General features: G+C 36.6%; 3 protein-coding genes across 4 annotated transcripts; 1 reads left to right on the plus strand and 2 right to left on the minus strand.

Moving 5' to 3' along the window:
- Positions 1-20,235: 20,235 nt before the first annotated feature.
- On the plus strand, positions 20,236-22,449 carry il17a/f3 (interleukin 17a/f3). Its single transcript, XM_088908789.1, has 3 exons — positions 20,236-20,268; positions 21,185-21,381; positions 22,064-22,449. Exons 1-3 carry the CDS (start codon positions 20,236-20,238, stop codon positions 22,293-22,295), a joined length of 462 nt encoding a protein of 153 aa, XP_088764915.1. The 3' UTR covers positions 22,296-22,449.
- A 14,933-nt stretch (positions 22,450-37,382) lies between these two features.
- LOC148839399 (stathmin-4) lies at positions 37,383-50,157 on the minus strand. 2 transcript variants are annotated; one of them, XM_088932735.1, is made up of 7 exons: positions 50,081-50,157; positions 46,510-46,584; positions 45,137-45,232; positions 44,630-44,835; positions 40,699-40,890; positions 40,475-40,492; positions 37,383-37,904 (listed from the first exon to the last, which is right to left on the minus strand). In XM_088932735.1, the coding sequence occupies exons 2-7, from the start codon at positions 46,541-46,543 to the stop codon at positions 37,896-37,898; spliced, it is 555 nt and encodes a 184-aa protein (XP_088788861.1). In that variant the 5' UTR covers positions 46,544-46,584; positions 50,081-50,157; the 3' UTR covers positions 37,383-37,895. The 2 variants fall into 2 exon arrangements, with proteins under 2 accessions (XP_088788861.1, XP_088788853.1); XM_088932727.1 differs by lacking the exon at positions 37,383-37,904 and having other exon boundaries at positions 39,081-40,492.
- A 13,070-nt stretch (positions 50,158-63,227) lies between these two features.
- Positions 63,228-80,579, minus strand: gpn1 (GPN-loop GTPase 1). Its single transcript, XM_088905923.1, has 14 exons — positions 80,351-80,579; positions 79,743-79,836; positions 78,980-79,019; positions 77,779-77,845; positions 76,964-77,001; positions 75,251-75,329; positions 74,510-74,604; positions 72,908-72,953; positions 72,213-72,359; positions 70,105-70,187; positions 69,655-69,694; positions 69,286-69,376; positions 68,353-68,457; positions 63,228-63,860 (listed from the first exon to the last, which is right to left on the minus strand). The coding sequence occupies exons 1-14, from the start codon at positions 80,558-80,560 to the stop codon at positions 63,769-63,771; spliced, it is 1,227 nt and encodes a 408-aa protein (XP_088762049.1). The 5' UTR covers positions 80,561-80,579; the 3' UTR covers positions 63,228-63,768.
- Positions 80,580-144,179: the final 63,600 nt, after the last annotated feature.

Below are 144,179 nucleotides of genomic sequence, written 5' to 3' on the forward strand. Positions count from 1 at the left end.
ATACAATTTCCTGCCTAAAACAAATATATGATTAGTAATACTAGCCAGTCAATTATGGCCTATTTAGGTAATTCCTACATCTACCATTTGTCACAAAGCAAGCACTAAAACCTTATTATTTTTAAAATGGTCAACAACACAGCTGTTGGCTTTATGTAGTACATTAATTGCATTTGACTGGGAACTAGTTCACTTTTTTCTACCAGTAATAGTTATTACTTTAATTTTGTCACCCTCAAGGTGGATGACATGGATTACTCAAGACTGAGTATACCAATATATGTAATATTATAAGGGGGGAAACCCTGAGACAGTTGTGTTTATTTGGTTTATATTATTATTATTACATTTAATTTGCATGGCCACCTTCAAGTAATAATGTTATAGCTTAGGTTCATTTTTGTAAGGTATTGTATTTATATAATGCATAATGTATTGTACCTGTGTTGATTCCAATATCAAAAACATTTAAAGTGTTTTCTTAAATATAGAGATTGAACCAACATCTTGGTTTCTTTCAGGAAACAGATCTGGCTGAATAAGATTCTTCGATCAATTAGCTACTAACTACCGAACAGGCCAGATGTATACAGTAGAATGACCTCCTCTCATTTGTAAGCTTTCTTGTGTTCCTAGATAAACCAGGATTGCCACCAAGTCTATGCTTTCTTCTTAAATTGATTTTTTAACTTATATTTTGCTGTATAATTCAAAATGGACAAATCATTGAAAAATGTGGATTCTTTCCAACCTGCCTGGAACATTACTTTGACAAAATATTTTATGCCAGTGTTACCTGTCATTAAGTTCTCGTTTACGGTTGGCAGCTTGGGTTCTAATTTCAATATAGCCCATAAGCCAACCACCTAGCCTTCAAAAATGTACTGTATATGTTCCATTTGAAAAAATGTAGTGAATGTAGGACAGCTAGCAAAGATGTTAATGTGACAAGTCGGAATGCAGACACAATTCCCATCCTTAATTAACAAAACCACACGGCAAAAACAACATAGGGCATTGGCAAGACATGGCAGCTTGATTAAATCAAGCATACTTAATATGGTACTGTTACTCTTGCTACCATACTTGCAAGAGTGAACTAATTAATAAGGATTGTGCACATATAACTAGGTTAAAAACCACCTTGCAGCAAAAGTATGGTTTTAAAATAACAAAAGTGCTGAAAAGGGGACACATGATATTAGCACTACAATCTCACTAATCAAGAAAAAAAAAGCGCAAATGAGGTTTCTCACGGGACAGATAGGGAAGAGATATAAATCAAATGGCACACATTCAGATCAAGAAGTTAATCCTTTCAGCAATTCAGTTATGTAGAATGTACGTGAGCTAATCAGTGCATAAGGCCCTTATCTTTCCATCACTTATAAGTCACACTGTTAGAAACATGAATTCATACAATCCCCTCAAATTAGCATAGAAAGCAAGATGAAGCAAACTTAGTTGTTTGCTACAACATCCTTAAATTGTTTTATGAAGATTTAACTAGCTGGAAGATTTTTTTTATTTAAAAAAATGAAATGTATGTACTGTATTTGAAATAACTTGTTATTTTTTTAAACTCTTATTAACTTTTTCCATGGATAGAAATATTGAGATCGTTAAGCGAATAGTATCTGGCTACCAACATGGTGTGTCTCTGAAAAAAATACTTTGTTAAGAATTGGGTTTGTTTCTGGGAAAGGCCCAGGTTGTCTAAGATCTGCACCCTATCTTGGGGGTACGTTTGCAATATCTCTTGTACACTATAGTCTGCCAATCTTCCACGTTGTGCCTATTCTTCCTTGACTCAGAAATTACTGCTTTGAGACATCTAACAAAACATTAATGTAATAGTTATAAATTCCAGCCCAGGCCAAGAGACATTAGAGAGTTAACATGCAGGACCTAATTAAAACATCCCACTGTTCCAGTTGTCATTAAATATAATAATATTATATGAAGAAAGATGTTAATGGTATTCAAGAAATAAATTGTTCATTCACACCATGCTATCTAGCAGATACAAAAACTCATATATGCTTAATTACACATACTACAGGTAATACAGGTAATAAAAATGTGAACAATTAATTTATGAGAATAAACATAACCGAAGGATACAACATAAGATATGAGAGATTAAAACTGAAGCAGTATTTCTGTTTTTTTGGTGAAGAACAGTAATACATTTGGTTATAAAATTATTTAATAGCATTATTTTACATTCCATATGCTTTCTTTACGTATATCTGGTCAAAAGTCTTCACCCAGAAGATACTGTAGTAATTATATGGTTAAGAGTGCATTGAGAGATGAATTCACAACAGCTTTTTAGTAAGGCAGCAACTCAAAAACAGGTAATGCTCTCATGTTAATATACATGAAAAGACTACTGGAGTCAGAGCCAGCAGCCATATCACCCTGCAGTTCACTACTGGCAACCCAGGAGTGAGGCTGGTCAGTACCTGGATGGGAGAATTACTGGGAAAAACTAAGGTTGCTGCTGGAGGAGGTGTTAGTGGGGCCATCAGGGGGTGCTTAACCTGTGGCCTATGTTGGTCCTAATGCCCCAGTATAGTGACGGGGATACTATACTGTAAAAAGGTGCCAATTTTCTTATGAGATCTAAAACTGAGGTCCTGACACTCTGTGGTTATTAAAAATTCCAAGGTGTTTCTTGAAAAGAGTAGGGGTGTTACCCTGGCTTCCTGGCCAAATTTCCCATGGGCCTTTACCAGTCATGGCCTCCTTATAATCCCCATCTATGAATTGACTTCATCACTCTGTTCTGCTCCTCACTGATTGCTGATGTGTGGTGAGCGTTCACTATGGCTGCTATCACATCATCCAGGTGGATGCCACACATAGTTGGCAGTGGAGGGTAGTGGAGTCCCCATGACCTGTGAAGTGATTTGAGTAGTGTCCAAAAAAGTGCTACAGTATATAAGTGTAACGAATTATTATTATTACAGGAATACAAGCTCATCAAAAACTGTATAATGTAAGCACGAACCCTTTGTGGCAACATCCAAGTGAATTATTAGATGTGTAGTGTAGTCACTTTTTCGTCATTTCATGGCATGGTTTTCCCTGGAACACGTGTACATATTGTGCTATTTTGGAAAACAATTTTATGGAGAAGGCCTGTAGACCTGTTAACAACAGTCTTTTAATAATCTTCTCTCCCAATATTTTTTGTAATACTGTGCATTTTAGAATAGTATAATTTTACATAATAAATCTAAAAATATTTAACATTTTATTATTTTTTAAGCCTTGAAACCTGACAGAATAAAATAAATACTTGTGATTAAGCACATTTTATTACATTATTTAGCTCTATAGCCATGTGCATTCAATGTGCTTGGCTATGATTTGTGAGCCAGGATCTGATATGTATCAAGGAGTGTGTTTTTCTACTGCTTTGAAAAGCTTATATTTACTCCTTCTAAAAAAATATGCAGTTTAAGCAGTGCTTAAACATTATTGAATACAGTACTGACCAAAATGGTGTTGAAAAAGTATCTTATGTAGCTCCCTTTATATTCTAAATGGTTAGGTAAGTTATTTGATGATGCAGTACCTTTTTAGTAGTTTAGCTGGTATGCAAATATAGCAGGAATTATCGAATCTTAAGCAGAATATAATGTGAATCTAAGAAAATTTTCCTATATTGGTAGTTTCCAAATATGGCCTAAATTTAGACTATCAAACACTCATGGACTGGCTATGACTCAGTGTTCGTACGTGATGTCACAGCATTCTTTGTTTCTCTCTTTCATAGCTCTCATTTAGGAGATTGTTTAATGTGGTTTCCTGAGAGACTCTCTTAGTTTAAAACTATTACAGTACACAAGTGTCTGTTACGGAAACCAATCAGCATTTTTTTGACCTAGTTTGTGTATGGTTCAAAAACATATCAGTTTAGCCCTGCTCCATCCAGCCTTTCTCTTCAACATCTTTGATTTGATCTGTGTAGTAATGTTTTGTCTGCTCAATTCATTATTTTTCTTTCACACCATGTAGGTGTGATAGCTGAAAATTATAATGCTGGTACTGACCTAGTATTTGGATTACAAATATGTCAAGCTGCAAAAAAGTTTTATTTGCTTTCTGAGATGTGAGTGTAAAGATTATAATGCATTGTGGTATTTGTTTGCTACTACTAGCACAATATTTTTTCAAGTTTATTTTCAGAAACAATGCCAAATTTGGATTCGTGATGTGCAGTGCTGGACTTTACTGTCATGTAGTTGAACTCATTTTCACACGTATACTATATACAGTACTTGCATTGTTTTTTCACCTTTTGCATTGGAATATTTTCCAAAGCAATAATACTGTATTCATCTATACAATATTTTCATCTCATATGTTTGTGCTCTGAATAGAGGTATCATTGTGCTTACAGTATAGCTAACAAAAACTGTGCATTGACAGAGGCGCAAACAGGAAATACATTTATAAACTTTAATACCAGTTATACTTTCTATTCCCAGGAATTCATCCATCCATTTTCTAAACCTTTTTCTCCAGTACAGGGTCATATGGGAAGCCAGAGCCTAACCCGGCAAGCAGTGGGTGCAAAGTAGGATATACAGTACAGTACCCGGGACAAGATGCCTGTCCATCACAAGGCACACAAACACACCCATACTGACACCAGGACCAATTTTCCCAGATATCAATTAACCTACTGTACCAATATGTCTTTGCACTGTGGGAGGAAACACACACAAACATAGGAAGAACATACAAACTTCATGTAGATAGCACCCCAGGAGTTGAACCAGGGCCAAAGAGCTGCAAGGAAAAAATGTACCACTCTTCTAACCCCTGTACCACTCTTCTGCCCCATTTTCAGTAATTTGGGAGTGTTTTAGTAGGTAACAAGTTCAAGTAACTGTATCTTTCCATACAACTCCAATACCATACCTCTTCTATTTAACTATGGAAAGCAAGCAGTAGTCAGAAAAGGCTTCAATTTCAAGCAAGAAAATATAACATCTTGTAAAAGTTTGTCTTTCATGAAACAAATTGTGAACTTGAACAAAAAGTCCAGAGCAGTACAGTATATTGAGGACACAGGTAAAATCTTTACTCGTTGAAAACTTAATTATGAAGTGATATCCTGTGCAGTAGATCTTCATTCAGCCCATGAGAAACATATAATACAAATATTTTTTCTTAGATTTCTAATCTGGTCTTCCTAGTAAATTTATTTAGTAAATTTGAAGTGTTCTCCTGGTAAATTTCCTTACTTTCAGGGCACTTTTCACTTCTTCAGCACTGCAGGTTAGGAATAGAAATACAAGAGTTCTTCATAAAACTAGGAAAATAAAAAAAACAGAATGTTTTTTTTTTACTGTATTTTCTTTGCCCACTTTAAATGGACTTTATCTTACTTATTATTAATACTTGGCTTGATCTGAATGCAAATTACTACTCCCATCATTTCTACAGAGACAGTGCATAGTAATAAATTATTACTTTAATTTTTAAAAATATTAAAAACAACTAACAGCAGAATTAATATGTGCATGACAGAAAAAAAGAAATTGCAAAAATAATGAATGAGCATATCTAAATAAGCGTCAACACAGTAGAGCAATGGTTAACCCTGGGTTCAATTCCAGACGTGGAGTGTTATCTGTGTGGAGTTTGTATGTTCTCCCTGTGTTCACATGGGTTTCATCCAGGTGCTCCGGTTTCTTCCTACAGTTCAGAGACATACTGGTAGGTTAATTGGTTTCTGGGAAAATTGGCTCTGGTATGAGTGTGTGCGTGTTGTGTTTGTGTCTGTCTGCCCTGTGATGCACAGAGTGGATCCTGCCTTCTTCCCCTTGCTTTCCAGGATTAGCATGGGTTCCTCCATCAGAAAATGGATTGATGGTATAAATTAGTGTAACAAAATGCATACTTATAAAATGCCATATTAAACTATTTTTAAGATGGATTTTGTTAATATATCTGTAATATTGATTTCAATGTATTCAGGCTTGAGACTAATGATTGATTTCGTTCTACATGAAGGTCGCTGGAGAAACACCTGGTTCCTGTTCTCGTCAAATAATTGGCCTTTATTTGCAAACAACCAGTCTAAGATTTGGTATATTTCTTGCTGTACATTTAAATCTGTTGGTACTAATTATGTATGCTATTGACAATATGTCATGTCTGTTAATTAATTTTAAAAGGCAATTTTATTATGAATGAACCCTTCTTTCTGACGGCCAGACTATGCAAGTCAGTGACTTTGCATGTTGTGTTCCAACCTACAGAGGGTGTAGCTGTAGTGTACCTTTCTCCCATCATGAGAGATTAAACAAAGCTTGAGCTTTTTCTAATTTATTCCTGGGCTTGCTCTTGAAAACAGAGCCATTCCTTAGACTGTTGGTAATTATTACAAAGTGAAGTGATCTATGTGGAAGAGTGGCCTTCAATTTATATGTTATGTTTTATATCACAAATAAGAAAGACAGAAGCTGCTTATCTATCTCCAATTCCTTTTACAGAAAATAATTTTATTTTCCATAATAAAATAGAACAGAATAGAAGGTGATAATAGTTCCAACACCAGGTCTCAATATTCAAGGTGTTAAGATAACATCATCACAAGAATAATCATATTGTAGCCAAGGGGTTTGAGTTTTATCAAGCAGCCATTGACTGCCTTTATATTATAAGTTATCTTGTCAAGAGACATACAGGCATATCCATCAAGATACAGTAGATGGATTTTCTTAATTCCAATTAAATATTTACACTTCCTGATTTCATTTTAATATAATATATTTTATTAAGTCAATAAATAAATAATCAAATCCAGAAGTAAGGATAATTATATTCTGTTGTATATCCTAGAAAAGCAGATAATGTAATTAAATATAAGTTAATGTACCACCTCCTCAAGAATTCTTCATGTCGTGATTCATATTAGTAAAACTAGGGGATAGCTAGTTTAGCTAAATGTTTGAGTTTCCCAAGGTAATCGGAGTAAAGGTGATTATCTTATTCTGAAGTTTCAAGACAAGGCAAGTAAACATGACACAATATACAGATGATCAAACAGGGGTATAAATAGTAAGAATAAACTGTTTCAGATTCCACTGTTCATTATTCAACAGTTACAGAACTGTTCTTAGTGAGGTCTTAGGATGAAACACAGACAAACATATAAACATATGTATGTAGTCTTTTTCATTTCAGAAATTCTAACTTCTGGCTATTGTACAATTATTGGACTAAAATAATACTATATACAAAAATGAACACTGAGAGTGCGAAAAATGCCAAACAAATGTGTCTTCTGCATAACACTAAATGACAATTTAATGCTATCTTAGTTTTTTTACTATAACCACATGTAGACAGTACCAGTCAAAAGTTTGAGTACACCTCCTTAAAATCACGTTTTTCATGATTATTGTCACGATCGCTACTAGACGCAGACGTCACCCGAGGTTCCTCATTGAATCCCGTTTCGTGAGAACCCGGGGTCCTGCTGCATCTGGCTCCATTATGGTTTTAACCCTTCATTCCTGATTCCCCCGCCGGTCCCGACCCGGCTCCTGGTTTTTAATTCCTTTGGGTGGATCGTCTGGCATTGGACTACTCTTCTGTTTTGGATTCCCCATTTTGGATTTCGTCTTTGATTGTTCGCCCCAGACTCACTTCCCCCGGACACCTGCTCACCTTAGACACGCCCCCCCATCTCCATACTCTTCTGCTGCGTGATTTTCTCCCTACTGTGTCCTCACCAACAGGATTGTGTCGTCTGCATAGGGCCCGGAAAGAACTGTTTGTGACAATTATCTGTGCTTTAAACTCTATAAATGTGTGTATATAAACACTTGATATCCTTATAATCTTAAGTGAACTGCATTAAAAATGTTAATTTTTCATTATCAATAAAATGAAAACCCAAAGCAAGCAGATTTCAGTCTGAAGCCCAGGTTAGTTAAAAGTCAGAAAGGTGTATAACATGGTGTTAGAACACTTAAAGAAGTTTAAAATGGTCTTTGTTAGATGTCCTCACAGGTTAACTACAGTAGCATGTAACCTCATTTACAGTACCTTTTGTCATCAATTATTGTAAACAGGTGAGGGTCCACGATTACTATAAATATAGGGAGCGTGGGCAAAAGTTTGTAATTCCTGATTGAACATTGCAAAATTTGCTTAGCAAGCAAAGAAAAAAGATTACTTTAAGAAATTAAGGTCAATGTTTAATGTAACTGCTGTGGCCAAGACTATCAAACGATATGAAGAAACTGGCACTCATGAGGACCAAAAAGGGTCAGGCAGGGCAAAGGTGACCTCAGAATCAGAGAATACATTCATTAGAGTCAAAAGTCTGTGAAACCGGAGACTAACTGCCCCTGAATTACAAGCTGAGCTCAATGCAACGAGAAGTACAGATGTTTCAACATCAACTGTTCAGAGGGGGTTGCGTGAAGCTGGCCTCAAAGGTTCAGTTTCTGTGTTTTTTGGCCCAGGCCTCTTATTCTGCACTCTTAACAATGGTTTCTTTGCAGCAATTCTTTGCAAGCTGGTAGGCCAGCTTCACGGAATGCCTTTAGGAATGCACTGTACTAACCGAGCACGGTCTATCTACTGTTTTAGCATAAATAATTTTTATCATTTTTTTAAACATTGTAACAAACCAGGCAGTAAAATTAAAATGGAAACTTTATCCATCAAATGAATTTTGTATAAATCTGAATGCTCAAACTGAATCCTTCTAAGGATAAGATAAGTTACAGTAAATGTCAGCAAACCCTAAAGAGAAAATACTGAAATACGTTGAATGCATAAGTATTCAGGCCCATTCGTCTTGGCCAATTTTTCTCAAGCCCTTTCAAGTTGCTTGCAGATTGCAAATGGACGGCAATTTTCAAGTCTTTCCACAGATTCTCAATACAATTCAAGTAAGGATTTTGAAAGGGCCACTCAAGGATATTCACTTTCTATTATTTTTCTATTTCTATTTCTATTGATTTTTCATCCTAGCTTTTAGACTTTATCAGACAAAAGCAGGTTTCCTATAAAATTTGTCAATGCTTTTGATTATCCATTTTACCCTCAGCTTTAATAAGTTTCCCAGTTAATAAGAAGCAATTCCATATAACATAAAGCTGCTACTGCCATGGTTGACATTCAGGATGGTGTCAAATGGGTGATTTGCTGTGCTGGATTTGAGACATAAGACTTTGGATTTACACCAAAACTTCCAATTTTTCACAAAGGTTTTTGCCACATGTTTGCAGTTTTCATGGATGTCGGAAGGGACGAACCGTGGAATGGCAGGAGAGCGAAAAGACCCTATGCGTAGCGGCGAGACGGGGGTTAGCCCAGGCTCAGCTGTTCAAGAGATGCCGTATAGAAACCTATGCCCTCAGGTAGAGGACGTGGGGCGACCTGGTGCTAGGCGGGTTTCAGGACATCCGAACGTCAATGTTGAGCGCCAGCAGAATGAAAGACCCGGAAATATATAGCCCCAGAGAGAGAGAAACACTGGAAGGACAGCAAAGAACTGGAAATGAGAGACAGGACAGAGAAGGAGCGCTCTCTGGCTACAGAGGGCGTGACAGCAGTACCACTTAAATGCTTTGTTGCTTTTTTCATGGATGGCTTCCTCTTTTGTCATCCTGCCATACTGGCTCATTTTTTTATATTGTTGCACATTTTTTCCCATCTCAGCCACTGAACTCTGTAGCTCTTCTAAAACTTTCATTATTCTCACAGTGGCATACCTCAAAAATTTTCTCCTTGCTTCTCCGGCTGCTTAGTTTGGAGGGATGGCCTAATCTAGGCAGTGTCTGTCAGGTACGATGCCATTTCAATTTTTGATGATTGAGTAGCTGTCACGCCCAGTACACCTAGAGGGTGCTCTACTTCTCTCCTGTTCCTAGTTCCCTGTGATTATTCATGTCTTTCTGGTGTGTCTTGTTGTGTAGCCTATTTACTTCCTGCTTTTGCTCTGCTCCTCGCTCAGCATTGAGGTTCGGATGTCCTGAGACCCACCTAGCACCAAGTCACTCCTGTCCATGGCCTGAGGGCATAGGTTTCTATACGGCATTTCCTGAACAGCTGAGCCCGGGCTAACCCCCATCTCGCCGCTATGCATAGGGTCTATTTTCGCTCTCCTGCCATTTCACGGTTCGTCCTTTCCAACATCCGTGACAGTAGCCTGTTCTCACAAAATGTGAAAATTGTTCAAAAGTTGATTTATTAATCCTTTTTAAGCAGGCCTGTCACATACACAATCAAAAAGCAATTTCAATTAATTCCATATTTGTAATGTTTCCAGGCCAAAGACCTCAAGGTAAAATTTTTTAGTTAGGTAATTCAAATATGAGTGGCATTGTGGACAAGCTTTGCAAACTCCAGGATCTATTTAGGTCAGCAAAGAGGAAATGTATTGTTGTTAACAAAGGTAACACTTTAGTCAAGTTACGTGGGTTTTGAAGTCCTGCAAGCTGTCAAGTTTATCAGACAAATATTTTGTCCTACATTAAAAATAATAGTACTAGAAAGTGTTAGCCACATTAAAGAAATCCTGTTTTAAGACAGCAAACCTAAAACCCCCTTTTGGTTAATTAAACCTAGAAAAACTGAGTAAGAGCTATTCACCACAACTAATGACAACACAGGGCTTTTCATCTTCTGAAACCAACTCAATTCCCTTTGATGTATACAGTTCTGACTGAACAAAATCTGACTCAGTTATTTTCTTCAGAAGAGATGTGAATGTGCTTACAACCCAGAACGTAACATTAGTAGGAATGAAATGAAGTAATGGCTGAGGCTCGGAATGTTCCAACCTTCGACATGTTCATACAATCACAGATTTAGTGTTACACCCAAGAGAGCCAGAGTTTGCATCCCCCTCGGTCTACATGGTTATCGGCCACATTTTCACAAAGAGTCGAACACCTGTGCTGTGGCCCAGGGAAGTGCTTTCTGCACATCCAGCCTATCTAGAGAAGGTTAATCTTCCAGATACACCCCATCTTCTGATCCTGATCAGAACCACATTGCCAGGTATCTCTGTGTCTCTTTTCAAAGTTCTAAATCAGCTTTGTACAAGACCAGTGGATTAATGTCAAATCCCAGTCTTACTTCCCTGTCCTGCTCTGCCTTGTTAGGCTGCGCTGAGCCTTCACTGTCTGATCACCCTGGCTGCCCGGCTCATAACCTGCTCGGAAATCTCTGTCAGCCTACGCAACACATCCCCTGTTCATTTATCTCTGTCAGCCCACACACTGGTAAAAAAAATGCAAAGAAAAGAATGAAGACTAAAACATAGAATCAAATATATAAATACAAAGTCTTCTGAAGTACTGTATTTACCTTCTACCAATTATGTCACATTTCAATGAAATACAAATAGTGTACATTTTTATTGTTGTATAAGTTGTATTCAAAATTTGAAAGATCAAGTCACTGTTATATTTAGGAAGGATAAGAGTCAGTAAAACCTGTTAAGATGATAAAAGTTGTTGAATTAACCGACTGCATAAGTATTCCACCTCCTAAGTCAGTACTTGGAGGAAACATCTGTAACAGTGGTTACCTGTGGTTGCATGTTGTTACTTCCTCTGGTCTTTTGAATACATCTCTACCAGCTTTGCACAGTAGAATAATGTAATGTATGCCTAATCTTCTTGGCATGTTTTCTTCATTTGTAGAGGATAGTTGATGGACTGCAATCTTCAAGCATTATGGTAAGTCAGGATGCTGAAATACCATATGAGGATATTTATTATATTAATAGCTGCTTACACTTATGTATCATCATCATCATCCTTACACTTACACTCCACTCAAAGTGCTTTACAGGTAATGGGGACTCCCCTCCACCACCACCAATGTGCAGCATCCACCTGGATAATGTGACAGCTGCCATAGTGCGCCAGAACGCTCACCACACATCAGCTATTAGTGGGGAGGAGAACAGAGAATGAAGCCAATTCACAGATGTGGATTATTAGGAGACCATGATTGGTAATGGCCAATAGAAAATTTGGCCAGGACTCCAGGATTACAATCTTTTCAAGAAACGCCCTGGGATTTTTAATGACCACAGAGAGTCAGAACCTACTAACACCTCTTCCAGCAGCAACCTTAGTTTTTCCCAGGAGGTCTTCCATCCAGGTACTGACTAGGCTCACACCTGCTTAGCTTCTGTGGGGTGCCAGCTAGAGTTGCACGGTGATATGGGTGCTAGCCATTTGTGTAGCTCCTGTGTAGCTCTGTTCTTGTGCTTTCAATCATAATCTGTTGTGGAAATGCAATGTTTTCATCCAATTTTAAATTCCTGGATTACTCAGGCATGTTCTTTTCTCTGAGATGTGCCTCTGTTTTGTTCAATCATAACTTAGTTCTGGATGTTTCTTATTTATCGGTCCCTGTAGATCTATATAAAATGGTGCTACTATCACCATACCTAATGGTTAAGAAGATGTAGAGTGGGTGATAGACTTGTCCATCTATTTTCTATTTCTTCCAATTCAGGGTCATTGGCCGGCAACAGATGCAAGACTGGATGGATCGCAGGTCAGATTCAGAAAAACAAAGACAGTGATGCACACACTCACACCTACAGGTAGGTCCAGTTTTCCCTGAATCCAACTGATACGTCCCAGTGTGTGTTCTGTGTGTGTTCTTTCTGTTATGTCCACACTGCTGACCCTTGATTGTTCTCCCTTCCCCATTGGCCCACCATTACACCACACTTTCAGTTGATGTCATCATCAGTTAGCTATCAGCCAATAAGAACACATCTTATTCGGCATATAACATGGAGGTTTTCAGCAAGAAGAGGCCTTTCGTTTGACTTCGGTCCCGTTTGGTTATCGTTTCGCTTCTGGTTATTGCTTCGGCTTCGTTTGTTGGTTTGTTTTGCTTTGTGTGTGTGTATTTTCGTATAGCTTCGGCTTTGTTGTTTTGTTGGTTTTTTGTTAGTTTCTTTGTACTTTCGTTTGTTTATGTGTTCATCCTTGTTTTGTCATTACCTTGCCCCAGTGTTACATGTTCAACTTTTGTGTTCTTTTGTACCCTGCTCCTGTTTATTACTCTTGTTTTCCCTTATTTGTCTTCCTGGTTCACTTGTGTTTTTGTGTGAACTTTTGTATATAAGGTTAGTTTAGGTTGTTAGGTACACTTACACACTTAGTTGATTTTGTATTAGTACACTAGTTTAGTACGGGTGAGTGCCATTTGTCTTGTATGGTTTTGGGTAGTCAGTGCAGGTTAGCTAGGGTGTTGAAGACGCCGAAGACCGTGTGTTTCGGGTTTTCTTTTGTAGTCAGATTAGCTTTCCCTCACTGTCCTAGCCAGCTCCATTTTGTTTGTTATTTTCTTTCCTTTGGCACCACTCTAGTTCCTTACCCTTCTTATCACGCTTCCTAGTCCCTCACCAAAACCCCCCCTGCTTCCAAAAGAATTATCCTAAATGTTACACCCCTTTACCCCTAGACACTTGGGGTCGTAACATTATTGGGGGCTCGTCCGGGATATCAAATTCCCATCCTAAAGGATTTTTTTTTGTGTTGCAGAATTTTGGTGTTGGTACAGGATTTTGATTTGTGGATTGTGTTTTGGCAAGGTACTGTAGTTATGGCTACTTTTGATTTGCGAAAGTTTGTGGAGGAACCTTCCTTTGAGCAGCTGGATAAGTGTAGGAAGGATGAATTGCGCCAAATTGCTGATCACTTCCAGATTCAGGTTTCGACGCAAGCTCTTAAAAGGGACATCAAGAGAGCTGTGATGGATAGGTTGGTGGAGTTAGAGGTCATTGCATTAGCGAGCAAGGACGCCGGTTCTCCTGGGGCTGGTGCTAAACCTGCTATGGTGGTGCAAGAACAGGACGAGGTGCAGGGGGTGGCTGAAGACTTAGCGGAAGCTGAGGTCAAGGCCACCTTGCCTCCCTTTGAACCGTTCTCTCCGGTCTCCACCGGGTCTAAAAGCGATACTCGTCTGAAAGTTCGTTTGACCCGCTTGCACATGGAGGCGCAGGAAAAAGCCCAAGTACGCCAGGCAGAATTTGACTTGCGCCTTGCAATTCGTAAGATGGAGATCGAGGCGGAGAAAGAGGTTAAGCTCCGACAGCTTGAGCTAGAAGCACGAAAGAATGCTCCTGCTGTGCAGCCGACCCACTCCTAGGCCTCTAGCATGTCTCCTTTGCAAGATCCACTCTCTACCACCTTTGATGTAAGTAAGCACATTGCTTTAGTTCCTCTGTTTAGGGAGACGGAAGTTGATTCGTACTTTGGTGCATTCGAGCGAATTGCCACATCCCTTCATTGGCCTAAGGAGGTTTGGTCACTGCTTTTGCAGTGTAGATTAGTGGGCAAAGCTCAGGAAGTTTGTTCTACACTTTCTTTAGAAGAAAGTTTGAATTACAATACTGTGAAAGCTGCAATCTTACGGGCTTACGAATTAGTTCCTGAGGCTTATAGACAACGCTTCCGAAATAATCGTAAAGTGTCAGACCAGACATTTGTTGAATTTGCGAGAGAGAAGGGCACTCTCTTTGATAAATGGGTTGTAGCAAGTAAAGTGAGTGACTTTAACTCATTGCGCGAGTTAATGCTCTTAGAGGAATTTAAAAACTGTCTGCCTGAACGTGTTGTTGTCTATCTAAATGAGCAAAAAGTAACTAATTTATCGCAAGCTGCTGTTTTGGCAGATGAGTTCGTGCTCACTCATAAGAACGTTTTCACATCTGCGTGTGTGGAGAAGACTTTGTCTACTCCAAGTTCCCAGTCTCAGTCTCTCCAAGTAAAAACTAGTTCCTCACGTCCTAAAGAGGAGCGTGAATGTTTTTATTGTCACAAGAGAGGTCATATAATTGCAGACTGTTTGGCCCTAAAACGTAAGCAGCAGCAGCAGCAGCAGCAGCAGCAGGAAACTAAGAGTGTAGGGTTTAGCAATGCTGTTTCCCATGTTCCTGTTCCTTTGACTATTGAAAATACTTCTGACCCTTGTTATGAACCATTCATTATGGAAGGATTGGTTTCGCTAACAGGTAAACCAGAAGACCAGAAAACAATTCAAATATTAAGAGATACTGGAGCAGCCCAGTCATTTATTGTTGTGGATGCACTGCCCTTGTCTGATAAGTCTTTTTGTGGTTTGAATGTTTTAGTTCAAGGCATCGAAATGGGTTGTATGAAAGTGCCTATACACCATGTCCATCTACAATGCGGTTTAGTTACTGGATTTGTTAGAGTTGGGGTACGTCCTTCGCTACCCGTTAAAGGGGTAACTCTTATTCTAGGAAATGACCTGGCTGGGGGTAGAGTATAGCCTATTGTTTGATTGGTTTTGATTCTTCATTGTCCAAACATTAGATGTTTGTTTTTATGGGTGGGGGTGTTACGTCCCAGTGTGTGTTCTGTGTGTGTTCTTTCTGTTATGTCCACACTGCTGACCCTTGATTGTTCTCCCTTCCCCATTGGCCCACCATTACACCACACTTTCAGTTGATGTCATCATCAGTTAGCTCTCAGCCAATCAGAACACATCTTATTCGGCATATAACATGGAGGTTTTCAGCAAGAAGAGGCCTTTCGTTTGACTTCAGTCCCGTTTGGTTATCGCTTCGCTTCTGGTTATTGCTTCGGCTTCGTTTGTTGGTTTGTTTTGCTTTGTGTGTGTGTATTTTCGTATAGCTTCGGCTTTGTTGTTTTGTTGGTTTTTTGTTAGTTTCTTTGTACTTTCGTTTGTTTATGTGTTCATCCTTGTTTTGTCATTACCTTGCCCCAGTGTTACATGTTCAACTTTTGTGTTCTTTTGTACCCTGCTCCTGTTGATTACTCTTGTTTTCCCTTATTTGTCTTCCTGGTTCACTTGTGTTTTTGTGTGAACTTTTGTATATAAGGTTAGTTTAGGTTGTTGGGTACACTTACACACTTAGTTGATTTTGTATTAGTACACTAGTTTAGTATGGGTGAGTGCCATTTGTCTTGTATGGTTTTGGGTAGTCAGTGCAGGTTAGCTAGGGTGTTGAAGACGCCGAAGACCGTGTGTTTCGGGTTTTCTTTTGTAGTCAGATTAGCTTTCCCTCACTGTCCTAGCCAGCTCCATTTTGTTTGTTATTTTCTTTCCTTTGGCACCACTCTAGTTCCTTACTCTTCTTATCACGCTTCCTAGTCCCTCACCAAAACCCCCCTGCTTCCAAAAGAATTATCCTAAATGTTACACCCCTTTACCCCTAGACACTTGGGGTCGTAACACCAACTATCCTAACTGTATGTTTTTGGGCTGTGGGAAGAAACCAGAGCAAACCCACATGAACACGGGGAGAACATACAAACTCCACACATATAGCACCCCAGGTCCAGAACTAAACCATCTTTAAGCCAGCTTTGTGTAGGATGCTGTCAAGGTATGAAAAGTGACTGGCATCTCAAACATAGAACTTTGCAAAAGACACTATTGGCTTCACTGTGACAATTTCCTCTTGCTCCCCTGCTCAGTTTGGAAGAGTGATGATCTGGGTAGTATCACAGTGGTATGATGTACATTTCACTTCTAAATGAGGGACTTTACTGTATTAAAAAAGAATAAGTAACCCTCTCCTGATTTGTCTCTCCATCATTTTATCCCTGGTGAGTTTTGAAAGGTTGTGGTCTTCGTGATTTTTGGCTTTAAGTTCAATATCTATATGAGTGAACTTAAATATATAAAAGTATTTTCTCTGAATTTAAGTTAAGCCACTTTCATTACATAGGGACAGAGAGCATTACACTTCTTTCGTGACCTTTCAGACTGTTCATTGGAACCTCAAATGATTTTAAGGTTGCCTGAAGAAATTTGTTCAATACATTTGCAGTTGAGAATCTTCTTTAAGAATCTAATATATTTACATGCTTTCAGTATCAGCAGTTTAAAGTAGATGACTAATTTTGTAAATATGAAATCCTATTTTAAAATGTAATGATTGAAAGCTGTGATGGCAACAAAACTAAAAACTTTGCAAGGGTAGGTTCATTTTACATGGCACATCTTCCATACATTGTTTGTTCCAGCTCCAAAATTCTCAGGAATTTCAAGTATAGCATTTACTAGATTGTTTTCAAATGCTAATAGTTCATCAATACATACTAAGATTGAAAATACATTAAAAAAGATCTATCATACTTCTTCATAGTATCAGTTGTAACAAGTAATTCTAAACAGTAGCAGGTGTAACCCCATTTTGTGTTCTGTGATGTGAACTTCAAGTCCAAAAAAAACACTGACTCAATGGAGAAAATAGTAATTTACTTTATCATTCTTTACCTAAGAAATTCCCATTCTCTTAGAGATGAGTCATACCATCTGAGCTCTTTGAGGAAGGTGACAGTCAGAAAACAGACATTTTCAAAAATGTATGGAATTTTCTTTAAAAATAAATATACAATATTTCATACACTATTTGTGTTTAGATTTTAGAAATATATTCATAAGACACATTATGTCCAAGGTAGTGGTAATGTTCCAGCATATAGTAAAGTTCTTGATTCCTGAGAACTGCAAAGAAGTTTAAAGTCATTGTCCTTTGTATGCTGTGGTATGAGCACAGCATGGTGTTGCAGAGGTGAGCATTGCTGCCTTGCAGCACTGGGGTCCTGGGTTCATCTCTGGGGTGCTATCTGCACGGAGTTTGTCTGTTCTTGCGTTTTCATGTAGGGTTCTCTTGCTGCTCCAGTTTCCTCCTACATTTCAAGACATACTTGTAGGTTAATTGGCTTCTGGGAAAACTGGTCCTGGTGTGAGTTTGTGTCATCAAGGCAGGGGAAAGCACAGCCTCCGCCAACGCAGGAAGAGTATTGTATATAAACCTTGTCAGTCAACATCACCAATGTAGATATACAGGCAATAGAAAATTAGAATAGTAGGGAAACGGGATAGTGCAGAAAATTGCACATTGCATATTGACTAAGGGAGACGAAAGATATATAAAATAAAATCCAGAATCTTGAAGTCTGAATTAATAGTCTACCCGATCCTGCGGATGCTTTTAAGATTACTGACGCTATTACTTGTTACAATATGATTGAACAATTTCCATGATTTCAGGGCGGCATGCTGAATGTTTGAGCATATGGAAAAAAGCTTAGTAAAACCCCCCCTCACACCATGAACATGGAAATATCAAGAGTAGCGTCAATGCGGAAGTCCTTGAGTTCAGATTGTGGTGCCTTTTTTTCATTAAAATTAGGTCAGAGAATGAATCATAAGGATCCATTAAAAAGTAGCTATAGAACCAAGGAGGATGGAGGTATGTTCTGTCAATCACAATCTCAGCTTCTTTACTGCAGTGCCAACCTTTACCAACCATTCACACTTGTGTTTTAACAATACAGTACATCTACCATAAACTCTGAGTAATCTAATAATGTTGTGTTTTAGTGTAGCTGGGGGTGTGCAGGCACAACAATAAAGGCAGTGCGGCTTTAACTCAGAAAAACAATTGTGCGATACATACGGCTGATAACAGAGGTCCCCAGCTGAGACATTTGCTTTATAATGGATGTAAATCTAAGGCTTTGATCATGAATGACTACATCCATCCCTCAAATACTTTTATTTGTGTTTGTGAGGAAACCTCAGGCATCAGCTCTTCTGCTTGTTAAAATTAAATTTATCATCATACTGCGATAACAGGCTTCCCCATCATGAATTAGTAGAAATATTGATGTCCATTTTGATGAATGGAAATTGGCTAAACAGCAGGATTATAGTTCTGGCTTGGCAGTGCCCAGAGTAAAAAAGTAAACAGACTTTAATAGAGCTTATTCCAGAAAGTCAATTTCACACAATGAACTTTTTTGATTTGGGTTGTGACAGTTTAATAAGTAGCAAATTATATTATATAATTCATATAAACATGCTTTGAATGCACAGACACCACATATATGTTGACTTTTGTTTTTTCTGCATTTTTATAAAATTAGTGTTTTGATGAACTAATCTAAAAAATGGTGAACACTTTTTAGCCTTTGTCCAGAGTGTCTTAAGCTACTGCCATTCCAATCCATTACAGTGCAGTACTTTAGTGCAACCAATTCTTTAATTGAGAATTAGTAGGAAAAATCAACAACTGATCTGCTGGTTGATTCCACAAAAGTATTGCACTGGAGTATAATGTTTTTAGTATTGAAATGATGTGAGCTGCACATACTGAAATCATTTGAAGTTTTTGGGAAGTTAAAATAAGTGGGTCTCTAACTTCATTATATACTTTAAATTAACAGAACTATAGTGTTGTCTTGCCAGTGTAAATGAAAGAGACAACACACCATTCCAGGAGCCAAAGTATTTACATTATTTTTTTAAGTTCCCCTTAGACCCCAATAATTCTAACATATCTGTCTTTATTCACCATCTATAGGAAGCCCTGATCCCTTTTAAGGATTTGATATATTTTTTGTTCATAGAACATTATTTGTATATGGCTTGGTTGGATAAAATGTATCTAAATAGTTTTTGCAGTATAAAAAACTGGAGTGGAATGGAAGATTTTAAGCTATGGTTAAGTAGGTAGTTTAAGAAATCCTAGATCGCAATGTATGAGTGTATTCATATACAATCATTCAGTGCAAAAACTGAACAACTACATAATTAAAACTACATATAACGATTGCAAACCTGTCAATTATGGCATGAACACCTAAGTACATCAAAATTATAGCAAACTGTGTATTAAATAAGAAATACTGACCTGAAAGATTTTCTTAAAAATCTTTTTCAACACCTTTGTCCTGATTGGTAATGAATATGAAGATGCCTCAATCAAGCCATAGTGTCAATGCATTTTTAGACATAAAGGGAGAATTGCACCAATTAAAGAACTCCATAAGTACTAAAGCCTTTCATGAATTAAGTCTGACACAACTGAGACAAGCATAGAAAAGAACTACTCATGATGCAGTAGTGAGTAGTGGTGGTAATAAAATACTAAGACACAGAATTGCAATTATTGTAGCATGGAAAATAAAGTGATTTATCAGGAACATTTTGGGGATATATAGAGGAAAAAACATGGTGGTCTATATTTGTTTTCCTCTTCCTAATCTAAATAATATTCTTCTCTCATTGATTATTACATCATCAAGGCAGGGGAAAGCACAGCCTCCGCCAACGCAGGAAGAGTATTGTATATAAACCTTGTAAAGATGAACGCACCATACGAGAAATTTGGAATCCTTGCACCTTGCAGAGAATCAATCTTAAAAGATGTCTTCAGCACTGAAAAATCAAACCATAATGGTAAGTTGAGTTACAGCTACTTTACCTGTTTTCAAAAATGACAGTGTGTTGTCTTTCAATGGTGAGCTACTTCATGTTAAACTAGGTCAAGTCAAGCACAGGATGGACGTAAGACAACTGAGAAAACCATCTGCAGGGTCTGTTTTACATGCTCAATGCTTATGTTACAGGAATGATTGTTTTAAGTAGTAATGCAAAGGCTTTTACCTACACAATGTGTAGGTTTTCTGATGTAAGCATTCTGTGAAGAAAGGCTAGTGCTAGGTTTCTCTATGAGTGTAGATTAAAAGTGTATGGCCTGGATTTCCACATCAAAGACAGTTTTATTTTACTCACATTAGGACTTATGGAGGTACATTAAAAAAAACAACTTGAAAGTTGATTTGCCTCTGAGGTAAAACTGCTTTTAGAGTTCTGCTATTTATTTTTCTAGCAGTGATATTGTAGCTGACTTGAAAATTAGGTTTATGCATATTACCTGTACATTTAATGAAAAACAAAACATCTTTGGTTTCCTCAATAATGCATAACTATGTGAAATGAAATTGTCAGATGGAGTAATTGTATATTGAAAGGTAGAAGTAAAAAGAAAAAAGGCTTGGCCTAACATCTTCTTATTTTTTTACAACTTGCACATTGACACAGTTCCTCATTATGGATGCTGTTACTCTTACTATGCTCTTACTATGAATGCTGAACCTTGAGGAGTTTAATAAATAAATAATAATTTATTATATTATTATTGTTATAATAGCTTTCATCCAATATACTTTTTTATATAAAAAGCAGTTCAAATAATTAAAAGGCATTTATATCAATTTCCCAAGAAAGCCGCCTTTCATCACTACACAACAATTATAAGTCATTTTGTGCTTATCTTATCATCTTTCATGTTTTGGGCTTTTTCTATTTTCAGCCTGTGCTGTCTGTATTGAGCATAGCGCTTCTGATAATGGGAGTCAATGGGGCGCCTAGGGTGAAAGAAAGTAGAGCAGGCTGCGAGTCTAGAGATGCTCGAAAATTCACTCAAGTATACATGGACTTAACCCACCACTCCAGCAGAAATACCTTCCATGATGTGGCTCAGCGTTCTCTTTCTCCATGGAAATACACGTAAGTCACTTAAAAGAAAATGGGGACATACAGTACTGTATAGCAAACTTTTAAAAATTGCTTTACAATATCTTTCCATAGTAATTTGTATATAAACCTTAACATTTTTGACAATTTATTTTAGTTTGAAAATATTCTATTACCTTACGCACATTCACATTTTTAATTCACATATAACAATAGATTTAAAAAAGAAACCTATATAATCACATGCATACTTACCAGTGTATGACTAACATTCTTCAGAAAGTATTAATGTCTCAATGCTATATGAACATCTGAATATTTTTTTCAGCTTTTTATTTTGTGTTTTCTTAACAACTGGTCATTCTTTGAGAAAAATGGCAAATAAGAGAATTAACATGGATTAATTTTAATGTGTAGAAATACCCATAGAACAAGACAAGCTGGCAACACTTTTAATAAACAGTTGTACAATCAAAGTCTAAACAGTCTTTTAAAGCCCTTTTGAAGACAACATGAATTATAAAATGCCAAGGGAAGTCTGTATATAAGATGTTTATACAGATTCAATAATTAAATATCTCTAGCCATCTATTATAAATACACCATTGCTATGATAGTCTTATGATTTTGAATCTGAAGTTTTCAAGTTTCACCAGAGTTTATATTGAATAAACACCTATAGGACACATTCTTAAGTGATCTTTGTTTGTGACAGTCAGAAACCTGCTGACCCAGACCAATACCCTGAGACAATCCCGGAGGCTGTGTGTCTGCACCAGGGCTGTGTAGATGAAGATGGGCAGGTGGATATGGGGCTCAACTCTGTTCCCATCCTCCATGACACCTTTGTCCTGAAGAAAGTGAAGGATAAGTGTGGTATCTTCTTCCGACTTGAAAAAAAGACCATCACTGTTGGCTGTACCTGTGTCAGGCCCATGATTGTGTAGTAGCAGGTGCTGATTCTTTACAAGTGTTCTGATACGATTTCAGCGATATGTGCAACTTAACTTAATTAAGGTGGGTTTGGTGGGAAGACTTTAAGAATAGCAGTAGCAGTCGTTGAACTAACAGGGACAATGTGAAAGATTAATAGTAAAGTGAAGAGGCTAGATAAGGACCAATGAGGTTGAAAGGACCAAAGTGAGAGTTGTAATTAATACACCAAACTGTAGCAATAATTCTCTTGCATTATTCAACCAGGCATAAACATTTCCATACATTAACTACAAATAAATTCAACATACAGTAAAAGCAGTTTTACAATACAAAGCTAAGTTTGTTTCCAGTAACTAACGTATATCAATATGTTGAAATGTGTTAAATGTAGGTGTGTGCATAAATGATTTGGGTCTGGATATTATTAAAATCTAGGATTTTAAATGTACCCCCATACCTTATGTTAAATGAAAGACAAATCAAAATTCTAATGAGTGAAAAAAACCAGACAAGTATTTTGTTTAAATCTATATTGATTTTATAACAATTATTTTTAATTCATCTAGTCATTTAATTAGTTATCTTAAACACATTAATGCTATGTAAGAAAGCATTTTTTTAAATGGGTCCTCACTATTTCCAGTGGACATTGATGGCTATTCATCCTGTAAACTCATAAATCAATGCCTGCTCAACATTGCAACTACTGTTTCATTTCATTTTAAGCCTACCTACAGTATACTTGTGTTTGCAGGAATCCAGATTAAGTATGTTAGTCGGAGTGATAATTTTCAGATTGAAAGCTCTCTTCACTGAGTTCTGTGACTCACTGTCTCGATGCCCTATTTAATTGCCTGCTGTTGCCTATGTCTTATTTTTGTGTGTTCCACAGTTATATATTTATTTATGTATTTATTAACCTTTGAAAATCTCTTATATATGAAATTGCTATTAAGTTATATAAGTTATGGAACAGTTTGTGTATTTATTTCAATAAAGATGAATGGATTTTATTTAATACAATACACTGGGTGAACTCTTTCTCTGTGCATTTCAAACACTAGTCAGTAACAGTTATCTGTTGTGCTGATTTAAAAAATACAAAGCTGAACATAGCTAATAAACCATGTTACAAACCTTATTCAAAGATGATTTCTGTGGAGTTTCTAAACCTTAGTGTTACTTATTTCATCACAAAAATCTTAAAATATTCTTTAATTGCTTTCAGCAGGAGTGATACATTTTGAGCAAACTTGAGTCTTAGAATAACAGAAACGATTCAGCTTTAATGTAGGAAAAATAACATCATAACAATAGTTTTTTGCATATAAAGAGTATCATTTTAAAATATTTTTTTAATTGCAGGATAGAACTGCACGTCTGTGTGTCTATTCATGCCCTTATACTGCCATACTAATTTGTTGAAAACAAATGAAAGAAATAAAATGTCAACAAAACAAAATCAAAACATATTGATTGCATACTGTAAGTATTCATCCTCTGAATCAAAATTTTGATGGAAGTACCTTAGTGTCTACCAACTTTGCACACCTGAATGGAACAAGTTTTACCCAATCTTCTTTTGTCTTTAGCTGACTGAGAGATTTTTCTCTAACATTAGTCAGCTCCATACATTTTCCCATCAATCTATTGATCTAATTCATCAGTGTAACTAAAATTGTATTTTAGTTTGCTGACGCAGCTACCAAGAAGCCAATTCAAAGGTGAGAATAATTCTTCACACTGAAGAAGACTCCACAGCCGAAATGTTGTGTTTCTTTTCTTCTTTTTTTAGCATGGAATAAACCTTAACCTGTTCCTGGTTGGTGTTGCAGGTGCTGTGCAGATGGGCTGCATAGCAGTTTGTTTGTCAGGTCCAATGGGAATGAATTGCACTGCTGAGTAAGAGGGTTGGCCAGCTGAACTATGGCTGACTGAATGTGTGTCTTCTCTCTACAGCTGAGAGTGAGAGGAGTCTAGATGGCAAGGTCTGACTGGGCACTCCCTGGGCCTTACCATGCAATGGGTCACCTCTGAAAAAAACTGGCAAATGCTGATTACAAAGAAGTTTCTCTGACTAAACAAGATTGGTCATGATACAGTAGCTAGAGATGAGAAGTGGGGTGTTGCAGAGCAAATATGAATGTTCTAGTGCCTGTTGATTAAAGTGAAGACAAAAAGATCTTTTGAGTGTAAAGAGTCATGAGCAGTGTATAAAAGAGATACGCAAACCCAGGAAAGGGAAGACTATGCAGTGTTCTCCAAGAAAAAAATGGTGAGAATGACCTAGAATCCCTGAAGAGGTCCAAACGATAAGATAAACCACTTAACGTACAAATAAAAATGAATGTAGTACATGGCAGTGTTGGTCTTTGGGTGCTTAGTGTGCTTTTGTTGTCCCAAACTGACAATTCCAAATGATAGTAGTGTTCTCTCTTCCAGAACCTTCTTGAGTAGGCTCATGGAAGCAAACCAATAAGGATTGGGTTTGAAACTAGTAATTGGTAGTTAGGTATAACTTTATGGCATAATACATAATCCTCACAGGTGTATTTAATGATTCCATCATACTGGACTAACAGCATGGCCATATTAAAGTTAATATTGAATGAGGTTCTGAAATATTTGTCACACAATCACATCCTTAAGTAAACCATGCTTTTTCTGTCAAAGTGCTTTACAGGTAATGGGTACTCCCCTCCACCACCACCAATGTGCAGCACCCACCTGGATAATTTGACGGCAACCATAATTCTGTATCAGTAGTTTTCATCAGTAGGGAGGAGAACAGAGTGGTGAAGCTTCTGTTCAATTCAAAGATGAGGATAATTAGGAGGCCATGATTGGTAAAGTTCAGTGGGAAATTTGGCCAGGATGCCAGGGTAACACTCCTACTCTTTTCGAGAAACACTCTGGGATTTTTAATAACCATGGAGAGTCAGGACCTCGGTTTTACATCTCATCTGAAGGATGGCGCCTTTTTACAGTATAGTGTCCCCATCACTATACTGGGGCATTCGGACCCACGTAGGGTGAGCACTCCCTACTGGTCCCACTGACACCTCTTCCAGCACCAACCTTAGCTTTCCCAGGAGGTTTCTCATCCAGGTACTAACCAGGTTCAAACCTGCTTAGCTTCAGTGGGTTGCTATTTGTACATTACAGGATAATATAGCTGGCAAGTAGTTAACGTTTATGCAATTGCTACATGCTGAATAGCGGAATAATTAAAAAAGCACTTCTTCATTTTAAAGTAGGAAAGTTTGAAGTGAGACCATATTTGGCTTCTTTCTCTGCAACATAAATGAGACCTCATCTGCACTTTCTGAGAATAGCTTATGCAAATATATACAAAACTGCAATCTACAGATGCAATCAATGATAAATCAAAAATAATTATTGAGAATGTCATGACCACAAATAAGTTCAGTGCATTACAAATTTTGCAATGCAAAGAAAATAAAATGCTGAGCAATGAAAGACAAGAACTAAAACCAACGTACATGGTTCTAGATGGAAGACATTGTGGTGGAGAGGGGTTGCTTTAAGCCTACATTTCTCTCTTTCTCTTGAAATAAAACTACAGAAGGGATGCAGTTAGATGATGAGATGTTGTTCTGTGGATAGAAGTTCCCCCCTATACACACAAAGAGTCATGTTGTATTTGAAGCCAAAATACACATTTTCCACAAAATGCTAGAAATCTCTTTCAGCACTTTCACATAAAACAGGCTGTCTAGTTTTGCTCACAAAAAACCTACTTTACCATATCCTATCATGTTATCACCCATGGCACATATAGTCATCTTTTAGCCACAAGATGGGGGTGGATGTTGACTCACACAGTTAGATAAAAGATACTGTTACTATAATGTTGTTAACAGATAAGGTAAGATAGCCTAAGGTGCTAAAGAAAAAGGAAAAGAAAGGCTATCAGATAATTCCATTACTTTCCATTCCATTCCATTGTGATATATCTGCAGATTTTATTTGAGTAGAATATATAAATTTAGCAGAATCCAGTTCTGTGTTTATGTATACTGTATAGAAATGGTTTAACTACAGTTTTAAAGTAAAAAGCAAGTAGACAGGAAACTGCTTTTTCTCCATAAATAATAAAATGAAAAAGAAATGGGGTACAATGTGCATTCTAAACATTAATAGTTCAGTTTTATTACATTGTTTTCTTCCATATATTTACACTCATTATTATTTTTGCTTATTCTTTTGTGTGTATCATTGGAAACCAAAATAGATGTAATCAATGAATGACCTGTCTGTCAATAGCAGCTCAACAGTTTCCAGTTCCATCATTAAGACGTAAACAGCCTGTATTACAAAATTTAACAATTGTGCCAAAACTGTAAGGCATAGATTTGAATTATTGGTCCAGAACAAACAATGATACTCACCAATCACCTAACATCAAGTCATTCAATAAAAGACATAGCTTAGCACACTTTCACATATCTGGCAAGGATAGGACAGCACCTCTATGTGAAAGTCCAACAAATAAGGGTAAAGAAATAACTTAATAATTTAAAAAATTTCACATCAAGAAAACTTCATATCATAAAGCACTTCTGGGGTTCTGAGTGTCATATGCACAGAAATATACCAGTGTTTACCAGTGTATGATTTAAAAATCAAAATATACCCAATAAAAACAATGTGTGCGGGGCTGAATTAGGCTGATACTTCTAATCCATATACAAAAGAGAGCAATAAAATATTGGCTGCACCTAAAACATCATGACCAGAATTCCATATAACCCATCCCAGAAAAGAACCATCTTAGCCAGCTACCCTGAGCCACAATGACACCAGCTAGCTTCGTGATAGCATTGCTAAAAACACAAATCAAAGTCAACTATATCACTGCACAAGACAAACTACATTACACACACACAAACTGAAATGGTACTTGGGGTTAAAAAGGTGATACAAGTTGCCCTGGTATCTGACTAGGGTGAGAGACAGCAAGGAGAAAAAGACCTTGATGAAGTACAGGCTCAGTGAACACAGTCTGGCCATAGAAAAGGGTGGAGATCTAGGTATGAGGGCAGATCTAGCTACTTCTCCCACAGCCAGAGGGAAGAAACAGATACAACAGATATAAAAAGACTTTGTGCTGCAGTGATTATACAAGCAATCCTGAAAGCAACAAATCTTAATACCAGAATTCTCACACTCATACTCAGAATAGCCTCTAATCCTGTTACTAAATGTCTCCAATCCTAAATGACTGTAAATGTTGTTCTAAATGTTATTGCCTTGGCAACACGGTAGTTTATCGGTCAAGCTCACAGAAATTAGATTATATACTGTACTATAGTATTATATACTTGATTCTAAGCTATACTACAGTTTGCTTTCTAGTAAAATGTTCATCACGCCCTTTATTTTTTATACATTATGTGGCTAAGGCTAGTTCAGAAATTAGGTGTTATGAAAGAAATTAAATTAAATGGAAATAATAATTGAACTGTTTCAAAACATCAACTCATACACCCAGCTTGCTTTTACCTCTGAACTTGAAATTTGTTTCTGGCATACTGAAACGCTTAGAAGTGAATTATGCCATCCACTGAAGATAAGTTGTTTGTACCCTACACAGAATTTGGGTCATTTCCTGTGAAAGCATCGAGTGCTCGACATGAATAAAGAACAGTCTATAAACATATCTCAAAACAATTTTACAATGGAGATTATATATGAATGCATTTACTTCCATTCAAAACTAGCAGATAAATTCCTAAAACTGACCATTGATATTATGTGAAGGAACAATAGGTTTATTCCATGCTGAAAAGAGAAGAGAGAAGCCTTGTGAAGCCTTCTTCAGCTGTGTGGGTGTACACATAATTGTACACATTATACACATAATTCTTCAGGTGTACACATAATTGATATAAAAAAGACGCACAGATTGTTATATAATGCTAGTCTCTTATCTTTCTTTTCATAACAGATGGTGTCACATATTTTCTTGCTTTAGTTGCATTATCTCTACCTACAGCTTTCTAAATGAAACACAGGAAATCACACATAAATAGTGGCTTTATGTATCAAACACCATCATCTTTCTTATAAAGCATCAATATGCAATAAAAATGCAAACTTAACAGTAAAACAATAATTAAAGAAGCACCATATGAAATCTCAGTGAATGAAGTCTCAGTGAACTATTCTGATCTCTGCAGTCAGGGAATTTTTAAGCAAGCATAGTATTAAACCTAAAATGGTACATGTAAAATCTCTTTGACTTTACTTTGAAATAGTCTATTGAAAATTAAGATGTCAGATGTCATGGCTTTTGGCATTTTTTCTGAATTGAAGGCAATAAGATTCAAAAACTCAAAATGAAAACTTAAGGTTGAAATACCAATGGTTTCAGTGGTAAATACCATTTAATGCAGCTATGAAAATGCAAAAAAAAGGTCAAATTTTATTTTTGTTATATTTCTACCAAAATACACATTAATATAGTTTTTTTAACCCTGCTTCATCCATTTTTTTCTTATTCTGTCTGTGCTTGTTTCTTCCCATCTCTCAAAGACATGGTGACTAGGTTTGATTGGCTGTTCCAAATTTTTGCTTTCTCCATGGTCTTGCAATGGGCTAGCATCCTGTCCAGTGTGAAGACAGTCATATGTTCTCAGTATCATCTTATGAAATATGTTTCAGGGATAGGCTCGAAGATGCTGCCACTCTTTCCAGCACAAGTGGCTTTCTGATAACATTCTTTATGAGTACTTCCTACAAATCCAAGAAAACATTACCTATGTTGCTTTGGTACAAAGTTTGTAGGTGCAAATAGAGGGGCAAACCTGACAAGTATTATTGGTTATTTGCACCAGGACCTCAAGAAAAGAAGTAGAATGAGACATTGGCATTAATAGTAGATCATCAACAATTAACATAAACCCTCAACCCTTTAGTTAAATCAACTAATTTCAGATAAACCTTAAAGATATTGGAAAGACAAAACAACAAAGGATAATGAAGCACAAACATTATTAGATATACAGCCAGCCAAACAGTTAGTCCACATCATACATTGTACATGTTCCTTTAAAGTCTGGCTTGTTGAATTTCTATCCCTTTCATAGGAATATGGTATTCTACAAACAGTTCCATGATAGAAATGTAATCTGAATTGAGTCAAATTTGTTGCTCCTGCATTAACCAGCATTGTATGGGAGGCCTGCTTTACACATAGATAAAACAACTGGCCAACGAACTGGCAAAGAAACCACATTACCACTCAGCTCTTTCTGTGAATAAACAGTTCTGTTTACAATGTAAATGTTCTTCACAATCAGACATTCTCATTAATCTGTAAGATCAATCAGAGTCTGTCAGCTAGACACTGCTTTTAGTTAGAAACTGTTGACCTTATTCATCACGATTTACCAACCTGCACATTCTGCGGTAAAAGGTTTCCCACACACTGTACATTTTGATTCTCAGTCTTCTAGATGATAAAGGCTTACCTTTACTGTAATCAAATTTTGCTGTGATAATGCTTTATGTGGTCTATGCCTCTTTAGAAGCTCTACAGCTTTCAGAGTGATAAACATAAAGTGGCAGATTATAGCCCCTAAAAACAACATTCGGACCTGGATCTTTTAATTTTGTGTTGGTGTAGGGATGTAAGAGTTAAATTTACTGTAAAAATTAGAATTTGGAGCAGTAAATTGTGAGAGCACTTTGATGGCTGTTAGGATCAAGTCAAACCCAATAATTTATAGTCTCCCACACAGATTGTACTGTTTTTATATAATATATATAATTTATTGGTATTACACCAGAACATGCATAACAAAACAACATACTGTACATATTAGAATATAATGTATTTGTGAAACAATCTGAAATAATACAAAAAGCTGAATGTTCATTCAGGGATTACATAGATCAGATAACTTCAGAGTTAAAAAAATATTGACTGTAATGTGTGTTATGGTCTACCTTGTAGGTTCTACCAGTCTAGTATAGTTAAATCACATTCATATTATCAAATATAAGTCAATACAAGTATACATTTATTACCATGAACTAATTATCAAACATGTTTAGAGTAATAGTTCAACTCTTTATAATGTGAAAAAATAAGTTTTATACTCAAAGACCTGTTGGGAAACTGTCCTTGATGAGTTTTAACTTCCTGCTGGAAAGATGGAGCTGAGCTGGATTGGTCTATAGTACGACGATCTGTGCAGAGAGTTTCCTGCTGCAGAAAGAGGGAGGAAGAGAACTCAGCCTAGCATTGCTTAGGATAGCTCTGCCAGAAGTTAGCATCATTGAACTTCATCTTCAAAACAGTCTGTGCAACTTCTTGGATGTTGCTGCAGGTGAGATACAGTATGCAGGGGAACCTGGTTTGTCCTGGCTATAACTTTTTGCTGAATATGACATGAGTCCATCAGTCTTATTTAGTTGATCAGGTGAAAATATCAGTGGGTTCATGGAGATAAGAGCTTTTCTGTTGCAGAAAGAATATATTAGTCAGAATCCTACTTTTTACTGACTCAATGTCTTTGCCTGGCATTTTAGACAAAAGATTAGTCTTAACTTTGACTGTTTGCAGTCACGTGGTTGGTAAAGTCACATTGCCAGGTTAGTTGGATTGAGAAAATGAGCAGTGAGGTAACCAACAAAAATAAATTGGTGCTAGCTTTTGAGGTACGACATCTCAGTTGATGATTATCAGGTATAATCCTTGTACCCACCTTGCAGGTCCCTCATTGGTGGATTGTCCTTTGATTGATGGGCAGTAACCTTTGACCTGTGGTCTTAGGCAGAAGGAGATAGTAGACTGTTTGGAGCTGAACTGTGCTAAATCCTTAGGTTGTTTTTGAATTAAAACAGGTTTACGATGTCCTAGTCTGTGGACATGTTGGAAGCTCTTTATTATCAGATCTGAATGTAGCCTCATCCTTCTGATTTTACACAAAGACCCAAGCTGTTTCATCAAGACAACAGAAAGATAATTAGAAATCTTTAACAATTAATTCTAAGTGAAATAATATGCCTTGCTACTAAATTGGTTTTCTGAAGATGTTGTCTTGTGATTTTTTAAGATGGACGCCACTCATTTCTGAATATGTGCCTTGCATATATTGTGAAGGTACTTGATATTAGGTTTCTGTCACACAAAGATAATAACTAAAACAGCTCATTTGCATCGTATTATTGTTTCTGTGTGTATCACGTTTTTACATTAAAGTAATTCTATTGCTACAATAAGGCAGAACATACAGGTGGTGCACTGGAAACAGATGAAAACAGTCATACAGAATGGTCATGCTTCAGAAACATAATATTGTAATGCATACGGCCGACATTACAGGTTGTGCAAGCTGGCTTGCCAGTGCGGTGACGTCACCGCCCTTCCCTGTGAATAGCAGAGACCTCAGCTGCTCGGCTGAGGGGAGATCTCCCTTTAGCTCAGCTGGCTGGTTCCCTGTTGAGTGTCGTTGGAGGCCTGGGTTTGAATCCCCAGTGGTGGGGGGTCGACCTGAGGTGGCAGCGGCAAGGGGGCATACCCATGTGAAACTGAAAGCGCTACAATATTAAAGGTTTAAAATGGATCTATTCATTCTTAAAACAAAGAAGTTGAAGTCTAGGAAAAATGGCTTAATGTAGATATTTAAACAATCAGAAGCTTATAGAATGTATAAAAGAGCTCAAAATTCAAACACAGAAAAAAATATATACTGAGCTTTAGATGCAACTTATAATACACCTCTTACTCCTCATTTTCGGTATTAGCTATGTCAGGACGGGCTTGGAGTGAAAGGCATTTTTGAAGCTTGTAGAACATTCTCATAAGTCTGAAGTGTCTTAGTCTCCAAAGCTCAATTTGAAAATTAATTAAAAATTAGACATGTGTTGTACAACTCAGATACAGCCTATAACAGACTAAACCTCCAAACTGTGAAGCGAAGCAAACAAGAAACTGAATATGGATGCCACCATGAGGCCAACTTTGAAAGAACTACAGAGTTCAGTGGCTGAGATGGGAAAAAATGTCCACGAGTCAACAATATTACAAAATCTGCACAAAGCTGATTTGTATGGTTCAGTTACAATCCCAGCCCAAATCCTACATGGATTTTGCTACAAACCTTTTCAATTTTCACAAGTGATGTGTGTGAATGAAGTTGGAAATGGTGGAAAACATGTGGAAAAAAGGTTTTGTGGATAGATGGGATGAAATTTTAATTTTAGATTTAAATGCAAAGTGTTACATCTGGCACAAACTCAGTAAACCGCATCACCCAGTCAACACTATATCTTCTGCTTAGCATGGTTTGGGAAGCATTATGGTAATGAACTGCTTTTCATTACCTACAAGTTGCCAAGATTAAAAAGTAAATGGATGGAGATAAATGCAGACAGATGTAAGAAAACCTGCCTGACCTGAAACTGGAATAAAAGCTTACTTTTTGGCAGGACAATAACCAAAACATAAGGCCAAATCTACACTTAAAGATAGTATGAATGGGAAAGTAAATGTTCTTGAGTGACACAGTCAAGAAAAAAAAAGTCCAAAGTCTGTAATTCGATCCTATTGAGAACCTGTGCAAAGACTTGAAAAAAGCAGTCCATAAGCAATCCCCAAACAACTTGAGCCACCAAATCACTCCCAAATGGTTGTGGGAGTATGAAACAAACAAACCTGCTGTATTGTTGAAGCAAATCCCCTATTTTCTTTCTAGAAATGTCTGGTTGAGATACTTGGATCAATTAACTACAAACTACAGTGCCAAACAGGCTAAATGGGCCAAATGGCCTCCTTTTGTTTGTAACTGTTCTTATGTTCTTTAAAGAGACTGAGCAAATTTGCCAACGAGAATGGGCAACAATTACATCTATCCAGTGTGCAAAGTTGATACTTCTCCAAAAATTGTCCTTCCACCAAATTCTGAACCCACGCCTGAATACTTATGCCATCAATATGTCATTTTTGCTATTTTTGTTTTTTGCTAGCATTTACTATAACTTCTTATCTTTAGAAATATTCCATTTCAATCTTCAAATAATTCTGATTTTAAAGAAAATACAGATACCTGTACATCTTTTTGGAATTTCACAAAATGGAACATGAAGGATCTGAATTTATCTTGCATATGTTTATCCCTCAGACAAAAATATCAATTACAGCTAAACATTCTATTTTCCATTCATGTTTATTGTCATTTGTTATTGTGCTGTACTTACTAATTAATATCCAGAGTTGGAGACATTCATAAGGTATAAAATGTAGTTAAACATTTTTACTACACAGCAGAAGTTTGTGAAAAACTATTTTCTATTATTGTGCTAAGCACATCAAAAGTGAAAACTATAATAAATGCATCATAAATACAGTTGTATACTGATTAATATGAACCTGCCACGAAACTATGCATTAACTGTGTGGGTACTTCGTACAAAACCTTTCAGTGTTATAATTTGTATACTTTATGTCCTTGAATCCCAACACCAGAATGCAGTGTCACAGAGACATCTTGTGGGTGAGATTAGAAGATAACTGAGAATTCTAGTTCTACTACAATGACATGCAAAATACTCTATGTTCGTACATTCATAACATTAAGTGTTATAATGTCTTGTATTTCGAAATGAGATATTTACAAATATCCTATAGACGTTTAAAAATAAACAACACAGAACTAACTCAGAGCTAAAAGTCCTAATGAGAAAAAGTAATGACTAACAATCAAGAGGAGTTAACAGCACTCAGAATCCTTCTTTTTAAAATGTGTTGTGTGAAATGGATCACTTTTGATTTTGCAGATCTCTCAATTATTGCAATCTTGATACTTAACCTAAAAAGGGCGCTGTATCATTTGACCTCACAAAACAAGATCTGTCTTGCCTTGCCGCAACTTCACATCTTTCAGCCAGGAAGAACACCCAGCATTCTGTAGGAGCAGGCACATACCACAATTCTATACTTTAGAATCCAAAAACAAATAAGGTTCTGTTCCACCAGCCTGTCGGTACAGGAGGTTCCTTAAGTCCTTAAATGTATCTGGTCACTGTTCTCAGGACTGATTTCAGAACGGCAATATCTTTTTTTGTGGGTGATTATCACATTGTATGCAGTATTTTAAATGGGGTCAAAAGCATTGTTCACTATTAACATTCTTTACTTTTGTAGCAGAAAGGCTTATTAAAGTACAGGAATTAAGTTTTCTTCTCCCTTGCCAGTCCCTCTCTCCTTCTTCTCAGTGGTGCTTGATACAGATACCATTCCTTTTGGTTCACAATTAAGGTGTTTTTCTAGCTGATAGAGTGTCCTGATAAGGAACAACTCCCAAGGCTGAGACACATCAACCACCCTAACAAATGGTCATCTCTGGCGCCTCAAAGTCTTGGAGATTCTGGGAGAGTCTTATTCAAAGTTGTTTACAACTCTAAGGTCAGAGTGCATTGTTACTCATCATCAGCCAAGCAAGAACTGGTAGGGCAGGTTAACCCCACGTGGTTCTCTGATGCCCATGAAACTTTCAACCAATGAACGATTGTGGTTCCTCCAGGTAAAACAGGCAACACAGAGCCCCTCAGAGCGCCTCTGGGACATTCTCGGACTCAGGGCGCCTCCTGGACATTCTCAGACTCAGAGCTCCTCCTGAACATCCTCAGATTCAGCCCGGACCACCACATAACGGCCAGTGTGTCCGAGTGCCAGGACTTTCCTTTGTTCTCGAGAATCGAGAGTCAAGAATGGAGGTTGCCAGCGTGTAACCAAAGGATCCACCCGAGGTTAGCCCTCATGAACCCACAGCGAAAGCTCACCTGATCAACAATTGAACTACGGTCGGAACTGTGGACAACTGAATCCAAGTATTCAGAACTAGCGCTTCGTCAGGAACGAACCGGTCTTTTTCCTGACCTGCTGGGACCCTCAGACACTTTTCTCCTGTGCACAAACTCTGCTAGTAAGCCAGAACTACAGTAACTAGCCGGTCTTCAGAGAGCATCAGCAGCGCATCGCAGCAGAAATCTCTCCCACCACGTCGCAAGCCGCAACAGCACTGCCTGGCACAGAGCCAGAGAGCACCGATTGGACAGCAACAAGCCTGCCACTGCTTCTTTGTGCCTGCAGGAGATCTGAATCCCCACAGATTGGATGAGTATTCAACATTCTGCATTACAGCTCGAGAATTCAATTGTTACCTCAACCTGAGTTGATATCAATTTAATTCCTATGAGTGACGTACTTACTTTTGAGTATCTAGTGTAGAAGGTGTAACTAAGTTTATTTACGAAACGGTCTAAATGAATGATATACTGAACGTATGTCCCTCTGGTATTTGTAACTCTTCGTGATTGAGTATATACCTCTTGTACTATGCTAACCCTCACGATAAGATCTGTTATGTTTATATGCACATTTTATGTATTAATAAATGTATTCCCGTGTATTAGTACCTGTGTGTGTGCGTTGTTTGAGTTATCCCGCAAGGTTGATTCTAATACCATCAAAAGAATCATTTTGTGACTTACTGCTACAATTAATAATTGTCCCAGTAAATGCACAAACCCCTACATTTACTGGTGCCTCGTGAGAGGATGCCTACACTTTAAACCTTTATCCTAGCTTTATGGTTGCCTTTATATTTCTTACCCACAGTGTGTGGAAGATGAAAATGACTATAGATTTTTAAAAAATTCACTGTTTACCATTTTATAGTTATGCATACTGTATATAGTTATGTTTTTGCTACCTGCATGCAGCACTCTGTGTCCACAATAAAAGTCTTCTGCCAGCTATTCCCCCAGCTGTTTTCCGAATCCAGAAACTGGTCTCTTTGAATTTCTTGTTCAGCATCTACAGTGTGGTATAATAATCTGCAAACGTGACTTTTTGCTATCTATGCCAGAATCTTAACATACAGTAAATTAGTAGAATTTAGATCATTCATTATTATTAGGAAGAATTAGGAAGAATAGTGGTCCTAGCAGTGATTCCTGACATATTCCACTAATTACATTCTCCGCTTATCTCTACCCCTTGATTCCTATTCATTACCTTAAATGATTATTACCTGCAATGTGAGAATTAATCTTTTATAATGAATCTTATTTAGAAAAACAACTGAAAATTTAAAAATATGTTAACAAACTTTGTGATGTACTGATTTCATACATCACGCATTAATGTTTCATTATCTGAACATTTTCCATTTATTTATATTATTTATATCTCTGAATATACAGGAAGTGGAAACCTAAATGGATGAACTTGACTGTTGTTCTACTACTGAGGAAGTCTCTTATGTGTTAAGTATAGCTTACAAGGTTCTCAGGGCTATTTTTTAAAATTTGATTTAGGAATGTAAGAGGAAGTGACTAGAATTTCCATCCTGAAATTCAGGGAGAGAGAGAGACATACTGTATATAGGCCTAAACATTTTACTTTTTTACTTAAAGATCTTCCCTTTCTCTCAGCATTAGGTTACTATCCAGAATTTTCTGAACAAAGAGACCTGATATGCAAAAAACATGATACAATTTTTTAGACTTTTTGTGTCTCTTTTCAAAAAGTGCCTTTCTTTCTAGACTTTCTAGACTCCATCTAGCATCTACAGTGCTTTGAAGGGCTTGTGTACTGCATAAATCCCCTTGTTATGACATGAAATGATCAGTCAGGTCCCAACCACAAATTATCATATACATGATTCATGATCATTCATGATTCTTCTTAATTTTTGGAACAGTTTTTCTTGGTCATTCATGATCCTGGGTATGTTTAGCACACTTACATCCTGTCCATCACAGAATAACTCTTCTTCTCAAACACGGCATGTGTCTGTTCGTGGATCCCTCCTATTTTTTCCAGATGTTTCAGGAGGTAACAAAATATACTGAACATATTGAAGGTGTTCAGTTGAAAACACTTTGATGGCTTTCTGGCTCCTGGTTTGGGCTTACAGATTCATAATAACAAAAAAACCCATGCCATACCAATTCCTGAGGTGTGTGGGGTTTCCTCTGTTTTAACTACATAGAAGCTTTGGTACCCCTTGTACAATCCTCATCCAGACTTGGAATGTAAGCAATCACCATGAGGACCGTTGTTTGATCCAGCACTTTTAATTCTTTTGCATCTGAAATATATTACAATGTCTACACAGCATAACAGCCACATGAGATAGTTAAAATCGATTTTTAAACTTTCTACATAAAAAGGTTTTGTCTCATAAAAAAGACTGCATTTGGACCTTAATGCACATCTTAAGGATACGAAAATTTACAAATGGACCATATTGTTTTATCCTTTAAAACTCCATTAAGTTTCATCACAAAAGGCTATGTTGGCAGAGTTTGTGTAGGTCAGTGCAGTCTCACTCCAGTCAACACACACTATTGGCACTACTGGCACACAGATCGAAAGGCAGAGGTCTTGGCAGACCTCAGAGTCAAGTGTTCGGCCAGACCTTATAACAGGTCCCCCGGAGTTGGGTTGACAGTCACCACATTGTCTTCCCCCAACTCTCGGCTAATATATATATTTTTTTTACATCAAGCTGAACTAGTCAGTCCTTTGGTGAGTCGTCTCCAAATTTGCTGCCTTTTGTTGTGACCAGGCTTCATGGAACCTGGAACATAGATTTCAGAAACAGAGGAATTAGCAGAGAGAGCACATACACACATGCACACATTTCACAGAAAACCTCAGCCTTTTGGGGGGATTCAATCAAAAATGAAACCTGCTCTTTTCAGTTACCCTTTTTTGGTTTGTTGTTTAGTTGGTTTTACAGTATGTTAATTCCTGCTGATCGCTGGGACCTACAGTAAAAAAAAACAACTTAAGTGTAATAACTCATCATCATGTTATTCATCATAAAGCGCAATTAGCAGACTTCTAAAATATAGCTTTAACTTCTCAATATGTTACTACAACTTGTTTAACTAATATTGTTAAAATGCTTTAATAAAATTATTCACATCCTGACAAAGTTTTAAAATGACAAAATTGCACCACATTGCTGCCAAACTACTGCTCATTTAACATCCCATGCAGATTCCAGAGAAAGGCTCCTCCATATATATGCTCCTCCAGGAGCTACAACTAATTTCAGATAGACAACATGCCTCAAGAACTCTATAGAACCCCACCTCCATCTGTATTGTCATCTTGAGTCCTTGAACTTGAAGTCTACATTTAACAACCTGTCAGGGTGTGGGCAATAAACTTAACATTTCTAGTAATATTATTTAAATTGTTGCAGCTTCATAAAATAGTATATAGTGTTGTTTTGTGGAACCTACAATCTTATTGTTTAGTGCCCCAGTAGTCATGTTACTTGGAGACGTGGGGAGAGCCGAATCTTTGACATACAGTAAGATTATCATTTATATGTTACATAAAATTGGATATTAGATTAGTAAAGTTATTAAATTAGTCAATTAGTTAGTTGTTAAATACTGTAATAAAGATTAATTATGACACTCTACTCTGGGCTTCACTTATCTCAGATTCTGATTGAATACATCCCCCTTGAAAAAAGATAATGATAACAATATTTAAGATGGGGAGAGCATTTAAATACAAGTAAGTTCTGCGTAAATCGAAAAATTCATTGCAGAATGTTTTTTTCTTATAACTGTGTTTCCAGGCTCTCCACACACACATAAACCACAAATACAGTACACACAAAAGAAAAAAAAAATCATACAAGACACTAAAGCACACCAAGCTCTTTCACACATAACTTGCCACTAAAGAAAGAGAGAAGTAAGAAGACGGATTAATTTGAGGAACCAGGACATTAGTTCTGCCAAGGAAAGCTTTTACTGACCAAACAATTCAGGTTTAAAATTACAGGTTTAGCAAGTTCACATGTGACATTTTCCTTTTTTTGTAATTTACTGTTGTAATTTTGACAACAATTGATATTAACATGTAATGTAGGTAGTGCCCCAAGCCCCACACACACACACTTCCCTTCCTCACCCTCAACAGGGAAATTTTAACAATCACATATCACAAACAGAAATGACATTGACATGCCAAAACAAAGTGCACCTGGGGAATAGTGCAGCCTTCGCAGAAGTGTGCTGTTGTAAATTTACATGGTCATTTTACACTTAGAAGGGCTAAACTACTTCTTTTAACTCACACTTGTGTGTGGGCATTTTCCTACTTTCTGTACTGTATCAGTCTCTTTTTCCTTTCTTTTTATAGGTGTAATCTGTGTGATATATATGGGAAGAAATGACAGAATATCTACTGTGGGTGTATTTTTGTTTTACTTTAGGAATGAAGTTAGTGCTATTCAGGAAACAGTTTTCTTTTGTGCTACAAGTCACTGTAATTTAGTGAAGATTTAGTTTCTTCTAGGTTTTGCTTGTCGATTTCCCCCTTTGTTTCAATTAGCGCCTTGTAAGGGACTGTACATGTTTTAAATTGTTAAGGTAAAAAATAGCCTCCTGAAATACATGACTAAGACTATTTTCTCTTCTTTGTAGAAAATCTGAGCTTTGGAAGTTAGCGAGGCAAATGTTTCTTCCTGAGAAGCCATATCATCAAATAAATTTAGCTAGTTGATTTTTTTTTAAATTAGCGCCTAACTGGATTAACTGCATGAGCCAGAATATACTATGAGATTAATATAATTGACCAAATTTTAGCTTAAAATTTATTTGAGCATTTGATCATAGATACAAAGAGTAAACCAAAGAAATATGACAGCGGTCTAAATACATGCCTTGGGAAGCATGGTTTTGCTCTTAAATTGGTAGGTGCTCTTGACAGAGAGTAAGATAATTGCACACAAGTAAATGAGTCTTCCCACAGCTGTCAATTGTCCATCTGCAAATGGGATGGTTCAGCAATGCAAATTTTAATCAAGAACATCACTAGATGTAGTTGATCACCAAAGGAGCCCACTTTGCACACAAACTAGTCTTTTCTCTTTTCTGCGGTTGCGAAAGCCAACTTGAGCTGGTGCACCTTGCGTTGCTACACAGACAAAGACTGTTTTTTTTTCTTTCCCAACTATGGCAAGGCCTTGCTTTTATTGAATCTTCAGCATTTTTAAGAAAAGCCTTTCCTTTTACTCTTAGATTGTGTTTTGTTTCCCTTTCCTTAACTAACAGCAATAAGTCCCATGTTCTCCTCCTTCTACCGGGAAGCTTCCTCTTTCAGTTCCTTGTTTTTCCTCACCTCTTCCGCATGCTTGTCCTGAAAGAATGGAGAACAAAACCTTGTTTTCACAACTATTTTTTAGTATTAATGACGTTTGCAATACCAGATTGAAATTTGCAATACAATTTAACTTATTCTTATTCTTATTCTTATTGTATACCATAATTGTAAGAACATACTCTAAATCCTATTTAACCTTTACTGGGAGAAAGAGAAAGGCAAAAAAAATCATGATTTAGTACCTTTTCTTGCAAGCGCTCTAACATGGCTGCCAAAAGAGCTTCTCGATTCTCCTTGTTGGCTTCCATTTTTTGCTCCAGCTTCTCCTTGGCCATTTTGATGAAGTTGTTGTTCTCCTCAATGGCCTTCTGAATCACCTCTCTCTCATGTTCTCTTTTCTCCGCAAGGTGCTTCAGCAGCTCAGCTTCCTGGCACTAAGAGACAGAAAGGAACAGAAAAGGAAAAAAAAACATTGTGCTGTATGAGAGTTATCTTTATAGTTCATATTTATTCATTTATGCTGACTCTTTAAAGTTACTAAAACTCTTTTAATATTTGTTCTTTATAGGAAATGTTCTAGCGATGATGCCATTATCATGATGCCAATATTTCAAAATGCAACTGACAAGAAACTACTTTCTTCTCATGAAGATGATAAGTGGAACCCAACCTGAAGAAAAGAATGATACTATAAAGTCAAATCAATGATGAAATGGTATGGAAGATAAATGCCCTTCACCCAAGAACTGGAGGAGCCAATCTTTTTCACAGTTAAATTGAGAAAGGACACTTGCCTTTTCACCCATCTTAATTTCACACTAGATTTCCTTTGCACAGAATGCCCCAAGATGTCAAAAATGTCATTTTTTAAGGAAGACAGAGTTGGTAATTAATGTAAATATACTGTATAATAATAAAATGAATAATTTCAACAAATACTACTGTATTAACTACTCCCCCCATTACACCTTAGCTTTATCTGTATTCTTTAAACAATTCTGAAGGGATAGCCATAAAAAAGTTTAATCACTTCAAAGATTTAAAAGATAATAACTTTGAAGATGATGCTATAATACTTGCATATGGAATTACAAATGAGTAATCCCTGTCTACTACAAAAAACACTCTCTATTAAACTATCATTCTTATTACTATCTAATTTAAAATCTAACTTGTGTCTGCACTGTGTCACTTAGCTTTGCACTACGTGTGGAACTGGATATTGTCCAATTTGGCAACACTGCAATGACTCAGCTTTCCTGGCAGGTTCCTTGACTTGTTCTTGCATATGACAAAAATAATTTACAAAGAAAAACACCTGGTTCTTGATTGATTAATGTTAGATTTCATGGAAATATACTTCCCTAATGACTAGATTTATCCAATACTTCAGTGTTTATTTAATCAAAATCTACAGGTCTTGAAATGTCTTTCTTAATCTGTTACTTGTTTTTTCAAATGTATAGGCTTCTCATTGTTCATTAACTATGCTCCATTCAGATTAAATAAGTGAGAAGTATTCAAAAAGACTTGTATACATCCTAGTTTTTAAAATATTCTTTAAAAATGTATTTTTTCACTGACTTTACTTAAACTTCAATGAACCTAACCACAAGTGAGGTTCATTGGTGAGAAAAACTACACCAGTTGCACTTTTGTTTACGAAATACTTTCATCATATCTCACTACACCAGAGATGTTGCAAAAATAGGTCAGTGTGACTGTTTTTGTTTTTCTTTGACTAAGCATTTCAAGATGCCAGAGCAGAGGTTTGAAGATGGCATTTTTGGAAAAATGAAAGTTAACATAATGTCTTAAATGTTAAAATGTGCAATTGCAACATCTCTATCTCATTTTATGACTTAATTTTCTAGTCCTAACAATTAAACTCTACTAGATGATATTTAACTTGCCCTTCAGAAAGCAAGCAATGTAAAAGAACCCTTTTACCTCCTATTGACTACTAGACCATATTCTGTTGCTCCTTGTATATTCTGTAATACAATATGTGGGTCTTAATCTTCTCAGTTTAAGCAAGTTTAAAGTACAATGGAAGCCCTCAGTCCTCTAATAAAAGAAAATTACTTCACAAAGTGTTCTGCAGATTTGAGTTAGAATTTCCTAATCAACACAGAGGCTTATGATAGAAAAATGTATGGAATAGACAAAATTTGACATATTAATCACATTTATATCTAAAAATCTTAATCACATTGAATTACATTTGCTTCTACAGAGCAGCCTAATAGATCAACAGTAAGTGTAAGGTTAGCTTACTTAGTAGTTCTACAAAGTTGCCATCATCTCAAAACGTTTGATCTCATCCCATTTTGCACTGTATTAATTGAATAGAGAACACATACAGTAACTCCCTTTGGATAGAATACCTCCCCACTGCCATTTAAAAAAATATTGAGCACCATATCATCAAGTATTTAAAAATATATGGCAAAGTGCTCAATAGCTCTTTAAATAAAACAAATTAAGGGAATAATAAACAAGTGCAGAATGTTACATGCAGATGCAAAAAAAATACAGCATACAGTAAAATGGAAAACAGTATGTTTAAAAAGGGCTACCTACGTAAAAGGACTTAGATGATTATGTTATTGTTTTTTATCTAGACAAAACAGGGAGTCAATAAAAAGGATATGGATTTAAAAGCACAGTATTTAAATGAAATTAACAATGCTATACTACAATTGTTCATTGCGCTATGTTGTTCACGTTTGGTCTACATTAAACAAAAAAAAGTATTGCTAGTCTGGAATTAGTCCAGAGAAAAGTGGCTAGGTACATTTTTGATACACCATGCCAATATGGCAACACCTAGATTAAAGGAATGTCATACACTGAGGAGTTAAACAATGTGAATAATTTCATCTTGAACAGAGGCGACAACAAAGGAACCTGATTCAAGAATTCGAAGTCTTCAAAGGCATTGAGAAAGTTAATCCGATGGACTTCTTCAAACTCAATAGTGTAATGCAAATTTGAAGACACCATAGGAAAATAATGGAAATGGCATTAAGAACTTTACAAATGAAAAGAGGCCATTCAGCCCATTTAGTCCATTTGGCAGTTAGTAGCTAGTTGATCTCAGGATGTGATACAGCCATTTCTAGTAAAAAGCTTTATATACCCCTTTGTCACCCTTTACAGAGAATAGAAAAAATAGTTTGCCTGCAGGTTTTGGAGTCTACAAGTGCCAAATATGTGGGAGTTACTATTAAATTATATTATTCCTATAACCTTTTTTTTACATGTAAGTACATTCTGTATACTTACATATCCATAGGTCTACTGCATATTTTTAGATTAAAGTTACCTGTATTATTTAAAGATATTTAAGATTTATTTCAATGTGTATTTCAATATTTAATATTTTAAAAATATATTTATTATATACTGTACTGCATATTTCTCTTGCATGTAGGTTCTGTCTCATGTTGCTCCAACCATAAACTAAAGAAGGTCCATAACTAAAAGTAAAGGTAGTCATGAAATAGCGATATGTAGATTGTTTCAGACTAAATTAAAACAAAATACTTTCCATTTTTAAGGGAGGTCTCTCTAGAATATCTTTCAAGTGAAAGTTAAAGATGGTAGGATGATGAGGAGGAAAGGATTGGCACCTATTTATTGACAAAAGTCCTGCAACTGATTGAAGTCCAGTATATCTTGTGGACTTTATAAAAAAAGACCTTAATATTTTTCTAGGTATCAGTTGTTAATTGATTAAAACTGAACATTTTAACCTAAGTCAAAATTAAAATGATAGCTTTCTCCATAGACTCTGTAAAAATCAAGGACTTACTGTACTTCTCCTTAACTTCCCTAATCACAACTATCTGTTTTAATAAGACTCACCTGATTAACGTTGGGATGTCCAATGGTAAAATGGATTAGTTTTTTTGCATAGCCATTAGAAAGTTGTTTCTGAAATCTGAAATCACTTAAAAACTCTCAGAATTATCCTCATATCCACAACTCTCATAGCACATGTGCACCAGCTGTGTTGGTAAGGACTAGATCTGGGATTTAATATACAAAATAGTGGGTACTCCAGAAGCCGTAGATACTTCTGCAGAAGTTTCAAGAGCACAGATTGAGAAGATGTCATCCAGGAAGACCTGTGCTGTCAGTAGAACCTGAAGATTGATTGATCTTTACCTTTCTCCTCTCCTCTGCTGCCTCCAGCTTCTTCTGAATCTCCTCCAGGGAAGGGTCACGGCGGTGGGGCATGGAGGTGTTAAACTCCGGGATTCCATCGAAAGAGGGAGGCTTGAGAATGACCTCGAAGGCTTGGCCTGAGGCCCGTTTGTTCAGTTCGATCACCTCCACGTCTTTGATCACACACCAGTTGAGGTCCACGGCATCTTGGAGACAAATCATAAAGAATGTTTAAGTGAAATTGACGTATTTTTAAAAGGGAAAAAAGAACAAGCCCTCAGAGACACAAACCTATAAAGAATCATGTTGTTTAAAACACATTGTATTTAAGGCATTTTAGTATTGCTGTGTTTGGTAATGGCCAGATATTTGGAACTCTAATTAATATGTGTTAATTCAAAAATGTAAAAATGGAATGCAGTATGTCATAAGTTTGCAGTGGTCTCCAAGGACCAAGACATCTGTGCTGATGTTTTTTTAGACACAAGGAATAATGAAGTCTTTTACCTTCGGCTTTGTAGGTGGGTTTGTCACGAGGCTCTGACAGTAGGCAGGAGCAGAAGAGTGACACCAGGGGGAGCTCCTTCATCTTCTCTTTATAAGCTGGAGAAACAACACATCAGAAAACACAACATGTAATATGCCAGTCACTTCAACAATTGTCTGTCCAGAAGACAGAAATCTGAAGCACCTTTTTTAAAGATGGAAAATCATTTTTATTATTGAAGTAAATTTAAGACAAAAAGACGAGATATTGTAGGCTTTATATTTTACATAGAAAATGCTGCAGAAAATATGGTCCTTATGCGCTGCTGAGCACTGATTTTGTTATCCTTGTTCAAGTTTCTGCTCTACAAGGGGACATTAAAACTTGCTTCCTGAGGTTGATAGAAATGGAACAAAAAATAAGCCCATATATAAAAATATGGCCCATAATAAAAATAAAAGTACTTGACTTGACTTACTTCATCAGTAAAATATTAATTTTAATTTTTAAAAGAAAATAAGAACATAAGAATGCTGAAAGGTTGAAGAGATCTGTCCGAGCCTTTTGGTGTTTATTTTTTCAAAGAAGCTAGGACATTACTTCAGGGACATGGCCTGTTGGCTTGTTTTATACTCAAACAACTCTTTGTGAATTGAAAAGCCTTCTGTTCTCAGTTGCAAATGTACTTCCATATAGTTTCCATTTGTGTACATTTTGTGTTTCACTGCTGATTCTGAAGAGATCCATTGGGTTAACTTTTTCAATGCCTTTGAGGACTTTGAACATTTTAATCAGGTCTCTTCTTAGGTTTAATACAAAAACTTTCCATAAATTTAGCCTGTCAGTGTAACGCTTTCATTTAAGGCAAGGAATGTATATGGTTTGTCTTCTCTGAACGGATTTCAGAGCAACTGTCATTATTTAGAGTTTTTAGAATAAGCAAAATCATATACAATATTCTAAATAAGATTTCACAAGAGCATTGTACAATTTTAAAATGCCATCCCTAGATTTTAATTCTATAATTTTAACTACTTCTCTAAACAGTCTGTTTGCTCTCTTTATTGCTGCCTAACTTTGTTTGTAATACATTTTGTATTACAGTACGTAATGTAGCTTGGTCTTTTTTATGTAGCCTCTTCATTTTGTATGGGAAGTTTTTGTTTTACATTAATAATTCATACTTCTCTATATTAAATATCATCTGTTCACCTATTACTGAATTTTACCTAATTCCTCAGACTTTAGTTTCAAGAGTTGGTACCAGAGTCAAGGAGGATAAGATATCTGATGCCATGAGCACAGGCCCATGGTTGGCTTGTGGTTGGAGCCAATCACTTATACCTGCTATGTCAGAATAGGCTGTAAATTGAAAAAAAAGTTCTTAATGTACCTGCAAGAGTCATTGTATCAAATTGTTCCAGCATCCAATGTCAGCAACTTCAAAGCTTGAGGTATCTTGCTGAAGCTGGAAAGCAATAGAGGAACAAAGTAGGAATGTTTGTGAAGATAAGGTTCTAACTCAACAATCTACAGTATTCTATCTTACCAATGGAAAACACAATCAGAGGTTGCAGTGGTTATATCTAAGACTAAAGACATCAGACTTGAATGAGGAGTTTGTCACTCTAGATTGATTATAAACTTGTGTGGGATGCATTGGCTACCCCCATTGGTTCATTTCTTAACTCATAGTGTTTGTCTCTGTCTGATAAAGAACATTAAATAACACCTTTTTCTGAAGCTTTCCAAATAACGTCTTGACCATACATTCATTTTTGCCTTGGGACTGCCTATTCAGGTTTTTTTTTTACTGATGCCATCTGTTGCATTTCTGTAATTAAACATCATGAGTAAAAACCTCCAATAACATTTAAAATACTGCTGGTGCGCTGTGTCAGAATTTGATCTGGTTATTATTACTCATTTTTGTAGCCAACTCATTTTACATACACCAGGTCCTGTCAGTTTTTATTTTATCTTAGTGTATGAATTGTTTTAAATATCTGTTGATCACATTTTAGTCCAAGTTCTTTTCTTACTCCAAGATCATTGCTGATGCTTTGTGATACACAAGCTGCAGTTGCTCCCAAACCTTTGTCAAGCCTCATCTGCAGCAACATGAAACTTTTGGGTTTACCTCAATCCCTCATCTTGACCTCCTGTTGAGACCCCATAATGCTGAGTTAAAAATATGAATTACCTTGCTCAGCTTATATCAAGGGTATTAAGGAAAGTAGAGATAATTGCAGTTAATGATGATCAGGCCTCAAAGAGATATCTGTACAGTACAAATATTGTTCCACAACAAGACTATCTATACAGTACTTAACTTAGCTTCAGTTACTGGGATGTTTAGGGTCTATAACCCAAATCTCCACAGATCTCACTCTCAGCCCTGGTTTGGATACACTTCAAGATCAGATTGGCTTTATGTGGAAAAAAATATTGATTTCTGAAATGGCTTGCATTCTAATGGTTTAAGAAAATGGAAATCATTTTGTCTCACATTTCTGTAACAACTTGATTAATCACACTCCAGTACCCTTTATTTCTTATAGCAAGGCAGCCCAGGAAACATGATGTTTGGCAAGAATATTTTCACGCAGATCTCCACAACTCAAAGAAGAACATATTAGTCTTGTCTTTGTCATACTGTAGAATCCTTGCTACCTCATTAAATAATCAACTGCTGTCACAGAAAAAAAAGAAAATCACACCTTCTTTCTTTGGTATAACTTTCAGAACTTTATTATTCTGGCTTCAGTAATATAGCCTCTGCTTTTCTTTACAAAACAGAACCAGATCCTACAGATATTTTGACAAGGATATGATATATCAAAAACGAACACAACATCTACTGTACTTACAGTGTCTATACTTACAGTAACAGCATTGTATGCAGAATTACTGTTTGTGCAGTTTTTTTTTCTTGAGAAATAAAAACTTTGGATACATTGTTTTGCTTTTTAATTGCTTTTTAGTTATTTGTACATCTACACATGAATTATTAGAAGGATTTTAGAAGAAGATTTGTACTATGATAAATACAAGGTGTTGTGCAGCTCAGAAGACAGTGTAACTGAACAGAGGCCTTAGTAGCACTGTAAAAGAATGGTTTATACAATACTGCCTTGTGAAAACAGCTAAGATAAAATACAGGTACTGCTAAAAAATAATATACACAATCTCCAATGTATACCACTTGCTAATTGGCAAATATTGCAAAGAAGATGTATTGATACAAAAGGAATAATTAGGACTGATATTACAAAGGTTGTGTCACCTGACCAAGACTGCAGTGCTACAGTACTGTAGGAAAATGCTAGACAATACAGGAAAATCTCACATTATCTTTACAATGGACCATTCTTTTCTTGTAATTTTAATAACAATCAAACTTACATTCTTTTGTCCAAGTGAGAAACACATGCTTTTCATTGCACAAGAATAATGAACTCTCACATTCTCTTACCTTAGCTTATCTTGAAACACAAACAACCTTCAAACAATTGAAAGTGCTACAGCATCCACACTTCATTATTTAATCTGAGTGCAAGATAGTTCTTTCTGTTTTTTTATAAGAAATCATAGCTCTTCCTTGAAACATAGGTGACTTGAACCATACAACTAATTTCCTTGCTGAATGTTCTGTGATATGCATAATCATGCTCATTCTTAAAGAACTGAAGCAATGCACATGGAGCCATATGGAATTCTTTATGACAATAGCATGATTTTTTATAAAGATGCTGCAAAGCCTCATCTCTTAGAAAAAAAATAACTAATACATTCATACAAGATGCTATTGATACAAGCGGATGTAGCACTCAGGCTGGAGACAAAGAATGTTGCATTCGAAGCTTCTCGTACATTATGCAATAGTAAGGACTCCAAGACATCCAATCCATAGTACTGTTTCTTTCATAATGGGTAGGACCATCTGTGGCTATAGTTTTCTGTGAGAATCTGTACACATGGATAAACAATGCAGATCCTCCTTTGGAAAGCCCAGTTATGGATGAACTGGGCAGCTTCATTAAATAGTCAAGATTAGGATGTCTTGCAAGTTATGTGTAGATGTAGTTTATAGTCTGGAATCTCCCAGATGTCTTAGAGCTTTTAGATCACCGTTTGTCATTGCTGCAAGAGGAAATTGACCATTAATGTGGAGGATTTAATCATTTCACTGTTGCTACCACATTATCTACCTAGTAGCTAAATTCAGACAAAATGTGTTCATCGGTATAAAGTTCCTTATGATGTCCCTGTGAATTCCAAACTGCATCAAGGCATCTGCATGCCTTACTCTTGACCACACCTATGGCAATTGGTTTTGGAAATGTAATTAGCTTTTTTTGAGAGAAGGCATCTTCCAGGAATGTTACTGGTTACTATGTCTTTTGACTGCAATTTTTCATGACAAACCAATCACATACAGGTAAGTCCTTATAGTCTCTGGATTCTATCTACATAATCAGAAGGTTGGATTTTTTGTTGTTTAAGGAAACATTAGCTTTTCTAGCATTATATTGATAACAAATAGTAATTTCTACCATATCATATATTTGAGTATACACACTTTGCCTACATAATCCTATATAATCCTGTTACAGATTAAGGTAAAAATACAATACAAAATACAGCCATATACTAATGGTACAGTATGTAATCTATTGCAGACATACAGTGCTTGTTGGTTTTTCACTGAAATCATTTCTAAAAGTTGTCTTTAAATAAAGGATTATACTAGCATATTATTAGAAAATTTTTGCTTTGAAGATACCAGATGCACTGGATAAATTATTTATGCATTCAGCAAATTGCCTCCAGAATGCCTCATTTAAGACAATAAAATCAGTATTAAATAGAAAAAAAGACCCTTTTTATTCTCTTTCCTGAAGACAGGATAGTGAACAAAATAATATTTTTTTTAAATTTTGAAGTCTTTCACTTTGACTTACCCCTCCTGTGTGTCTTGGGTGATGCTCACAGTCCTTAGGCTCTGTCTCAATGCTCAAATACAGGGCTATCAACCTCAGCACCACCACCAGTCTTACAGCATGACATCACCTTCCAGCTCTCTCATTGGATGAAAGGATACTGTCTTACAATTGGCCAGCATCCTTTAGAACAGAGAAAATATAGGTTGTAATGTTAACTCATTGTCTGATAGAGCAAGCTGAAACTGAGCTATAGTATCAGATGTGTTAGGTAGTACAAAACAAGATAAACTGCTTTTTCATCATTTTTTTTTTCTAAAGAAAGAAATTTAACAAGTGTTCTTTTGCAAAGATTTGCAAACAGACAATTCCAGGTACAATATTTCTTTTGCTGGCTTAAGTTTTTCCCATCAGCATAATCAAGCATATAGAAAATCACAGTTAGCCCTCTATACCTATGTGGTATTTGTTTTTATTGTTTACTACTGTATTATTATGGTGGTATATGTATCTCTAAACATGTATATTGTTTAGTTCTTGTATTTGGGTTTTCTAATTTAAAGTTAACTGCCACCTGTGCCGAATTTCCTCTACGTTCTTGGTGGTGTTAAAACACCACAATAATTCATCTTAATGGTTTATAAATTATTAACTAAGTTTAATAATAAATATTAACTTAATAATTAATAATAAATTATTAACTTAGTTTATTAACTAAGCTGCATATATTTTGCTGTAAGATATGCTTTATCTATGCCTTTTATGTTTAAACATTGTATGGGTATCTGTACATTTATATGTAAGAGGTGTATGTGTTTTTGTACAATATTATATGTAAATAAATAATATGTATTACAAAATGTTCTACCTTCAGATAAGAAGTATAATCCTAATAAAGACAGAATTGCATTTTTATGCAATATATGAGAGCCTATAAGTGTACGTAAGCTTAGGATGTTATACTCTGGAATGGGTAAATTATTGACATATGAAGCACTATTTTATATTTTAGGGGTAAAGTGAACAAAACAGTAGCTGTCACAACTTAACTTCAGCATTTGGAGATGAGATCATAAAAATGTCCTTTGGGCCATGCAAGATATAAAATGAATAATTCTTTTTACTGGCACTAAGTAACGTTACAAATGAAGAACAGTTTCTTCACCCTGGAGAAAAACATCATAATCACTATGTGATTGATGCTAATGTTTTTACCTCATCAGCTGGTTCTTTTAGTCCTTCTGACCTCCTGCATTGTTCTTTTCTCAGGGGACATTCTTATAATGTACAAAAATTAGAAAATAAGTGGATTGAATACTTTTAAACCTTCTTGTATTCATTAAAATACCTACAACAGATGATCAGGATGTTATGCTACTATTTACTGTGTATTTATGAGCATTGTGTTTTAGACCTTATCACAAATTACAAATCATAAATTGCAGATTGCAATCATATATTTCATAAATAAATAAAATTAAAAATGAATAAACCTAGTTATCGATCCATCGATTTTATCACCGTTTTATCCAATACAGGGTTTGTGGGGTAGCCAGAGCCTAATCCAGCATGCAACGGCAACAAAGCAGCAGAAAATACCTATTTTTTTAAAGAAAACAAAATAAAATCTCATGGTCCCCTATATACTGTAGTTATTGTCTCACAAAGGAATGTTAGTTTGATACTGTATATAAAGCATGTGCTCATTAGCAGGGAAGCTTGGTTGAAGCTAGGCAGCACTCAGATCTCCCTGATTGCTATTCTGCTCACATAACAGAGATGATGTCATCCAGCTGTCTAGCTGCTGGCACAAGGCAGGAGAGTCGTGAGCTGAATAACTCCCACCCCTTAGCAGCAGTAGTACAGGGATAGTGAACTAGGGAGGTGGTCGTGTCAGCACAGCTAATGCAATGTTCGACTATTTACCCCCCTACTTGTGTCGTTCTCTAAAGCTGCACATACTGTAGCTCACAGGGACTAGAAAAAGATGATTCTGTAATTAAAATGGCCTGAGTAAAAAAAAAATGTTCCTGGAAGAGTTACTTCATCAGGAGCAATCCCCATTTGATCGTCTTGAACTATGATGTCATTTCTAGCCAACCAGAGAGCCCTCTTTAACATTGTGCCTCTGCTACTGATTATTAACACTTTCATGACCACTGCATCACTTCATGATGCTTGTGGCTTCCCTATTGTAAGAACCTTAAAAAGGTTATTCATGTATATACTGCAGCTTATTGAATCATTGAATATTCCTTCTCCATGAATGTGAGTGGATAAGAAACCAGTGTCTAACTGTTGCAAATTTGAGAGGCTAAGTGTAAATACTGTATCATACACATTTATCATACATTGACATGCAGAAGCCCAGTTTAACAATAGAGTTAGAAACAAATGAGGCTGGAATGGCAAAATCAAATTGAGATCAGCATGCAGCAGTCATTGCCCTCACTAACAGCTATTGATCATTCACCCAGATGGAACAGTATGTATCTGCTTGTATACATAATTCATCTTTTTGGTGCATGTGTTCTCTGTTTCAGGAGTCATTAAACTCATCTTGCTTTAACTAGAAGCCTCCACTTCAACTCATATTTTGAATCCCACAGGACTGCAGCTCAGTTGTATCAGGCCCGTTGCTGCATTGTAATTAACTGACAAATTTGCTCAGACAAAACTGCAAAATCGTGAAAGTACCATATAATTCAGTTATCCTAACAAATCCTAACTATTTAATCGACTCTTTCGTACATGAGTTAATTAAAACACATTTTGTAAATGCCCATTTTTAAAAAGGTGTTTACATCTGTAATCTTTTTGAAGGATAATGCATTATAATCTATGCAGTAAACAAAAGGCTCAATGTATTAATTCAATTTACTCTTCCAGATTCACCAATTTGGTTGTCATTCATGAGTTTTGCAGACATTTGAATGCAGATGTTGCAGATACAGTACATTATTGCATAATTCTTCAGATCTTGAGTCCTTAACACTTTCCATTAAGATCTGTCATACTGTAGTAGATATTTTTTACTTCCTCTATTTTCCATCACATTCAGATGTAACCCATCATAACCATACATAACCCATGTGTGACTGACCCCCACCTAACAACAGCTCCAGGAATCTTAATACATAAAAAACTCAAAACAATGACACTATATCATGGAGGAGCACATCATTTCAGAAGTGCTACATATCTCTCCATCAAGCAGACTCCAAAGCCACCTCCTCCAGGTTGCTATCTGACTCTCAAGCTCCACTAGTATGGTGGACCTTTATTTACCCAGACAGTCAACAAATTCACACCATGTTAATGTGTACTTTTGATTCAACAGCAATAATCTAATTAACCAACTTTGTACCACCAGTGTGTGTAATTACTACTACTAATACCTTTTATTTAAATGCATTTCCAAACCCAATGACACTGTAAGTAATAATAAAGAAGAAAATAATACAATAAAAAGTAAAAAAAAATGTAGAAGAGCAGGATAGAGGATGAACCGTAAGGCAACAAGACTGACTAAATTTTGATTTTAAAAAAATCAAAGAATGTGTCTCTTGAAGAGTCTGAAGATTGTCATTCTATCACAATGAAGCAACAAAAAATGGCAGAAAAGGCACAGTCACCAGAATTCTGTCATTTTAGACCCATGCCCTAATGTGGGCAATATTTCTAAGGTGAAAAAAGAGGTATTTTCATTTGGGGCTCAAAACACAGGAGAGGATCAAGTGTGACTTCCAGATTCCTGAATACAGCTGATGCCTGAATGGGGAAGCCATCTACCATCACTGTGGACCTCTCCAGTTTTTCTAGCTGACATTTGCTGCCCACCAGTAAAATTTCTGTTTTGTCACTATTTAGCTTCAAAGAGTTTGATGTCAACCAGAGCTTGATGTCACAGAGACAAGTGACGGAGGCAAAGAGATCAGAAGAGGAGTAAGTTTCGACATAAATCTAAATATCATCTGCATTACAGTGAAAGTGAAGACCATGTTTGTGTTAAATCTAACCAAGAGAAAGCATATAAATAATAAAAAACAAATGGCACAAAACTGAACCCCGAAGCACACCATTTGACTGGAGCCACACTATTGACTGGAGCCATGGGAGAATTATGAGGACCAAGGGAAACAAAATAGTGCCTGCCATTCTGATATGAGTGGAATAAGTTAAAAACAATACCATTGATAGGCAAGAATGTTTGCTTATGTTTGAGCAACATTGAATGTTTTATTGTATCAAAAGCCACACTAAGATCATAAGAATACTTAAAGTCCCTGAATTAAACAGAAAATTGCTTTATTTGTGATTTTTAATTTCTCTGCAGGCCACTTACCTTCTAAAACTTACTTTCTGTGTCCAAAGCCCAGCTACCGGATCAAACTAAAAGTAATCCTTTAATTAAGTAATCCTTCGATTAATATTATAAAATCACTTTAATAAGATGGATGTTATTTTCTACTAAGACAAGCATTCAGCTAAAGCATTTAACAATAAACAACAGCTTTGTCAGTAGTATCTCTTAAATAGAAAACAAGCATCTATGGAGAGCTTGCCTATTAGCACTTTGTTAGACACATGTGGAATAGTTTGATCCTACTTTTTGGCACTTATTTTCGTACTTATGCTGGTAATGTGGTACTAATTTATAGACTAACAGAGTAACAAGACTGATTAAACACTTGGAAAGGACACAACCTTACCAGTAGCAAAAAGTAACCTGAACAGTCTTATATTGTATTTATATATTATTCCTATGTATTGTTTAATTTATTTTCTATTTTCTTCTAACAGATTTCTTAAGGTAATTATCATGTCTTGGGTGTATACATTCTAATTAAGTGCACCTCCAAATTGCTTAAGAAAGAATAAAAAGGGAGGGAGACACTTTTGGGATTATACTATTAGTGTTACGCCACATCCCCGGAGGACTCGGCATTCCACCTCGCATTCCAGCACTGTTCCCAATTAGCCCATTTACCCCTGCCTATTTAATGCTGCTTCACACTCTCCACTGTGCTCAGTATTAAGCTTCTTCCTGGCTAGGGCTACTTCAATTCTTCCAATTATTTATTACATGGTTTTTGCCTTCCTGACCCTGGTTTGTTTTTCGACTATGTCTCCTGGTTTTTGGTTTTGGTACTTTGATTCTCGTTCTGGTTTAGACTCTTGGCTTCCTCACGGTTTACGGCTTCACTTCTGGTTTGTACTTTTCGGACCTCGGATTTTTCTGTCAACTACGCCTCTGGAGATTGCCCTGATTTTTTGCATAGGGTCCTCACTACTAATTCCTAACAATTAGTTACAGTATGTCAGTTGATGGTTATTCAAATAGTTCTTCTAATTCAAAAGTAATAATAGAAATAATTGTCAACTGATTATATTGTTATTCTTCTCCAGAGGTAGGAGAGATATGGCAATAAAGATAATTTACTGTAGTCAAGACTATGGCACTACATTTTGTGTATGCTAGAGAGAGGTTCATCAAAAAATATCACCAGGAATTAGGAAAGAATTGTTTGCCCAAAAGAATTAAATAAACAAAGAAAAAGAAAAAAAAATTAAAATGTATCAAAAGAAAATGTTACGGCCTCAAAAAGATGTCAGTCACTAGTGAGGGTAATTTTGGTGTTTGCTCTTTTCGTAAGCAAGTTGACTAATGTGAAACAATGAAATTATTTATTCAGCACATGTTAACACAAGATAAACTCCAAAGTGTAAAAAACATAATATCATTCCCATCTAAAAAAATGCTTCCAAATAAATGCCATTAAATAATTTGCATAACTTTGATCAGAGATGTCCATAAAAACATAAAACACATCAAATAGTATATAACAAAATTAATGCCATATGTCTTTTTCTGTGAAAACTTACTGAAGCTTACCCAATCATATAGGAAAGCAAGACAATCCAAGATTTTTAATTATTCTGCACAGTTTTAAATCTTGATGTTTATTAATACAGTACATCCAGTATCTTAAGTTGCATACTAAATTTACTAACATTAGTTACATGTAAATATGTTATTAGTTAACATATTACCTAAAATATTTGTCATCAACAGGCTTAATCATCAAGGTGTCACTGTGAAAGTTATAGGCTAGTAGCATGTGTGGCCATTACTGTAAAAAAATGTAAGCTATACATATTCTCGAGATCTTGTTAATGGACCAGAGGGTATAGATAAGGGAAGAATGCTAAAACTAGCAATGATCTAGGTTCTTTTATAGCTAGTAAAGACTATGAGAGGACTCATAGTACACAAAATTCTTAGAAGTAACTAACAAGTCAAGTTCAGAATCAACTGTAAAACACAAACCAGAGATCACAAATATTAAACAAAATAAAAGTTGACTTTGTCAGTGCCCAAAATCAAAACATAATAAGAGCAATGACAGGAGTTCACAATTGTTGAACAGATTTTTAGTCTACCAAACTAGCTCCCAAACACACCTGCAGTAGAATGAATATCCACAGAAAACCAAAGTTGAAGCACTATCAAAAAGAGTGCGTTTTCCAGAATACATTAGGCAAAAACTCTCAAGCTTCAACCAAGAATGGAAGAAAAGCATTTCTACCTCTTGGAAAGACCTCAAAACTAATCACGAATTAAGTTTGATATTAGCAATGAAATCCATCATTGTCATACAGTAAATCTGGAGGTGCAGTCTTTGGTAACTGGAGAAAGCAGATGTTTGAGGATCATGACATCAAAATACAAGCCAAAATGAGGATATCATGCAATTTTCATTCTTACTTTGGTGCATGTGGCTGAAACGTAGACAACACTTAAAAGGACTACAAACATATCAAGTGGGAGAACAGAAGCACAAGCTTTAGCATTCTCTCAAGCAGGCTCTACAATCATTAAAGATAAGACCATCTGCTATGTGCTCCATGGGGTTGTTTATTAAGGAGGTTCCCAAAGAAGGTTATCTTCTTCTATCTTAGTCAAAGCAATTGCACCAGAGAAAGCTAGAAAATGCATTTCAAACGTATGAAAATGCACCATGTATTTATGAAGAAATGCAACATTGATATAAACTCCTAGACGAACGTGAGCCCATCATCTGCAAGGAATCCCCAGCACTTTTAAAACTTTTAAAATATGTCAGAATGAAGCAGCATAGAGAGAGCATTGAGATATTCTGACCTTTGCGAAAATCTAAGGATTAAACATAATGACATCTACTAAACTCTCACTAAGGAGCACATTAACCAAATGAAAGCATTTCCAAAGGAGAGCATTAAATAAGGTTTAATAAAGGTTTTAAAATATTTTGTATTAAAAAAACTATATAAGAAATAGACAAATAGGTGAGGGTATTTTAAAAGCAATATGTTTTTATACAGTATGCAATGCATGTATTTACAGTATTCCTCATAAACCTTTTCTTAGAATTTAAGTCTTATGATAATCATATGAAAGACTCTGATGTTCAAATTACTTTGAATCTGTAACATTTTTGAACAGCACATCCCTGTCATTAAAATAATCCTGACTCTACTTTATCACGGACAAGACTTAAGGAGAACTCCTCCTACATTCATGGAGGTGGAGTGTGGATTTGCAAAATATGATCTTTGAGTGAGTCACGCAGATTATGGAAATAAGGCTTAAGAACAGTAGGCATCTGGCATTGTGTATTCTGTTATATTGGGTTTTTGATTGGCAGATAGTAGGCTGAGCGGGGACTTTTCTTTTGGCAAGCAGTGTTTGAAAAAATAAATGCTATATTTAACCGCCCCCAGCTCAAAATGTCACTAACACTGGCACATAGTATTGTCACATAAATTAATGTAGCATTAAATAAAATCATTTTAAAAAGTAAGGAAGTCGTTGTTTAATCCTGTAGGGCCATGACCTGCATTTCACTTCCTCAAAGTCTAAAGGCACAACATTGCTCACTCTGGATTAGGTACAATGTCTTCCTAACAACCCTCTTTGTTTTGAAAAGGTGAGAAAAAGGTCTCTTGCATGTCATTATCCAAGAGATGATTTGCATGCAGATCCAAAACATATTTGTAATACATCTTCTAAGTATATTTGATGTGTTTAGAAGCAGTGTGGCCCATTGAAAGAAAACTGCATGTTAATCTTGATTTCTGATTCAGTTCAATCCAGTTTTGGAAGGCACATCAAATTTAAAGATACCATGGTATTAATCGTGTCTCTGGGGGTGGAGGTTTCCCCACAAATGATCAGTAGCCACACCGTCTTGAAGTCTGAATTGTCACAGAAAAGAGGATCAAAAAGCTTGGCCTGCCCTGCACATCGATTAGAAAAGGAAAATGTGGTTGTGCTGGTGATGCTGGAGCCTCAACAACATTCAAACAATGCTCAAACCCCAGATATGACAAAATACCAGTAATTATACTTTTATCTGTAAGTATAAAAATTGCATGCCATTACCAAGAATGGTACAGATACCTAGTGCCATGGCTAAAATTCCCTCCACATGTTCTCAGTGTGGTCATCTTAGGTGATAGACAAAGCGAGTTGTCTTTTAATTGTAAAGTTCTTTTGTTTCATGACTGTCCTCATTCAGGTGTGTTGTTAGAAATGTAAGACATTTAATCACAGAATTTTATATTTAAAATGTAAAATGAACTAGGTGGACGTCATTTAGAATGTGCACAATTTAGATTGCTATGATGCACAAAATATGTTGCTGCTCTGGAATCATCCATACTCTAAGAGGTTAAAAGCACTACTTTTTTCCTCTTAACAGGAACTGAGAAGACAATAAGGGGACATGATTTGAGCACCCATCTCTTCAATTCACAGTAAATATATTAGGTTAGTATAACAATAATGACAATTTTTATTCATGCATAATTTGCATTTCAATTATGAATATCAGTGATTAAAAACATTTATTTTTTTGTGAAAACAGAGTCCAAATATTCATTAACTTTCCAAGTTTTGAAAACACGATTACAAAACAGGAAAGCCAATGTCTAAACAACAGCATAGTAAAGAGGTATCACACCATAGTCGACAGAACGACAAAAACATTGTTAGATCATTGCCTTCAAAACCCTTCAAATACCTGTCATCAGAGAAGTACGTTTATATGACACTTGAAATCTCAGACGTTCTTTCCAATACCACAGCGTGGGGCTCCTCAACTGCAAAGCCTTTCCTATAACCACACAACATTGACTTTGAAATCAATTTTGGTTTGTTGCTGTACGTCACTATGATGGCAGGATACAATTTTTAAAAATAATAAAGTAATTCCCCCACTGGTTATGTTCTGCGTTCTTAATACCAGTAAGCTATGTCTGTAAAGTCAAAATAACCTCTTGGGTCTGCTTCATATTTTCTGAAAGAAAATGTTCAGCAGCAACATGTGATTTTTAACATTTGTTCAGTCTGGTTCATTCTTCAAGCCACTATTAATAAGTAGTGTTTATACAGTGTAATTTTCTATACATCCGGTGGCGTCATAATATGTATTGGTGCAATTTTCTTTATTATAACAGTGTAAAAAAAACACCAATGTATCATTCTATAATTTTTAAATACCATACATTTAGTACTGTTTCCTGATAAACTAGAAAAGCATCCATCCATTTATTAACTGCATTATCCAATACAGGGTTGCCATTGAGCTGGAGACTATCCTGGCAAGCAAAAGATGCAAAGCAGAATACTTCCTGGATGGGACAACAGCCCATCACAGGGCACACACATACACTCGCACTTAAACCAATTTTTCCAAAGGCCAATTAACCTACAGTTCCAGTATATCTTTGGACTCCATGCATGTAGCTCCTAAGGAAATGAACTCAGAGCCCCAGTGCTGAGGGGCAGCAACGAGTGCCATTACGTCACTGTGTCACCTAATAAGAAAATAATCATGGTAAAGCAAAAAAATAAAATGGAAGAATGAGATAAACATGGCAGGTTTCCTTATACCACATGTAAAGAACATTTATCTTAAAATATCATGGTAAACCTGAACTTAGCTAAGTAATATAGCAAAATTGTATAACCATGAAACTCAAATTTTATCCTGTCAAAATATAGGTTCAATTGTATCCCTTTGTTCAATGCTGTGCATTTAGGGGAAATGGCATAAAACATTGACAGATAACAGGACAGATTAGAAAAAGACAAAAGTTATGGTCACTCAGGTAGTGTCTGAGACCAAGATTTGTCTATACCAAGAAATAACAGAACAAAGAGGAATTCACTTACCAGGGTGACAGCAGATAACACAAAGAAGGATAGCAAAGTAGGAATTGCAGCAGCAGAAAATATGAATAAGATGCAAAAAATCTGGGCAAACATGAATTATGAAGAGGCGATGTGACCTATGACAATGACCATGACCTAAAAATTGGATGGCCTTTTGACCTTAAGATAGGTCTACCTATCCACTAAATCAAATAGACACATAATATCACCACTGAGGAGATTCAAATGAGAGTTAGTCAGCCCTCAAGATATTGCAGAAAAAGAGACTATCAACAGTTTGGGCACGTGTCCAGAAGGCCAGATGATGGATCGATTAAGTAAAAAGCAAAATGCAAAGCAATTGGAAAGAGGAAGCAAGGGAGGCCAAAGAGAATGTCCATACAGCAAGATCTTACAGACTTTGGACAACATCAGCACAAGCAGAGATCATGGATCAGAATAGGTAATTGTGGAATAAGGCGCTGTCTGTCAATGCACTGAGAAGAAATAAGTACGGAGTAGTGCATGAGTGTAGTGGAATGTGTACTATAAATATCAAAAGGGTGGCAGTTTACTTTAACTTCCACTTTAATTTCCCATTCTCTGCATCTAGACAATTTGGGAATGGGATTTAAAAAAAAATAAATCACACAGAATGCTTGAATATAAAGTGAAGCCTAGAAATGAAGTTATTCTTAAAATTAAAATATGGGATGATAAAACCTGAGACAAGGCAAGGGAATGACGGCCGAGAAGTGCCTCCATTCACCTGAAGAGACACCAATTGTATCATGGGCACCAGTTATTTTGAGAATGGAAAATAATTAAAATATTACTTTTTGAATAAAATGAAATCCAAAACCTTAATAGAATACACATTAACAATGCAACTTGGTTTTACTACATTTTACAGTCTCTGAACTGCAGTTGTGTGGTAATTTTAAATTAAAGATCTTCAGTTCACTGCTGCATGAAGACATGATGCCGTTTTAAAAAATTAGATTGTTTCTTCCATGTTGCATTATAAATAACTATGACCCTATAAAATAAAACAAGTGGTTGTTCAATATGAACCGATGGGGATATTGTACTGAGCTCAGCTTTTAAGCTGCTTATATGGACTGAGGGAGAAATTGTTTTTTTGAGGTCATTCATGCACATGGCTACAGTATAAAATTAAATAATCAAATTGATTTTTCAATGACATAAGGCATCCACATGAATCCAGTAGAAGATATATTTAATGGGCAGGCAAGGGTCACCTCTCCATGAAAGTTTAGCAAAAGCCCAACCAATAATAGTCCAAACCCTGCTTTGCAACATTGCCCTTTAACACTATACTGTTATACATTTCAGCCTGGTGTACCAGCGTCTGTTCAAACCCTTTATAAAGCATAATATGGAGCAGATCTTTGCATATGTTTGCTGTAGGCTTGGTATAATGGACTGCATATACTTGTCTATACAGCATGCTGTACATCAGTACTTAACATACTGAAGAGATAGAACACCCTGGTAAAACTGAAACATTAAAAAAAAATCTGTGACAGACACACCAGATACTCAGAGCAGAAGAAAGCTAAATATACACAAGAGCAGAACTGCTCTCCCACACACCAAACTGCATTACTCATTAATGAATGAAGTCCAAAGAACTGCAAAGAACCTGACATATGCAGGGTGAAGATACTGTAGCTTTACTTCAAGCTAGACCCCCCCCCCCGCCGCCAAAGAAAAAACAACATGATAAGCTTGCCATTTTATCATTGAAGATTAAAGACACTACATTACTGCAGAATCAGTCTTTTCATCACAAATATAAAATTATTCTTTAGGTTAAGTGATATGTGAAAAGGATGTCCCAATAAAATGTTATATTTTATGGGTTTTCAATTTATTCTGCCACATATAGTAACTAAGGCATGATATCCATGGATAACAACAAGGTCCTAGGAATCATTGTGTCTGAACTGTAATTACTACTTTTTTAGCTATTGAACTTCAAAATATTGCATATTTCAATCAATGTATAAAATAAAATTTAAATCCCAAAACTTTAAAACCTATAAAAATTAGAACACAAGTAGTGTAAGAAAAGGTAGAACTGATACATTGCTAATGGAAACAATTTTACCAGTACTGAGAACTTCTACCTCAGAAACGCACTTGAAGATGCACAATAAATCAGTATAAAGTAGCTCCTGAATTGCAACATGTAAAAATGAAAACCAAAGGACTAGAGGAAAGCCAAGTGCCAGATTTTTACTGCTTCTCTTCTGCCTTTTTCTCAGGCTCCTCCTCTTTCTTCTTAGGCTGCTCTTCGTCGTTCTGGCCCGCCGAGTCCTTGGTCACCCCATCCTTCATGGACACTTTTTCAAGCAGAGATTGGGCCCTATAGTATGAAGACTGTTATGCATTTAGCTGATGGGGATATTGATACCCTAAAGGCAAAGCCTAACTAGTCCTATGGGATCAAGGTCAGCTATGATTGTTTCAGCTTGACATGCAACAGGGACACCCTGTGGCTGACATTCACGCTTGCAGGATACTGAAAGCAACAGCTGTGTCTGTCCACACACTGTCATGTGTTGTCGTGTCCACACCATCTGTCTATCTGAAAACTTCAGTTCAGCCTTCTGGCTGTGGACTTGCCATGTTTAAAAAACAGTTGTCAGGAAATACACCTTGCAATAGAACCGTGCCTAGTGTAATCATCTTTGTTTGGAATGGAGCACTAAATTAACAACAGGCATTTCAAATTTCAGGAGTTAGGGAAAAATGGTAATTCCAAAAACCCAAGCACAATATGAATAGAGCTTTTTAGCTTTTCAAACTGATTCATGCAACAGATGGATTTAGTACTTGTACTGTAGCTGAGATTTTCCTGTTTTTTCCACTAGGTTTTCATTCACTATGACTGCCAGCACAGCACATAACACACAGAGTACAGTAAACACCCACACAAGAATGCGTTTCACTCAAAAAATTTATTAAACAGGTTTTCATATTCCATTGCAGGCAATACTACAGTTTGCCACTCCTTGATATATCCTCACAAAAATATAAAACAAAATAAAAAATACCAGTATTCTGCATTTTCACCAGTGCCTGTATACTGATAGAATACCTCTTTAATAAGCTGTCTAAAAGGAGGACATTAAATGAAAGATACTAATAAATACCTTAAGCGTATCTGGGATTTCCAGATATCCTGTTTACTCAGTTACCATGTCTTCAAAACATAAATTGACCCTGCCTGATACACCATGCTGTTATGCTTTTCTCTCCAGATACTGTAAAATGTCTTATATTCCTTTTTTCCATTCTACATGTTGTTGACAACCTGATTACTAATCTTTGCAAAGAAGACTTCAAGGAACATCTCTGACTGCTGATGTACCTATTTAACAGGAAGCCATTACCCCTCTTTTAGTATGGATCCAGTGAAATACAAAAAGGGCACAGTTCATGGTGGACTTCAAAGCTTACTGGTGCAGACAAGCTTGGTCTCTCACAGGTGCTTCTTGTTTCGAACTTCTACCACCTTTTTTCTTTCTTTTAAAAAGTTCCCAAATGCCTCAGTTTCTTTACTCTCTTCAGTGCCTGTGAAAAGAAGAACAAAGAACAGTATAAGAGATGGGAAAAAGGTTGACATGAAAATCCCATAACACCTAAGCTGAATACAGCAGACCTATAAACAGAAAACATCCATACATTTTTTTTTAATCTCAGATTCTCAGTTTTTTTTCCACAAATGTAATGTCCCCTGTATGGGTGGTAAACAAATAATAAAATATCCCAGTGTCTCCAGTCTGTGCTACAAAATTTGACATAATAGTACTGAGTTGCTGGACTGAACATACACTAAAGAAAACTGAAATTCTGTGTTTGCACATAAGAAATGTAACACTCCTCACAGATGAGTCAGCCTATAAGTTATAGGAATAACTTATAGCCTGTTAAAATACCCATAGCAATGTGTTCCTCTGAAATGCATTCACAATAGCTGTGGCAACAATAACTGAAAAAAGATCACAATGACTGCTTCTACTGTAACAATTCATTTTGTTAAATTCTAAGTAGAATTTTTCAACAAATCATAGTAGTAATGCTTAAACATAATTACATTTATCTTAACACACATAGAGTTCATCTACCAGTTTCAGTATTAATGTTGTGTTGACATTTTAATGGTGCTAAAAAATATATATACAATTTTTCATGAAGAATACAGAAAAGAGCCACCATACACAAAAAATGGGGCTTATTATGGCCAGGGAGTAATAGAAAGTGAGGTACAAACATCATAACAGAAATCTAGAGTGTTAAAGAAAGCCGTGACTTTCTTTTTTACTTTTTTACAAATGTGTGTAGTGTTTCCCCCAGTTTCTGCAGTAAAAGCTCAAGCAAATTTGGGCAGAAACATTAGCATATACTGTACATATAGGTTATATACTGTATATGTGCAAGTTTATAGATGAAAAAGGCGCACTTGAGCTTTATGCTACTGTGACGGTGTCTTTCAAAAAGGAAGCAGGGTACAGAAAGTAGTGCACAGATCACATTTTGTATCTCAATTCACAATTCCCATCTGTGAGTAAGGCCTCTTAAAGATATGGGTACATTTATCTATCGGCAGATATTGTACCAAACTCATTTCAAGGACACAATGTTTTGAATTGTTCATTTTGATAAAACAAAATACAAATCCAAGGAGAAAAGTGGATTAATTGTACTCTGAAGATTAGAGGAAGCACTGGATGTTGACAATTTTGCACTAGCAAAATATGCCCTAGCTCTGTGTCTTTTCAAAAGTAGAACTTCTGCTAAAGAACACAACCATGAGCAATATAAGGATGGGCACTACTTTTGTTGAAAACCATTCTTGGTATGAGACACTCCCTTGCAGTGCTAGAGCAATAACTATGTTCTTGTCTATGCTGCCAGTCAGCAGATTCGGGCCAAAAGTCCTTTTTATCCACCACACCCTCGATCTTTAAAGCAGACAAAGTAGCTGTTATTATAGATTACTGATGATAAACAGAAGAGTTTTAAATGCAACATGAATCATGTTGTCAGCATCACAATTCTGCATTATGATCTCATGCTACCAACATTTCCAGTTCAACAGCAGTAAATCACTAGCATTTAAAATATTACTGTATTAACATTTTATGCTTGGACCTGCAGTGTAAGACTCAAGTACATCTGGTTACCATATAGGGAGAAATATAAGATTTCTTTGATTTGTTTCCTAAATTACATATATTTATTCTTATATTTGCTATATTTCTTTCTGAAAATGTTGCTAGACTCCGTATCCAGTGTCCAATAACATTTTAAACAAGCAATCTCCAAAGTAACAGCCTTCACAATTTCTATTTTTACACACTAAAGAACATGATTTGACCAAACCAGAGACATATTATACAAAGAATTTAGGAAGTATTTTAGAATTTGTCTATTCAGACAGGGCAGCTGCTAATTGTTGTAAGGAGAGATGGCTGGCCCCCCGGGACCTCCGAAATAAAAGTATCAGCTGTTCTTTGGGATAAGAGAAAATTTTGCCTAACAAAAGTTTCACTTTCTGCATTAACCCCAGTATTGATGGTAAATATTAAAATTAGTATATCCTACGAGAAATGCTACAGTTCCTGTGAAGAACTGGCACTCGTTCTCAATAATTCTCATAAAGTACATTAAAGAATTGTGTTTTTTATGTAAATGGTAAGGTCGGGCGTTCCCCCGTTTTAGTGAAGCTGGGGTGTTTTTTTTCATTCATGCGCACCATATTGAGGTTTCCTTTTAGGATTATGCCTGAGCCATATTACGTTGGATGGGGAAAGCACCCTAAAGCTACATATTTCTGCAATGTTTGACAGGTCGAGTGTCAAGTTTCCATGTTGAACGCTAAAAAAACCCTCTTCATACCATAGATTATAGGTGTTGCGGGATATCAACATAGCCATAAGGAGACGTAACTTCAGTCTCCAAAGGTTTTAATCCCCTTTTGTAAGAACACAGTAGAATCTGACACTCCATGGGAATGGTGGATTTAAACCCCTAATTGATAGTCAGGTGGGGAAAGGAGTAGAGAGGAGGTAAATACGTTTATAGTCACCGTTAGCCCCCCATAGACGGAGTGGAAATAACTTGGAAAAGAGAAGACTAAATTTCGTGAATGTGGACTGCCATTGAGGCAGGCTTTCTGCTAGAACTTTTTACCAATTTTGGGGGGAATTTTTTTACATAATAGGATATACCTAAAATCAGTTTTTCTTGCTTGTGGAAAATTATTTATTCCCCAAATTTACCACTTTTTTATTTCAAGTTCTCTACTCAATTTTTGATCAATCTAATTTTTGGGGTGTCCCACCTACAGAAGTACAATTATTTTTTTCTGTGGTTTGGTTACCTTTGGTTGGGGACAGCACCTTCACAGCTCCACACGGCATAAATGAAAGCCAACATTTTCAGTGCCTTTCATGTCTTCACCACCTTGAAAAGTTTCCAAGTATTGTTGAAATCTGAGTTTGTAATTGTGACCTTTTTAAACCGAACTTTTTAGATTTTATACAATTCGCTTCAAACCTATAAAGCTAATATGCTAGGTAAATAAATTAGATCGTTGAAGAAAAGTTTAAGATTGAAAATGCCTTCAACTGCAGAAGTTCAGGTACAAAGAATAGTTTAAAGGTTACAAAATCGGTGGAATGGTCTTTGTCTGTGTGAAAAGTCATTTAACTTGACTTCTGAGTAATTGCATGTGTCTCTAGAAGTTTCTTCAAAAAGATATTGAATTTCCAGATGCCACTCATACTGTCATATGACAAATCAACCATAAGGAGCATTTAAAACAAATAAGGAACAAATTGGCAGAAAGGCACAGAACAGGAGAAGGTTACTTATCCCCTTGTGTGCAGTCCATCAATTCAGAAGTAGAATATGCATCATATACCACCCAAACATGGCCTAAATCAGGCTGAAAACTGAACAGATGGGCAAACAGGAAAGGAAAAAAGACAACAGCGGCAGCGAACAACTTGCAAATTCTATTTTGAAATGGGGGTTCAGTGAAACAGGATCTTAATACATCGACAAAAACCATACACAATCTTGCTCTGGATGGACAAGTGGCAAGAAAGAAATATACTACAGACAGCACATTTTATTTTAACATGTTTTTTGCAGATTTTGCTGATATTTTGTATCCTTTAAATATAATCGTTCAGTCTGAGAACAGCAGTTTTGATTTTTATTTAAAAAATATATATACACCCATATATACTTATTTATATGTGCAATTCACCAAAATGTGATATTACTGTCAGGGTGTGAATACTTTTGAAAAGCACTGTATATGCTTCATTTCCCTATCAGCACCTGTGAGCCTTAAAAAGAAGTCTCACTGTGACTCCTCAATTTGGATTATTACAGAAGATTAGATAGCCCTTACATGTGTTAAACCTGTCTGATTAGAAATAGTCAGGCACTTCTGTATATCTCTATTCACAGCAACTACTCCAGAGCAGTTCCCCCATCTGCCACCCCCATAAAGCCATTCATCTTTTGACATGCTGCAAGCTCTACAGCACCTGACAACATTGATGACACTGCAAGCCTGTGTACAAGAAGGTGCAGAGGTTGCTGAGAGAACTCTTGGTGACTAATTCCATCCCTAACCTGGTGGCATTCTGCCAGTTGTGAAGCACAAGAAGGGTTAGAAGACACTTAAGATTTTTGTAGCTCCTTCTTATTGCAAAGGGAAAGAAAATCCTGTAACATGGCACATTTACAGTACAAGTTCAAGTAGGTGGCTGCGTCAGCATTCGTAGGCTGCAAAGGAACAAGTAAAGGTTTCGTCCATGGTGAAAAGAAAAGAGACAATGTTTCGGCTGTGGAGCCTTCTTCAGGTGTCACCTTTTCTTTTCAGCATGGATGAAACCTTTATATTTACTGTACTCCATTTGTCATCATATAAAATTCAACTGCAGATTAACTGTCCTTTCTTAACATCCATGCCTACATTTATAACCCATATGGTAGTGATATAGACATTTTAATGTGATATGACTAATATCCAAACAGTACTTACGAGTATGGTCGACGTCATCTGTGTCACTGTCTATTTCTTCATCGTCCTCGTCTGGATTTCCCCTTGTTAAGATGAGGTCACTTGGGCCTGCAAGCTCAGAGGGTTCTGTTAGAAACAATGCATCAGTGGACAAAAACGTCAGAACAGTGTTGACATGAACCCCTTATTTATCTTCAGTTATTCATTATTCCCACGTGATATGTTTGTAAATATTTATAGTTTAACTCTACTGTCTTGTCCATCGCTCCACTATCTCATTGTGCACAAAGAAAACAAGTGTTGCTGCTTGGTATTCCCTGACTATAGGGAGTGTGTTAGTAACTTTCAGAATTTGCTTGCAACGTAACCTGTTGACAGGATCTGATTTTCTATTTATTTATTCTATTTTATTTTTAATATGTTGAATATATTCAATAATGGAATATGTAGACATATTATTGAATATGTCTACATTCCCCACCTTGTAACAATATTTATTTATTTTTAAGAAACAAGAAAATATGTAATGTAGAAACACAATATTTAAATATTTTGATGATTGACCAAAATAATCAGATTTTGAACAGAATATTTCCCATGAAAGAAAAAAATAGATTACCAACACCCTTAAGTGTCCTAGTTTTCTTTCTCCTTGCAGAACGTACAGGTCTTGCTTTGGGCAATTACTGAGTTGCCACTATCCGTGCACACTGCATTTTCTAACCAAAATATATACATTTTTTAAAGAAAGCATTTTAATTTTTCTTTAGTTTAAATTCTTGATCAGCTTTGATTTCTCCACTTTTTACATGATTTTTTTTTCTTGTATCCTTAACAAGATCTACACTTCTTTCACAAGAAAATATCTGCAAGCATTTTTTTTATTAAACACTATTTATATAATTAATTTTCACAGCTTTCTCCCGAACAAGGAACACCCATTAATCCCTTTACCTGTGGGTACAGTGGTTTCCATGGAAACAGCTCCCATATCTTTATGGAGGAGTTCCAGCTGTTCCTTCTGTTTTTTACTCTGGGCCTCAGCCTAAGGGTATCAGACAGACAAAATTAGAAAACAGTTCTGTATTATTTCAACAGGTGGTGTATTGAAGCCCAAAATACAAAGCTACTCATAGAAGGTCCAGATTTCTGCACATTTATTATTGCACACTTTAGGTTGTTTTTTTACAAATACATTTTAAGTCTATGGTTTTTGACCAAGTCAAAGGACTAACTGCTGTTACTTTGTACACTAATTGCTAAATATTTACTGTTTATTATAATTAAAGAAAGAAAAAGAACAACCAAAGAATAAATGCTTACCAATTCTCTGTGAAGCCTTTCATATTCAGGGCGATACTCCCTAAGTAGAAAGAAACAATGCATAGTGAACCCATATGTACATTACAATTTCATTATATTACAATACACTGGGCCAAACACCATTAGACAAAATCCTGTAAATCATACAGCAGGGTTACCACTTTCTCACCTTTCTCATCTTTGTCCCTTTGAAGCTGAGAAATATCAATATGCTTTCAGCAACATGGCTTGACACCCTAGAAATGCTTATAAACAATCAAATCTACTCAAAAACCTAAAATAGTTTAATGTTTCAACACAGAAGTGTCTTCATCAGGGGTAAAAAATAGAATAAAAAGCTTGTGACTGCAAATGTACCGCACCATGCCTTTACTAGGAAGTGACAAAACCCATCTTTCAGTTAACTGCAATATGACATATTTTGCAAAATTAAAAGAAGTCTTTACTTACGTTTCATACTCCTTTGCAGCCTCTGAAACCTGCTGGAAAAGTTCATCCAGTCCACTGCCTGTGACTGCAGAAACACCAACAACCTGATATTGGTAGAAAAAGAAATAGGTAACAGCCATGAACTAACACTAGAAATGGTTCTAGTACCAATCCAGGCAAGAGACTCACAATGGGTTATGGTATTAAAAAGCTTACTGTAAAACAAACTTCCATATCCTGATTCCTAGCCTAATAAATTAATATCAGCCTGGATTTCACTTTGTGGGCTGAAAAATTAAAATCATGTAATGATGGGTCACTGTTACAAGGGGAGGATTCATTGAATACACAGCTAAATAAATAGTAGTTGCTATTAAATAATATTTTGCTTGGATATATAATTCATATAAAGTTTTTGTGTCATCAGCATTAGTGATGATAAAAGGAAACAAAAGAAAAGAAAAGAAAAAAGGAATTAACCATCCATTTTCTAATTGCTTCATTCAATTCAGGTCACCATGGAGCAGGGAGCATGCAATGGTCATAAGGCAGGATACACCATGGATGAGACACTAGTCCATCACAGAGCACACAGTCACAGACACACACTCACAGCAGGACCATTTTTCAAAAAGCCATACAGTAAATCCTAGATTTAATGGACCCCAATTTAACGGACAAAATTCTACTGTTCAATTTCAGTACTTCCCCGTTATTTTCCAGTTGATATGTCGGTATGTATGTACTTCGTCAGTCGTGCTCCGAATGTAACGCGTGTCTAGGACCTAGATTGTTCTATCACAAATTAAATTTGTGTTTGCTGTGTTACAAATATTTTTTTAATACACCATGGACAAAAAAAAAGAGAAAAAAGGACAAACTTGAGCGCAACACAAAAGTTAGAACTGATTGAAAAATTAGAATCTTCACAAAGCAAAAGAGAAGTTAAAAAATATATATTTATGTGTGATGCGGATGCTCCAAATAAGCCAAGAAAACAAATGAAAATGGCACAAGAATCTTCACTGGAAGATGATGTGTTGAAATGGTACTGTACAGTATGTGCAACAACATTCTTGCGGTGTTAATGTACGGGGGTAGAGATGAAATCTGCAGCAAACACACTAGCAAATCACATGAAAATCGATTTCAAAGCGAGTGATTTTATTTAGTATTATTTTCTAAAGCATGATATGTAATATATATAGCAGAATTTGTCATTATTCACATAAATACGGTCTGTGTTGTGCTTCAAAATATATCATTTGTTATTTAACAGGCTTTTGGTTTCATATACACACTATTTAACAGACATTTGGATTTAACAGACATTCAGTAATATCGGACATCCCCTCTCCCCAATTAGTCCTTTAAATGGAGGATATAATGTATTTTCCACATTGTTCTCCTAATGAATTCTTCAGTTTCACTGATCATATGTTTTGGGTCTCTGTCACACTGCATGGTGAAGCTCTCCTTTAATAAGTATCTATCTACGTAAGCGGGCAAAATGTTTTTGTAAACTTCACCATTCATTTTGCTCCTGTCATAGAGAGGTGGATGTGCATGCCAAATCCATAACATTAATTCTCCCATGCCTCACAGGTGGTATTCTTAAGAGCACATGTAGTTCTTTTTCATCTTCACACTGACTTTTCCATCACTGAAAGGTTTATCTTGGTCTCTTAAGTTCATAAAAATTAGTTCCTTAACTCTCCCGGATCATGTTGGCACTAAATTCTAATCTGCTTTTCTGGAGTTGTAGAGAGTTATGCATCTTGCCAGGTAACACTTTTAATTCTGCCATGTCAGTCTTCAGCAAACTATAGGCTGCTGGTGATTTCACTGACAGTCATTTTGTGGCGGTTTTCCTTGACAGCTCTTATATTTTTTATGTCATTAACTGCAGGCGCTTTTCTTGACTGACCTGATCTTGTCTGATTGGCAATTATACCTAGTCGTTTTTTCCTTTTCAGTACATTCTAAACTGTTGATTTTGGTAAGCCCGATCACCGTGCTATTTTTTTCAGTTTCTCTTTTGTTTCAGCATCAGGATTGCCTGCTTTTTCAACAGAATGCATGGCTGAGTTCCTAGACCCAGCACTTCCAGAAGATGGCAGTATACACACCCGGAGATTGTTGTAGAATTCATCCAGCACCAGGCTCATTGATCGTGTCAGGTTGCTCACATAAGAAGTCTCTTGGTTCAGAGCATCCTGGAAGACTTCAAAGTCCTGCATCCACTCCACCGCAAAGCTATGGTCAATTATGTCTGTCTGCAACAAAAAGATGCACAATACACCACCATTTAAGACATTTATTAGTTAAGGCAGAAACACTTGTTATTGATCCATTTTGAATTCCAGTCCACACAACCATAAAATATAGAATTCCATGTAGGAATTTATAATAGAGCCTTTTTTGCTTTAATTCAAGTATCTGTCTTTAAAAGAATGTTGGAGGAGTCCAATGTCTTAAGATACTTTTTCAGAAGTTCCTCCATGCTACGAAAACAATGGAGATGTATACACAGCTCCTTCTTGATATTGCTTTCATAGACAGACTAAGAGAATATTATTTATTACACATTTTCAATGGTTTCTCAATCAATTTCTGGAACATTATGGAAGCAGAAAATGTTTTTCAGCTCAGAGACAAGAAGGAAGGAGGAAGAGAAGCAAGCATTCAAACAGTATTTGAATCCACATACACAACACTTGGTAATGAGTATCAGTATACAGGTTGTAAAATTATATATAACCCCCATAACTATAATCCTTAAACACAGCCTGAACCCACTCCTCCTCAAGTGTTTCAGCATTACCTTATTCATGACCACAATAAAGGGAAGCTTTGTCTTGTACAGGATGCTGTAGAGAAGTACAAAAAAGGGAAAGTCAAAAGGCAGATCGGTGTGTATATAGCACATACTAAATCTAGGGTATATCTACAGTAGCTTTTGTCCTTATCATGTATGTTTCAATTACTGTAATTAGGAGGTATAGGCTTAAATAAAAGGTTAAAGTAAGAGATATGAAATTAAATGCATTTCCAAACTATGACAATAATCTGAAATGCTTACATGCATACACAGTTTAAACTTAGGTGATCTGTACATTAAAAAAAAACATGCTAACATGTACAAACAATACGGAAAGACAACATTACTAAGCAAACTAATATGCACATGGTGTTCACAAGCATTAAATGTAAAACTTGTGTCTAAGTTTGTGCCAATGAAAAACAAGTATAAGTAGCCAAGATCCTTTTGAAATAAAGGGTCATGCAACACGAAATCAGTTATATAAACGTAAATTAAAAGGGGGAGGAGACAGGAAGGTTTGTAACCCAAAACGTAAGAAATTTAGATTAAGATACTCCAAATATGTTTTAAACTATTTTAGAACAGTTTAAATTCTACAGAAAACAATAACTTCAACACACTGCACACACATTTTTGTATACATTCCCAGTCTCATAAATGGGGAATAAATAATAGGTCAAATAAAAAACAATTTGCCTCAGAATTGTTGCCAACAGTGGTAACAGTTTTAGAATACCAACCAATAAGGTGTTAAAAGAACTAGGTGAACTTCAAACAAACTGCCTAAAGCATACATTATTTACCTTCTAGTGTTGAAAGAAATGAGAAACTTTTTTCATAAACCACACAGAAATTATTACGATGTTTACGTGTCTCATTGTGCTGGGGACATGCCTACTATAATTCCACTGCTAGGGTGTTTTCCTGCTTTTCTTGTGATTTTCTAGTCAGGCTTTCCTCAGTTACATCTGCACTTACAGAAAAGAACGCAAGAAATGAATACAAGCTCTTAAATGAAAACTGCATCCTTGGCCAAACAAATGCAGATTCAAAATAGGTAGATTGTATAAATAGCAAGCAGAATGGGAATGAACTGGTGCAATGGATAACTTTGGTGCAAATGACATAGGGGATTGCAAAAAAAAATTGATAAAGTACTAGAAGAAAAACACTTTGGTTTAAAGCTGTAAGAATCCAAAGTAATATGTACTATGGATCAAGAACAAATCAAATTCCTGGTAACTCATTTAACCCTTGTTAAATCAAAACAACAAGTACTAGCAGTTAAGAGTCAGAACTGAGATCATTAACAGGGGGTACCACAAGAATCAGTATTACAACTGCCGTTTCTAACCTACATCAGTTGTATGACTCTCGTATGGTAAGTTTAAGACTGGGCAGACAACTGACAAATTAACTATTATGTGACTAAGTGCAATTTATAGATATTCAAAAGAAAAACAAGGACTTAAATACCAAATGGGTGGTACCAGAAAAAGAAACAAAAGAGGAAGATTGAGATATACTTTAAGACAGCCAACTGTCACAAAACTATAGAAGAATTAGACTGGTTTATTTAACAGAAATTTAATTCTTACGAACCTGCAGGCATACAGCATGTTTGACATAAAAGTGACAGGGTTGACACTGCGAGACGTATCCATCACATAGACCACCACACAGGGGAAAGAGGAGGCCTGCAGAGCAAGAACAGCTTCAGTTTTCACATTTTTACCACTTCAGAAGAGAAGCCTGTGAGCCCTTTGCTTCAAACAAAAATGTAATTAAATGTAATTAAAACTATCCCACAAATTCAGATCTGGAAAGCACTCCTGGTCAATCTTTTCCATAGCTGGCATAAAGTAAACCTGTAAAACCACCTTATAATATGAACAAGGGCCACGTGTGGGTAGGATCAATAAGGTTATAAAAGAAGGAAATAATTTATTATAGCACTCGCATTCTTTTTGTGTTGACTTGAAATTTAATTCCTTCACACCTTCTAATAGGGAAAAAAAAACTGTTCCCTTTTTTTCTAGCTGGAAAATAGAAAAATAACTTCCTAGTTATTTTCCTGAAGGCACAGACTATGCTAAAGCTAGACATACCCTTTAGCGCTGCCAATAATCTCCTGGTCAAAGGTAAAAAAATCTACAGAAATCTGTTAATGATATGATGATGTTAATGAAATCAGTTCAGATTTATCCAAGGGTATAAGCCCTGGCTACCTGAGAAATTTCACCAAAATCAAAGAGATAAAACTAAGAAGAATGTGCATCATATTAAAAAACAGTAGTACAGCATGAAAATGACTAATGGTTCTAATATATTTTCTTCACATACTAAAGCTTCTGTGATGATTGTCCCAGACGCTGACCAGGTGAACACTTCAATCTGTCCTGGGGTGTCAATTAATACATACCTGTGGGCAGAAAAAACATCACGGTTCAACAAGCACTAACAACCTGACATGGACTGAAATCTGCCAGACAGTTTGCAAACTCCACATAGCAAATGACTATGGATACAGGTGGGTGTGTTTGTTGAGGTAGGAAAGAGAGCTTAACTGAGATCAAGATTTTAGGACTTTAATAAATCTGGATACACTAAATTCTGTGTGATTGTGCCCTAAAAAATAATTTTGCATGTCCATTCTTCTGAGAGATTGATCATTGTATGCTGTTGGTATAAATGCTCCAAAAGTTTTCCATGTGCAAAAACATTTAGAAAATATTAAATGATCAAGCAAATGTGGTACCAGTTAAAAGGGGCAAGTACCAACAGTTATGAGATGGCTGCTTTGCTATCATTGGAAGTTGTGTACTTTATTGACAGTCCCATATCAACTACATTTTTTTTCTCAAAGCACAACAAACTGAAAAAAAAATATTCTGAATAATAAAGTTTAAGTGAATTTAAAGTTAGGAAGTTATGAAATTGTGTAACAAACACACAACAGCTAAAACAACCTTAAATGGTGGTCGGTGGGTGTCAAGCTTAGTATCTTTTATAAAAACTCATATTGTGTGTAATCCAAAATGTGGAATAATATTTACTTTTTTTAACACTGTTAACAAGTATATTGTATTTGATAGAGTAATAAATAATATATACAAATTATATACTATATAATAATGTTTACAGGTTTAACCATAACAGTCAAGATAAGTAGCATGCCTATCTCCCACAAAATTAAAAGGCAGCTTTGCTTTTTCAAGCTTTACACTGGTAAAAAAAAAGAACATGTCATCTAGCATTCATCAATAGTATTTCACTGCAGCCCCAACACATAGAGGAAACTGGCAATTTTAAACACTAAATCTCTTAATCTTTTACATGTATGTCTATTACTCATTAACAGACATACAGCAACTTAAAATATTTTAACCTGAAAAAAATCATAAGTTCTTTTATGTTTTGAGTTATGGGTCTAGATGGGTCACAAATAGCTTGTACATGCACGTGGGTTAAATTACTTAAAATCTGGGTAGGAATGAGATGTATAACTGCATACAATAACTAAAAATACCAATAAACTGCCAATATACTAAAATAATCACAACAGGCTATTTGCTCAATTACTTATCTCAACTTTAGTTATGAGATGGGACAAAGGAATACTCGGTCCTTGGGTATACAGTACGTGCTAAGCAAGGTAACCCTCCAGGTGTCTTTAAATATTGACAGGTACAGCAAAACAATGACAGAAAAATACAATTTCACCACTTTATTTAACAAATGTATATAATATATACAAAAATACTAGACATGCAATAGCATTTAAACACCACAAAAGACACCACTTTGTCACAGGTATTATGTTGTAGAATACTCATGCTTGCCTAATGAGTGCAAAGTCAATGAAAGTGAAACGACAAAATCTGTATGACAGCTTCATTTGAAGCAAAACTGCAGCAACCTTTAATGCTAACATTCAGTTTCATGAATCATACTGAAAATAATCTAGCTAAATGAGTCTTTCCAGGAGGTTAGAAATAACCTTACTGCAGGCAAATGTATAAAACGGCAATGAATAATGACCGTCTTCACACTTACTGATAATCCTTTTGTTTTTTCTCAATAAATTTCATGACCTAAGAGAGAAAGGTAAAACATTAATATCTTGTAGTTATCACTGTAATGAACTGAATATCTGATTCAACTTGGCCCCATTCTTGACTTTTTAAAAGTCATTTTAAAGTGTATTTATTGGAATGAGTTTAATGTTTCATTTAAACATCTGTACAATGATCTTGAGATTGATTGCACTGAATTCAAATAAATAATATAACCCAGAGGTTTTATCCACATGCTTTATTGAAAAGCGTGGCATGTTCAAAAAAGGTCTGTCCTGACAGTAAGGTGCAATAAAGATTTGAAAGACAAACTCTTCCTCTGTTGCCACCCTTTTTATTCCAAGAAGTCATGAAAAGAATAAAAACTTTCTCCATCTAGACATATCCACTCAGAATGTTAGTCCTGGGCTGAATATAAAATATGAAACTATATAGAGAGGTGGTGTGTCTGAACTTTAGCTGAATATCACATTCCACTTACACACTGACCACAAACGTTACAGCAGGAAAGAGTGGTGTTCCCCATCAGGTATATTTTTAAAATGCAAAATGTATGAAATCCAAATGTATACTTCAACACTCATTATATAGTGTTTATATTTGAATAGGACCATTATCCTTGCTATTTACACAAATGTATTAAAATTGAAAACATCAAAAGTTTGAGGTTTTCCCCATCACTCTTAATAATATACATTAAATAAGTTTTAAATTATTTATTGATTACAGAGACACATTTCTGAGATCTCTTGAAAACATGTCTGGATAATACTTGGTACAAGCAGACTGTGTTACCTGATCAAATCTAGTAGCGAAGAGATTCAGAGAGGTGACAATCCCCCCGTTAGGTCCCAGTCCGTATCTATGATCAGGTTAAGGGACTTCGTTTCACCAAGTAAAATGTATACTTTAAGAAATAAAATAATTTAAAAGTCTAAATTAAAAGTAAAAATTATTACTTATCTTTCTAAAGATAATCTTGTCCCTAATGTGAATATAGTGTGAATATATCAATAAAAAGAAGGTAGGCAAGAAGAAAATATTCACCAGTTTGCTTGGTAATTAGATCCCAATTTTACAAAGGTACTGATTCAGCACCGTTATGAAGGATCACAGAGATTCACCGTACATAACATGGGCATTTCATTTCAGACACCCATAGTTTTACAATAAGAAGTATATTCTAATTTTAGTTTAAAAATGCATCTGTTTAAATATTCTACTAAGGGCCTAGTTTTTTCATTTCAAAACTGAATTTAAAGCATTCTTGTAGAATAACCACCTCAGTATATTTGAGAAATATTTTACTCAAAAACAATTGCAAGCTCTCAATTTCAAGACTATTTGAAGAGTAACTTCCTTTGCTTTATAAACAAAAACAGAGAGGCTTCATCAAGTAGGATAATCAAATGACTGCACGTGGTATCTCTGGGGAGTGCATTTAAAACTTACAACAAGGGGCATTTTTTTATACAAAGGGTCATAGGACGATGGAACAAGATACACAGCCACACTACTGAATGCAATATCATCACTTCTTTCAAGAAACAAAAGGGTAGGATCCTTGTACCAATAAGCTGCAGTAGTAAAAACCAAATAACTGTATTAAGCTAGAGAAGGGTCAAATGGCCTTCTCTAGTTTATAAGCTTCATGTTGCTGTCAAAGGCACCAAAAGTAATGACATTTGTATCTCTAAAGCAATGGGTGATCTCATCAATTTGTGATGCAAGAACATACTTTCAAGAGACATTTAAACAAGTTTTTGGTTTAAATTTATTTAGTACCTATAATGATGACAGGTTATTAAGATGTTTGATTTTTTTTTCCATTCATTGCAGCCAGTTAACAAAACAAAGTAAAAAAAAAAACTAGAATGCTTTGAGCATGTGTAATGGCAACAACTTATCTGTAGGAAATTATTCTTAAGCGGAATTATTTGAGGTGCACCAAACATTTATTTTTGCCTCATTTATTCTATTATGTTGGAAAGGATACTGCTTCATCACTTCTTTGTAGTTCACAGTGTCCCGAATATCTGGAAAGCAAACAAATAAGGTACAGGTTACAAACCTCAGTTCTACATCTCATCCAAAGGACGGCGCCTTTTAACAGTATAGTGTCCCCATCACTATACTGGGGAATTAGGACCCACACAAACCGCAGGGAGAGCACCCCCTACTGGCCACACTAACACCTCTTCCAGAAGGAACCTTAGCTTTTCCCGGTAGTCTCCATCCAGGTACTGACCAGGCTCACACCTGCTTAGCTTCAGTGGGCTGCCAGTTATGAGCTGCAGGGTGATATGGCTGCTGGCCATAATTATTTGACCCAGGTGGGATTTTGCTTAGATCCACGCATCTGATTAATTTAATAGATCTTCACAACAAGTTTATTAGCTCAGTGCAAAGGGGTAAAAGCACCTTCCCTTAGTTTTGGCCTAACTGTACCTTGAATTTAAACATGCATCTTAACATACTGAAATCCATACATTGTCTTGTTATTGGAAACGATCCCCTCATTTACTACTCTAGAAACACTAAATGTTTTATTCAACTATCTGGAGGGTTTCAACCAATTTCTGCAGCTTTAACAGAACTGACAGTACTAAATTCCTGCAGGATGTAACCCTAGTCTACTGCACGTTAAATACTAAGAAATTCTGGTACCCATTAATACAGCCTTAATATTAAGTAGTGTATAATTTGACTATCACTACATTTTAGGGATTGGTTAAAAATTCTTTCTGCTGGATACTTACCAATATTTGCTGGAAAGGGAACCTCATGAACTGCCGGATCAAGATTTATCACATAGGGAGGAGATTTCTTTTTGTGAAGATAGGCAGTCAAACGCTACAACCATAAGACATTACCGTGAGTGACCAAAAGCAAACTATGGAGACTGAATTGAACATAAATTACAATTGGCAGTATGTAAAACTCATCCAAAGAAAAAAAATGTGAACGGGATATACAAGCTTTGTATATGAACGATATTTAGATAATAATAATTGACTGAATAATCTTTCCTCTGAAGCGTCTTCATTGTAGATACGAAAAAGAAAAAAAAAGTAGTACGGGAAAAAAAGCCAAAACCTTATCTGGCATTCTGGAAATCTATAAGCACATCATGAGATGCTCACTAGATAAAAGAACTCACGCGAGGTTTTGGAATGGATGTGTTAAGGGATGCAAAGTACTGTAGTTATATAGCATTCAGTCAAAACTTTATTATGATTTTTTTCTAAAAGTATAATAGCAAACAATGCTGTAGACAAACAGAACTGTATAATCATGTGAATATTGTATTCATTTAATACGAGACTCCTATACTGTGCGTGTTCATAGTTACAAGAAGTAAAGTTACCTGTACAAACGTGGTTTTGCCAGAACCTGCCATTCCAAGCACTATAAGACACACAGGTTTCTGACTTCGATCCATCCCCATTGGCTGCGATCTTTCGGCTTCACTCTTTTTAATACTGTCCACTCCTTCGCCATCGTCACATCTGCTATCATCTCCATGAAGGCTGTTGCCATCACGAACAGGTCCTAATTCACCTCCCGCAGTCGCCATGTTGCCTCAACGCTGCCGTAAAAAATAATACTGTCGCAAAGTTGCAGAGCGTCACTCGACTTTAGAAGCCGGTACTGTTGTGAAGTCGGATGACGCCATCTAGGTAAAGGATCGTTTAACAGGGCAAATTAAAAAAAAAACCTATAACAAATTATTGTATTGATCAATTTTAAGGAAGGGATAATTTGTGCATTTCCATCTTGTATTGTAAAGCTTAATTTAGTGAATATACCAACTGATGTTGTTTCATTTTCGTCTTCTTTCAGCTCAGAGTGTAACTCATCTCGTGTTTTATTTTTTTTTGGGGTTATTTACTGCCAGAGTTGCTTGATTCAAATAGGCATGGCCTCATCGTTGAAGGAAGGGCTAAATGTATGTGATAACATTAGCCTGGCTAACAAAATGTCTTCACAAGTAAAATGAAAGGTAATATGGTTTTATGAATGGAGTGAAGGTGTAGATACTTAATGCTTTAGCTATAAAAAGTGGAACTGCGATCACATAGAGATAGATTCCATGACTAGGATTCTTAATCGGCCCTGACAGTGGTTGAATTATAACTTAGTATGTCTGGTTGACCCATTTGTTAGATCATGTTTAGTAGTTGTGTTATTTTTTTATGGTACAAAATTTAAGGCAAATTCTTCCAGCTCATTTTACTCAGTGCCAGATTGTCAGTTGATATTAGGTAGGAAATCAGCCTCTGTCTTTGTAGAAGTCAGTGCTATAGCTCCTTTTTTACAGTGAATATTCTTTAGCCTGAGAGCAACATGGAGATTAGATGGCTGCTGTGTCAGATTGTGTTAGAGTTGTATTTGGAAACTAAATGGTAAACAATATTGATGAGTTCAAAATACATTTAAAAATAGTGTTTGCTTAATCAAATGTCCAATTGAGTTTTACACTGGGACGTTAAGGAGGAAAGCAAATTTACATGCAAATTGATTTAAAATCTGATTTACAGCTAACATTCCAACATGCCTATATAGAAAATAGTCTTCAAGATATGAAAGTTGACTGGTTAATGGTGCTTGGTCAGGGAGGTGTCCATTAGGTTCTAACACTCCTATTCCTGCCTCAGCTCCCTGTCAGACTGGATTCTTATTTCACCGAAGAAAGAACAACAAGACTGGACTCTGATAATTTTGAAATCCAACTACTGAAGCTGCATAGGAGGTATTGGAATTAACAATACTAAATACAATTTGTGCTTTTGAGTGTGAAAAACAATATGTTTAAGTAATTTGATTCATCTTCATTCATTGTAGTTTGCACTAGTTTGGGAGTGTATTAAGTAGTTTATAAGACTAAAATTTATAAAGTGTATAAGGAGTTGCAGCACAAGATTTCACAATTGAAAATTTCATCATAGAATTGTTTCATGAATTGTTTTATTTATGCACAAAGGTTGTGACTATAATTTAAATTCCTAATGTTAAATATAACAGTAAGTGTGTTTAAAATAGTTGTGCCGCTGATAAATATATTAGGTGTGAAACAGCAGATTCTCATGAGTAGAATTTAATGATGCCTTAAGGGTGGACAGAATTTTAAGTATTATTCATGATCCTTGAGTACCATTGAGAAATTATACTTTTGTACGTTATTCAAGTAGTCTTCTAAAAGGTACCCTTTTCTTTTATTTAATGACATATTCAGAGTAAAAGTACTTTCATGTAAGCAACACATTTAAGTTCTTTTTACACCCCTGGTTGAGGAATCATTGAAATACAGCAATGTGGGTTTACATGTAATGCCTCAACCAAAAGCACTTGTCAATTCTGAGCCACATATTGACTAGCAGCTTTTAGACATCGCTGTCCTGTCATCAGAGATTGCCATGGATAATGTGTTGGGAGGAATGTGGATGCAAGGTGCCGGCACATGACATGTTGTTTTGTGGGGAAAATGTTGCTTATGGTTATTCTTTAACACATACAGGAAACCATACATACAAAGTCTAGCCGCAATGACATCAAGACCAAAACAATTGGATGTCTCATTCTGTTGCAGCCTTTGTCCCTCAGAACAGCAGTTGAGCTACAGTATTCCAGGTAGTACGTCTGTTTCCACCTGATCTTCTGTGGAAGCCTTGGCTGAGGTAGAGCCCCGTTCACCTAAAATTTTGGATTCAGGAATATTAACAGGCCTTCAAAATAACAATAGTGGCTTTAGGGCTAAAGAAATCATTCTGTACTTCACCCTCTTCATGCTGACTCTATATTATCGTCCAGGTTCTATGGTCAGGATAAAGGAATAAATTTTAGATCCCAGCTCTGCGTACAGTACATCTTTATGTTGTCAGCTCTTACAACTAGTTAAAAAATGAAAATAACAGAACTATGTTTAGATAAGTGTGGTAAAAACATTGCAGTCTTCTTTGTAAGCAACACCACCATGATATTTTTATTTCTTTTGAACTCAACCCCTGGATGTTTAAAGAAGCTTTAAACATGCACAAATGCTGTAATTTTAATGTGAAAATGTTAAAATATTTACCATATCTAAATGACTCTTTGTATGACCATTTTTCACCTAGACATTAAGGATATAATCTCTTGTTATATTGCTAGAGAGGTACTACACTATTTTTCACTGAGGTATTCCCATTAAATACAATAGTCACTCTGTTCAATGATTGTTTTTCAATAATTGTTTGTGATACTGCTGGTTTCAAGAAAGCATCATTCATTTAATGATTTGTTCATTTGTTAATACAATTGTATTAGTGAAGATGTGTTTGACATAGCATTGCAATTTAAATTGTCATTAACCTGGAACAGCCACTAGGGGGTAGGCAATACTCAGTTATCAGACTCCCGTCTTTTTCAGTTTGCTTAGCCCTTGCAGATCTGTTGAAACTATAGAACATGGGTTTCAAACAGTTGCTGGAGGGCCTTTTGTCCTCTGGTTTTTGTTCCAACCTGAATAGCCAATTAAACAATTAATTATATTCTAAATAAATTATATGAGTAGGGTTTTTCTTAAGGTCAGTTTATAAATCAGCTCAGAGCCTGGTTAGAAGTATTACAGTCATGTACTGTAGCTCATTAAATAATTAGACCAACTATGTATCTCAGAATGTGGATGGAACAAAAAGCAGGAGGCACTAGGCCCTTCAGGAACTGAGTCTGAGACCTCTTCTAGAGAGGCTTTCAGACTTGGTTCTATAGTAAGACTGTGTCTGCTGTTTAGTTTTATTCCTGTTGAGCTTTGAAAACTTGCTGAATGATTAAATAAACTTACAATTGCTTTTAAATAGAAGTTTAAGTTTGTTTATTTGTTTAATGTTTAAAGTATACTTTGGAGAACTTGGATTAATTTAATTAACAGAACTTAGGATCTAAAACACCAAACACTGTTGTATTCATTAGATGGGCCATGAGCAAATTGCAGGCTAATTGCAGGCTTTTCAGCTCAGGTCATTTTTTAGAGTAGTCAAATTCAGTAAACTGGAGCCCCTGAAAAAACTTGCAAAACCCAAGGAGAGCATGCAGACTCTACAGCCACTGGAAGCTGGTATCAAGGCCAAGTCCTCAGAGCTGTGTGAAAGCAACACTGACTCCCATGCCAGTGCAAAACATTGTTGTGTAGAAATGTACAGTATAAAAAATGTTCCATAGATCCAGAAACAATGATTTGTGAAATCTGAAAAGAAAACGTGTAAAGGCATTTTTTTTGTACTATTAGGTAGATTCTAAACTTATACTGTGCATTTACTTTATACAAACAATTTATACAAGCACTAACATTATTTCAAACTTTAGAAAAATCGTGTCTGATAGAAATGTATAGAATATTAATTAGAAATATTCAGGCTTTTACTTCTGGATCAACTGTGTGATTCACATTAAATGTCAAAATCGTCAGGTTTCTTCACATCTCACTGTGCTTCACAAATAAACAAGACAGTATAAACACATTTATATACAATTTAATGCAATAAATGAAACAAGTAAAATATAATTTATTTTTCAGAGACTTTAAAATCGCCCAAAGTTGGGAATCTAGTTTTGGGAACTGATCCAAGGTCAGAGCTTAAACAGTGCCAATGATGCTAGGAGTTTTGGGAGATAACAGTTGTGACAAATTGGAAGAACAGATAGACTTCTTGGATTGAGTTTTTTTTTAATCAAAAAGTTTAAAGCTTCATAGAAACGTTTAACAATGCCAAAAAGGGTTTAATGACATTCACACTCTGAACTGGTTAATTAATGGAATGCATGGCAGCTGTGTAGAATGAAAAAAGTTTTTCTAAAAGGATTAGTGAACTGTCAGTAAAGTGTCTTTTAAAGTGGCACTGATGAAGTTTCTGTTTTTTTACTATCTTTGCCTGAAAAGGCTGACACAGGGTTAAAAAAGTTTTGTGGGCTAAGGTCTAAGAAAGAAAAGGTTGCACTTTTGCCGAAGTGAGAGCCAGAGTAAAAGATGTAAAGAACAGATTTAAATGTTTAATTACATAGTTATCCCTGTCTGGCTCACTCTCTGAGGGCATAGCTAGCTTTATTTGTAAAGTACGCAAAAGATCTCTGGTGGAAAGTGACTTCAGGGGGTGGTTAAGAATGAGAAAACCCGATGAAGGCTTATAATACAGAAAGAGGACAGAGCACTAGTCTGCCCTCAAAGGTTCCTGATACTGAGAAAAGGGGGTACAAAGGGTTTTATGTGCAAACGCACCACACAGGCACACTACCCATAAGGAGGCTGCTTGACGCAGTTTACCAATGTTGTCAAGAGACAAATCATTCAAGACCTTTAAGATGGAAAACAGTATTTTATTATTTTCTGAAGCCCTCGGGAAGTAATGTAAGTACAAGATAATTAAAACGGAAGATTTCTTCATGCTTTTTAGTTTTCGTTCGCATCCCATCTGAATTCAAAACATATCACATCTTAAGAATAGTCAGTGCTCAAGCATTGGCAAGAATTGTATTATCTTCTCTGCATCAGATTGGAAAAGACATTAATGGATACAAGCAATATTACAAAGATAATAACACATCAAAAGCTATCTCTGTATTACAGACATGAACACTTGAAATGCTTCCAGCCTTTAATAATCAAACTTTATTTAAGCAGTTTGAAAGGGAAGACATTGCTTGATTAGTGTTAGGTTTTATGTGAATATATTCTTGTATGTCATCAGCCTACAAATGAAAAGAAGAGAGAACCAGGCAAAGAGATGCTTAGGCCATATTTCACAGATGAGGTGATCTTTGGAACAGCTCTTCATTTTCTTTCTTTCTCCACACTTTAACCTTTTCATTACGTTTATGAAAATGTTGGTTGCCCAAAAGACTGACAATAAACTCCTCTACTACTCTACTACCATTCTACTATGCTCAGAAACTTTCTGTACTTCTGAGCAAATTCTAAACACAGAGTCTGGACCTAGCTAACTTGTCTTTAATGATGATGAAACCATTTTAATTGTGAAGTTTACGAAAAGATATAAGAGAAAAGGCGTCCATGCGGTTTGACAAAAACAACACTTTATTGACTTTACGTTAGAAGGGACATATTATATTTACCCTTACAAGTGCGGTTTCAATACTATGAATCGATATACTGTAGATTTAAATATACTGTAGATTAAAATGGTTCATACAGATTACGTGCAGAAAAGTGATCCTGTGGACTGAATAAAAACAGCTTGTTCAAGAAACTTACCATAGTTAAAAAATACTTTCTTTAAACTCAAGACCAGCTCCAATACCCTACTATAAGAAGTCTTTTCATTTTCAATGTCTTGGTCAAGTTCAATTCTGGTTCAATTTTTGTACATAGCAATGTGCGCACATTTTCTACCATTAAAGAGTGTCTGTAAGTGATTCAGCCTGAAACAGCAATTTAACATATTTACATTAACACATGTACGTATAATTATGTTACTAATGGTATAACATACATTACATTTAAGGTCTGGAACACTATCTTTACTTTTGGGGATCAAAGTTTGGTAAACCTTTTGAACAAAATGCAAATGACATCATAAAAAATACAATGAAGCTTTTAACTACAGTATATGTGAAGATCTATTCAACTCACCGATGCATAGGGGAAATGAATGAAATGTCTATGAAATGAATGAATGAATGAAATGAAATGCTCAGTGACCCACCACGTCTCCATAGTTCTGGAGCATCATGACCTAAACATTCATGATTATTGGACTGATTTACAAAAATCTGACACCACTCTTAGTGTGGACTTCCACAGAAATCCTTTAAATGCCAAAAGTAGCTCTAGACTATTTTCTTTGAATTTCCTCTCAATAAAAAAAATAATAGAGCCAAAAGAAAGGTGGTCTTTTTCTGTTGTGCTATATTTTGATCAAGGGTCAGGTTGTAAAATGCTACATATCGGCACTGGATAGTTTATTTAGTTTTGCTTTTATTTGTCAGGGATAGTTTTGCTTGTGGAATTCAGATTGTAGATTTTTTTTTAAAAAGCTACGGCCTCAGACAGATTACATTTTTTCCCCTCTGTAATTGCTTTGAGGACAAAGGTCAAATTTACATAAGATATTTTAGCCAGAAACTCAAGGCTACCTCCACTTTCCAGACTGCCAGTGGAGAATTACCTCATCTGGATTCCAGGTGGAGTTACAGAGGCACTGCTAGATGTCCAGACAATGTTTGCACTGTTATCAGGAATGTGACAATTTTGGACAAAAAAGGGAGTGAATGCATAAACTAAAAGCAAATATTTTACCCCAGAGAGTAATGTACAGCATTTTCCAAAGGTCATTTCAACATTTCAGGTGCATACTGTATAATCATTAATATGAGTATTAGAGTAACGGAATGTGCTATCTGTTATACAGTGTATTGTAGTCTCTGAAATCCTGGTCAAAGAAGCACAGTTAGTTTCATACATGTTTTATGGATATATTACTGTGTGTAAAGTTTCCCCTTAAATAATTTTATTTGATTATCTGAACAATTACAGTAACTTGTGAATGTTCTGAAGCAGAATTGTGCAAATTAAGTATGCTAATTCACAAGTAAGAATGTGTCTTTGTGTGATAATTGTAAAGAACATATTGTGTTAGTAAAGTAATGGCGGGGAACAGGGACCAGATCCTTGAAGGGAAACTTTTATGTAGTCAGATAAACATATCAAGGATAACTCTGACAGGGGCAGAACTGGATTGCCCAAAAACACCCAAAGACACACAAGGAAAACATACAGTACAGACTTTCGACAAAGGCATCCAAGACCAAAACTGAACCAAAATTTCAAGAAATGTGAGACAACGGCTCAATTCACCCATTCGAACAAATAATTGGTATTAACAGCGTCAGGCTTTGTTACCTTCCTTCATTTTTTTGTTGTTAAAAAACTGAGTTAATACAGTAGATGTTTAAGATATTAGTACTCTTCAGTAACAACTGAAAAGCATGTTAATAGAAAAATATATTCATTTACAAAATGTTTATGCAGTAAATTACATTCCTGTATGCATGACCTAAAACAACCATGAGTTGATAAAATTGTATGTAGATTTAAATTGATGTGGATCAAATGAACAACATTAACATTAGTATTAAAAAAGTTTCTAGCTTATTTCTGAACAATTTCAATTTTTATTTTTAATATTCGAAAGAACATAGGTATGAAAGAAAAGCATTATCTTACAAATGAGCATGACATGATAAATGGCTGAAAAAATATACAAAAATCTCCACAACAATCTGAAGGGAGTCCCTCAAAAGTGAAAATGTCATTATGATTAGAATAAAATTTAATCTTAATATCCACAATCATTCCCTGTTTGCATTTTATATTAATTAAAAAGTAACTAATTTAGTTCTAAATGTCCTCAACTGACCCAGGATTTAAGAAGGCTAGTTATGTTCAATTCTTTGTTAGACTGCTTAGTGCTTAGTTCAACAGTATGAAATGAAACTGTTTCATGGAGATCAGCCAGAGCCAAACATCACAGTAGAAAACCTTGAAACATTTGCAACAACACTGGTGAAAGATCTTATTGTTATTGAAGGTCAGATAAGTGTACATCCCCCTGTGATGTCTGTCTATTTGTCCATTCATCCATGATTGGAAAGCCATTTACGGGTCATGGCCACCTAGAGCCGTTCAAAAACCTATTGTTAGGTACGATTAGACACAGGGACAATTTAAAGACATTTTTGTCCATATGTCTTTACAAGGTGGAAAGAATCCAGAGCACCTTGAGAGAACCAATACATATATGTGTGAAACATGCAGATCCCACAAAGAAGATACCCCCTTCCAGAATGAAACCCCATGACCCCAAGAGCTGTAAGCTGTAACCACAATGAAAATCTGGTGTTTCAGCTTGTCTTGTAGAATTGCAATTGATTCATTTTAAGTAAATGACTAGTTTAACGGAGACCAAGCAATTCAAAGAAAGAGAGTGCTTTAGACATGCATGTAAGAACCAAAGATTGAAAGAGCAAAAGAGTTTAAAGAACTTTGGGCAGAGCTGCAAAGAATAATAGGGAGGGTTTAGAGGATTTAATGATAGGACATTAAGATACATTTAATATAAGAAATATAATTTTCACACAGGTTTTGTACAACAGTAGATGTCAATTCATTTCTCAGTTCAATAGAACAACTATCAACTATCCATCCTTTAACTGCTTCTTTCAATTCAGGGACCCGGAGCCTGTCCCAGCAAGCAACAAGTGCAAGGAGGGATACACCCTGGATGGGACACACACACACACACACACACACACACACACACACACACACACACACACACACACACACCAGGGTCAATTTTCCTAGAAGTCAATCAATCTACCAGTAATGTTTTTGGACTATGGGAGGAAACCGGATCACCCAGAGGAAACCCATGCAAACATGGAGAATATATAAAAACCCAATCATACATAGATCTCACCCCAGGAACTGAACCCAGGACTCCAGTGCTGTAAGGCAACAATGCTAACAGACACATTTTCTTAATATATCTCTACAATTCTACTTTGGCTAGGGCAGCTAAAAACAATAAATCACCCGGGCCTGAAGGTACTTACCCAATCATACTAAAATAAATTAATAACATCTATATACAATCAGTATCAATATGTATGAAAATGCTATATCACACATCTGTACATACTACTGGCATATACAGTCCCAAGAAGTTTGTAAACCTATAACATAATTATGGGAATTACAATTTCTTATAATGATAACTTGTTTGGTTGAACTGATATTTCATTTAGTAATCATAATTTTTAATATTTAACAATTTAAACGTTTCTGACAAACAATGGTGTATGAAGTAAAGAAATGAATAAAGAACCAATGGATGCAAAATATTTAGCACCCTTCTCTTTACATGTCACAATTAAAGGGGAACTGCAGTTCCAACTTCTCAGACTAGTTACTAAATCTTGGTAACAAAATAAATTAATTGACAGTATAGAAAATGTTTACAAATTTTGAATTAAACACAAAATTGTGAACTTTGTGAAAGTACTGTAAGTCCCCATGTTGTTGCAAACTCCTTGTCACAGCTAAGGCGAAATTGAGAGTTTGCACTAATTGCGACGTGAAGCAGACCCTTCCTGCTCACTAGTCACTGTAATGACTAATGTAGTGCAATGTATGAGGGAATTAGTAAAGGTTGACCACAGAAATGTTCCAATGTGATCTGCATGTGGAGTTAACAAGTAATATTTGTTGGCAAAACCTTTTAGAAGTCCAGAACAATATTTCTATTGGATTTAAAGAGATGTATTCACAAGCTTGTTTGTTTACAATGTAATAGGGCCACTTCAAGTCACCGGATGTTTTATTAGTTCAGGTGGGTAGCTGCGTCAGCATGCGTAGGCTGCAAAGGAACAAGTAATAGGTTTATTCCATACTGAAAAAAAGAAGAAAGAGAACACAATGTTTCGGCCGTGGAGCCTTCTTCAGGTTGTTTTATTGCCTCATTCTGAATTGCAGAACAAGGCACTGCCCATTCCTATAAAGTTCTTCTATACTGTAATGTAAACTGGAGGTTTTATAAGTTATTGTTTACGTTTTACTTTTATTGTGATTTGAAATGCACTCTTCAAATCTGTTTTTTCTAACCCCAAAATATAAAAAGTAATGTTTAAGGTCTGATTTAAAGAGGCAGTTAGAATCACATGGTTAAGTAATTGGGAACAAGTAAACAAGGCCTGAATTAGGCAGCATTGTTTTATAAAATGGTCAGAAACATTGTGAGTTTGGTCTTCATAATATAGGTTACTGGACACATGTCATGCCATGATCAAAAGAGATTTCAGAGGACCTCAGCAGGAGTTTTTGATGCTCATTGGTCTGGAGGGGTTTACAGACCATGTGTGCAGTTCCATCCACCCACCTTCAGTTGGATAGTCTACAAACGGTAAATATTCAAGACTCTGATAGCTCTAGATAGGTCCAGTTATCCTGTCAAGATCTCCAAGAGCAGCCTAGAACATCATCCAGGATCTAAGGATCTTCAGGCCATTTCTCATTTTAATATTAGAGTTCATGCCTCAGCCAATCAGGAAAAAATGAAGTGTAATACATCTTATTTTTGTTTAACCGCAGAGTATAATTAAATAATCTGCATATGAATAAATTATTCTATATAAATTTGGATTCATTAGCATAATCCAAAACCTGATCTGTGATCCCCTGATTCAGCCCTTAATAACTCTACTGAAGATCAGGTTCCACACAATGAGTAATAGAGCTTTCTCTTGTGCAGCACCACATCTCTGCAAGTCATTGCGCAAACCCATCAAAGATTCGTTGAAAGACTTTAAAACATTTTCAGTACATCTTATATTGTATAGCTTATTTTGCTATTGATTGTATTGGATACATTACATTCTTCCTTCTTTTTTGAAAACCACTAATATTTAAATTGTATTGCTAGGAAATGTTATTGGAATGGATTAGAACCTTTACTAAGCCTTCATAGTTAGGCCAGGGCTTTAGAAAGAATGACTGTGATCCTCCCTATTCTGGGGCCTCTTGAGATGTTTACTTCTTCCCAGAAGTGAGGCCTTAAAAACCTGTCTTTCAGATATTTCCGTTTTTAGTTGGATGAGCTATAAATGATGCTCCCAGATTAAGCACTGAAATTCACCACTGAGAACACCAAGGCAGTAATGTTTGTTCATTCTCTTGAGAATTAATTCTAGCACTGAGTTAAGAATAGATGATTCTTCTAAAAGCTCTGTTGAAACAGAATTTGTATAGAGTTTCTCAAGTCTAATACATGAATTTGGCTGTAGCATACTTTTTGTTGGAAAGTTTATTGGAGGACATTTTAATGTACTAGTTTGTCAGAGTTGCAAAAGGTTTACTTTCAAATTCACTTTAAATTTTCAAAGGAGTGCTTTCACAAGGTCTCCATAGTTTGTTGCATGCAATTGTGACACTTTGAAATAGGAGTATATGTGTAGAATCTACACTATCTATTCCAGATTGACAAGGCTGAACTAATACTGATATTCTGTAAATAAGTTCAGTTTTCAGAGAAAATAAGAGGATTCCCAATTACATGGTATTGAACTCCTTTCCTATGGCAAAGTAATTAAGTTTAAATTAAGTAATTAAAGTACCTTGGCTCGACCTTAGAATAAATGCTTCTGTCTGTAGTTTCCCTAAATTGTTGTATTCTGAGCCACAATTCACATAGTGATATGACAAATCAATCCCAAAGACCAAGTAGCTTTCATAACAAGGAGAGGAAAAAGTTTTAAAGAAGCACAAACTGGTTGCAAGGTTGCAAGAAAATTTCAAAGAAGGTAATTATCATTAAGGAAGTACTGTAAATAAGTATCATAACAGAAACTAGCAAGATCATGCTACCCTTCCAAACTGAACAGCTGGGTAAGTGAGAAACTGGTTAAGCATACCATTGTGTGGCTGAAAGAAATTGCAAAGCTCTATGAGAGTCTGAATTCACACATTAATAATATGGTCAATTGGTGCCTGTCACGAAAGCGCTCTTTCAGGACCCTATGCACGATACACGATCCGGGGTAGAGAGAGGAAAACACGGGGAAAAAGCATGCAGGAGTCGGGAATGAAGACAGGGGGCGTGTCCTTGGTGCGCTGGTGTTCGGGGGAGGTGTGGTCGAGGCAAACAATCCAGAAATAAGTCCTAGGGAGAATCCAAGAGGAGGCGAAAGTCCAAAGCCGGGCAGTCCATCCAAGATGAACAGAATAAAAACCGGAACTGGGTCGGAACCGCCAGGAACAGGAACTTAAAACCTTGATAGTACCAGGCGCTTCCAGGTCCTGGACTCGCCTGGTACAGGAACCAATGCAGAGCCCCGAATAGAGTGTGCGTCTGACTTTTAAGGAGAACTGAAAGGGGATTGGAACAGGGAGCAGGTGCGGGGAATGAGTAGAAAACAAGGAAGGGCTGGAGTGTCCTTAAGAGGAGAGGTTTACGAACGTGACAGTGCCTACAGAAAGGTACACTATAAGGGCGAGGGGCAAGAGCATGTAAGCATTTGAGTGGCACTGCTGCCATGTGGCAAAAAAGTTTTGAGGACAGAGATCAGCATATCACACAGTCAGCACTGTTAATAATCATCAAGCCTGGAGGTAGCAGCAATACATTATAAGGGTGATATACCTTATCACATTTTGGAAAATGTGACAGGATTAAATGGAAACTGGATGGCAGTCTAAGTGAATTTTAGAGGAAAACTTGCTTGAGACAGTCAAAAATCTAAACCCTGGTTGAAAATTCATATAGCAGCAGAGCAATGACCCAAGAACAAGACCAAAACCATATTGGGCATTCACTTTCAACAAGAAAACAAACAAAGGCAAAATCCTGACTTGAATCTTAAATCATTGGTGATTATCCAAAATGAATAGAAAATCTATGGTGAGGTTTGGTGACTGCAGTCCATGATCCCCATGAAATATTAGAGGTGTAAATGGGAAAAATTACACCAGCACCCTGGCAAAGCTGGTACCTAACCAAAAGGACACATGGCAGAATTTCTGTTAAAGATACTTACACTAAGTACCAGATTAGGGGGCTCAATACTTAATTTGCAATCAGTAACTTTGGATATTTTCTTTGTAGGTTTTGCTGGTATTCAGCAGCTTCCACAAATAAATGTTCACTTTGAATTCAATATTTGTATTTCACTACAGTAATTATTGATAATATGTAATTTTGTGCATATTGTATCTTTACAGAATGAATGTGAGGTCCTTTACAGAAGAACAACATAGAATAGTTAAAAGCAAAACAAACTGAAAGGAAACAAGACTCTTCTAAAAACAAAACTTTAAAACAAAACCAGAGTACAATGGTGTAGGCAGCATTTCACTGAAAATCTTTCTTCCAGATACTGTAATTCAGAATTGAAACAGATTAGGAAGGAAATGTAGAGGAAATAACTTTTTTCTGTTATTATTAGGAAGGCCATATGGAATTGCAAAGTCTGTTTGGGCAAAGAACTATTGATTGTATACATGCTTTGCTGTATGGTTGACACTAAATGAACAACAAATGGACTACATTAAATCTATTAGTTATAATAGCTTCGATGTCATGATAACTCTTTTAATTTGGCAAGCTGTCATGAACGTTTATTTTGTAAATAATGACACTGGTTGGCAACCATCTTAAAACATATTAGTCTGACATATTAAAACATTTTTCTTGGCATGTTGAGGTCGTTCCTCTGCTTATCTCAGACTGTGGACTTCAGTCCTGATTAACTGAACAGAAGTATTTTGGCATACCCACACACAATGATTGGAGCTATTTAATGCCATATTTACTATTGTTGTTTCCTAATGTATGGACAAAATAATAAAATTAATATACCAGTACCACAGTATTATAGGGCTGATACTGATTTACTGATTGAGGTGTATACATGCTGGACAAGGAGAGAGAATGAGAAAAGTACAAAAAAGGTTGAAACTGACAATAACCCAGCCTAAACCATAAACCTAGCCTAACCTTTAAATGGCAGTTCTTGACCAAGCCCAAATATAAGACTAGAGTTTGCCTCACATTAACTAAGGCCCACAGACCTAAGCTAAGCTGCTGCTAACCCTGATTTCATATGAAATTGAATTCTGGGTAACTACGATTACAATTAATTCACCCTAACATTAGCTAAAATATAACTGCTTCAGAATGTCCCTTTTTCCTTCTGTCAGACTTTTCTTCTGTTCTAAACTCAGAGCCAATTTAAACTGGATGAACAGTGAACTGAAATGTTATCTGAGCAACAGATGTCATACTTATATGTGATCTGGAGCAGGAGCTCAAAATCAATTCCTTTGGGTGGCAAGGTTAGATGGAAAAACAGATAATTACAAAGTATAATAAACATACCTGATGTTACTGTATATTCACACAGCTGCAAGATTTTCTTACAATTGGGTGGAATATCTGGAGAGTGAACAGTGATCCACTGTAGAAGTCCTAAAGAATTATTGCAGAACAACAGAACTCGTAGTGGGACGAACAAATACTGTACTTGTAATGAAAAAACAGGTATAATGTCATGTCCATTAAATAAAATGATTAGCTTTATAACTTTTGTGTCTATAATTATTGAAACATTTTGATTGTGAAACAAATGATTGAAAAGGTTGCTTTATACACACCGAATATTAGTAAATATCAGTAAAAGGTCTTGCTGCGTTTGTGACCAGAATGTTCTGCATGGAGACTAATAAATGTACCTGTTAACTAAAGAAAGTGGCAATGCATTACTTGAATAACTGTACATAAATTTGTTTTTAACTGTACACTGTATACTCATTAGATCATTTGAGTTTCAGCATTGCTGTGGAAAATAATCTTTAACAATACTGTATGTAGTGTCTTGTAAAAGTATTCTGATCTACTGTATGCACAGTTTCAAGCTTGCAGTCACAACACCTTAAAGTTGCAATTAATATTTGTTATATACACAAAAAGTAAATCGATCATTAACATGAAAGAAAAATGGAAAAGTCATCACTGTATAAGTATTCAAGCCCTTTGCTATGACAAATTAAAATTAATTTAGGTGCACTAAAGTACTGTAACAAGCCATACAATTGAGTGGCCTCTGTTTGTGTGCTTTTAAGTGATACAGAAAACATGTGACATAATTTGTTTTTCAGTTAAATTGGTACTTTTTGGTCTAAATGACTACTGCTACATTTGACATAGACCCAATACAACATATTTTCCAATCAAATCCATCCTTTCAGTTGAGCATAGTGGTGGGAACATCAACCTGGGTATGCTTCACAGCAGGGATTGGAAAGCTTATTAGGACTGGGGAAAAAATAGACAGAGCAAAGTATAGATAAATACTACAAGAAAATGTATTTCAATGTGCTAAAAACCTAAAACTGGGGCAAAAATTCACCATTCTGCAAGGACAATTATTCAGAACACAAGACCAAAGCTACACTGAAGTATCTTATGAATAAGAGAGTGGATGTCCTGGAGTGGTCCAATCAGAGTTCTGACTTGAATTGTATTGAAGATCTGTGTAAAGACTTGAAAACCACTGTCCATAAGTGACTCCCAAATAACTTGAGAAAGCTTTGGATATAGGCAATATATAGGCAATAGGAATAGGCAAAAATTGTACCAAACTACTGTAGCATGCAAGACTGATAGAGACTTACCAAAAAGCAATTGAAATTACTGCCAAAGGTGCTTCCACCAAATATTGATTTCATTGGTCTAAATATTTATGCAATCAACTTATTTCAGTATTTTCTCTTTAGAGTTTGTTGACATTTGCTGTATCTTATCTCATTCATAGACGTCTTCAGTTTGAGCATTCAGACTGGGAAAAAAATATTAAATTGAAAAAAAATGCACCTACATAATTTTTATAATTTCAGAAAATGGGACACCATAGAAGGGTCTGAATACTTTGGCAAGGCACTGGATCAAGGTAGAAAGCTTTGCGTGTGTACTGGCACTCAAGACTGCAACACTTCTCACGGAGGCAACATTAATTGCTGCTTATGTTTTACATTACTTTTTTTATGAGAGGAATGGATCAACTGATGTGGTGAAGCACACAGCATGTTTGCAATGAAAAAGTTCTGTGTTGGAATGTCGTCTCAGGTTAGATTGGTTTGGTCATTAATTCACAAACTGCAATCAGCAGCTTATCTGAGAATCTGCGGTTTACCTTAAGAATATAACAAATGCAAAAAGCCTGTAAATGAGAGGAGCCCATTGCTTGCTTGGGTGCTTAGGTGCTAGTAGCTTATAGATTGGATGATTTAAAACATCTGAAAGAAGCCAGAGTATGAGTGACTACGTTGCTGCAATAACTTGTTCCAGACAACAGCTAAAAACGTGCCAAGCCTATAGTCTGTCTCATGATATCAAACATTAAACCATCTGAAATATTGTATTGAGATTAAAAATGGGCTTAAAACATGTTTTAAAACACAAAGCGCCTGCTTAAGGCATTTACTCATAGTTAATCACATTGAACAGACCAGCAGGAAGAATGATAACTGCAATCATTAAGTCGAATTAAATTTTAATCACCCCATCAATTTCCAAGGTTATCCCTGTGGTCAGCCCAGCAAATTACAGGCACAAGGCAGGATATACACTGGATGGGACTATCACATAAATGCATATGCTTTTGAATTTGTATGCATGTATTGTTTTTCTGACATTCATTTTCAATTATCTGTGTGCATTAATGGCAGTGCTATCCAACAATCTGTTGTCTGCAGAGAAGTCTAGCAGAATTAGATTGCAAGATGGCACTGTGGATACAGTCATTTGTATACCTAAAGTATAAACCTTAAAAGCACAAGGAACTATTTTAGAAGCAAAAGGAACAGAATGCAAGAATTTGAGGCTACTGCATTAAAAGGAAATTCTGCATTAAGACAATATAGTGAACAATAAAAGAGCAATAAAATGCTTGGGTATATAACAAAAAGGGTAAAGTTTAAAGATTGAGTTTTCCAATGCAGTAGTATGTTTACCATACCACAAAAAAAACTAATTGTAGCCTTAGAAAGAGGTCAAAGAAGAGCAACAAGAATGATTCCTGTTTTTTCAGGGATTGTCAGAAATGAACAGATTAAGGGAGCTAAACATGTTCAGTCTACAAAAAGCAGATTGAGAGCAGATTAGTCAAATAAAAAAAAACATCCTTAGTGTATTGATAGGGTTAACCTTGGGGACTATTTCATAGTCATTAAAGAAACAAGAACACAGAGTCATAATTGGAAACTTAAAAGCAACACATTTGGAGGACAGGAAATAATTCTTCACACAAACAGCTGTGAGTATCTGGACAGGCTGGTGGGTAAGCACTTTAAAGATATGGCTCTTGTTGAAATTTTAGTTTCACTTAGCTACAGTATAAATAATTTATGTTTAGCATTACAATTACCTTACATTACCCAACCTACCATTTTCCAATATTCCTTGAAATGGAACCTGTCTTTTGTATGAAATTAGCTTCATTTTGTATAAAATTCCATTACAAAAAGTTATACAAACAGAAGCTGCACATGGTCTAAATCCAATACTATCACTAGCTCTGATGCTGGAATCAGACACTAAAAAGATAAACAGAAGAGTTTCCTTTGGCTTGTGGTTTAAACTTTCATTTCAGGCAATAAATTGTAAGCAAATGACAGAAAAAAAACCAACATAGGAAACTCAGATAACAAAGATAAGATAAAATATTCTCATTCAGAATGGTAAACACTGAGGGCTTATGTATAATTTTATTATTACTGGTTTTTGGCTATAAAATATTTGATTAGAATAGTTTTTAAATAATTTTGATATAAGTCTAGAAAGAACATTGTTTAAATTTTAATATATTTACTTAGTCTGAAATAAGAAATCATAAAAGTCGATATTGTTGAGAGATCATAGCTTGCTGAAAGTATTTTTCTAACAGGATGTGTCTGGTTTCCTTGTTCTGTGCTGACGCTAGGCTGTGTTTCAGAGAAAGGGCTGTGGCAGAACTGGAAATGCTTAAAATAGTATTCTTCTATGCCCAGCTACTCCAGCTGAGAGATGAATCTTGACCTTTATGGATCCCTCTTCTACACAGATGGGTCCTGGATTTTGTGTTTCATTTAATTTCTGTGCTAATAATTGTTTGAATGAGGCCAGGCTGTATTCAAGATATTCAGATGCTCTGGAAGTGCCCCAGCTGTTTAGTCCCTCTGCCAAACTGTCAGATTTTCTGAATCATGAACTTCATCTGACATACATTTTCGTTTACAGGACACATCTGCATATCTGTTGTAATCTCCTGATGAAAGTTTTGTTTTTTAGGAAGCATTCATCTTGCCTAATTTTGGGTTTGGGCTACTCTTTCCCTTAATTACATCCTGGGATCAGTGTATATTTGTACACCATGACATGGCAGCTTAAAGAAGCACCAGAAATCCTGGTAAGCAGCATATGAGGCCAGCAACACTACCCGGAGAATCAGGAAGCTCATTAAACATGACATTTGTCTGAGGGAAAACCTGCATAGTTCTATTGAGGAGAAGAGCAACATACAATATCTGTTTTTTTAATATTCTTTTTATTTGTTTTTAATAATATCAAAAACAGTAATTCAGTTTACCCATCATTAACAATCAGATAGCCAATAAGGCAGCATCATGTCCAGTGATACAAAGAAAAAACAGACTACAAATTAATGTCATATGGCATGTAGGGACAGCACTGTATAGCCCTCCAATTCCAAAATAGTAATGAAAAAAAGAAAAGAAAAATTACATTTGAATTCTAATTCTAATTACTGATCTTTTGGGAGTGTGACAAAATCAATACCTGTTGTTTGAGGCCCTAAGATTAACAAGAACAGCTAGAAAAGATATCACTATTAAGTGTACAGTACTGAGAAAATGTTTGTGAACCCCCCTAGGCTGGTTCAATTTTCCTTCTTGTAAATTTTAGACCACGAAACGTTTTCTTCACGAAAGACCTAAGAAAAGATGACACAAGCTAAAAAAAAGATAAAGAAGAAGGTACAAATACAACACAATTACATATTTAGAATTTTTGACTAACAAAATCAAAATCATCCAACTGTACTGTAAATATCCTTGTGTGAATAAATGTGTGAACCGTTGGATTCAATTACTGGTGGCATCTTCTTGATCAGCAATGGCTTCAGCTAGAGATTTCCTGTAAATGTTCATCAGTTTCCCACACTGATTTTTGTTACTGGATTGTAAACTATTTTGCTTTCCTTTTGCTACTTCCACATTATTTGCAAGTGCTCTATATTTTATATATTTCATAAATGCAGAACTATCCCCCTTAACTACAGTATTATTTCCCACATAGCTACAGTATTATTTTAACTTGTAAATTATGAAGTTTTTATATATGCTAAATAGCTATAGCTGTGGACTTGCCTATGTTAACTAATATTAGGTAGATAAGAATGAATGATAATTATTGTTTATCAGAACAAGTAATAGGTTTATTGTATGGTGTGGACAATTCCCGCAAAGAAGGCTCAACAACCGAAATGTTGTATTTTCTTTCTTTTCTTTTCAGCATGGAATAAACCTATTACTTGTTCCTTTGCAGCCTAAGCATGCTGACGCAGCTACCCACCTGAAATATTGTTTATCTTCTATTTGTATGACGTTCCTGTCTCTATTTATAATGCTCTTTGTTTGCAGCTCAGCTTTGTCTTGGTGATTCTTAGCCCTCTTAATAAGAATAATTAAACTTATATACCACTTTTCAGAACACTCCACGTTAAACCACATTAGAGGTAATGTGTTCCCTCCTCCACCTTCACCAAGATGTAGCACTGACCTGAATGATGCAACGGCAGCCAAAGTACCAGTATAGTACGCTCACCACACATCAGAAATCAGTGGAAAGGAGAACAAAGTAAGGAAGCCAATTCATAGATCGGGATTAGTACGTAAGGACCAATGGGAAATTTGGCCAGGACGCCAGGGTTACACCCCTACTCTTTTCAAGAAATGCCCTGGGATTTTTAATGACCACAAAGAGTCAGAACTTCGGTTTTATGTCTCATCCGAAGGCCGGCGCCTTTTTTACAGTATAGTATCCCTGTCACTATACTGGGGCATTAGTACCCACATAGACCGCAGGGTGAGACCCTGCTGGCCCCACTAACACTATTTCCAGCAGCAACCTTAGTTTTTCCCAGGAGGTTCCCATTCAGTTATTGAGCAGCCTCACGCCTGCTTATCTTCAGTGGGTGCTAGTTGTGACTTGCAGGGTGATAAACTGTAGGTGCTGGTTCAAGCTTTTTTGCAGAGCTCTTTTTTTCAGGATATTTTTCTTAAGTGATTCATTAAACCATTTATGACCTTTTTTTTTCGTTGAGTTGTTAGCGTTGGTAATGAATTTGCTCTGTGCTCCATGCAGGTGCTTTTTTTGTGGGTCACTCTCACACATTCTTCGCTTTTTGACATTCTATTTGATGTTGCAATTGTGAATGTCTCATTGCTTCAGGATATGTTTTTCTAAAATATACATTCAGAAAGTTTTATTTCTGTAGGGTATTAAGACCACTTTATTGGCCATATACAATTTCTTTTATTAAGAGTTTCGCATACCCCAACTTGCTCTCCATGAGACACACAGACACATAGACAGGGAGGTATACATCAGAGGTATAGGTCAAAGAATGTAAGTTCTCTCACCTTTGTGTTTTTCACTTTGCCGTTGTGGCATGAAAAGAGAAGGTCAACACAAACATTGTGGGGAGTGCCCTTGGCAGGCAAGATTTAAAAGCAATTATTAACCATTACTATTTTGATTTTAAGTTTGCTGCTCCCACCAGGGGCACACCAAATCTACACAAAGAAAAAAAAGTCTCCTGTTACAAAGTGATAAAGGTCCTGTCCTTGTTACAAGCAGTTCTTTTTTATTGTAAAAGGAAAATTATATATATATTGCAGTTTTATTTATGGATGACACCATACTCTTATTAGTAAGCCGTTTCAATATTTAGGAGCTTGGCCCATATAGTGTAGATTATTGATATGTTAATCCTTCTAATCCTTCTAATCCTTCTAATTAAAAGGTAGAGTGCTTTGAAGGGATTGTTGAGAGTGAAGCCTTACTACCTCTCCTGTCTATTTTGAACACAAAATACCTACTAATGCTATAAATAAACCCATATTTTCATCCATTACTATTTTATGTAACCCCCATACCCATCACTACTTCTCCTTCTAACTAGATTAATTTCTAACAGTATATGTATGTTTTCTGTTATTCCCTCAAGCTTGAACCTGAATGCCAAATCTGAATTTGATGAAATTTGATGCATTTTTTTTTCCTTTTCTGACCTCTGAATGCCCTTGGTTCCTTTCCAATGTTGCCTAAGGTGTTGGCCTTCCTAAAGGTCATCACTCAGAAAGCCTGTGTTTGACCCTAAATCCACAATGCTAATGAAAGAGGAACATTCCTGACTGGTAAGTAGGTTTTATTAACTACATCACATTCTTTTTTTCATGTCCAGGAGTAGTACACATAAATCAAAGTTAAGGCTGACACTTTAACCTTTGCTGTTGTCCTTGTGCCACAAAGACATTGTATTTTTTTCAGAATTCTCAGAAGTAATAGTGACGTCTTCCTAGAGCTAAGACCAAGAGATGACTTTGCTTTTGTAATGGTACCTTACGTAGAGTTTTGTTTGAAAGAATATTCTTGCTCTGAACTCAGAATATTCTTGCTCTGAACTCAGTACCAATTAAAACGAATCATTTTGGTGAACTACTGCACTAACTTTTTTCAGACAACTTTCTGTTTAATTATCTTTCCTTTTAATTTTATCTCTGAAAATCTTCTGTCTAAAAACAGGATTTCTTAAGGATTTATATCTTCCCAGCTGGCTATGATTAACATCAGTGAAGTGCCTCATGCAGCAGGAAAATTAATAATTACCCTCAAATTACAGGAGAGGTGTGGACTATTGCAATCTCTAAATTACATCCTGAAGATGTCTACTACACCACCCCTTCTTACTGTATTTTTCCATTATGTTCATCTTAAACAAATAGCATCCATTTTGCAAAACATAACAGTTAGGCCTTGTCAGTTTTATAAATTTGTATAGCTCCCAGAGAGTTAAAAGCTCCCCATAATGCATTGCATTCGTGTTTAAATAAATGGTGTGTACATGTGTTTTCATTACAGAGGATTAGAGAAATTCCTAAAATGTAAAGTTAAATAATTTCTGATATTTTTTTAAATTCTTATTTTTGATAGTAGTAATTATTTCCTGATGGTATTTGTTTGCTAATACAAATTTCCAGAAATCTGGGCTTCATTAGAAAGCTATGAAATATGAACTCTTACCCTGATGCATTTCTGTTTCAGATATTTTAGAATGACCCCACTGACTCCTACTCCCTCTTACTAAACTGAACACTAATATCTTATCATAACCAAACATTCTTAAAATTTGGTGTCCTATTCTGAAATAGATTACACAAAAGTTTTCAACAGTTTATTTCAATTGCATAATGATCTCTTTACATTCTTTTGTAAAAACTTCAGTCTGTGATGAAGAAAGTTGGGGTAGGTTATAAAAATGTACATCTAATTTTATGGTGAGATTTTGATTGCATTTGCAAAGAAAGCAACACAAAATACCAAAAGTAGTCACTAACAATGTCTTTAAACAGTGCATATTGAATGAATTCTGTAGCACACTGTTTTTCTGACTTTTTAGATGTTTTTTTTTATCATGGAAGTTTCTAGTCACAGTCTGCAAGTGGCATAGCCCAGGTTCAAAATCAGTTTTTCTTCAAAGCAGAAATGAAAAGTTTTTACTTTTTTAACTCAATGTAAGCTACAATACATGGCTTGACAAGCTTTTCAAAAAACAGACCTTAATTGAACATGTATATCAATTCTGTGAATGGGAGAAAGATAAAATAATTTATATAACATCTGTCCTTTGTTGACTCAGTAAAGTCTTTAAAATACACATACTGCAGTTTCAGGTGGCACAGAGATTAGGTAATACTTAACAATGGAGATGTTTGAATAGAATAAGGGTAAAAGTATACTTGCATGAAGTTTTAATTTCAGAGCTTGAACATAGAGGTAGAGGAGATAGAGGTAAACTTGATATTGCTGTTTCCATCTTGTTGCAAGATCCCAGAAGCAATGTTGAGCTTGGTCAGTACTGTGATTGAGGACTTGCAAGTTAAACTAGGTTGCATCTACAAATGATGTAAGTGCTGAAGCCCTAGATATTGGTAATTAAAGATCCCATAGTATCATTTATAAGAGTAAGGGGGCTCTGGCTAAATTCCACTATGAACACAGGGAAAACATACAAACTCCACATGTAGCAGCCCAGGTCCAGAGTTGAACCCAGGCCCCCAGGGCTAGGAGGCAGCAATGCTAACCACTGCACCATTATGCCACCCTTGCTTTGGCATCCATCAAGATGAAATGTGTTACACAAATGCAATCATTTGCGGGTGAAACGGTTTTAAACGAAAAATGGCTGAAAACCATTCCTAGGTTTCTGAAGAATGAGGATCTTTTTGCCAAACACATGTTTCATTTTGTTGATGACTAGTGTGTTATAGCTCTATGGGAATTTTGGTCAATTAAACATTTTAGAGAGGGTAGGGCAGGGAGAGTGAAATAAGAAGCAGTCCTATTGCTTGCAGGGGTCACATGATTTATTGATAACGAAACAACCCCCAGCAATGGCTGTACGTAAATTACTTCAAACAAAGAAAATGAAAAATAAATACTTTCACATTATGAGACACTGACAAAGCGTTTCCTGCAAAGCCAAAAAAAAATAGTCAAGAGGGTGTTCATTCAAATAATTGTTTTTTTAAAATGTACCCAATCCCATGAGAATGAGGGTTAATATAATGCATTTACAGCACTAGGAGAAAGGCCTGAAGTATTATTACATAGGAGGCAGGAATGATAATGTTTGGATCTGCAAGTGAATGTAAAGAAATCTGTGTCAGAACTTAATGAATGTTACCCAGTGTTCCTAAACAGCAGAGGAAATCATTTTCTCATCTTAATTAACCCATCTTGTTTACTTCAGTCCTTAAACAGGCGTTGTAGGGAGGAATGAGCTCTCTGTGCATCACTACATAATCTCAGTGGTGCAATTGTATTCAGCTGCTGAAAGAAGAGGAAAACGGCAGGTTCCTGGAGGTTCACTCATTGAAACAGCAATCCCTCCCATTCTCCCTTCCTTTATCACTGTGACTTCTCACCCTTCAGGCTTGGCACAATCACTGGCAGGAAACACTCAATGCTATCCAAATAAATGGAAACACCAAGATTTAAAGTCACAATGCAACATCAAAGGAAAACTCCTTGGAAGTCGAGTAACAGGTTTTTTCTCTCTTGTTTTTTTTAGGCAAAGACACTTCCCCACAGCTGCTGGAGGCACAGTTTCTTCGGGAGCTCAACAACAAAGTTTCTATGTTGTTTTGAAATGAGCAATAGCATTTTGCAGATAGGTGGCATCGGATGACCATAGGGAAAGGTCTTTGGGAAAATATTATTATTGGAGTCATTAGAGAAAAAAAAGCTCTTTTAGGAAAGCTGCAAAATTAAATAAAACATGAAAATGTTTTTTTTTTCACCTCTGAAATACAAACCTTGAAATGAAGTAAGAAAACTGAAACACAGGAATAAGTTAACACTCTAAATCTTATTAAATTTGGACACTTCATAGTGAATTTGTAATACTTTATCTGTCGTTTTATGCTGACCTTTCCTTAATCACTTTTACCCCCACTGATTTACATTAATTCCTAAACCTGGAGTGAAACAGATACTAGGTGAACAAGCTATTGAACTTTAGAGTAAGATGCTCCAGTACAATAATCACTGTTGAGGTGGGTTCTCCATGTAAAGGAATTGTGACCTTCCTCGTTATTAACCGTTCATGAAGAGATCACTTATACATTATTAAACCAATTGGTTAAACCATTGGTTGGGAAAACAATAATTTTATAATGTTACATTTTCAATAAATTCAAAGTTTTAGCAGATCATTAAGTTATTGAGGCAAGACTACTGCAATTTAATATACTGTACTACAGAGTGACTACAATTGTGTCACTCTGCAGTTTTTGAAAAACAAATGTTTTATGTAATAGTGTGATGCTAAATGGCAGAGTTTCCCACAACAATTTTGTTTTTGTTTACTGTAGCTGTCAAGAGACCAGTCACATTGGCATGAATATAGTGCTAATTAACACAATATTGCACTGACCATGCCATTGAAAATAGTAATTTTACATTGTGAAAGAATAAAAGCTTGAGATGATACAAGAAGAAATGGGTAAAATGGCATTCAATTATAACTCAAAATTGAATTTCATCATAATTCAATGATCCCTGCAAATACTGTTACATTCTCCTATTCTGACATTGCCAAATCTCAGTGGTTGAGCATGGCGGGGCTTGGTCATTTATGGATTTGGATACCTCTAAAGAAAATTGCTCAATTAATTTGAGAAATTTGTTGTGAATGATTAACACTATGGGAAAAAAATAATCGGAAAGAAACCCAGGGTAGTGGGTTTTCCAGACCCAGAAAGAAAATGTTAGGCATGCATTCAAGCATGATGTTCTGTATGTAACTACTTAATAACAAATGCTAAATACTGTATAAGTATTTTCTCATTTCCATCATGACAGGAACACAAATTATTCCTGTCTTTATTTTAATAGGTTTTGTACTTCAAATCAATCTAGTACAGCTTATAATAGTTCATAAGAAGATCAGGCACAAGAAGGAAGGCTTAAAAGGGAGGTTACAGTTTTATTCTCTTTGTGTAAAGTAGTTGCAACCCTGACCCTTATGTCCCAGGCCTCTGATCCCAGTCCAAAGTCAGCTGGTGGAAGGAGCCAATGCTGAGCCCGCAGGGTGTGGGGAGGAGGAATCTGGAACAATAGCTGCTGAAATGGGAGACATCCTCTCAGCAAAACCTTCCGGACTTAAGGAGCAGAGTCTCTGAACAGCTGTTAATGTCAGTGCCTGTCTCCCAGGACTCTCCTGGAAATGTGTGTTGTTCTCCACTTCCCTGGGAATACCATATGAGAGGGAGAGCAAAAGGATGTGCAGATATCAAACTTTTTCTTTTGGTTTCCTCTGTCAGATGCTAGCACAGGATTCATTCAAGCAGAGACTGCCAGATAATGTTACAAAATATGAGCCACAGATGTCTCACTTCAAGAAGAATATTACTATTTTAAAACAATAATACAGAAAGGAACTACGTCAACAATTCATATGCTGCACTGCATTGTTATAATGAATGTAAAAAGAGATATCAAAACAGAACTACATGAGGATTTTGTTTCACCTAATTGCATTTTGAGCAATATCTGAGCATTGATGTTTTAATATTTTTTTTTGCTTCATTTAAACACAACAAAAACATTCTCATCAATTAAGGTAAACTGTGAGAACGAAAATGCCACAAAAACCTCCAAAGGGGTGTATTATTTTGGCTGTATTTAAAAAGACACCCAAATCCTTTAACATCCCTACATGTAGAATATTAAACTGTGTAAACCTCATTGTATTTCTTTCAATATGCATCTTATTGCATTACAGTAGATTCCTTCTATGTGTGTTAACCAGCCTACATGCTACTGTATGCTTCAGGTTTTTGTACGCAGTATGATTACGGTATGAAAAATGTGTTTTAGTATGTACCATATAAAGTACTGTACTTTACTGATTACCTTCAATACCTGACCACTAATATGTACAGTAATTATAATGTCTAACTTGCACTGTGCCCTCTCTGATATTTCCAAGTCAGTACTTACTCAATTTCAGTCATCTTTGGATTCATGATCATACTTCACCACAAAGGATAACCAAAATAATAATGAAAACCGATATTTTGTTATTTGTGAAAAGTAATCTAAATTCCTTTCAACTGTTACCTTCAGATTTAGGGAATAGCATTAGAAAGCAAAAAGTTTTTATATGTTGATTCACAGTTAAAATGCAACATTAAGAAGGCATAAACCTGTAAGGGAAAACCCAACAGATGTATACAGTATATTCATCAGCTTTTCTCCTTTATTTTAGAAAATAATTTGTGTGTCAAAAAAACAAGTCCTCCAAATTACAGTATGTGCATTTTATACTGTCCATTTACTGTTTTTTCTTGTTTTTGCACTGTGCTAAATATCAGAACAGAGGCACTAGCTACACCAGCAAATGTGTTTATAAAATTCATAACTAATCTAGAAATAATTAAAAAGGCAATAAATCCATTAACATTAGTTAAAGTGAATTGTGTATTGTGTATGTGAATGACAAAAGTGTAAAAATAAACTCTGTAAATGTGACAGCATCAATGCTGACAAAATGCAGCAGTGCTAGAAAAACAGAACATGCAGAAACACTAAACTTCAAAAAGGAGGCAAGCTATACTCTGGTGTACTATAAAGCAAACCCCTAACGATAATAAAATAGTATTAATATTGCTTTTGTGACTTTATATTTTATGATCCATATAAAGAAACTCACTAAAACCTGATTTTATCTGTTTAATTAACTGAATTTAGTTAGCATACAATTGATTTTATGACTTTACTGGATTAAGACAAGTAAGCTACTATAAGCAGAATTATTTTAAAAAGCCATTGTGTACATATGTAAATGTACATGTAATAATTAATTATGTATTTATGAAATTAATCTTCCAATATTTGGCCAACTGATCAAATGCACTATTTGATAAATGTACAGTATAATACAGCCTGACAAAGGACATTATGGTTAAATGTTGAATTTCAAATTTTCTCTTTATAGAATGAAAACACATCAGGTTGTAAAATTTTGAAAAATTCTATAGCAGATAATACACATTTAACACAATTTTGATACATAATTACTGCAATATGTTGGTGTTCAATTTCTGTATATGCTCTGGTTTCCTCCCACAGTTCAAAAACATGCTGGCAGCTTAATTGGCTTCTGGGAGAAATGGCCCTGGTGTGTGTGTGTGTATGCCCGCCCTGCGATAGACTGGCATCCTGTCCAATGTCTTGTGCACTTTGCTTGGGATAGGCTCTGGCTCCAATGCAATCCTGAGTTGGAAAAGGCAGTTAGAAAATGTATGGATGTATTTATGTACACGCTAATTAAAATAAAAACATCTGTAGATATGTGGAATCAAATTCAGCAACCTTGTTGTCACTTCGTAAGAGAATTACCCAGCTCTTACCCCTCTCAAACATGGACTACCTCAGGCTCCACAATTTTGTTTTTCAAGCAGTTAACCTAACACATTTTATACAGCTTTTTCACATAGCCACCATTTAGGCAGTTAGGAAAATGAGAGGTCTATGTGAAAGCTCATCACAAGGGTCATTAACAGTGAATGGCATTTTTTCTCCTCACACTAAAGAAGGTGACAGTAATGGCCCTCCAGGGTAGCGAATATGGGGAACTGAGTTGCTTAAGGGGTCAAGGAAACAGCTCTTTCCCCACAGGGAGAAGATATTTAAAGGGGGGGGCTTTCTGTCCTTGCTTTTGCCTTTTCTCTGACTCTCCCTCATGTCTGTCTTGTTCTTTTTGCCTTTCCCTTTGCCTGTGTTTCTCATTTACCCTCTGTCATGTCAGCAGGGGTTTGAATTAAGTTTCAGGCTCAGAGCTCCATTGAGACACATTAATTGTAACAGAGTCCTGAGGGCAGCAAGCAACTCATGGCGAAAGCACACGTGTTTTATAGATCACAACTTGCTGATTATCAAGTCTGCCCTGAAAAGCTGCAATCTCACTGCTGCAGCTGCCCCTTCAGTGGTCCTCAGTGACGCATTTCTTGTTTGTTATATTGAATGACTTGGCCCTCTGCTTGGCAAGTTTTCTCTGCAGTCTGGGATTTTCCTGGTGACAATTTAGTCATCTCACAGCACCTGGACTCAAGTCCAAAACATATGGCTGTCCACAGGGACTGAAACTAAATATAAATTAAATGATAAAATTAAATGTAAAATAGCTGAAACTAATATTCATGTACTTGATTTTTTTTCTAGTCTTTCAAGTGCTAAACTTAGGTTTTTATTACATGCAGTCGTTATTATAATTACTGAGTAAAGACAAGTCATGATGAATCCATTCACCCATCCATTTTCTAAAAGCTTCATCCAGTTCATGGTCGTGTGAGAGCCAGTGCCTATCCCAGCAACTAACAGTCCAGCAATGGTTAATGATACTAATAAATTACATATAGTAGAATATTTCAAATGTAAATGTTACTTGTTTCAGGACTAAATAGGGTAGTTTCACTAACCAAAGGATACAGTGTAGCTGTACTTACTGCATTGAGATATGATTATTTTGTTATTTAAAAAAAACGTTATGCAGTAAATGCTTTGGGTGATTGTCTCAAACTGGGTTTGATAAAAAAAGTTTAACAATACATTCGCGCAATAGCACTTAACAAAGAATTTCTAGTTTCTTAAAGTTGAAAAAGTTCAATTGATAAAGTGTTGCTCAATCTGCAAATAACATTGTAAAATTGGCCAGTGAAATAAAATGTTCAGTTACTGATATAACAGTGTAAACATCATGGAGACAGCTATGTATGTTAGGATATGCAAGTTTTTTTTTTATTGTGCACAAATAAGCATAAAGGATGCTGTTCCTAATCCAGAGAGTTTTTATCGAAAAAAAATAAAATACTTCCTTTTATAATTTCAATTACCTTTTACCTTTCCTTTTAAACCCACAATTTTGTCATTACTAAATGATTGTCACCACAGCTCATTAGAGCATACTGCAAGTGTCCACTGTTGGGTTATCTGACTCATTTTACATTGAGGTTCACAGCACAAGCAGTAGAGTGCACAAACCATATGAGAGACACTTTTTAGTGATCATCACAGGCACAAGGCAAGATACTGAGGTTTCTGATATACAACAGAAACAAAGAAATCCTGAACAATTTCAAATCCACACCAACTGTGCAAAAACCCTGAAAAATAAACAGTTGGTCACAATCACACAAGGACACAGTCAGATTTGAGTCTGGACTGTGTGGTCCAACCTGTAATCTGAACCAGCCTTTTCTACAGTATATCAGAGAATTATTTTTCACAGCTGTATTATTATATTTTATACCTATTTGTTGTTATCTAAAACACTAAATTAACAATAGTGGTAATTTTCTAAAACCATAAAGATTATTTTCAATTCATGGAGTCTTCTCAGAGGTCATTTTTCTCATCATGAAAGTGACCATCACAGTGAAAAAATACTGAAGACATTTAAAACACAAGAACTACAGCAAGTCAATGAATAATAAGAGGAAAAGGCTAATATTATACTGTATTTTAAAACTGACAGAAGTGTCCATAAAACATTTACATGACTCTACCTACTGTACGTCAAGTCAGATTTACATAAGAACCTCCCTTAGGTCCCATAATACAATTTTTGAGTTATGGAAAACTTACCTTAGATACATAAAGAGCAAGTAGTATAACAAATTCATTCTGATAATTAGGCAGTATAAGCACAATGTGGTTATCTCTAGCTGTTCAGTTTTGCTTTGTTCTCACACAAGTATGACATCCTCAGTGTATCATCTCTCTCTGTCCAATGTTTCATTAACTGCAATCTCTAGTTGAAAAAAAAGATACTACAAAGGTTTTGTCAGTTTGAGAAGTTACATAGGAAGATAAAAATACACCACTATCACATTCTATTAACTGATATACACAGTTAATAGAATGTGATATACTAAATGGTACAATGGTACACTGCACACATGCGTAAATAGTGCATCAACACTGTGTGCATAATTGTCTGTTTAAATGTTAGTGGCAATATATCTTAGTATTCTTTTTTTCTGTTTCTCCATGTTTTTCTTAATCTCAGTTCACCATTAAGACAGAGTCTTTGTCATGTGTTGTCTTCTTTGATGTCACTGTTCTGTGTCTAATTGAATGGGCTAATCTTTGGCTTGTGAGTTTTGTTAGAAATTGAAATTGAATTGAGTAGTTAAATTGTATTCCTTCAGTCAAAATGGTACAGTATAGGTGCTTTTAAATGATAGATTGTAGTGCTTGCTGAAGAGAAATGTAATCTACTGTGTAATCCATTTCCACTGATAGCCAGAAAGTGAACTAGCTGTGCTGGGAAGTGCTGTTAGCTTATCCGCTTTATCTCTTGCTTGTTGGTTAGGAACTACAGTGCACTACAGGCCCTTCCTATGGTGTCCCATTTTGTGAAACTAGAAAATAATGCATACATAGTTTTTCAAACTTAATATTTTATTAATAACCTGAATGCTATGACTGAAGGCTTCTTAAGGAAAATTACAATAAAAGTCAGCAAAAATTAAACATAAAAAATTAAATATGGTGATTACATAAGTATTCACACCTGTGAACTCAATATTTGGTGAAGCAACCTTAGCAGGAATTGTAGCTAGTTCTTGGTAGATCTCGGTAGGATCACTTTTCGTCAGGAGTTTTCATGTCTTTCTACAGATAGTGTAACATGTCTTTCTTTCTCAATAGGTTTGAAGTAAAGATCTTGACTGGACCACTCAAGGATATTCACATTTTAATATTATGCCACTTCTGGGTAGTTTGGGGTTTTGGCATTGGAACATTTTCCTGTTTTTGTTTGAAATTTTCTAAAGAATTTACCAACTAGACAATAATGATAATGGGGTTGCCACATACAGCTTCAATCACTTTGTGCACAATTCACTGGCGTTATGTAATTATTAATAAATAATAATTGCTAACAGTTATATAGCACTTTTCTGGACACTCCACTCAAAGCGATTTACAGGTAATGGGGACTCCCCTCCACCACCACCAATGTGCAGCATCCACCTGGATGACGCAATGGCAGCCATAGTGCACCAGAACGCTCAACACACATGAGCTAGTAGTGGGGAGGAGAATGTGACCCTACTCTTTTCGAGAAATGCCCTGGGATTTTTAATGACCACAGAGAGTCAGGACCTCAGTTTTATGTCTCATCCGAAGGACGGACCCTTTTTCTCAGTATAGTGTCCCCGTCACTATACTGGGGCATTAGGACCCACATAGACCGCAGGTGAGCTCCCTCTGCTGGCCCCACTTACACCTCTTCCAGCAGCAACCTTAGTTTTTCCCGGGAGGTCTCCCATTCTTGTACTGACCAGACTCACACCTGCTTAGCTTCAGTGGGTTGCCAGTTGTAAACGGAATGTTTGAGATTGCATTCCTGTCTGTACTGTATATAAGGGTGTTTCTTCTTCAGATTTCTACTTGCAAATACTGTAAGAAAGCAGTTTTAGCAGAGTTAGGCTGCTAGACAACTTTGTGAGTATGGTCATAATTTGAGTTTCCACTCTGTTTAAATCATTGTGGATCAATTACAATGAACTTGAGGAATTGTGCTTGCTTGAATGGGACAGAAACAGATGCCTTTTTTGTTGAAACTTAAAAAGCCTGTGGTACAAAGTTGGAGATTAGCTGATCACATTTTTAATAAATTTATTAAGATTAAGCAAACAGTATTTTGTGTATAATAATAATAATAACATCACTTTATTAACCCTTTACAATTTCTTGCATTAGGAATTATCTTTTCGCATACCCCAGGTTGCTCTCCATGAGACACACAGATAGGGAGAGAGCGTGGGGTCAGAGCGCAGGGTCTGCCATTGTACGGCACCCCTGGAGCAGTTGGGGTTAAGGGGCTTGCTCAGAAGCCCAACGGAGTAGGATTCCTCTGCCGGCTGTGGGATTTGAACTGGCAACCTTCCAGCCACAGGCGCAGATCCTTAGCCTTAGTATCCCTCAGTTTGATAGATTATACTGTATGCTGTAATTACACATCCTTTGGATTTTTCTCAACCACCATCTGAAATCTTAATTTGATTATTTTGTTAATATAACTTGCAATGATGTTGCAATATAAAGGTTTGAAGTGTGAATTTGACAATGATAAAGCAACCAACATTTTACATTATAGCAGTCAAAACCCTGAATATTTTTCAAACTGTTTTTCATGTCTGGTTAATCACAAACGTGAACAGCACAAGCTCCTTTAATTTAGAGATATCTTTAGTAACTAGCTCGACTCTCCCCCCTCCACTCTGTATCCGACCCACACTTTTGAAATTAATGAAGAGAATTAATGGGAAATTGGAATGGATTACACTGATTTAAAACAGGTGTTCTAATTGCTTTCTTTAATAAAGAATCTTTAATGCAAAGCATTGACACATTGATTTCAAATCTGGGAAGATGCTTAGTTGCTGAGTTCTACATGCAGGAAGAGTACAATCAGCCTGAATTACTGTATATCCAGGTGTTATCATTCTTTCTATAATCTATTCATTGCATGCATATGAGCATGATTTTAAGATGAAGTATGTGTTTTGATGAATGATTGATGAATGTAAGGAGATTAATTGTGGTACTGGAACCTTGGCTGTGATCCAAGGGAAATCGGATGGTACCCTTTGAACTCCACATTTCAGGTTTTGTTTTCCAACTAGTTCTTTTTTCATTGCAGTGGCCATATTATAAATGTACTCAAGAGGAGTTTTGCCTCTTGCCTCTCTACACAACCATTGCATATATAGCTACTGTGTATAGCTGTCCTAAATGAAGAGCAATGGGACATCTGTACAACCAACAAAGCAGGAATCCCAGGTGCAGCTGGTGCCATTGACTGTATTCCCAACCCCATTTACTGCATACGAGAAAACACTTAAAAGATTTATAATCCCTATTACAATATATGTATTTGCCTTAATTTCACTATGCTTATCTCTACAAACTATTTTCAAAGCCCACTTTGGCATTCTTTACTCTCTATGTGCAATGCTGAAGACTCCCTCCTTTGTTATTAGTACAGGAGCTGTACACCTATTACAGCCTAGTTAAAATGGATTTTTAGTTGGATTTTACTATATATGCCCTGAAAACGAATGTTTTAAATCATTACACTGTGGCAGTACATTCTTGGATTTCCTTGTGTGATCCACTGTTACTTTCGGCTCAGTTCTAACTTCTTAGTTTATGACAGAGGTCCTCAGTCCTATTCCTGAGGGGACACTATACCTGGTGATTTATGTATCAACTGGGCTATTAACCATCAGTGCTAACTGATGCAAGTAATTGATATGCTGTCTTGATTTAGACTTTTTCCTAAACACACACATTGGTACATGTAAAAAGTCTTTGATGACCCCTTTGTGTTCTGGTTTTCATTCCAACTCAGATTTGTTAGTTTGGTCCATCAAACCCTTGCATTGACAAATATTCATGTAGATTTAAAGCTGTTTCATTCTTAAACATCAGAACAAGGTGGGAAATGTGCACGAGATACTGTGTGTGCCTGGTGCTGAGATTTGTCTATCCACTTAAATTTAAAATTATAATGATATGGATGAATTTAACCAATGGTCCCATTTGCCAAAGGAACATTTATTAAAAGAGTGTTTGATGTCATCTTTCCCACCTTTCTCACCTTTTTTACTATCACTTTTCATTAAACGATAGTAACAGTTAAGTGATAAGTAACAGTTTTTAACATGATTGTAAAAGAGTTACACTCAAGCTATTTTTTGGAAAGGCCAACATAAAAGAGATTAATCAAACCTAATTCTGAGTAAAAAAAATCAAGCCAATCAATTGATTCATTTAAGGGTTTAGTTAGCTTAATTAAGAGTTCTATTGGTATGAAAACCAGACGTTGAGCGACATGAACCAGAACTGGGAGAAACTGCTGATTAAAAAGTGTATTTTTTTCAACAACTTCAGCACACAGAAATACAGCAATATGCAGTCTCCAGCTTGTTAATAAGGAATTTGGTCCCTTACTTCAGACAAAATAGCTCTTAATAGGCAATCAATTTAGAATGAACAGATACTGTAGTAAGAAATAAAAATGAATAAAAAACTTCTATAATGGTCATTGTTTATCAGCTAACACACCTTATCAAGGAGGTTTCAGGAACTTAACAATTAGTAGACAACTGGATACCAATTAAAAGTCTGATTAAACCTTTTAGGAGATTAAAAAAACACACCTGAAAAAGAAAACCGAAACCCATTTGGCTATGATAAAGAATCTGGATGGAGAAAAAGACACAGTAGTCCCTGAGGACCAGGATTAATAAACCACTATAGCAAGTGTTGTACTTGCTTAATCCTTTAATTTAGCATCCTGTAGAGGGCAGTAGTTGTTACATTGGGTTTGGTACAGCTGCTAACATTTTAAGTACATTGTTGGGGAATAATTTCAGTAGCCTCTGGCATTTACCTAGCGTATTTCTTTAGTCGTATAGAATGGCATTATCGCCATTACAGACAGCTAGTCTGTAGTTTTTCAGGCATTGCAATTGATCCTACCCTGTAGTGTTTCAGCCAAAGAATTCTCTTTTCCCTATTCTTTATTTTGTTCCTGTCCAAATCTTGAGTTCCATCTGGAGTTTGCTGTAACTATGATCACACATAGTGGGATACAAAAATGTAAAGAAAAAAGACTGTAGGCTGATATTAGAAAACACTTTCACTGACATTCAATGGGATGTACAGTAGGCTAACAAATTCTTAAACAATAGATTGTTCTTGGCTTAACTCCAGTCCATAACAGGGCCATGGAGACAGAGACAATTTAGAATTGCCAATAACACCTCAAAAGGTTAGACAAGGAAGGGACTGGGACTTCTAGAGAAACCCTGCACTAGTCTTTAGAGAACATGCAAATCATACAGAAACTGCCCTTCTCTGGAATCAAAGCCATTTTTTAAGCTCACATGATTAAATCATGAATTTTATTTTCTTTACCCACACATTTATTAAACCAGGTCAGATAAAAGAAAAATATTTTTTTAAACCACATACAGAAAGATCCTTATTATTATACTGTACAGTATATGCAAAGTGCTTCAACAGATATCGCTGTAAGGGGGAAGGAATTGTAACTGTTTGATTGAGAGGCTGATTCTCTTTTCTTTCTCTTGCTGTTTTTTATGGGGTGATGGGGATTTAAAAGCTGGGGCTGACGGAGTGCGGCTGAGCACCAGTGTTTTTGGAATTGTTGGTGGCTTTTGAAGTGGGAACTTGAGTTAGGTGGGTGTTTTGGATAGTTGTTGAGAGAAAAATAGGAAACGATAATGTATTAATGAACTTCATTTTTCTTCTGCTTGGTTGGAGTAAGTATTATAGCATGCTGGTGTGGAATATATAAAGTCATGATTGTTTCCGGAATACTTGTTCCTCTCACTTCAGGTTCTCCATATGTATACAACTGTATGTTCCTTTTTAAATTGTTCTTCTCAGTGTGTTCTATTTTTTTTTGGCTTTGTGTACAGGGAATAATGAAATCCTGTTTTCATCTTCTAAACTTTTATGATGCTTTGACTGGAGTTGCTGGGACTTTCTTACAATTTTAAACTTAGTTTTAGCTTTTGTACACAAGAACTAATAGTGGCTGACTGAGGTCTGGAATTATTGAGTGCTCAGGTTGTATTTGGTGTGGGTGGCCTTTGAAGAAGCTTTCCTGGGGTGACTTCTTAGAAGTGGGGTGAGTGGGTTGTTTCACCATATCTTATTTATAGTGGTAATTTTGTCACACCATTTTGTCATTTTGTACCCCACCTAATGTGGCTGGAGCTGTTTTAGTTGCCTTTGTTTTATTCAAATATAGTAAATGTTAAATTAATCAATGTTTGGATCTTGCCTGTGAATTAAAACGGCCTTATCAGAATACAAGAACCTAGGTAGTAGAATACAGAGGTCCTTCACCTTTATTGAGGGTGGCCTAGTATGATCGCATTATGTTTAAAGATTTAATACAGGTGGGGGTAATTTCCATATCAATTAATCCTTTGATCATTATCTTTTTTATCTGAGTTCCAATCCCTGTCCTTTTTATTTTCATACACCCCCCCCCCCTACATCGCTATACAAATATTTTGTGAGGCAGTAATGTAAGAATTTAGAATTTGCATTTGTACCCTTCAATATGAGAAACAGACAAACAGATGCAATAATTGCACCCACCACTTACAGTATGTTGTCTGTTAAGTAGGAATACACCTGTTTGTATGAGGAGCAGTGAGGAAGTGCTGTTAAAGTCTAAATACAATTTCCAAGTATCCTTTTGGTGCCTAAATGAATATGAAATCAATAGGACAGTGGGTGGATCAACACAATGTTGGAATCACAGCCCTTTTTTTCTCTTTAGTCAAATCCCAGAGGTTTTAAATGAGAAAAGTGAACAAACTGAAGAGGCATCAAGACCACAGACTGAACGGGTGTAGCCACAGTGAAAATTTCAGCAAAATATTAACTTAATAGTGTCTTGTTGCTTAAATGTAGACAAAAAATCAATTTGTCTTTGAAAGTTTATGTTTAAAGACAAACTTGTACAGCACAGGTTTCTATGGGAGTGTGTCAAAACAAGTGAGGTTTAACAATGTCTGCCTTCTTTTTGGTATTGTGAGTTAAATGGATGTTGAAATTTCAGTTTTTTTAAAAAAAAATAACCTTAAAAAACAATAAATCATGCTTATGTAGTTGGTTATGGATTATAAAAATCTGACAAGTAAATAAGCACCAAAAGATGTTAGATCTAGATGAGTAAACGTTGAACTAGATGAGTAAATGTTTTTATAAAAAAACAAAATGCCATTAGAATGTATTAAATTCAGTCAATGTTAATATAACATTATGATTCTGACATGTCCCACTTTTACTTTGATTGTAACATCTTTTTTCCTTTTAGATGACAGCCATTTCTCCTTCTTTTGAAAACTGTGACAATTATTAACTTAATTAATAACTGCTGCTGAAATGTAGATAAAAATCCATTTGTCTTTGAAAGTGTAAGTTTAAAGACAAATTTGTATGGCACAGGTCTCTGTGTGTCAAAACAAGTGAGTTTTACATAAGAACAGTTTTACATAAGAACATACTGTACATAAGAACATGCGATAAGTTAAAAAACGTATCTCTCTTGCTCATTTTGTTGTTAATAACTGATCCATAAATCATAAATCCCATCTAGCTATTGTTTCAAAAAAATCTAAGAGAAACAAACTCAATAACTGTGTTGTTTGTTACACACATCTACTACTCTGAGTACATAAATACCTCTTATATCTGGTCCCAAATGCACGTCCTCTTAATTTCTGCTTGTGACTGATGTTCTTATTTTATTATTAGCCCCAGTGTAGAGTTTTGTGTCGACTACATCAATACCTTTGGTAATGTTGAATCCCTTATTAGTCTCCTGTTTCAGACTAAAAAAGATCTAGCTCTTTTAACTTATCCAAGTATAACATTCCTTAGAACCTGGGAATAATTCAGGGCCCTGTTCCCAGGGTAGCAATATTGTTTTAGCAATGTGTGGGTCAAAGCTGAATACAATATTCATAATGAGGTCATACAAATGCTTGCATGATATTAACCATGCATGTTAAGGATGTTCACAACATAATACAGCTACAGCTCTGTAACTCAAAATGTAAGTCACACATGACAACACAGGGATCTATGGATGGCCTCAGATTCTACCAGTACATGTACATGTACTGTGACACAATAATACTATTATTTTTTCAAATATCTTACATTTAGACATGTCAGGCGTTTATCTTACATCTTATCTTATTAAAGAATTTACAGGATATTTACAGTTAAGTAAAGCATTGTACAAGCCTTTTTTTGGTCAGTACAAAATAAAAAAAAAGATGCCATCATGTTTTCTCCTAGTCGCCCTCAAACCTAGTTCCAGTTTTGATTATCTTTTAAATATAAATGTTAACATAGTTTGATTCTGAAATGCAATATTGGCATAATATCTAGCATAATACCTTACTTCATCATATTTTTGTAATGCTGTCTGTATTTAGGGAGGACCTTTTATCTTTTTTTAAATAATGTTTCTTATAATAAATCTGTTCTTTACAATATTGGACATTCACTTATTTTTAAATTGGAACAGTAAAAGTAATTATCTTTAATGTAAAATATATTTCATTTAATCTCTTTAGCAGTGCTAAAGAGTGGCAATAAACCATTTCTTGAAATCTCCACACAGAAGAAAGTAAAATGTACATTCTAGCAGAGCAGGCTACATTAAAGCTGATTAGGTTTGAAAAGGACTTTGCTAATTATTGGTTTTGCAATACAAGTGGCACAGTGTCACAGTGCTGGGGCTCTGGGTTCAAATCCTGTGGTGCTATCTGTGTGGAGTTTGTATGTTATCCCCGTGTTTGTGTGGATTTCTTCTGGGTGCTCTAGTTTCCTCCCATGACCCAAAGACATACTGGTAGGTTAGTTGGCTTCTGTAAAATTGACCCTGTCTTGCGTTTGTGTCTGTGTGAAACTGGCATTCTGACCAGGGTGTATCTGGCTTTGCTCCTGTTGCTTTCTGTGACAGCTTCGTCCTCCCCCATGACCCTGTATTGGATAAAAACGGTTAGAAAATGGACAGATGGATTGTTTTGTAATGGATATACTGTACATATAAAATTTACAGGAGACTCATATAAAATTCATATACTGTATAGTACTAATGGGGGAATCATTTAAGAGGTGCCATAACAGACATTCGTTCAAAAGCTTGCAATAATTTTGCTGCAGCACCATATGTTCTCTTTTTATTTGAAAAGAAGAAGGTGTCCATGATGGTTCAATTCTTAAAGCCCTCAAATGAGAGCACATTGGATTCTACAGACGGGACAGCAAGGCTATCATTAGCCAGCTGTGCCTGGGGTTCTCCAAAGAAACTGCGTAGGTCTGAAGTTGACCTGAATTTCATCAGCTCAAAACAGCGACTGCTGGGGATGCCCAGGCAGCTGCGAACTTGTAATGTTAATAGCGAGAGTTAATGCATGTAGCATAATGCGTGTTTCATCATTTCTGCTATGAGGCCCACAGTGAAACCGATGAAATACTGTATACTGTATAATAGTAAATTCACATAACTTGAAGGCATTAATTTAATTGCTTGTCCTTGCAGCTCACCCATTCCCGTGCACCTTCTACATGTTAGAAATGCAGAATATTTCCCCAACTGGTAGACAGCTTTTTAGACATGGTCTTGGTACACATCTCTAAAATATTTCTGGAAGGTTAGAAAACATAGCAAAATTAATCTATAGGGATTTTGGACAAATTTTATAGGTCATAATAGTCTTCATTAACAAAAGCAGATAATCTTGACTCTTTCACTATTGCTTTGTGTATTCTCAGTAGAAAGTGGGGAATCTTGCCAGCCGGGGTCTGCGTGGGCTGCCTATGTATCCAGGAGCTTTGCTGACGTTGGCAAGGTCTGTGGGGGTACAGTGTGGGTCACTGTTTGTCCTGGAACACTCCAGGACTCTCAAGATAGCTATTAAAGTCTGTTCCAAACTGTGAGCTCAACCACACATCAAGGCAAGGATTTATGCTTTCATCAGGAAAACTTCCTCAGATCTAGTTGAGGGCCTCCATTCTCACTAAATCCAGTTCTGTATATTGTCTGACAGACCAACTCATTTTGTGGGATTACAAAGCTTTAAGAATGCAACAAAACATGAAAGACAATTCAAAGCCTTTACAGCAGCTAATTTTAAAAATGAGATTCTAGATGGTATAAGAAGAACATAATGAGTATAGTATTAAAGGAAGACAACTAAGTAAGAATATCCATCCATCTAATTTTCTAACCGCCTTATCCAATACATGGTCACAGGGGAGCTGGAGCCTGTCCCGCCAAACAACAGGGCATACACAGACACAAACACACTCACACCAGGCCAATTTTACAGCCAACTGCTCTACTAGTATGTCTTTGAACTGTGGGAGGAAACCAGAGCACCAGGAGGAAGCCCACACAAGCATGGAGAGAACATACAAACACCACGCAGATACAGTAGCACCACAGGTCAGAACTGACCCCAGGATCACAGCACTGCTATGTAGCAACAGTAACCACTGCACCATCCCACTGGCCAGAGTTAGAATGAGAAAGTTTTTCGATTGCTTTTAGCTAGTTGCACTACACATATCTACGTATATCTAAAGCTACGCATATGTCTACGCATAACTCTTGAAAGCATCATGTTTGAAATTACCTGCTAAAACTTATGAAAACATTAGCCAAGAATTTATCCATATACTGTCTTTGAATTAAATTTGGAATTAGCAACTGTCTTTTCCTGTTACTGTATGGCAGATTTACTGGCAAATGTATGGCAAATTTGTAAGCCGTTTAGTATCACAACCATTATACCTGGACAAGAGTAATTGGGACTGGAAACCTTGTCCTGAAATGCTCATTGTTTTGCTAACAACTATTTTTCACATCATGAGCCCAATAGCATGGGTGATTGGAAGCTAGTACATAATTCATTTTGTTGGTATAGGAGTTCAAAATTACAGATCATTTTCTGCAGGAAACTCTCCATAATTTAATTTTGAGTACTCATGACACTGCAATACAACACGAGTATACAGTATGTTAAATCTGTCAGAAAAAAAATCTTTTTTAATTATCTTTTAAAATGCCCTTTGAGAAAGTTTAAAAATGATTCACGTTGGCTATTTATACTGTACAGATTGTTACGACCCCAAGTGTCTAGGGGTAAAGGGGTGTAACATTTAGGATAATTCTTTTGGAAGCAGGTGGGTTTTGGTGAGGGACTAGGAAGTGTGATAACAAGGGTAAGGAACTAGAGTGGTGCCAAAGGAAAGAAAATAACAAACAAAATGGAGCTGGCTAGGACAGTGAGGAAAAGCTAATCTGACTACAAAAGAAAACCCGAAACACACGGTCTTCGGCGTCTTCAACACCCTAACTAACCTCCACTGACTACCCAAAACCATACAAGACAAAAGGGCACTCACCCGTACTAAACTAGTGTTACTAATACAAAGTCAACTAAGTGTGTAAAGTGTACCCAACAACCTAAACTAACCTTATATACAAGTTCACACAAAAACACAAGTGAACCAGGAGTACAAATAAGGGAAAACAAGAGTAATCAACAGGCGCAGGGTACAAAAGAACACAAAAGTTGAACACGTAACACGTTAGGGCAAGGTAATGGCAAAACAAGGTAAACACACAAACAAACGAAAGTACAAAGAAACTAACAGAAAACCAACAAAACAACAAAGCAGAAGCTATACGAAAATACACACACACACAAAGCAAAACAAAACAAAACAAACCAACGAAGCCGAAGCAATAACCAAAAGCGAAGTGAAGCGATAACCAAAACCAAACGGGACCGAAGTCAAACGAAAGGCCTCTCCTTGCTGAAAACCTCCATGTTATATAGTGAATAAAATGTGTTCTGATTGGCTGAGAGCTAATTGATGATGACGTCATACTGAAAGTGTGGTGTAATGGTGGGCCAATGGGGAAGGGAGAACAATCAAGGGTCAGCAGTGTGGACATAACAGAAAAAACACACACAGAACACACACTGGGACGTAACACAGATATTTGCAAAGAAAGCTATTTTATAAATTGTAATAATAATAACATCACTTTTTTTAAGCCTATACAATTTCTTGCATTAGGAATTTGTCTTTTTGCATACCCCAGCTTGCTCTCCATGAGACACACAGAGAGGGAGAGAGCCTGGGGTCAGAGCACAGAGTCAGCCATTGTACAGTACAGCACTCCTGGAGCAGTTGGGGTTAAGGGCCTTACCCAAGGGCCCAACAGAGTAGGATTCCTCTGCCAGCTGCAGGATTTGAACTAGCAACCTTCCAGCCACAGGCACAGATCCTTAGCCACAGAGCCACAGAGCCACCACTCCACCCCAATACTTTAATACTGATAATACTTCTATTATCAATTATGATTATAAATCCAAAATTTACATTATAATCTACCACTTCAATGTAAAATAATTTTAGCATAGGAATTAACATTTACTGTAGCTTCTTTAAAAACTTCCAAATATTCCAATTTTTTTGCCTTATGCATCAACATAATTATTCATGACAAAAACATACAAAAAATGTGTATCTGTGGTACATCATATTTCTAAGTTATTACACATGCCACATAAGTCTTTGATGCTTTTTTTGTTCTGATAGTGACAATGCATGCTTTTACTGGAAATACATTCATACCAACAAATAGTCTCTTATATGAAAAATAGAAAATAGCTACAATATAATTAACTTAGAACAAAGGGGTCCCAAATAATGAGGCTTTTGCTTTTAACAAATTACTGTTGTGTTCCATTTTAGGGGAGAAACAGAATGCCAGAATACAGTATGCACAGTCAGCTTTTTGTAAAGGTGGTAAACCGACTACACAATGATATTTTTGCATAAGTTGCTGTTCATAAGTTGCAGGGAGCCTGTTTTCTGATTAATCCTTTTATTCAATATAGAATTTGGCTGGGGCTACATAACCGACATGTTCACCCTTTTATTATTTCGTTTTTACCACTTCACGAGGAATGACAGCAGCCGAAAGCTTGGGAGAAATTAGAATCGTTTATTGTGATGTGGAGATTTGGCGTAACCCGCTTGGCTGAGGGCCAACCTCCAGGCCGTTGGACGGGGAGGATAGGACCCCCATGCGACCAATGGGGTAGCTGCAAAGGTGGAGAGGGGGTGGAGGAGGGATGCAGAAAATGAACGAGGAAGAGGAGAGGGTGACGTTTGATATTTATGGAGACCGGTTGCTTACATCAGGATTAGTGAGAATTGCAGCAGCTGTGTCGAATGAGCGCGGCTGCCTTCATTCCTCCCGAACTTTCATTAAAAACTCCATTTCACAAGGAATGACAGCAGCCGAAAGCTTGGGAGAAATTAGAATCGTTTATTGTGATGTGGAGATTTGGCGTAACCCACTTGGCTGAGGGCCAACCTCCCGGCCGTTGGACGGGGAGGATAGGACCCCCAAAAGAACCAAGCGGGACCCCCAGTCACCAGTGCAAAAAACAAAAACAAAAGATTATTGGGCCAATTCAGCTGAGGAGAGAAAGTGCCTGCTTGAGGATACCGGGGTTAGTTTTAATGTATGCATGGTAAGCCTCGGAGGATCAACGGCCTAGTTGCTTGATGAGATACTCGGGTATGCCTTGGCGAGCGGCGGAGGATACGGCCCCTGATCTAAAGGAGTGCCCGGAGAATTGTTTAGAAGGGTATCATGATGCGGCCCTTCTCATTTGCGAACAGAGGGGCAGTAGGCGAAGCTCCGGCAGAGGTGCGAAGATGTGCGTAATGGGATAGAGGCTCGTAAGGGCTTATGTAGGAACAGAGTTTGAAATAATAGATGAGAGTGGCGGATCTGAGTTGGTTGGTTTTGCTTTTCTTGAGATAGAAGGTCAGTGTCTTGGAAGATAAGATGGAGATGTTGGATAAGCAGGGTTGAGGAGAAGGATCGAAGGATGTGGAATTAGCGGTAATTTCGGAGCGCCTTAGGAAGATAAAGAAGGCTAACAAGAATAAAGATTCAAGAGGGCGGTCGACCCAGGGTGAGTGGTAACCTGACCTGACAACGTTGATGCAGGATTCAAGGATGTCTGAGGTAAGTGGTGCGCGTAGGTTCGGAAGTGGTTTTCAAGCCACTGAAAGCCTTTAAGGAGAGTAATTTGAGGGTGGATAAGGGATGGACAGATCGTGGCGAAAAGGAGTGGATGCCGCACAGGTATACTTTGGTGGTGGATGCTCGTACCTTGAGTGAGTTTCTACGATAGCAAACGAAGGATGATACTGTGAGAATGTCGAAAGAACGTAATTTTATGTTCGCAGAGAGGTGGAAGGATTGGAAGCCCTTCCGGGCAGTGCAGTAAGAATTGAGAGTTCGAGGGGCGATCCCTAAGAGGATAGTTTGCTGGGCCAGCTGGAGATAGCGATGGAAAGGATGATTCAGAGGAACGTGAGTTCCGAATAGGGAGGTACTGTGCACGGGTTCGGTCTTGCATCTGGTGCCAAGTTCCTGACTTGAAAGCGAGAGATAGAGTCAGCTATCTCATTAAGGTGGCCTGGAATGTGAGCAGCTACGCGGATGAATTGATGTTTGAGAGAAATCCATTTAAGGCAGCAGAGAAATTTCATGATGGATTGGGATGAAGACCTTCCTTTGTTGGTTATATGAACTACTGCGTGGATGGCCGAATGGATGAGGACGGTTTTTTGTTTCCAATTGTGGCCCCAAAGAGAAGCAGCAACGACAATTGGAAATATTTCTAACAAGGCCGATGACTGGTTGGCGAGAGGGATTGGAGAGAAATCAGGAGGCCAAGGGGCCGCGAACCATTGGCCTTTGTAATAGCCTCCGAAACCGACTGAGGGGGCTGTGTCTGTGAAAAGCTGGATATCCTCTGTGTCAGAGAGGAGGTCATCGTAGAAAAGAGATATGCTATTCAAGTTGGCCAAGAGAAGCTGCCGAAGCCTGAGCTCGGATTTGCAGTTGGCTGAAGGGCTTACGTGGTGGTAAAGAGAGGGCACAGAAGAGGCGAGGTTGAGAAGGTAGACCGTCCTTGAGGGATGATACGCATGGCGTAATTGAGGTGGCCGAGCGGAGAGAGAAGTTCCCTCTTTGTGCGAAATTTGGCGGAAGAATAGATAGAGATATACATCTGGATCCTGTCGATTTTGTCGCGAGGCAGGGAAGCGGAGAAATTGATGGAATTGAGGGTGATCCCGAGGAATTGGATTATATGAGAGGGGCCAGTTGTTTTGTCCATGGCAAGGGGTACCCCTAGTTTCCTAAGAACGGAAAGAAGTGTGGTGGAGGCTCTTGCAGGTGGGGTGTGAGGAAAGTCTATGGTAAGGAAATCGTTGAGAAGGTGGACGAGAAAAGGAAGCTTATAGTTATTCGAGGGGATCCAGCCGAGAGCTTCGGCTAAGGTACCGAAAATGTTTTGGGCTACTCCTACGTCCGAAGGTAAGGTGGACTGCGAAGAACTTGTTCCGCCAATGAACTCCGAAGAGGTGCCAGAGGTCTGGGTCAGGAGGCATAACTTTAACGGCACTGGAGATGTTGGCCTTAGCGAGCCAGGCGCCCAGACGGACCGCTATGCCAATGGGATTGATGTGGTATGCAGGGAATGGGGAAGAGTCAAGTGGGCCAATCATGAAACCATTCTCGACTTTGGATGCTAGCAAGGAATCAACGGACTGGGGATCGGCGGTGGCAGATTGCAAATTTTTGCAAAAGACGAAGGAAGAAGGAAGTGTGCACGGGCCTGGTGAGAATCCGAAGGAAAGGCCGTCGAGTAAGATGTGGGTGGAAGAGGGGTCGGGATGACGGAGCAGGCCGAAAGCAAGAGCGGGGATGTCGATTGGGGTAGACGGAAAAGCCAGTAGTCTTTTGGGAACGCTGAAGGTGGAGCGAGCATGGAAGGGCCGGCGGGGGCAGGCAGAGCGAGCATGAGCTTCGCCGCAGAAGCTGCAAATGTGAAGGAAGCGACGAAGGGGATAGGTACGTGTAGAGGAATTGAAGATGTTGGAAATTTGTTGGCCTCTGATCATCACGATGGGGCGACCGCGAACATCTTTGGACCGGGAAGGTTTGAAGAAGACCTGGCGGGAGAATAGATGCTGTGGGGGAGAAGGGGCGGGAGTCAGGGTTGGGCTTGCGGACGGTATCTGGGCAAAGATTTGATGAATGTGTCCAAGAGGAACAGAAGTCGCAGGAAAGAGCTTGGACACCGGTGAAAGTGCGGCAGTAAAGCTCAATGTCGAGGGCTCCCCAGTAGGTGCGCTGGTTCCGTTGGAGTAGGTGGGCAGCGGCCTCAGCCAAGAACTGCTTATGGTAATCGTAGAACAGGGAGCCCTCGAAAAGGACAGATAGATAGATCGGGGATGCTGTGCATGTAATCGTCGAGTTCCTGACGACGTTGGGGAAAGGCAGAGCACGTGATGTCGCAGAAAATGTTGAAAGCCAATCAGAAGTCGGAAATTCGAAGGACTGAAGCAGAGTGAGGGTCGGAAGATTTGAGAGTAACGGAAATCGAGCCGCAGTCGACTGTTCTAGAATCAGAGTTGTAAGTGGAGGAAGAGAGAAGGTGAGCTAGATTGACGTCCGCACCTCAGAATTTGCTGCCGGAGTGAAAAGGGAGTGGGAGGAGGACTAAACTTTAGTGTGTTAGGAGGAGCTGGGAGAGGAACGGCTGTTCGGAGAGAAAAGTCCTTAGTAAAGGGGAGATTGGAATCCAGGGCCGAAGGCATGGGATGACGGATGCCGTGTTGGACACCGGGGAAGGGAGAAGATGAGGAGAGAAGAAGAGCGGAAAGCAGATTGTGGTAGGAGGGGTTTGATGGATCTGGGGCCTGAAGCTCAGTGGCTTGGGATATGGAAGCCGAAGACTGTTGAGGAATTGAAGCAGGGGCGAAGGCTGCGTTAGGGGCTGAGGAGGCTGCCGAGTCGTCTTGGACGCCAGGGGGTGGGGGAGGGTAAGGGCCGCCTGCTGGCTGAGCTGGGGGTCGTTTACTAGCTGGCCTTCGGGCCGTGGAGACAGCAGCATGGGCTGAAAGAAAAGAAACCGGGGCCGAAGGCACCAAGCTGGCGGAGCTTGAGCCGTGTTGGACGCCGGAGGTAGAGACAGAGGAGAGTGCAGAAATTAGATTAAGCGGAGAAGGGGGGGGGGAGGGGCGTGAGCCTGGGGCCTTAGACTCGGCAGCAAGGAGTTTAGGGCAGGAGGCTGGGTGGAAGAGGCTAGGTGCAGTTGTTCAGCAGAGGAATGGATTGCTTGGGAGAAGAGAGACACGGATATATCAGGACAAGACAAGACAGAAGATGCGACAGGCAGAGGCGTGGGCGGCCTCAGGGTCCTCACGTTGGGATGAGTGGCGGCGGCGCGGGTGATGTCATCAGAGGGTGCCGGGGGAAGCTGGGGAGTTGATGTTTCCTTGTGTAGACTGCGGTTAAGTACAGGGAAAACAGAGCTTTTTTTTTTTTTGGAAGCGTTTCTTTTAAAATGGACGCCATGTTTTCGAAGTATCCTCTGGAGGCTTGCTACGGTCCGGTTGGAAATCGCGAGAGATGATCCAGGAGAAGGGGGAGCCGATGTGCATGAAGCGCGGCGGAAGGGACATCCTCAAGAGAAGCGGGGGTTGTCTGGAGATTTTGCCGTGGAGGAACGGGAAGGCTGGGTTTGTAATGAGAGAGGGACTACGATGGCGGAACGCAGCCTTCGGCGAGGAGTTGGATCTTGTGAGGACTGGCTGGGAGATGAGCGGCGCTGATGTGGCACGGCGGCTGAAGGAGGCGATGAGACGGAGGTGAGGGGAGCTGTGGGGGGTGGACTGGACGAGAAGGGTAGGAGAGTCTCCTGCGCTGCAGAAAAGGTCTTCATCGGAGCGGCGGATTTGTAGATCCATGAGAAGGGAGCACGGATTCAAGCTAGGCAAAAACAAACCATGCAGAAAACGAACGAGGAAGAGGAGAGGGTGACGTTTGATATTTATGGAGACCGGTTGCTTACGTCAGGATTAGTGAGAATTGCAGCAGCTGTGTCGAATGAGCGCGGCTGCCTTCATTCCTCCCGAACTTTCATTAAGAACTCCATTTAACAATAGTGTGGGTCACAAGGTGTAATCAAAAAACCACAAGAGGCTCATAGAAGTGTTGTTAGCTATGTCTTTAGCAACACAGAAAAAACAATAGATATCCTTCAGAAGGATGGTGCTCTGTAAGGACAGTCATGAAGATTAAGATGCAGAATAGTGTTTATGACAAACCCTAAGGGTAGGCTCCGGAAACTGCAAGCACAAATGACTAATGATGTCAGTTGCCACAAAACAAAGTCCAAAGGGCTGTTTCACAAAGCAGGTTTTACTAATTCAGGATTTTTTAATTAACCCAATAACTGACTTCAGGATTGCTCTGGTTTCATGAAGGCACACTCTGCTTTAAGTTATACAGTTAAAGTGATTCAGGCTTAACAAACCTGACTGTGCATTCACGTTGCATTTCAGTAGGCAGGAGGGTCAAAATCCAAATGGCAAAAGATTGCCTTAATCCAGTGACTATAGATTACGGCTCTTTATGGAAAACTATGAAAGTAAAATCTGTTGTAATAGCGATGACCTATACTGTGGCCACTGCAAAAGCCAGAGAAGAAGCCTGACAAAGAATTGTCGATAAACTGAATGCTGAAGTTAATTATGACATGAAACATCTCAAAATAAGAAAACTATAAAACCTGCGTGAGCACACATGTATTGGCGGTATTTAATTTGCAGTATTATGGCATTGAAGTGGAGCTCTTTAAACCATTGTGTAATTGTATAATATTGTTTTTATGCAACAGTAATTTATGCATTGGCAGTAGCTGGACCACAGTGGGAGGACCTGTCAGGAGGATAAGACAAAATCCAAGAATATCATCCAGAGTGGTACTGTAAAGTCCCCTGAAAGAAAAGGTTTCCTAATTTTAGCCAACAAGAAGAAGCGTGAGCATTGTAAAACTGGAGGAAGAGGAATCTCATCAACTCAATGAAGAATGCATTCCCTTATTGGGATCTTGTTTAATGTGAATCAACTTGTATATGTACTGTGTAACCCTCCCCCCAAGTTGCAGAAACTATGAAGTCATGTAAAAACGTGACCTAATGATAAGTGGAAAAAAATAACCTCAATGAAATTAGAAAAAAAATCCTAAAAGATTTTGTCACTGTTGCACTAGAATGAGACTCAAACTTTCATCTCTAGATTGCAAAGCACTGAAAAAAAGTTGATTTAGATGAGTGGGAGGAAGGTCATCACAGTGTACAGAGAAGGGGAGAAATGTCCTTCCTTAGGATTATAATTTTATGCAGCACAGCACATGCAATGATGATGTCACATGCCTTGTCTGGAAATATAGTACCCCAAGACAGAGTCATGTTCATGTTGCTGATGTGACACCGTGCATCACAGATCATTTGATAACAGTAAATGATGTGATAATAAAACTATACACTATGAGAACCTATATCTAGGTAACACCCACTGGTAAGTACAAAGTTAAAGTTAAAGGTAAGCACACCTTTAAAAACTTTTTTTGATGGACATGATTTACAGTTTTATTGTCTTTTGTGTAATCAAAGTTCATATTTGAAGGCTAGAATTTTATTTTTTAACTTTATATTGATGCGGTGAATTGACTTTGTGTTAAAAAAATAGCTAGGTTTGTTCTTGTGGAGGCTTTACTAAGAATGTCACATTTTTAAAAAGATTACACTTAAAACAATTAGAACAATTACACAAAAACTGTATGCTCAGAGCAAGCAAAAATTAATATACTGTACAACTACCATACATTGATATGTTAGGCTAGAGCACCTATTATGAAAAACTAATATTTATGTTCAGTATGTATATTACATGTTTTACATTAGTATGTAGTATGAAATATTACGAGCTATTTCACAACCCCTTGTTTGATAGCATTAATGTATGGCTGGGAAATATTATGAAAGCACACACAATCTGTTCTAGTGCAAACACCACTTATTCCACAACACATTGTCGCTAAGTTGAAGCCCTCTGAGTTGTCAATGCAGTAAAAACCTGCTCCAGTCACAAGGAACCTAAGCCCAATGAGCAGAGTTTCAGTTTATTTTAATACGGAGCTATGACCAACAGTACTAACAAGTATCAAGAGATCATGAATGTAAAGTATACTCTTCTGAAAATGTATCTTTGTCATAAAAATGCCCAGCAAACTGCACAACATTTTGGCATTTGGTAAACTTTCATTCTCTCTGCAAAACTCTAATGACAAATGAATCCCTGAAGAAAAGATTTTTTTGTAGTGGACTGATTGGTCTGTGAGGCAAGCTTTTAACCACAAAAGTTTTGACTTAACCTTCCCCTGAGCAGTTTAAGAATAGAGGGTATGTTGCTATAGTTACTTAACTGGATACTAGTAATTTCACTTTGTGAAACAGCTTCCAGGAACTTTCAATTGTGACTCTTTCCTAGAAAAACACCATTCCAAAAAATAATTAAAAAAAACTACCTCCATTAGCAGCATATATGCCCTTTATACTGTATACAAAACACAAAGACCAATTACACCCATGTGAGAATGTGAATTTTTCAACCCTTATCCAGGTATCAAATAATTAAGTAACTAGCTCTCCAGTGTAAATATTTACATGCAGCAGAGGGCATATAGCAGTTTCTATTGAGAGATCATCTTGTTGACCAAAACTATAGAGTGTTAGACATATTTTGGGGGTACACAATTAAAATTCAATTCTTTAGAATTCTACAGACAAAAGTATAAGAATCAACAGCCAAATTAGGAGTATATAGTATATACAGTATATAAACAGCACAACATTTTAAAGACGTTACCAATATTTTAAGTATTTAATCATATACAGTATCAGGCAAAGAAAACAATGTCAACTTGAAAACAGGTTGGTTAAAGGATGGAAACTGAAAAAAAATGTTCAATATGACAGTGTAAAATCTCATTTCAATGTGAAAGGAACACTGAAAAAATAATTAATAGAAGTGTTCAGACCTGTTTCAAAAAAAGGAATACAAAAATGACATAAACGATTGAAAGCATAACTGTTGGTCTCATCATTTGGATTTATACGTACCCAGCTCAAGGTTTTGGGTTTTCATCACTATTCAGACAATTTAAGAAACATCTGTTACAGATGAGAAAAGAAACAGTATTTGTGAACAGTCTAACTATCAATTCCACATTCCAGAGGATCCACTTGATAGGAGAATTTGAAAGGAGGGGTAAGTGTTTCAACTTAGCAAAAAGACCTGGGGCTTTGCTACATTATCACCAAATTACTTTATATATTTGGTGATAAAGGTTACAGAAATGTGGATTACTTTCTTTTTTGGTCATTAGAACAGATCCTAGAACTTTAAGATATTTGTCAAACATTTCACTGTTATCTTATTATTTTAAATGTAAATATTAATGAATTTTTAAATACAAATATCTTTTTCCATGTCTTAACAAAAACTGACACTTTTACAAATAAAAAAAACAGATTAATCAATTTATATTAACAAAAAACATATTCCAGCATGGGAAGAATATCTTAACAAAAATGTTAACAATCTTCAAGGCCTATGTAATAGCATAATATAATTTATTAATTCTGGATGATGTTTCTGGAGGACAGGTCTAAAGAGAGTCTGAAAAGTAGACAGGAAAAGGAGAGGTTAAAGCCAACAATTTCTCCAGGATGATAATGTTAAACAATTTACCAAAATTAGGAATTTACAGGCAGAAAAAAATATTCTTAGGTTACAAAATATTACCTTTATTTAGCCGTTTTTGTATTTCTGTGTTTCTATTCTGTATTTCTGTGTTTTCTGCTTAATTTACAAAACAAAAATAAATGGTCCAGCAACTGTATTTTACTGAGAATTTGCTTACAATCTAAATACTGTACCTAAACAACACTAGCATAGATCAGTTCCCAATTTTAAGAAAATAGGATAAGAGTAGTTATATGTTGCCTTATGTTCTAAAAACAATGGTTTTACACAATATAATTACTTTCAGGAGCAAACTTGAAGTTATTGTTGCAGTGAGAGAGTAAAAAAGGGACTAAAAAGAAAAATGCTTTCAATAAATCACTGTTAAAGGTAAAAGACAAAAATAAAATCCTCTGTGAATTACTCAATTCCTTTTTCTTTCCTCAATACAGTCTCTGCTTCATACACAGGACTGAATTTCGAAACCCAATACAGGTAATATACTGTAGCACTTGATGAGAAGTGTTGTGTAAACAATGGCCCTTCAAATACAATCACCAATATCAGCGATCAGTTGCTACTTTTTGTGGCTTGATAGACAATTAAAAATAACTTTTAATATCTTTTCGCCTGTGTCACCGAGAGGCTGATAATTACATCAGCACCATTTTCCCCTAGAAACAGAAAACAAACATATTTGGAACTGTTTCTGATTTCTGGGAGCTCCTTCGAGGTTCATGAGAAAAGACAAAAATAGTTTGAATTCATGAAAAAGTGAAAGAGTTTCAACAAGTAAAAAAAAAAGATGATCAGTTTCTTTCTTCAACCTGTGACAAGTTGTCTTTATGGTGCCACAAATAGTACCTCTTTAGGAGATTGATGATCCCCCAATTCTTACCTAGCACCTGAAGTTGTTTTTGTGATATTGTAGGTAATAAATTCTCTTGTTAATTCCAGGTGTTCTGAAGCACAAATGGGTGTGTTTAAACAGCCAAAAATGCTTGAGAGTGGAGTAGCCCAGCATGATATTTGTGTAAAAGGCTGGTTTATAACATCTGCTTTCTCTTCAATTTTTTTATGAGATGATGAATGCAAAGAAAGAATAAAACTCCTCTGGTTTGGCAGTTTGAGTCACTTATGAGCTGCATGCTCTTGTTCACATTGTAATGACAGACCTTAAAAATAAGTTTACTGTATTCTCTGGATTACCAGTGTCTTTGTACCTCTGAACCACTGTCTCTCATTTACAATATACAGTATATATTACATTTATTGATGTGGACATTTACTTTATGAACTTTTACTGGGAAACAAGTTTTGCACTGGTGTGTGTTGCCTGATACATCATTTCAGGAGTTCTTTACTTCTGGAAACGATTATTTAAATAATCTGAACAATTACACGTAAATTGTATGTTCAGAGCATACCATACATTGATAGGTTAGGTAATATGCATTAGAACATTAACTCTACAGCTTTTAAAGTGAAAGGAGGACGTAGTGGGCTGTCATTTTATGGGTCATTGATGTAGGATTTTAAATCATGTTTTGGGATTCAAAGACATTAAGTTATTTAGGGATTACAATAATAGCACTGTGACATTGAACATTGTCCTTTCCTTCAGTCTCTCTGCATACAGTGGCAGTATACGTATATAGTATCAAAATAAGTTATTTTCCTGAATTTGCTGCTAAGAAACCTTGAGAACTTTGCCACTTATCTGTGAAGGAGTCCCTTTTCTCACACAAGGTCTAAGATGTTTCATATGACAAATTTTTAATAATATTAAGAAGATGAAACAATCCATTAAAAAAAATATTTAAAACTGTGAAAAAAGGAAATCTTGAAAAAGATTATGTCACGATCATAAACCCCTCCTCTTAAGGATGCTCCAGCCCTTCCTAGTTTATTTGTGATTTTCTACACCTGCCCCCGTCCTACAAAAGCCAGACACTCCTATCAATCTGGGCTCAGCTTTGGAAGATGGACGCCTGGAAGCCCGCCTACCAGTGAGTCCAGGAGGGGCTTGACGGCATAGGCTTCGCAATGGCATCCTGACCATCTGTGTTCAGGCCTGGGAATGCCTGGCCCCGTTACCCTTTTTAATCCCCCGACCCTTCATCAGATCCCACTCCGGCTTTTAGCTCCTGTCTTGTCTATTAAGGATGGATTACCCGGCTCTGGACATTTGCATTCCCTTGGATATTCCCATGGACTCCCTTCGGACTTGTTTGCCTTGGCCACGCCCCCCCCCGAGCACCAGCGCACCTTGGACACACCTCCCTGTTTTTCTTCCAGCCCCGATCCTAGTCTTTTTCCCCATGTTTGTCTCACTCCTCTCCGGTTTCTGCCATCTGCATAGGGTCCTGAAAAATGCTTCGTGACAGATTGGGTCCTAAAGCAGGTCTTTGATGTTCAGACTCAACCCTCTAAACTTATCTTGTTGTGAGAGACCACTTGCCCACCTCTGAAGCTTAAGGACAGGTGTTCTAGCAAAACTTCTTACTGAAATGGAATAACCCAGACCCAGTATGATGGGGCGAATGTGCATTCATGTCAAATTATATATCATGGACTTCCCCTTAAAGAAACAGGTTATTTACAGTTAAGCTTACCCTACTACACTATCTATGCAGGGTGAACCATATTAACATTTACATAATAACCATAGAGGACTAATGTGAATAGTATCAATGTTACAGATCTTCCACTGATGAGTGTCAAGGCATCTGTTGTAGCTGCCAGCCATTTCCATTTTACTGTACATGCTCAGACTACAGCTGTCCCAGCAGAAGTGATGACGTGATCACTCAGTGAGAAAAATTCTGTGAACTAATAAAAACATACTCCACACAATCTTAATACTATAGTTCACTTTAAAAAAGGAAAACCTCTAACGCTATTTTAAATACCAACGTTCAGAAAAATGCCCCACACATCTCCCTTAGGAAATAAGACTTCAAATGCAGCTTTCATTCACAGGAAGGCTGACTACTGTGGATACTCACTACCTATTTCCTCAAAAGGATAAGGATAAATAAATGAAATCAGTCCGGTCACTGAGTTAGAAATTGTACAATAATTTTCCATACCAACACATTTTAAAAGGCCTAACTAAAAAAAAGGTTACATACTTGTCATGCCCAGCTGCTTGTAATCAGTTCTGACCTGGAGAATGACAAGTAAGTAAAAAGGTTTTTTATATTCTCTGTTTGGGGAACAAACTTATAAACTTTGCCTAATTGTGTTACCCTATTGAGATACTCATCAGCCTTGTTCTAGAGGCTTGTTCTGCCCTCTTTTCTTCTGTTTTGAGAGAGCGGTAACTGAATAGGAAGGCCTAAGGGCACAGGATGCATTTAGGTGGTCTCTGACATGTACGGTACCAATTGTTTCTTCAAAGACCAGGAGCCACTTGAAAGACATTTTTCTGATCTTCGGCTTAGATAGATTCCTGTCACACCCCAGTTCTCAATTCAACATTTTGGGAATGCAACTGTAATAATTGTAGCAACCAACCATTACATTTATTTATTAAAAATTGTTCCAAAAAGAGAACTGTGATACATTTTATGATGCTTTTCCCAGACAAACATGCAGAACGCCAAATATTAACACAAAACTGTTGCTCTTCCGGTAGTGTTCAGTGTGTCTTTTTTACAATTCCTGAGGGCATTCAGTGAAATGATACAAAAATGGTCAAAGCTGTATGAAAGCTCAGGCTTTCAGTGATTCACGCCAAGCCTGAGGCATTCAAGCTGTGTTTTGGACCCTAGATTTCTCAAAGCTGATTTTCTGTGGTTATGAGTCTTTGAAATTTCTGTCAGCATTATGTTAATGAGCACCTATTGAGAATATTCATTGTGTTTGCAGTCCCGCAAATATAAATGCACAGTCATAACAGTTACTTTGTCTCCAGTAAATTTCCTTGAAGCGTATCAAGGCAAGGTTTCCCTGACAATCACTTAGTCATGTTCTTAAATGCAACAATTCAATGTGTTCTTTTTCCCTTGGGACACAAATGAACCCTGGCAACAGTGCAGACTTATTGCTTACTATTTTTTACTAACTTTTTATTACCTTTGAAATTGTCAATGTTCAAGGAATGAAATGTGGCTCAAAAATGCTATGATATAATTCAGAAGGAGCCACTGTTTTGCTGTTAGAGACATTTCCAGGGTAGACCAGAGTGTAAGTTACACTGACACCCAAAAACAAAAATAAAACTATTGAGCTTGTAGCAGAGTGGATGGATCCAGACTGTAGAAATGAGAGGGTGCCAGAGGGTGGCATTGCGATACACTCTCCACAATCTCGTGAAGAAATTAGGGAACTGGTTGCACCTGGGGGAAGTCAGACCCCTATAAAAGCATACACTGAGGAGTCAGAGTTTGCCTAACTGAGATCCTCTGAGGACAATTATGTAAAAGGTTCCAATATACTCCTGTGGAGTGAATGTAAAGACTTTTCTTACTTACAGTAGTTGCAGCATCAGTCATTACTGTGTCGGTTTGCTGATATGAAGGAAGACTAAGCACTAGGTACTGTAAGCACTATGTCCAGCCAAACAGAATCCACTGAATGTGGAACTTCGACTGCTTCTGTATGATATTTTGATGTGGAGTTAAATGTGTAACTACAGGGTAGAAAAGGGAGTTTACCATCAGGGTGGTTGCTTGGGCCACTTAATGTCCCCTTTCGGGTAGGGTTTTATGCACAGATCCCCTTGCTAGGCTCACATCATCTGATATATCTGGTGGCAGAAACATGAGGCAACTCATTGCAACATTCATTGCAGGTTGTGTTTTCTGTCTGGTAAGAACTATGGACGTGCTACTTAAATAAGTGCGCTAATTCAGGCTGTTGCCATGCAACAGGAGAAAAATAGAATCCAGCAAGAAACTAGTAAAAATCACCAGGAGGCAACAGGCAACAGCCACTCAGATGATGGCTACCATGGTCCTCCAACTGACCAACTGAGATGAGATGCTCAGATGCTCAGGATGCTTAGTTAGCCCTTATTCCCAGAGTTAGTGGGAAAAGGAATTTTGTTCTACACATATGGCACATGTCCTACAAAAAGTGACCACAGGAGATGACATAGAACCATTTGAGCATATCATAGAGAGACAGAGGGCTATGATATAGATTGATGGGTTCATACTGTGTCCCTGTTTCTGATTGGTGAAATGCAGAAGCTGTGATACAATCAATTCCAAAGCTAGGAGCTACTTGTGTGCATGAAAGTATTAGTCATTTACAACCACACCCTTGCAAATTAATCATCAATACTATGCAGCGCGGGTTAGCGTTATACCGAAATTGCCTCACTCCATGATTACTGGGAGAGATTTTCCTGGCTTCTCTAAACTGTCACAAGGGAGAGAACCTGAACAAATAATAGCTCAGCAAAAAGCGATTAAGAGTCTGTATGCCTTTGCCGATGAGTTATTTAAGCCTCCTAACAAAGAGATTAAGAAAACCCTAGTCAAAGAAGGACCAATAAATGGAGAGGGAAACCCTCTCTATCCTGCCTTATGGAACCATGTAAACCATGAGGGGGAAAGGGGTGGTGATTCAAGAGACAGAAGAAACACTGAGTCTATCCTCAGAAACTTGTATTATCACAGACTATACAGTACCAGAATGGGAGAGAGAATTTAATAGAAATGATAAGTTGTTAGTTTTGTTTCTCTAGTGAGAGCAAATCATATGCTAAATGGCAGGGGCCACATGTGTCACATCCCACATCCCTCCCTAGAGGGCACTCCACTGCTCCCGTTATTGTCCTTGTGATTGTTAAGCTCCCTAGGTGTATCCTCTTAGGTGTATTATTTAAAGACTAGCTCCTCCAGTCCTCGGGGCTCATCCTTAGGGTAAAGATGTCGCAAGGCCCGCCTAGCACCAGGATACCCTACATCCGTCTCCTGAGGGCATAGGCCTCATCCCTGAAACCTCCAGCTTCCTGATCCCAGGGTCTGGAGGATCTCACCCAATCTCCCTTGGAACTCCATGTTTTGTCTGTGCGTGCTTTCCCCCTTCCCAGGGATTTTAACCTTGTCGCTTCCCAGAATGGATTACTTGCTGCTGGACTCCCAGACTGTGTCCTGACCTGCCTTTGGACCTGTTTGGATATGGATATCATTCTTTGTTTCCCCCGTTCACTGTCTCACTGACTGTCACTATTATTTTGTGCACTATTAAACCCCTGTGTGTTTCGTTTTACCACGCCTCCTGTTTTCTCCAGCTCTAACCACATCGCATAGGGTCTACTACAAGACCCGACACGGATCTCAGTCCGTGTTCGTAACAATATGAGGAGGGTGAACAGGAAGGGCTGGTGAACTATAAAGTACACCAACCTGATAACAAAAATATATTTAATTTACCACATCAATCTCTTAAAACCATGGAAGAAGTGGGAACAGACAACCTGGTTGTGTGTTTGTGAGGAGACAATGATGGACCAAGTTCACGTCACTCCTGAACTCACAGAAACTCCATACTGGAACATGAAGCGGTTCTTAAACTGAAAAAGCAAATACATTCAGTCTCCTACCCCAAAGAACGCAGTGAGTTCGGTAGGATATAATAATCCCTCCTGGCGTTCTAATATAGAAAATGCCATATAGGGACCCTGAAGCCAAGAAAAATGAAATAATTAAAGTCTTTGATCCGGCCACATACAGTAGTTCTGATAACCAAAGCAGACAGGACGTAGCAGTTTTATAATGATTTCAGGAAACTGAATAACATCACAAAATTCAAAGCATGTCCAATGCTAGAGTAGATGAACTACTGAAAAAACTGAAGAAAGAGAAATATCTTTACACCCTAGATTTGACCAAAGAATACTGGCAATTACCATAAATGTCAAAGAAGAAAACTGTGTTTATAACTACCACCATACAGTTCTACCTTTCAGCTTACATGGTGCTCCTGTGACATTCCAGAGAATTGTGAATAAAATCCTGTGAGCTCACACCTCGTATGCCTTTGCATACTTGGATGATGTGATCATATTCAGTGATGAATGGGGGTCACATTTGCAGCATGGCCAGATTTATGTAGACAGTTTAGGATACATTGGATTAAAGATAAACCCCACTAAAAGTTGCATGGCTTTTAGGCACATTAGTCTCTTGGGGTATATGATGGGAGGAAGTCAGGTTCATACCAGTATTGATAAATATGCATATGATCAATGATATTATATAGAAAATAAGTTTACACTTGAGAAATTACCATGGAACATACCAAGCTAGACATCAACATCAATAGGACTACAGTAGTTTAACAGGACTATAGTAGTTCATGTGGAACCTGGAAAAAGCCTAAATATTTATTTGTGAAATATAATATTTTTCTCTTTTAAGGTCACTTCCTGTCTGAGCAAATTCCATAGTTCAGCAAGATGTCTTGTGTTTTGGCCTGGTGCTCTACAGAATATGCAGGCAGAAGTGACAGTTTATCTCCTTCAAGTAACATAGCTATTTTTTAATTAGTTCACAGAGAACATCTGGACCTGCGATTGCCTGCAGACCTCAGTCTTTTATGTCCAACTTTTTGTTCCTGGAAACTTCTTGCTAAATTTTGTTTAAAATATGGTTAAAAGAATACTGTAACCATACTATTTGAAACTAATGATGTCTTATGTTATTGTGCACCCTTGTACTACTAGCCTATTTGCAGAGAAAAACAAACTGCATATACTGATTACTCCTCTCCTTGACTCTCCTTGAGTCTTTTTTTGATAGAAATCTCTGTATGCCACATTGTGTAAAGTACAATGCAATATCATATGCTTTTTGACTATACAGTATATTACAGAAATTAATGTACAGTATGTACAGTATAAATGTAATATATGGAACAAGTAATAGGTTTATTCCATGCTGAGAAAAGAAGAAAGAAAACATTACATTTTGGCTGTGAAGCCTTCTCCGGATGTGATATATTACAATATAACTGTAATATATTGTGTGTATTTTAAAACTCCAGGTAATTAAAAACGTGTATAAAAAGAAAAGTATATAATAGGATATGAATATTGCTATATACTGTAGTTCTCCTAACTTTGAGAAAAAGCTTTGATCTATTCAAAATCTGTGATTCATTTTCTCATATCTGAGTTTCTGCTTTGAGCACACTGAAAGCAGAGAAACAATAATAATGATGATAATGAAAATGATAAGAAAGAAAATGTTGATATTAACACCTTCTTTAAAAGACTCATGTCTCTTGTTATGCTTGTAATCTAAAGCGATGAGAGGTGATGTTACCTATCAACATCTCCTCAAGAATTGGATTTGGAGAAAGCATCTCTGAAGTTTTACACTCCAAAATAATACTGAAGTTCAGTAACTGTTTTGAAATGGAAATGGATTTGTCTTTCCAAATACAATATCCTTTTTAAAAAAATGGCATAATAAAATGTTTCAAATCTATTTAAAAAATAGAGTACTAACATGTTGACACACATACTTTTTTGTAAGGTGTATTTGTTATTTTAGAGTTTATGCAAATGTTTTCCTCAGACTGTAAAAGAAACTGTTTATTATATTCCAAAAATCCAAAATGTTTTTTTGGGGAATGTAAAAAAATACAGTCTTTTTGTTTTATGAGTTTATGACTTTGCTTTTATCTCATGGGACATACACTTCTTTCTAATTCTTTATTTGTTAAACCCTTTTGGTTTGGAAATACAGTACATATACCAGTAAATCATTCTCAACAAAACCAAAGCTAATATGTAGTGACTTTGTTCCTTTGACTTATAAAATAAAGATTAATGTTTGTTCCAGATGGTTCTAATCAAATTACTTAAGAAGGCAATAACAAAACAACAGTAAAAAATCTAAATTTATGCCCATTTCAAGAAACTGTTGGGAATGGTCATCTCGTTAATTAGCTACTAGTAATCAAATTGGCTGGCTGAGCAAAATCTTATCTTCTTTTTAACTATTCTTAATATTTTATTTCCTTTTTGATTTTATGATCATGTGCTCCTATTTACCTTTTGTTTAAATTAAGTTTTTTTTCCTTTTTTGATTTGTTGCATAATTTACAGTACAGTACTACACCCGCTTCTCCTCATCAGATCTACAAAATTGAAAGACTTGCTTATGGCTTCCCTTATTCTAAGAATAACAAATAGGTCCATACTCACCAAATCCATCACCCCAAAAAGTTCCTATTTTGTTGCTACAGGTTTCAACTCATCATTGTATAAACTCTGACCTTAGAGAAGCTTTTGTAGTCGATTTATTTGGTTTGTGTTTGAATGTTGTATTTACTGTAGTTTTGTGTTGAGCACAGAATCCTTAATTAAATGAAATAGATGTTTATCTGTTGCATAAGATTACCCACCCATCAATCCATTCACCCATTTTTTAACCACTTTATCCAACACAAGGTTGCAGGGGGAGCTGGAGCCTATTCCAGCAAGCAATGGGCCCAAGGCAGGATACAGTATATCCTGGACGAGACACCAGTCTATTGCAGTGTTTAGGATTCAGTACATTCTTAATTTATGCAGTCCATATGCATACTCATACTACCTTATTTTTCCATATTATCAAGTCCTTCAATTTTTTATCTTTCCTTTAGAGTGAAATATCATGTCTGCTTAAAAAGACTAAGTCAATAATAATGTCTTCCTTATTAGGTACCTTTACGAACTGGGTTAAAAAAGCTCTGAAGCAAAGTGAAAAGGAAGACAAAAAACTCATTTATTTACTGGTCTTTTTCCATCTTGTTAAAGGAGGAAACAGTGCAACGATGTTTATCCTGTCTGCTGGCTTTTTTTGTACCTAACATTTATTATTAAAATGTGGTAAAGCAAACGTGTTGAAACAAATGTGTCAAAACAAAACAATGAAACAGATATACAGTATGTAAATATACAGAGAGACTCTCAGATATGGTTTACTTACTGATATGTAATTAAAACTTCATGGCAAAATACTACATCTAACGATTTGATGCTATTAAATGCTTCTCAGTATGTGTAGATTTTGGAGGTCTAAGATGTAGTAATGGTTAAAGGTCAGGTCTAAGATGTAAACATTGGTGAAGATGTATCTAAGGAATTAATCTTCATTATACTCTAATCATTGACAAATAGTATTCCCGCACAATAATAAGTAAATAAGGAAAAGATTTAATGAGTAAATGTCTTTTTCTTCTGCAAAAAAGTTTGCTTTAAGACTGAATTGACTGTTTCTTTATTGAATTAAATTGAATTATTATCATTAAAGAAATGCTAAATGTTTAACTTCATAAACTGTTTCGCATAGCTTTTGTCAGACTATTTGCTATCACAGGAGGTAATGGGTGAATCACTCAAAAACAGATGACAGGTGTTCTGGTTTCGTCCCACATTCCAAAGACTGACTGGTTAATTGTCTTCTGGCCCTTGTATGAATGTGTGTCTTTGTGTGTCCTGTGATGAACTGGCATCCTGTCCAGGGTGTATCTCACCTTGTGCCCTTTGCTTGCAAGGCTCTGATTTTCCCTGAAACCTTGTACTGGATAAAGTGATTAGAAAATGATTAACAATACATTTTATTGCACCTTTTCCAAGTCATTGGGTCCAAAGTCATAAGTCACTTTCTTGAAACAGTAACATTTTAGGAAAAATGTATTTTCCAATTTTATTTTCCAAATTTATGTCAGCATCCCATACAATTTCTGACAGAACTATTTATTAAAAAATAATTTAAAAAAAACTGTACAGGTGGAAAACTTGTGGCTTTGTGAGTTGCAACCTGAAACCAAGCCCATTTTGTTCATAAAATAACTCTTACTAAGGATTACTACCTTCCTCATACGATTATGATGGGGGAGAAGTAGTGAGTAATTTTAGTACCATTTTATCTGTGTGTCATTTTATCAATAAACTTCAAAGACCAAAAGAATTCTATTCTAAACAGAACTCTCCTCAGAAAAGTGTGTAAGTTTCTGCAGCAGAATTGTTAAAGAAAGCTGTTAAAACCGATTGTAACATACTGTAATGTCAATTAAAAAGAAGAAATCACACTATCGCAATAATTTCATTATACTTAAAACCATATGGTTTTGCAGGAAAAAAAAGCTTGCTGTAATCATGTTTATTATCCAACAAAAATAAAGTATGAACAGGTGTTTTGTTACCATGCAAACTTTGTTAGGACTCCTATAGAAGCTACATTCCTGGATGGAACTAAACTGGGAAGTCATGATCTACTGTACATGTACTGAAAATAAAAATAGGTATGCCGCTTTTGTAAGCATTTATCATACCATCAGGATCAAAGCTGATCTCAGAGTTTCTTATTCTTTTTGAAACTGGCTATGCAGAATTTAATTATATGAGCAGTTGAGAATTATAGTATGATAGCAAAATTATAGAGTGTATGATGTTTGTAATGTTAGGTAGATCTTTCAATTTGGAGTCTGGATACTATTTACAGTAAGAAAATTGC

Source organism: Atractosteus spatula, chromosome 2 (genome assembly GCF_055471065.1).
Source record: "Atractosteus spatula isolate fAtrSpa1 chromosome 2, fAtrSpa1.hap1, whole genome shotgun sequence".
In the NCBI taxonomy this organism is placed as follows: Eukaryota; Metazoa; Chordata; class Actinopteri; order Semionotiformes; family Lepisosteidae; genus Atractosteus; species Atractosteus spatula.

What these genes read in the sequence shown, in the direction of transcription:
- il17a/f3 (XM_088908789.1), top strand. Translation starts at nt 20,236, where the DNA reads ATGTCTTCAGCACTGAAAAATCAAACCATAATG. An exon ending in TGAAAAATCAAACCATAATG is followed by an intron (nt 20,269 to 21,184) that starts GTAAGTTGAGTT and finishes TTCTATTTTCAG; the next exon opens with CCTGTGCTGTCTGTATTGAG. An exon ending in CTTTCTCCATGGAAATACAC is followed by an intron (nt 21,382 to 22,063) that starts GTAAGTCACTTA and finishes TGTTTGTGACAG; the next exon opens with TCAGAAACCTGCTGACCCAG.
- LOC148839399 (XM_088932727.1), bottom strand. Translation starts at nt 46,543, where the DNA reads ATGCTGGAACAATTTGATACAATGACTCTTGCAG. An exon ending in TGATACAATGACTCTTGCAG is followed by an intron (nt 45,233 to 46,509) that starts GTACATTAAGAA and finishes TTGTTTCTCCAG; the next exon opens with CTTATAAAGAGAAGATGAAG. An exon ending in TAGAGCGCTTGCAAGAAAAG is followed by an intron (nt 40,493 to 40,698) that starts GTACTAAATCAT and finishes CCATTCTTTCAG; the next exon opens with GACAAGCATGCGGAAGAGGT.
- gpn1 (XM_088905923.1), bottom strand. Translation starts at nt 80,560, where the DNA reads ATGGCGACTGCGGGAGGTGAATTAGGACCTGTTCGTGATGGCAACAGC. An exon ending in GCAAAACCACGTTTGTACAG is followed by an intron (nt 79,837 to 80,350) that starts GTAACTTTACTT and finishes TTATGGTTGTAG; the next exon opens with CGTTTGACTGCCTATCTTCA. An exon ending in CAATCATCACAGAAGCTTTA is followed by an intron (nt 74,605 to 75,250) that starts GTATGTGAAGAA and finishes CTTGCTCTGCAG; the next exon opens with GCCTCCTCTTTCCCCTGTGT.